The sequence below is a fragment of the Triturus cristatus genome, chromosome 1_1, assembly GCF_964204655.1.
Source record: "Triturus cristatus chromosome 1_1, aTriCri1.1, whole genome shotgun sequence".
Taxonomy (NCBI): domain Eukaryota; kingdom Metazoa; phylum Chordata; class Amphibia; order Caudata; family Salamandridae; genus Triturus; species Triturus cristatus.
In genome coordinates, this window is record NC_140579.1 from 949,920,818 (window position 1) to 950,064,996 (window position 144,179).

Consider the following 144,179-nt stretch of genomic DNA (forward strand, 5'->3'; position numbering starts at 1 on the left):
TCCTGGCTCTGATAATCTGCTGTTTGAGTGCCACATTTCTTTCACAACTAACTAATTTTAAAGGTGAGTTTAGAGTTTGAGAGGGGATGTATATGGTAAATTAAGAAATGAATAATAGAAAAGCAATTCTTTTTGTTGAAGTTGTGTTTATTATTTTCTGTTTTGGGAGAAATTTAAATGTGAGGAACATGTAAAATAATATGGACTATGTTTTCACGATAAATTAAGGTGTACTGGAAAAAAAAAGAATAGTTTAAGGGTTTGAGGTTGGACTCAGTAATGCAAATACATTCAGCATCACTAAGGCTGGTTGCCCTTGCTGGAATGTAGGCAGCCACCCAGGTTACACATGGTGGTGGTCTGAAAAAGCAGTTTGGACATGTGCATTTAAGAAAATCAAAAAAGTGGTTTCATAATGTGTCAGTCTGTAAAAGTGATTTTCACTTGCCAAAAAAAAAGAGCAGTAAGTGTGCTTTCAAATTGGCAAAGAAATTTCGTTTTGTGACTAATATGAAAACATGACTCTGTGTGGAAATAGTAATTACAGGCAGAGATTTATTGCGTATTACTCTGGTGATTTCACAGTTGCATTAGAAGGAAAGGGGGAGCCTTTTTTTGGTGCAGAAGCTTACGGTACGCGTACTAAAAAAATAATATAAAAAAAAAAAGTACTGCAAATAAATTTTACATGTTTATTTTAAAAAATATATTAAAAAAAAACATATTAAAGAATTTTAAAAATGTAACCATAGTCTTTATAAAAGGTAAGAAAATTAAAATAAAAATATGTTAAAAAAAATAGAAGAAAAAAAAAACAATTAGCATTTAAAAAACCTTGCAAATTCACTGAAAAAACCATGGGTTTCACACACGTTATAGTTAGGACTTAGCATTTAAAAAACCTTAGAAATTCAGTGAAAAAACCATAGGTTTCACACACGTTATAGTTAGGAATTAGCATTTAAAAAACCTTAGAAATTCAGTGAAAAAAACCATAGGTTTCACACATGTTATAGTTAGCTGGACATTTTACTCGTAAAAAACCATTGAAATTGCCCCGTTATAGTTAGTTCAGCTAACTATAACTCGCGCGCCCGCAATGCACTGCTGATGACGTCACATATTACATCACTCATGACATGGTCAGTGACATCACTCATGACATCACTGATGACATCTCAAATGACATCACTGATGACATCATCCAGTGAATGTGTGTTTTTCTGAAAATTAAATATGTTTTATATATGTATATCTCAAGGTCGATGAAAGAATAAATGGGTATATTACTGTAAATGGATGATTTCTTATTGAAAAATTGATTGTGTAACTGACTGATTAAGTGTATCATAGTGAATACATGGCTTAGTGAGTAATGTTTAAATATATAAATATCTGTATCAGTCTCTCACTTTGTGTATAAGTGGCTGCATGGGTTGGTGAGTATCTACATGGGTGTCTATATAGGATATTAGTTGTTTTTTTGAGTATCAGTCTGATACCATGCTCACCTCATCAATAATGAGAACTTGCATCTTCTTCAATACTCTTGAAACTTCCAAGGATGCTTCTCCAGTTAGCTTGTTGAATTGTATTTTGTTCTCATGCTCCACTGGTAACATTAGCAAACGATGTAAAGTGATTCCTTTTATGTTATATGCTGCTAACCCAGTTGGAGCAGTAACCACACAAGACAAAGTAGAATCCGTTTTTTGCTTTAGGTAGCTTCTGATGACTTTTATTAGGAAACTTTTTCCAGTTCCAGCTTGTCCGCTTACATACATCCTGATTGGAGGAAATGATGTGCATGAGCACTCTTTTTTTTCATGTAGAAATCCGTGATCAATTTTGTTTTTGATCTCTTCATAAATTTGTTGCTGCTCTTGATTCAGTTGTCTTTCCAAATTTTCTAAGTCTATAAATTCTTCTTGAGCTTGATTCATAGCCGTTTCCACTTCATTCATGGCTATTGATGCATCATTTTCAACGATTGGTTGTCCTAGGGGATCTTGACTGAGTGTTCCTGAACTTTGGCTGTCCTGAGAACTATCTCTAGCTATTTCTGCTGCAATTGTAGTTTCCTGTTCTATTTCTTCATTTAACATTTGCAGATAAGTTGAGAATGTACTGCATTGTATGCTGTCTTTGCAAGCATTAAAAGAATCTTCATAGCTTTGAAATTCTCCCAGTAGTTCATCCTCTGTACGCCATGGTTTAAACAACTGTAAAAGAGCCAAGTAGTAAAATTCCTTCTTGTCAGTAGTGTCACAACTCAGCTTCCGGTGATTTATCAAACTTCCTTTTGTTTGCTTCACCAAACATCCTTCTTCACCAACGACTTTATATTTTCCATTGTTGATGTCTTCTGCAGCTTTCCGTGAATAAATGTAGTTCTGCAACACTTCATAGAGACACATGTTCTCCAGATGATGACTTCTCTTGGGATAATAAGTGTCCAACATGTTTGATTTCAAAATATCTGTACTTTCTGGGTCATTCTCGGCCAAATATTCAATTTCTCCTACAGATTTCAGTACCCGATTTCTCATTGCTGCAAGGCCTAAACTTGCCCAAATTATTCTTCTTGACTTCGAGTAGAGACTTGCAGAAGATAACCTATCTGAACATTCGTAGGATCCAATTTCTCGATGCGATAACATCTTCAAACTGAAACTGTACAGCTTCTTACTGACAGTCTTCTCGTGAGAAATCTCTTCCCACATTTCCTTCAATTCTGTTTTTTCTGATTTCGTAATGTAAGACGTTACATATCGAGCAACAGCAATGGAATTGTCAGCAACATACTGTATATCCATGTTAGCGTTCCACATGGATAAAATGACTGGGTTGTAGTCATTTATATTTTTTGATTCTTCTTTTCTTTTAAGGTTGTAGGTATTCTTAGGTGATTTTCTTGTGATAGTATGTCTCACAGCTGACATAAAACTGTTTACTCTTCCATTTGAAAGAACAGGTCTAGGAAATCCAAATCGACATTTAGTGTAGTATTTTTCTTTGCTCTTGTATTTCCGTCGACAGTATTTTCCACACCGATGACTTTGGAAACGTAAAACTTGCTCCTTTAACTTGTTCTCTTCTGTGCTTTTTGGTATAGCACATGTTGCATATTCTTCAATGTAAGATAACACTGCTTCATCAGTATCTGTTCCAAACTTTGGGGCATCCTTGATCCACAACAGCATATGAATATGAGGAGCACCTCTTGCCTGGTACTCTTTTCTCCAAAAGAAATCCACTACTTCTCCAAGAGGTGGATTTTTTTTATTGCAGATGAAGGACATCATAGCCTCAAATCTATGATTGAAATATCTGCAAACATTAACCGGATCCAATGAGCACAGTTCTCCTGCTGTCTTGTATTCGATGTTTTTAATGTTTGAATTGGCCTCTCGTAGAAAATCCAGTAAATCATCCCAAGCGTACTCGGCACAGCTTAGGGTAAGGAACCATGTTGGTGTTCCTAAATTCCGTAACATGCATTTTAGTTCACCATGGCGTCGGTACCAATATTCATTTGTCCCACGCTGACAAGCCATCAGATTGATCAGTTGTGTTTCCAAATGATCATCTCGGTGCTGCACTTTCTCCATAAAATCCTTAGCAGACACATTTTGTAAATGTACTCCACTTTTTAAAATGTGATTTTCTGCATAAGACAGTGCAGACAAGTCGCTTTCAAATAAAAGATGGAACAAATAAGGAATACTTTGTCGAAATCTGGGATCTTCAGCATATAGTCTTGTAGTCCGATACTCAGAAGCTGGAATCTGTTCTGGACGTTCATCGTATCGTCCTCCTTTTCCTTTAGGAAACAGCTGGGGAAAACATCGAGCTTCCAAGCTCTCCTCCCATACACTCACGGGAGTTCCTTTTGCTTTCTTCATCTGAAAGAGATCAATATTGTCTCCCATAACTTCTTTTGAATGAAGAGGATGTATGCTAAAATGTTCATAAATTTCTTCTTCCTTTGACTTGTCCACTTTTTCAATTTGTCCAGTTGGTGTTTCTGTGTCTTCTTGTAAATCTTCTTCTTCTTCTTCTTCTATATAAATTGATTCATACCATTTGTTATTTTTTTTCAAATACAAATTTGCTCTTTGTACTTTCCGCACATCTACCAGCTCCTGCCAAATCTTCTTATTCTTTGTAGGTACACCATTAACCAGAATAACTAATGGTTCAGTTTCCAAAGTATCCGCATCAATAGTTTCCATATTTTTTTTCAAATCCAAGGGCAAATACACCACTCTACCTTTTAAACCTCTCAGTAAATCTGAAGGAGGTAATTTACCAGTTTTGGGCTCCATACGTACTATGGTCTGGAACGGATGAACACATTGAATGAGTATAGACTCATATGTATTTAATTCAGAAAGTTCAGCAGGAATAGCATCCAATTCTAAATTATTATGTACAGCTCTGGTCGGCATTCTATTTTCCTCTAACTTGTTGTAACAGTATTTACAAATACGCTGATCTTCACCCAATTCAAAACAATTTTCTAGAAATATATATGTGGCAAAATCCTTCCACTTATAATTATCTTCATTTTCACTCTTTCTGTAGAGATCAACATTCCTAGTTTGTTTTCTATAATGAGTTCTGCGGCAACAAATACAAGTAAAATTTGGTCTTTCATTAGAGACTATTGCAAATTTTGTTATGTGATCATTAAATGTGTTACTTACAGAGGGTTCTACATTCTCTTCCACTTCTTCCTCATTTACTGTGTCCTTCTCTGCACTGTTTTGTTCAGGACCAAAGTAACAAAACTGAATTTCATCAACAACCTTCTCTACATCTGATACCGTTCCTCGGAACAGAGCCCTATTCAATTCATTTAACTTTATTGCTGGACTTTTGGCAAAATACAACCGTCTCACAAACTTTCTCATTTCAGTATGATGAACAGCCAGCATCCTAAAATGATGGAAAACACTATTGCACACTTTTCTAGATAGACAAGCCAGAGAATGACCCTGCAAACCAGTATTCTCTCTCACTCTGCATGGATCCAGACTTTGAAGCACCTTAATCTTCTGTTTTATACTTTTTTTACTATATTCTCTTAGAAACTCTCGAAATTTGTCAATAGATTCCTGACGCACAGTGCAAATACTACTACAATTCCAAGTGTACACTGGGGCTTTAGGACGTCTCCCCATTGCCTCATCTGCCATCACTTGTACCTCATCTCTTGGAACCATTATCTCCTTCTCCATTATGCAACCATTTTTTACTTCGTATGAACGACCTCTGGTGTCAACTGCATGCAGCAAACTATTACTTTGAAAATAGCTCTCTTCATTAAAAAAAGGTTCACTACTTGAACTATGCATCCACTTTCCTAAAAACACTTTACAAAAGTTTGTTCTGTTCACTACTCTTTTCCTTTTGCTATGTGATTTCAGTACATTAACCATTTTGTCTAATGTACGCATCCTATTCAAAATTAATATGAATAGTTTCCTTTTTAATTCTAATGCCTTTGCTGCAATGGCTTCAATTTCTTTTTTTCTCTTATAAAACTTTGTCTTTTTCTTATATTTCTTCACATCCTTTATCAAATTGGACATAACTCTTCTCTGAAACATTTTTCTATGTATCTCTTTAAACGCTGTTTTTCTGTTTAAGTTTAACTTTTTAGTTGCAGAAGGTATATTTGCATTAACTAAATTCTCAATTTTTTCTTGTCCTTTTTGTTTGAAATCATTCTTTCCTGTACAGACATTTTGTACATTTTTCCTTTTTTTGAATATATTCCTTAGAAAATCTTTTTTTTGCTTACCAGAAGATTTTTTCTTCCTCCCAACATCAGCATCTTCTACTAACTTTGATCCTCTAGTTGTCTTCAAATATAGTTTTTTTTTTAGCGTTTTTTGAACTCTGGATTTTGTAGGCATCTTAAATTTTGTTCACTGCTCTTCAGCAATACCTGAAAAAAACTAAAAAAAAAAATCCTTTATTTTATTTAAATATATTACTACATTTCTTTTCACAATAGTCACAAAACGAAATTTCTTTGCCAATTTGAATGCACACTTACTGCTCTTTTTTTTGGGCAAGTGAAAATCACTTTTACAAACTGACACATTATGAAACCACTTTTCAGATTTTTTAAAAAGCCCATGTCCAGACTGCTACACTCCAGCAAGGGCAACCAGCCTTAGTGATGCTGAATGTATTTGCATTACAGACTGAAACCTGAAAACCCCACTCGCTTGTAAATACTGTGCATGATTATACATGGCAAGCAGATGGGTGTGTGCTAAGAGTCTGCTTCTTCCCCCAAAAAATCGCTCCCCCTTTTTCCTACTAATGCAACTGTGAAATCACCAGAAAAAAACGCAATAAATCTCTGCCTATAATTCCTCTTTGCACACAGAGTCATGTTTTCACATTAGTCCCAAAACAAAATTTCTTTGCCAATTTGAAAGCACACTTACTGCTCTTTTTTTTTTGGCAAGTGAAAATCACTTTTACAGACTGACACATTATTAAACCACTTTTTTGATTTTCTTAAATGCACATGTCCAAACTTCTTTTTCAGACCACCACCATGTGTAACCTGGGTGCCTGCCTACACTCCAGCAAGGGCAACCAGCCTTAGTGATGCTGAATGTATTTCCATTACAGACTGAAACCTGAAAACCCCACTCGCTTGTAAATACTGTGCATGATTATACATGGCAAGCAGATGGGTGTGTGCTAAGAGTCTGCTTCTTCCCCCAAAAAATCGCTCCCCCTTTTTCCTACTAATGCAACTGTGAAATCACCAGAAAAAAACGCAATAAATCTCTGCCTATAATTCCTCTTTGCACACAGAGTCATGTTTTCACATTAGTCCCAAAACGAAATTTCTTTGCCAATTTGAAAGCACACTTACTGCTCTTTTTTTTTGGGCAAGTGAAAATCACTTTTACAAACTGACACATTATTAAACCACTTTTTTGATTTTCTTAAATGCACATGTCCAAACTTCTTTTTCAGACCACCACCATGTGTAACCTGGGTGCCTGCCTACACTCCAGCAAGGGCAACCAGCCTTAGTGATGCTGAATGTATTTGCATTACAGACTGAAACCTGAAAACCCCACTCGCTTGTAAATACTGTGCATGATTATACATGGCAAGCAGATGGGTGTGTGCTAAGAGTCTGCTTCTTCCCCCAAAAAATCGCTCCCCCTTTCCATCTAATGCAACTGTGAAATCACCAGAAAAAAACGCAATAAATCTCTGCCTATAATTCCTCTTTGCACACAGAGTCATGTTTTCACATTAGTCCTAAAACGAAATTTCTTTGCCAATTTGAAAGCACACTTACTGCTCTTTTTTTTTTGGCAAGTGAAAATCACTTTTACAGACTGACACATTATAAAACCACTTTTTTGATTTTCTTAAATGCACATGTCCAAACTTCTTTTTCAGACCACCACCATGTGTAACCTGGGTGCCTGCCTACACTCCAGCAAGGGCAACCAGCCTTAGTGATGCTGAATGTATTTGCATTACAGACTGAAACCTGAAAACCCCACTCGCTTGTAAATACTGTGCATGATTATACATGGCAAGCAGATGGGTGTGTGCTAAGAGTCTGCTTCTTCCCCCAAAAAATCGCTCCCCCTTTCCATCTAATGCAACTGTGAAATCACCAGAAAAAAACGCAATAAATCTCTGCCTATAATTCCTCTTTGCACACAGAGTCATGTTTTCACATTAGTCCCAAAACGAAATTTCTTTGCCAATTTGAAAGCACACTTACTGCTCTTTTTTTTTTGGCAAGTGAAAATCACTTTTACAGACTGACACATTATTAAACCACTTTTTTGATTTTCTTAAATGCACATTGTAGGAGAGTAGGGTCTGCTATCCTATGGTCACCCCAAATTTTTGCTTTTTGCTTCACTGGCTTTTGACATATTGAGGCTGTGGGCCTGCCAATCAGACCCCCAGCCTGCTGTTCTCTCTACTAAATTAAAACTATGCACCCTAGGTGCATAACCAATTGGAAGTGGATCACCCTGTCAGCCCCTGTACCAGTGTACACTAGGTACCCAGGGCATTGGTGTACCCAAGGCCTGCCAGGGGCTGCAGCATGTATTATGCCACCCCAGGCTTGGCCTAACAATCTGACACAACTGGCTGATCACTCAGCTGGGGTAAGTTGGTGTAATCACCTCTTACTTAGGTGTAGTATACCTATACCTAACCTTAAATGGGACACCTGGTAACCTATAAGTCACTCCTATGGCAGGCCTTAACAATCCTGAAGGCAGAGTGCTTGGTTCCATGTGAGATGGTGCTCTGGCATGAGCTGAGCCTGTCTGCAGTGGTCGGAACAACTTCCTTCTACTGTTTCCAGATATCGTCATACCATATACTCTTAAGTGCATTATGAACCTCGCGGTTAAATGCTATCTTTGGTTTGGCTTTATCAAAACATGTCGAGTAAGGTGTCATACGAATTGGAATACTAACCCCTCGCCAATTCTGGCGACGGGGTTAGCATTCCACCCTTCTAGAGGGACACGACATGTACAGTACCTGAAACCCGGGTAAAATCAGACATAGCCTCAGCTCCACAAAATGGATGCTGCCACCACAGACACAAGTCTGCCCTCCTGCTGCTGGGAGTCCTTCCAGCTTGGGAGGTGTGGACAAAGGGTTTCCTGCCAGGGGAGGTGCATGCACCACCCCAGACAGGATTTTGTGTATTGGTCAGGTAGGGCTTGAAAGAAACCAGACATGCCTGTGGCTCACAAGGAGCCTCGGTGCATATGCCAGTTCAAACCGGTCCTGGGGCACACCAGTCCCGGGCCTGGGGCGAGCTGGACAAAGGATTGGGGGTGTAACCACCCCCCTTCCTGGTCCCACCCATAGGGAGGGACCTAGCAGGTAGTCCGGCCCCTAGAATCCGAATAAAGGTAGGAGCTGTGTCCTAAGACTTCAGACATCCTGGAATCAACTTGAAACTAAGAAGAAGACGGGAACTTCGACATTCTGCTGCACAGAAGACTGAAGAAAATCTCCCCTGTGGTCAGGGAGTGACCACCTTGCTAACGCAAGCACCATCCAGCGAATCACCGTCTGCTTTGCCGCCGCCTCCCGCCGGAGCCCGAGCCCAGAGACTGACAAGACCTGGACCTCCAGACCTCTCACCGCCCGATCCACAGTCCCTGCAAAGAGGAGACCCGTGGAGGCACCGAGACACGTGGAGCCAGCCATCTTGAAACGACTACGACAAGCTGACCAGTGCAACAACCGAGGCTCCCTCCAAGTTGTGCTTTGGGTCCTGAGAAGCCCAACCCTCGAGCAGCATCTGCACCAAAGGTGAGCCCTCCAGCATCTCCACGATCTGCGTGGGGCCCTTCTGCATTTTGCCACTCGACGCGCCTAACCGGTTGCTGGCCCGCTGGCTAGTGGCCATCTTGGCGACGAAATCTACGACAAACACCGCTGGTCTGGTTGCTCCAGACTGGCCCTTGCTCCCCTCCAAAGGAGCAATCCCTCTGACCTTGCTGGTCAGAACCAACAGCTGATTTCTGAATCCTCCTACAATTGCTTTTGCCAAGGCTTGTTTGCTTCGATCAAGTCGCCGACACCGCCGACAGCGAGAGCCTGCGTGGGACAGCTCGTGAGCCGACTCCTGGACGTCGTCGACCTTCAGGGACCACGTGGCTGCAGAGTCAAGCTACACCTCATCACCTGTTTGCACCCGACATCGCCTGGTACCCACCTGGTGCCACGCTGGTCACTGGCTAGTGACTGTGAACACTGTCCCCTCTGCTTACAGGTCTTCAACATCTCCGATCCACTCTTGGATCCACTGCATCTCTTCCCGACCGACCGCCTGCAGCATCTTTGTCCCAGGCTCAACGGAACAGATAGAAGAAACCCGACGCACTTTGAGGCCTATGCACCCGCTTCCTGTGGGTGAGGTAAAGCTGGTACTCCGGTGCCCATGTGTAGTAATACATCTCTAGTGCCTGTGTTCCAAATCTTAAGTTCCTAGGTCATCCGGAAGATTCCTTTTGCAGTAACTTTGTACTTTTTACGCACCCATTGAAACCTATGGGAGCCCGCGTGTGACTATTTGCTCTGCACACGCCACCCGTGGACCTCCGGGTCACTAACTGACGTTAGCTCCTTGTAGGCCCAGCGATTCTAGAGGCCCTAGGCCTTTTCCCTTTTCTGTTCGTGGTACTTATACCACTATTTTAGTATATGGTTTGAGTGGCCACCAGGGCCTATCCATATAAAGTGCAACTTCTGTGTATTCTACTGTAATCTTGTTTGACGATTTGTGCTCCTGTGCTCATAAAGAGACTAGGGGTTACTTTGAGAAATAAATACATATATATTTGGAATATATATCTGTGTGGTGTCCTTTCATTGGTATAAAAGGGGGTTGCATTTGGTAAAACAGCTGGCTTAACACGCATCACGAGTTTAGCCTCAAAGACTGCTTAGCCTACGCTACCACTAGGGCAGCTAGTCCAAAAAGGTTGACTTACAACCACACCATAAGGGTTGCTTGGCATGGTACAAGGTGGTCACTAGAACTAGTGAACAGCATATACCAGGCCAACTTCTCACATTGGTGGCAGCGGTGGGATTTGAGCTTGCTGTGTTTTACCATTGTAATCTCTTGGTTACCAATTGAAAGATCACATAGGTACCTGTAGGTACATATAAAACAAGATTAGATATACTTAAGTTCTACTGAACTTAGTTGTTGTAGAGCAAAGGGAGTAGCACACCCTGACTACAACTACTAGATAGGTTTAGTAGGTAAACCCAAGTGTAGGTAGATTGCAACACATCCACCCACACTTAAGAGCAATGGCCGGGGCAGAGGGGTCCACTGTACCCATCTCTGTTGAGAGTGACCCCCAGAGGGCACCATCCAGCTTTGCTACCCTTAATCAGAATGAGCTCAGGCATTTGGCAACTCTTAGAGGCCTTAAACAGCCCAAGAACCCAAACTCTGCTGAGCTCAGAGAGCTCTTACAGAATGATGAGAATCAGAGAGCACTCAAGAAAGCTTCCCAGTTAGCCCCCTTAGGGACAGGAACAGGAGGCCCCCCTTCTAAAGATGCCACTGAAGTACCCCTTCCCAATAGTCACCCCTTAGATGGGATGCCTACCACAGAGGATGAGAGTGAAAAGGATACTGACAGTAGTGAGGATGAAGGGAGAACTAGCCCAGTGCCAAGTATTATACTTGGCCCAGCTAAACCAAGGCTATTGGGGACTGACAGTGGGTTCAACCCACTGGATCTCCCCAGTGGACTTAACACAGGGCTTGGAAGGCAAAGGAATCGCTCAGGTGACTCCAATGCTTCCCATGGCTCTAGAGGCTCTCAAGGTCACTCCAGGAGAAGGATGACCACCCCTCAGAGGAGGGAACATGAGGCCAAGATGCAAGAGGCTCAGCTGAGGATCAGGAAGCAGGAGCTAGAAGTAGCCCTGATGGAAGAGAAACTTAGCAAGGCTAGACAGCATAAAGAGAGTGGGTCTATACCCACTGGTGGCAGCATTGTCCCTAAGGACAAAGATAGGGTCTTTGACAATAGGAACCTGTCTAAGGTTGTGCCCCCCTACAAAAGTGGGGATGACATCCACAAATGGATAACTGCTCTTGAGAGAGCCTGCAAAGTACAGCAGGTTCCTGAAGACCAGTGGGCAGCAATCCTCTGGCTCTCCTTTGAAGGAAGAGGCAGAGACAGACTCCTCACTGTTAGAGAAGAGGATGTCAGAAACTACAGAGTCCTGAAGAGTGTTCTAGTTGATGGGTTAGGCTTAACCACTGAGCAGTACAGGTTGATGTTCAGAGACACCCAAAAGACACAGACTCAGGACTGGTCTGAATACATTGAATGTGCCACTAAGGCTTTGGAGGGTTGGTTGCTGGGAAGTAAGGTATCTGATTTTACAGGATTGTATAATTTGATGATGAGAGAACAGATTTTAAATAACTGTCAAAACCAGCAACTGCATCAACACTTGGTTGACTCTGATCTGACCTCTCCCCAAGAATTGGGAAAGAAGGCAGACAAATGGGTCAGAACCAGGGTTAAGCAAAAGAACCAGAACCAGGGCCAAGGGGGTGATCAGAAGAAAACAGACCAAAAGGGTGGAGATCAGAAACCTAAAGACCAGAAGTCTTCAACAGGGCCCCAAACTACTACTAAGGAGGGTGGGTCCCAACAGTCCAAAAAGAAGAAAGAAGGTCAGAAGAAACCCTGGTGCAATCATTGTAAAAATACAACTCACTGGACTAGTGATTGCAAAAAGGGTGGAGCCCCCAACACTGTTGCCCCTAAGGCACCTGCTCCCAGTACTACTGTTAGCAGTGTTGGTCCCCAGACAAAGGGTGTAGTGGGAATCACTATGGGAACTGAAGGAGATTCTGACTTAGACAGAACCCTTACACAGGCAGTCTTGATCTGTGATGGGGACATTGATTTGTCCCTGACTGTGAGCCCCAGTAACCTGGGCAAGTACAGACAGACTCCTTTAATTAATGACAAAGTGGCTCAAGCCTACAGGGACACATGTGCCAGTGTCACTATGGTGACACCAGGCTTTGTGGATCCTGGACAGTACATACCAGGTGAGAACTACCTGGTGACCAATGCCAGCAATGCCACTACTTCACATAGTGTGGCAGTTGTTAACTTCTCATGGGGAGGGGTAACTGGCCTCAAAAGGGTTGTGGTTAGTGCAGACCTCCCAGTAGAATGTTTGTTGGGCAATGACCTAGAGAGTTCTCTATGGTCAGAAGTGGAGTACAGGACTCATGCAGAGATGTTAGGTATATCATCACATGTCCTTGCTGTGACCAGGTCACAGGCCAAAAAGTGCCTCACTGAACCACAGGTCTTGGATCCTGGAACAATGGACCAAGCACCTACCAAGAAGAAGAACAGGAGGGTCAAGGCTGTGCCTTCCCCCCTGCCTCAGAGTGATGATCAGCCTTCCCAGGAAGCTGATCTAGAGGACCCTGAAGGAACTGTCCCTGAAGAGCTTGAACCTGATCAGGTTGAGTTTCTGGGGACAGGGGGACCTTCAAGGGCTGACTTGAGGCAGGCTCAGTTATCCTGTCCCTCTCTTGAACCCCTCAGACAGCTGGCTGCTGCTGAGGCTGCTGGGAATGCTCAAGGTACCCATAAAGTGTATTGGGATGAAGGGCTCCTTTATTCAGAGGCTAGAGACCCCAAGCCTGGTGCAACCAGGAGGTTGGTCATACCTCTGCAATTTAGGGGCTTCCTTCTTACCTTGGCCCATGACATTCCTTTAGCAGGACACTTAGGCCAGAACAAGACTTGGGACAGGCTTGTCCCTCACTTTCACTGGCCTCATATGAATGAAGATACAAAGGAGTTTTGTCGCTCCTGTGTTACCTGCCAAGCCAGTGGCAAATCAGGTGGCACAACAAAGGCCCCCCTGATACCACTACCTGTGGTGGGGGTTCCCTTTGAAAGAGTGGGAATAGACATAGTGGGTCCCATGGATCCTCCCACTGCATCTGGGCACAGATTTATACTGGTGGTAGTGGATCATGCCACCAGGTATCCAGAGGCAATTCCCCTTAGGACCACTACAGCTCCTGTTGTGGCCAGGGCCCTGCTGGGAGTATTCTCCAGAGTGGGGTTTCCTAAGGAGGTAGTATCTGACAGAGGTACCAACTTTATGTCAGGATACTTGACAGCTATGTGGAAGGAATGTGGTGTCAACTACAAGTTCACCACCCCTTATCACCCACAATGCAATGGGCTTGTTGAGAGATTCAACAAGACCCTAAAGGGTATGATCAAAGGATTACCTGAAAAGCTCAGGCGAAGATGGGATATCCTTCTACCCTGCCTTCTGTTTGCTTACAGAGAGGTCCCACAAAAAGGAGTTGGCTACAGCCCCTTTGAATTGTTGTTTGGGCACCCTGTGAGAGGCCCACTGTGTTTGGTGAAGGAAGGATGGGAGTTACCTCTCAAAAAGCCTAAGCTAGACATAGTGGACTATGTACTTGGTCTCCGCTCCAGGATGGCTGAGTATATGGAGAAGGCATCTAAAAACCTTGAGGCAAGCCAGGCCTTACAGAAAGCTTGGCATGACCAAAAGGCTGTCTTGGTTGAGTATCAGCCAGGACAGAAGGTATGGGTGTTGGAGCCAGTGGCCCCAGCAGCACTCCAAGACAAATGGTCTGGACCCCATACAATCCTGGAAAAGAAGGGAGAGGTCACCTACTTGGTCGACCTAGGAACTCCCAGGAGTCCCCACAGGGTACTCCATGTTAACAGGCTTAAAGCATATGTTGACAGGGCAGACATGGGCTTGCTCATGGCTACAGATGAGGGACAGGAGGAAGAGAGTGACCCTCTCCCAGACCTGTTGTCTCAGAACCCTGAAGATGGCTCAGTTGAAGGAGTGACCCTTGGAGGCAACCTCACTGCCCATCAGCAGACTGAATGTAGACAGGTTCTACAATCATTTTCACATATGTTTTCCTTGATACCTAGTCAAACTGACTGGTGTACCCATGTTGTGGACACTGGTGACAGTCTGCCTGTAAAGAACAAACTTTACAGACAACCTGACCACGTCAGGGACTGTATAAAGGCTGAGGTACATAAAATGCTGGAATTAGGTGTCATTGAACCCTCAGAGAGCCCCTGGGCTAGCCCAGTGGTTCTGGTCCCCAAACCTCACACCAAAGATGGCAAGAGAGAGATGAGGTTCTGTGTGGACTACAGAGGACTCAATGCTGTCACCAGGACAGATGCACACCCTATTCCAAGGGCAGATGAGCTCATAGACAAACTAGCTTCTGCAAAGTTTTTGAGCACATTTGACTTGACAGCTGGCTATTGGCAAATCAGGTTAGCTGAGGAGTCTAAGGCCAAAACAGCATTCTCAACCCCAGGTGGGCATTATCAGTTTGTGGTGATGCCCTTTGGTCTGAAGAATGCACCTGCCACCTTCCAAAGGCTGGTGAACCAAGTCCTTACTGGGTTGGATGACTTTTGCGCAGCATATCTTGATGACATTGCTGTCTTTAGTTCCACCTGGGAGGATCACCTGATCCACCTGAAGAAGGCTCTTGAGGCTCTGCAAAGGGCAGGCCTCACTATCAAGGCTACTAAGTGCCAGATAGGGCAGAGTAAGGTTGTGTATTTGGGCCACCTTGTAGGTGGGGGCCAAGTTCAACCACTGGAGAGTAAGATACAGTCCATCAAGGATTGGTCCCCTCCAACCACCCAGACTCAAGTTCGAGCTTTCTTGGGCTTGACTGGGTATTACAGGAAGTTTGTTAAGAACTATGGATCCATTGTGACTCCTCTTAATGATCTGACATCCAAGAAGATGCCCAAAAAGGTTCAGTGGACAGTAAGCTGTCAAAAGGCATTTGATGACCTGAAGGAGGCCATGTGCTCTGCACCTATCCTGAAAAGTCCTGACTACTCCAAAGAGTTTATTGTCCAAACAGATGCTTCTGAGTTGGGTGTGGGAGCTGTGCTGTCACAACTTAATGTAGATGGTCAAGACCAACCCATTGCTTTTATTAGCAGAAGGTTGACCCCCAGAGAGAAGAATTGGTCAGCTATTGAGAGGGAGGCCTTTGCTGTGGTGTGGGCCCTGAAGAAGCTGAGGCCATACTTGTTTGGCACTCACTTCAAGATTCAGACCGACCATACGCCCCTCTTGTGGCTAAATCAGATGAAGGGTGAAAACCCCAAACTGCTTAGGTGGTCCATTTCCCTACAGGGGATGGACTTTACAGTGGAGCACCGGCCAGGTACTGACCATGGGAATGCAGATGGTCTCTCCAGGTACTTCCACTTAGGACATGAAGACGAGACTGGTCAAGGCTAGTTTAATGTCCCAGCGTTTGGGGGGGGGTTGTGTAGGAGAGTAGGGTCTGCTATCCTATGGTCACCCCAAATTTTTGCTTTTTGCTTCACTGGCTTTTGACATATTGAGGCTGTGGGCCTGCCAATCAGACCCCCAGCCTGCTGTTCTCTCTACTAAATTAAAACTATGCACCCTAGGTGCATAACCAATTGGAAGTGGATCACCCTGTCAGCCCCTGTACCAGTGTACACTAGGTACCCAGGGCATTGGTGTACCCAAGGCCTGCCAGGGGCTGCAGCATGTATTATGCCACCCCAGGCTTGGCCTAACAATCTGACACAACTGGCTGATCACTCAGCTGGGGTAAGTTGGTGTAATCACCTCTTACTTAGGTGTAGTATACCTATACCTAACCTTAAATGGGACACCTGGTAACCTATAAGTCACTCCTATGGCAGGCCTTAACAATCCTGAAGGCAGAGTGCTTGGTTCCATGTGAGATGGTGCTCTGGCATGAGCTGAGCCTGTCTGCAGTGGTCGGAACAACTTCCTTCTACTGTTTCCAGATATCGTCATACCATATACTCTTAAGTGCATTATGAACCTCGCGGTTAAATGCTATCTTTGGTTTGGCTTTATCAAAACATGTCGAGTAAGGTGTCATACGAATTGGAATACTAACCCCTCGCCAATTCTGGCGACGGGGTTAGCATTCCACCCTTCTAGAGGGACACGACATGTACAGTACCTGAAACCCGGGTAAAATCAGACATAGCCTCAGCTCCACAAAATGGATGCTGCCACCACAGACACAAGTCTGCCCTCCTGCTGCTGGGAGTCCTTCCAGCTTGGGAGGTGTGGACAAAGGGTTTCCTGCCAGGGGAGGTGCATGCACCACCCCAGACAGGATTTTGTGTATTGGTCAGGTAGGGCTTGAAAGAAACCAGACATGCCTGTGGCTCACAAGGAGCCTCGGTGCATATGCCAGTTCAAACCGGTCCTGGGGCACACCAGTCCCGGGCCTGGGGCGAGCTGGACAAAGGATTGGGGGTGTAACCACCCCCCTTCCTGGTCCCACCCATAGGGAGGGACCTAGCAGGTAGTCCGGCCCCTAGAATCCGAATAAAGGTAGGAGCTGTGTCCTAAGACTTCAGACATCCTGGAATCAACTTGAAACTAAGAAGAAGACGGGAACTTCGACATTCTGCTGCACAGAAGACTGAAGAAAATCTCCCCTGTGGTCAGGGAGTGACCACCTTGCTAACGCAAGCACCATCCAGCGAATCACCGTCTGCTTTGCCGCCGCCTCCCGCCGGAGCCCGAGCCCAGAGACTGACAAGACCTGGACCTCCAGACCTCTCACCGCCCGATCCACAGTCCCTGCAAAGAGGAGACCCGTGGAGGCACCGAGACACGTGGAGCCAGCCATCTTGAAACGACTACGACAAGCTGACCAGTGCAACAACCGAGGCTCCCTCCAAGTTGTGCTTTGGGTCCTGAGAAGCCCAACCCTCGAGCAGCATCTGCACCAAAGGTGAGCCCTCCAGCATCTCCACGATCTGCGTGGGGCCCTTCTGCATTTTGCCACTCGACGCGCCTAACCGGTTGCTGGCCCGCTGGCTAGTGGCCATCTTGGCGACGAAATCTACGACAAACACCGCTGGTCTGGTTGCTCCAGACTGGCCCTTGCTCCCCTCCAAAGGAGCAATCCCTCTGACCTTGCTGGTCAGAACCAACAGCTGATTTCTGAATCCTCCTACAATTGCTTTTGCCAAGGCTTGTTTGCTTCGATCAAGTCGCCGACACCGCCGACAGCGAGAGCCTGCGTGGGACAGCTCGTGAGCCGACTCCTGGACGTCGTCGACCTTCAGGGACCACGTGGCTGCAGAGTCAAGCTACACCTCATCACCTGTTTGCACCCGACATCGCCTGGTACCCACCTGGTGCCACGCTGGTCACTGGCTAGTGACTGTGAACACTGTCCCCTCTGCTTACAGGTCTTCAACATCTCCGATCCACTCTTGGATCCACTGCATCTCTTCCCGACCGACCGCCTGCAGCATCTTTGTCCCAGGCTCAACGGAACAGATAGAAGAAACCCGACGCACTTTGAGGCCTATGCACCCGCTTCCTGTGGGTGAGGTAAAGCTGGTACTCCGGTGCCCATGTGTAGTAATACATCTCTAGTGCCTGTGTTCCAAATCTTAAGTTCCTAGGTCATCCGGAAGATTCCTTTTGCAGTAACTTTGTACTTTTTACGCACCCATTGAAACCTATGGGAGCCCGCGTGTGACTATTTGCTCTGCACACGCCACCCGTGGACCTCCGGGTCACTAACTGACGTTAGCTCCTTGTAGGCCCAGCGATTCTAGAGGCCCTAGGCCTTTTCCCTTTTCTGTTCGTGGTACTTATACCACTATTTTAGTATATGGTTTGAGTGGCCACCAGGGCCTATCCATATAAAGTGCAACTTCTGTGTATTCTACTGTAATCTTGTTTGACGATTTGTGCTCCTGTGCTCATAAAGAGACTAGGGGTTACTTTGAGAAATAAATACATATATATTTGGAATATATATCTGTGTGGTGTCCTTTCATTGGTATAAAAGGGGGTTGCATTTGGTAAAACAGCTGGCTTAACACGCATCACGAGTTTAGCCTCAAAGACTGCTTAGCCTACGCTACCACTAGGGCAGCTAGTCCAAAAAGGTTGACTTACAACCACACCATAAGGGTTGCTTGGCATGGTACAAGGTGGTCACTAGAACTAGTGAACAGCATATACCAGGCCAACTTCTCACACACATGTCCAAACTTCTTTTTCAGACCACCACCATGTGTAACCTGGGTGCCTGCCTACACTCCAGCAAGGGCAACCAGCCTTAGTGATGCTGAATGTATTTCCATTACAGACTGAAACCTGAAAACCCCACTCGCTTGTAAATACTGTGCATGATTATACATGGCAAGCAGATGGGTGTGTGCTAAGAGTCTGCTTCTTCCCCCAAAAAATCGCTCCCCCTTTTTCCTACTAATGCAACTGTGAAATCACCAGAAAAAAACGCAATAAATCTCTGCCTATAATTCCTCTTTGCACACAGAGTCATGTTTTCACATTAGTCCCAAAACGAAATTTCTTTGCCAATTTGAAAGCACACTTACTGCTCTTTTTTTTTGGGCAAGTGAAAATCACTTTTACAAACTGACACATTATTAAACCACTTTTTTGATTTTCTTAAATGCACATGTCCAAACTTCTTTTTCAGACCACCACCATGTGTAACCTGGGTGCCTGCCTACACTCCAGCAAGGGCAACCAGCCTTAGTGATGCTGAATGTATTTGCATTACAGACTGAAACCTGAAAACCCCACTCGCTTGTAAATACTGTGCATGATTATACATGGCAAGCAGATGGGTGTGTGCTAAGAGTCTGCTTCTTCCCCCAAAAAATCGCTCCCCCTTTCCATCTAATGCAACTGTGAAATCACCAGAAAAAAACGCAATAAATCTCTGCCTATAATTCCTCTTTGCACACAGAGTCATGTTTTCACATTAGTCCTAAAACGAAATTTCTTTGCCAATTTGAAAGCACACTTACTGCTCTTTTTTTTTTGGCAAGTGAAAATCACTTTTACAGACTGACACATTATAAAACCACTTTTTTGATTTTCTTAAATGCACATGTCCAAACTGCTTTTTCAGACCACCACCATGTGTAACCTGGGTGGCTGCCTACACTCCAGCAAGGGCAACCAGCCTTAGTGATGCTGAATGTATTTCCATTACAGACTGAAACCTGAAAACCCCACTCGCTTGTAAATACTGTGCATGATTATACATGGCAAGCAGATGGGTGTGTGCTAAGAGTCTGCTTCTTCCCCCAAAAAATCGCTCCCCCTTTTTCCTACTAATGCAACTGTGAAATCACCAGAAAAAAACGCAATAAATCTCTGCCTATAATTCCTCTTTGCACACAGAGTCATGTTTTCACATTAGTCCCAAAACGAAATTTCTTTGCCAATTTCAAAGCACACTTACTGCTCTTTTTTTTTTGGCAAGTGAAAATCACTTTTACAGACTGACACATTATTAAACCACTTTTTTGATTTTCTTAAATGCACATGTCCAAACTTCTTTTTCAGACCACCACCATGTGTAACCTGGGTGCCTGCCTACACTCCAGCAAGGGCAACCAGCCTTAGTGATGCTGAATGTATTTGCATTACAGACTGAAACCTGAAAACCCCACTCGCTTGTAAATACTGTGCATGATTATACATGGCAAGCAGATGGGTGTGTGCTAAGAGTCTGCTTCTTCCCCCAAAAAATCGCTCCCCCTTTTTCCTACTAATGCAACTGTGAAATCACCAGAAAAAAACGCAATAAATCTCTGCCTATAATTCCTCTTTGCACACAGAGTCATGTTTTCACATTAGTCCCAAAACGAAATTTCTTTGCCAATTTGAAAGCACACTTACTGCTCTTTTTTTTTTGGCAAGTGAAAATCACTTTTACAGACTGACACATTATGAAACCACTTTTTTGATTTTCTTAAATGCACATGTCCAAACTGCTTTTTCAGACCACCACCATGTGTAGCCTGGGTGGCTGCCTACATTCCAGCAAGGGCAACCAGCCTTAGTGATGCTGAATGTATTTGCATTACTGAGTCCAACCTCAAACCCTTAAACTATTCTTTTTTTTTCCAGTACACCTTAATTTATCGTGAAAACATAGTCCATATTATTTTACATGTTCCTCACATTTAAATTTCTCCCAAAACAGAAAATGATAAACGCAACTTCAACAAAAAGAATTTCCATTTCTATTATTCATTTCTTAATTTACCATATACATCTCCTCTCAAACTCTAACCTCACCTTTAAAATTAGTTAGTTGTGAAAGAAATGTGGCACTCAAACAGCAGATTATCAGAGCCAGGATCTCTGTTCTGTTCACCTCTCTCCTCTCAGCAGAACCAGATAATGGCAAACTTTCCCTCTATTTTTCCACACATATACATGTAAGTTTCAAATCTCAGTGCTTCCCCCTTTTTTTCAAATGTAATCACACATTTCTATTGGTTGAAAACCAACCCTTTTCCAAAAGTACCCTGCCCCCAACTTGACTTCTGCCTAGTACCCTTCCCCCAACTTGACTTCTGCCTGCTACCATAGCAACAGCTCATGGAACACTGCTGTGTGGAGTTAGGTCAGAAGTTCGCCACACAATGTTTCAATTCCACAGAGCAAGAGTGCTTGACTTTTCAAACCTAACAGCAAATCCATAGTACTGTTCTTTGGTTACACATTTTTTTGTACCAATACAAAACATGCTTCTATTAATTTACACATACAGCCTAGTTTTTATTCTAGAATGGTATGAAACAGCCAATCAGTTCTTTTTGTTTTGAAAAAAATATGTATGCCTCCATTTCCAAACTGTCTTTCTTTTCATATTGCCATTCTACTGAAAGACACCTCCTGAGTGCATCCAGTTCTCCTTTGAAGATGTTCACAGTGTGGATTGTAGGGCACAGCTATGTCTTCTGGAGTGAAAAGTATGCAGAGAAAACAGATATGGTGAGAGACCTTGCTTTGCCAAATGTAGACATTAAATGGATTGGTCAGAGAGGGTTAAAGTGGCACCAATTGATGCCATTGGTGAAATCCTTCATGCAAATCCAACACCCTGACCTCATAATAGTGCACTGTGGTGGCAATGACCTAGGCACTTTGACTGGGGTAGGTCTGGAAATGCTTATGAAGGACACCTTTACACAACTGTTTTCACTTTTCCCTAAAACTGCCTTTGTGTTTTCCAACATATGCCAAAGGCAAAAATGGAACTGGTCCAATCATTTCTGTCCGCAGATTGACAAAGCAAGAAAGCACGTCAACAAATCTGTTTCTGCTTTCCTCCGTGACTATGGTATGGGTGCCATTTACCACAACAACTTGCGTTATGACATGCAAGACATTTATAGAGGAGATGGTGTGCACTTCAATGATGAAGGGAACAGAGTCTTCCTTTTGAACCTTAGACTCTGCATCGGTACTTACTTGTAGGTACCACTAAAAAAATGACTTCATAAACACAACAGCTCTTTTTAGAGCTCCCTAATATCTAAACTCTTAATTCTGCATTTCATTTTTTTATTTTTATTTTTTTTTACCGTACGCTTACCGTACGCGTACCCCGTGATTTTTTTAAAAATCAATAAATGTTTTTTTTGTACTTTTCTGTCCTTCTTTGAACCCCTTACAAATGTTAGGGGGTCTGTAACTCTTCTCATTGCCCCCTTTTCTTGTTTTCACTCTTTTTTTTCAGAGTGAAATACACAAAATGGCGGCCGCCGCTTCCTGGTTTCGGCCGATTCGAATGTTTACTAAGATCTAAGGGCCAATCAGAATCTCGCTCGCGCACGCCATTTTTCTTCCGTACGCTTACCGTAAGCTCACCGTACGCGTACCCCGTGATTTTTTTAAAAAACAATAAATGTTTTTTTTGTACTTTACAGTCCTTCTTTGACCCCCTCACAAATGTAAGGGGGTCTGTAACTCTCCTCTTTGCCCCCTTTTCTTGTTTTCACTCTTTTTTTCAGAGTGAAATACACAAAATGGCGGCCGCCGCTTCCTGGTTTCGGCCGATTCGAATGTTTACTAAGATCTAAGAGCCAATCAGAATCGCGCTCGCGCACGCCACCGTACGCGTACGGTAAGCGTACGGTAAGCGTACCGTAAGCGGGCTCAGATATATATATTGATTTAAAGGCTATTTTCTCAGAATCTACTGAACAGATTTACACCAAACCTACAAAAGGCACTTCCTTGACCTAGGGACTACCTCTCTGCCAAATTTCGAGTAATTCTGTTCAGCCGTTCGGGCTGTAGCTCGTTCTAAAGGTCCTATGGAAAAATGCATGGGAAAAACGCGTTTTGGGACCCCCCTTTTATCTCAGCCCCCGCTTGACGGATCCCCCCGAGACTTTCAGGGTAGGAGCGGAGCGTAGCGCCCCACCTATTTTGAGAAATTCGCGAGGATTCGTCGACCGGCGCCAAAGTTATTCAAAATAGAATGTTGCGGATTTCCTATGGAAAAGGGGTCCTAACTATAACTACCTACTGGCGACCGCCAGTAGGTAATATTATGACTGTATATATTGCTATATTATTTACCGTGGGCCTCCCAGTCCGATGACGGGGAATATTCAAGCATGTGAATCTATGAAAGACACCAATACTGGAGAACCACCTGTTTACAGGTAAGTAACAATTGTTCATCTGGAGGCCGTAACATGAACCACAGAAGCCATCTGGTGTCGAGGCACAAACCACAATAGAGGCATTCTATATGCATGTACCTAGAGACACATCATCCATATGGACTACATCAAATGCACTATTATGAAGATAACACTTGACACTTCCTCTCAATGCCATGCAAAATTTGGCCAGCAAGATCTCCCAATCTGTTTGGCTGGGTGTAAGCAGTCCAATGCTGCCTCCGTTACTCGGTCATCTTCAGTAGCTGTGAATTCTTCCCAGAAGGGTTCCCGATATGAATTACCTTGATTTGACTACACACAAACACACTGATTAGTGCCAGGATGCTCTTGTTTGAGTGATCGTGCAAGATATATATATATTCATTAGCACTTTGGGGAAGATGTGCATATGCCATAGGAAAGAAATGTGTTGCATAATACGTGCCATGCAGGAGATATCAGCAAGCAAATTACCAATCAGTTTTAAGGCTTACCGCAAGGTACCGAGTAATCTCAAGTTGATAATGGAAAATGCCAACAAATCAATAATAAAAGTCAACTTCAATGTAACACATTTTATTTGCAGGAATTTTCAAACTGCTACTCAGGAAATATTCCTTGAAGAGGTCACATAAGGGGCTAGTACCAAAGGCAGCCTGGGGCGAGCAGGGGGAGGGGGTCTGAACCATAAAACAGAGAGACACTGAACATGCTCAACAGGCCCAATCCTTCAAAATGAGAAGGCTTTAGGCAATTTGCTTAGTTCCAAAGGATATTGACATATCCTCGAATATGGTTGCTCAGAAAAACACTCACACCTGTCTCCCTTCACAACAGAGCCACAGCCAACAAGCAGAAGTACAATTACAATACAATCATACAGAGTTTAGAATTAAGCTACAGGAGACAGCTTAGTTTCTTTCAACAGGAGCCAAGGTATCTATAAACTGAGAACTGGAGTGTAAAGGTACACAAAACTGCATTGGATGTCTGTTAACTAGCCACATCTGCCTTGAAAATATTCTCTGGGTAATCACCGAGGTAGCCTAATTTATTGTTGCTAATCGCAATAAAGGTCGGTCTGTTGGGACCATTTTTACCTTATTACTAGTGTGCATGTCTGGGGCTTCTTATAAGCATTGGAATTGTCCAGGTCAGTGAAAGCCACACGCCCGATTCATAAATAACAAATTGGTATTTATCTGCCTATAGTAGAAAGTATGTGCTGAATAGTGTATAGTATATTCCAGCATAAAAATACAGTCCTCCTGCATGATTTTCTGTGTTTTCTCAAAATATAGCTGTAGGATGAGATGGCAGGATTTCTTTTTATTTCATCCCACTATCATTAACACAGTGATTGCGGTTTGCAGCGTATCAGTTAACTGGAGGCCCTCTGCCAGTCTTTCCAACTGATGCATTGATATTCCTGCTCTCCTTGCTAGGAGGGCCGCTCTCTGCATAAATACTCCTCTACGAGCTATGTGAACTATCATCAAAACTAGACAAATGTACCTCTTTACAGACGCACTGTGGGAAAGCCTTGAAATTCTGCTCCACGCTAATTGTTTGTCATAGGTTTGAGTGTCTTCAGTAGATATTAGAACACAGAGGTTTTAAATTATCTATTTATAATTTTCTGTCATAATTGTCCTTTTCCACATTTTAATACTATGACCTGAGGCAGCCCCATTGATTACTGAAAGATAGGATGGCGTTACATCTGATGTGATTTCCAGGCTAGGTTTCTAAATGAGCCTAATCAATGGGATACATCAGGAAATATTCAGGGCATCATTCTGTTGATGACCTTCTACCCAAACCTATTCTAAATCGTGCTGTTCCAAACCCATGACAGAACCAGTTGCAAATCCTGGAAGGAAACTAGTGTCCAGCTCCTGTATGTTGTCTTTCTCTTAATACATATAGGCTCAGAGGTCTTCCCATTTGGTTACCACAAAAGTCACGTTTTTCTATGGTTCTGCATACCAGTCTGATCTTGCGTTTATCTCTCCATAGCCTAGGCAACACTGAGGTATATTCTAAGCTGGCATACATCTACTACTCCACCTTCCTTACCTGAGCTTTGCACAGATGAAACGTGTTTCCATAGCTTGTGCTTTTCAGTGCAGAAGTTGGTCATGTCATTTATAAGGTGGAATTCCCCCAGGTGCTTCTAGATCAAGAATCCTTTCAGGTCTACTCTCTTTTCAGTGTCGAACTTTGATCCAGGTAGTTTGTTCATTTCCAGACATACATTTGTCCTTGAACTGCAACTTTGTTTGAGCAAGATGCTTCTTAAGCAGTGGAGTTGATGCAGATTGTTTAGGTGTGATCCTGGGAATAGGGGGTGGTATCGGTGGTGCATGGTTTTGTGGGAGTGCTTGAGAAATATACTGTAGGTGATAGGACAGTCCATTCCTCTTCGTCCAAATCAATTTTTCAACACCGTTCCATAGCTATTCCTTGTCAGTTTCTGAGCCCTTATGATACTCTTTCATGAACGACTTCTGCAGTGACTCCGAGGCCTTTGTACAATAATAACCCTAGCACCTGCTCCTACGGTGCCAAATTGTTGTTCTGCACCATATTTCTTTAGACGCTTAACACATTGATTTGTCTTCCATTTCAGACCCTATATCTAGATAAAGGACGTTAGTGCAGCAATCTGGGGAAAAAATGTAAACATTGCATTGCCCATATCATCCCCACACGAGTTATTCTTACGCAACCAGTCTACTTGATGTTGGGAGGGGGAGGGGGGGGGGGGAGGGAGGAGACAGCGCCAAAAGCCCTCTGCCAATCCATCGCAGTCCATGTATGTTGCACTGCAACTGGTTACATGCAGTTTTTCGTACTTTGGTGCAGAATGTTTTCTTCAAGTTTGCAGATTTTGGCTTGAGTGCTAGGAAACAGATCCAACCAGGGCGGTATAAAAAAAAAGTTTATTTTTTATGTGGTCTGTGTCCATGTGCATAGTGCTTTTCAAGTGACTTGATCACAACATTCTATACATTCCTGAAACACTTCAAAGAAAAACAAGTTCAAATATTCAAAACTTAAGACTAGATGCCAAGAGTGCAGAACATGTGGTCTAAAAGTACATGGCAAGTTGTCTGTTGTGAGAAAAGAAAATGTAGTTACTTACCAGTAGGAGTAGTTTTGCACCTTGAAGAATTTTCTAGATTCACATGCTGTGCATTATTTGCCATCTAGTAGTTGGGTCTGAAAAGGTTTTTTTTTTTTGGGGTGGGCATTGTCAACCATCATTCGGTGATAAGTTCATCCCTTGTTTGATGTCAGACTGCGCCCCAGGAGTTCCTGTGCATGGTTACCATCTTCAGATTCTTTTTTTTCCTCTTTTCCGTTTTTCTTTCTTCATAAGGTATTGTTCTTCCTACTTGTTTGCTTATCTCCTACTTCTGTGGAGGTGGGTGAGTCGCATGTGAATCCAGAACATTCATCAGGCTGCAAAACTACTTATACTGGTACATAACCATTTCATTTTGCAGCATGATTCCTTTTCTGGATTCACATGCTATGCATTAGATTATGTAGTCGCATCCAGTTTCTTGGGTAGGTTGGACTGAAGTGTGGGTGTGTTGGGAAAAAGGTGTTGTAGTACTTTCTATTCCACCTGTGCTTCACATTTAGATGTCCAGGCAGTAGAATTTTGTGAGGGTGTGTGGAGATGACCAAGTTGCTGCCATGCAGATTTCGTCAATGGGTAGGTTTGCAAGGAACCCTTTTTCTTGGTTGGGGGAGCACGGGTAATGGCTTTCTCACTCTGTGGCACGCTTGTATAGTCTCTACTATATCCATCGTGAGATTTTTCCTTAGGTCACTGGTGACCCCTTCTTAGTTCTGGCAAAAGAGGCAAATAATTGGTTCCCTTACGAAAACCCTGTTTCCTCTAGGCAGTACATAAGTGCCTTCTGCAGGCCCAGTGTGTGAAGGGCTTTCTCTGCTTGTCTCTTTGGTTCTAGGAAGAAAGCACCTAGTTGTATGATCTGGTTGATGAGGGATTAAGATACCACCTTTGGTGGTAACTGTGGGTTCGTTCAGAGGACTACTTGGTCCTTGTGGATTTGCAGGTATGGTTCATATCTTGTCAGTGCTTGTAGCTCGCTGGCCCTGCGTAGGGACGTTTTCGCTATTATGAAGGTGGTCTTTAGGGTTAGAGACTTTAAATGAGTCCTGTGCATGGTCTCAAATGCTCCATCATCAATTGTGTTGGTACCATGTTTAGGTTCCACTTTGGAGATGGTACTGCACTCGGTAGCACTACCTTTTTTTACCCTTCCAGGAATCTTTTAATCACTGGAAATTTAGAGACTGCTCTTTGTGGTACCTCTGGTATAAGCTATTATTCGGGGTAAGTGAACATTTAGCAATGCATAGGTCAGGCCGTTATCGAACAGGTATGTGAGGTATGTCAGTACAGTTTCCTGTTCTGTCCTCGTTTGCATCCTCTTTTTGTCTGTGCACTAGTGGTTGTACCGGTTTCATTTCTCTCTCTAGAATTTTCTTGTGCTGGGTTTTCTAGCCCACCCTAAGGATTTCCATTGTCCCCAGGGATAGTTTAGGTATATAGGAGCCATGCTGAGAGTGGCTAGTTCCGGGTGGTACTTTCTTCCATTTTGCATGGTTAGCGGATTTTGTTCCTCCTTGACTGGGATCATTTGCCTTCTGGCATCTACATTAGGTCTGAGTAATAGGCCTGTCTGGCCTATTGGGAAAAGCAATGTCCCTGGAGTTCTGGCTTTGATTAGGGGAATCAGCGGAAAGACTTATTCAAATTTTCCTGACCAGTTTAACGACAGGACATTCCCATTGGATTGGTGGTGTGGAAACCTGGAGGCAAAGTCTTGGAATTTCAAATTTTGCAAAGAGGTCTATGCTTGGTGTGCCCCAAATTTGGAAGACGTTGCCCAGCACCTCTTACTACATCTCCCATTCATGGGAGGTGCTGTCTTTTTTTTTTCTTTTTAGTCCTCATTTATCCAAATTTAGCTTTATATTCAAAGATAAAGTGCATGATCCAAGACCGTTAGGCAGGTGTTTTTTGCTGTCCCCGGTCACTCCGCAGGGGAGAGAGAGAGAGGATGAGGTTAATCTCCGAGTCAGCAAATTAGCCATTTGGTTTAGGAGTGTCACTAAATCTTGAGTTTTTCTTGACAGAGGCGATTTTCTCAGCAGCAGTGTCCCGGTCGTTAAAACAACCTCCTTAGCTTCTTGATAATCATTGGACCGTAAAATCAAAAGCTGAAAACAGAATATAAACATAGTGATGAGGGAAATCCCTTCAGCCCTAAGACCCCAAACAAAAAAAAGGGGGAAAAGAAAAATTATAATAAAGAAGAGAACCCCATGTGTACTTTGTGTTTACTGATGTGTATTTGAAATGAAATTCTCAGCCCAGTTATCCCAGATTTCCCAATACTTTGTTTTCTAAACCGGTTTGCCTGGGCGATCCAGCAGGGATACCCTTTTAATGGAATAGATCCATTCCTCCTCCGTAGGAGCACAGGGAAGGATCCATTTAATACATATTTGCCTCCACCCAAGCAGAACCAGTGTGACAAAGAGGGCTTTGTTATTTTTTGTTAAAATTCGATTAACGGAATTCTCTGGTATCACCCCAAAGACTATAAAGGTTATAGTTAGCTCTATCAACTGACCCATGATATCTAATATGGTCTTACCCACTTTCTGCCAGAAAACTTGTTGTGAAGGGCACCTCCAAAACATGTGAACCTCGTTGGCGCTGTCTTCTCCACATTATGGACATTTCTTAATCACACTACTTCCCGTTTTGGATATTTTCTGTGGTATCCAGCATGCTTTATGTACTGTAAAGAGATGATTCTTTTTTTAAAGGTGCAGACTTCACACGTGACCATAAAAGAGACAGATACTTGCTCTCATTTTTCGAGGGTCTACATCTGGCAAGTCTCTATTCCAAATCTCTGTGAAAGCAGCACTCGTAACTTCTCCACTTTGGATAAAAAGCCAATACCACTCTGCAACTTTTTTCCGCTTTGTATGGAGTGAACAGAAATTTGACACCACATCCGTCTCCCCTTCTAGCTCTTTTCCTAAAGATTTCACCCAACTTGACAGTTGTAAATATTTAAATTTCGAGACCGAATGATCGCATATCGTAGAGAAATGATCCCATGAGATTAGTTCAGAGTCCACAATCAGTTGCCCCCATGTACATATACCACATGCTCGAAGTGGGATAGCAAGGGCATCTTCCAAGCAAGCCGGGGTACCAGGGGAGTCCCAGATAGGTGCCGCATCACTATAATATGGGATATTTAAAAGTCTTCTCATCAGAAGAACCCAAAGCTTAATTGCTGCCCTCAAAATCTTCAGTCTCACCTTCTTGAAGAATCTCGGGTGGCCAAACTTTAGAAGGAAAAATCCTGCCTGATGAGCAAAGCTAATCGTAAAAGCATTGAAAAGTGAAGAAAACATAGAGCTTTCCATCAATAGTTGTCGAAAGTTCTTTAAATGAAAGGCACAATAATACAGATATAAATCTGGGGTGGCAATACCTCGATGAGCTTTCTTCCTTCTGAATTTCTTTAGCGATATTCTTGGGCTTTTATTTCCCCAAATGAAACTAGAAATGGCCCCCTGCACTTTCTTAAACCATATCTTCGGTAATTCTAACGGGATTGTATTAATCAAAAAAGTAAATTTGGGGGCGAATCGTCATTTTTAATAGATTGGATTTACCCAGGAAGGAGAGTGGAAGGGCGCCCCCATGATTGCAACTGTGATTTTACCGTCTTTGTAACTTTATCGAAGTTAACCTGAGCTATTTTATCAATGTTGTGAACTATTTGGACACCTAAATATCCAATTTCCTTTTTTGTAAGGTCGCTCTTAAATTGAGTATTCCATTGCATCAGCTCTGTTTTTTGTTGGTTGATCAAATAACCGGACAACTTCCCGAAACTCTCCAGCTGTTCCCATATTTCTGGCAGCGCTTGCTCTAAATTTCCTGTTAATATCATAAGGTTGTCAGCATATAGCCAGATTTTCTTTTCCCATCCATTGCACCTAAAGGGAATGATATTCCTGCTGGCTCCAAGTTTGCATGCAAGCGGTTCAATGTAATTATTAAAAAGAAGGGGTGAAAAGGGGACAGCCCTGTCTAGTGCCCAGGGAGGTGCGGTCTTGCCTCTCTCAGTCTGTCAGACAATGTCCGTCTGTCGCTGTGTTTTGCTTCTCCGGTAGGTGGATTCTTTGTAGCATGTTTTCCCTTCGGTTCGCCCCTATCCATATCTCTTGTGCCAGTTTGGACGGAGGGCATAACTTTGTTCCCCCTTGTTTTTTGGGGGTAGAACATAGTCATCGTGTTGCCCGTTTGGATCAGGACAGTCTGTCCTATTATATCCACCTGGAATATTTTAAAGGCAAGAAAAACTGTCTTCATCTCTAGATAGTTTATGTGTTTAACAGAATCCGTGTGGTGCAACAGTCCTCTGACCTTCAGGTTGCCTGTGTGTGCTCCCCAACCCTAGTGGGTGTGGGGTGTTATGGTCACCATGAGGGCTGGCGTTTTAAAGGGACTTCCTATGTTCACATTTGCTGTGGTCCACCATTGTATTTTCTTTTGTACCTTTGCTGTGACAACCACTAGATCCTCCCAGCGGCTTGTGACCATCCGTTGCAGATCTTTCATTTGGTATGAGTGGAATGCAAGATGCAATCATGTCCATCAACTTTATCACAGTCCTCACTGTCAGAGACCAACCCATCTGGCAAGGGAGAGTTTGCTCTACAGTCGCCTCTGCTCTCTTATAGATTGGGTATGCCTGTACTGTTCTTGAATTTATGATTGCTACCTGCGCCTGCTGTGGGGAAGACTTTTGTGGTTTATTGTGAACCCGAGTTGTTGCGGTGTTGCCATTACTGACTGCAGGTCCTTGTGGCATTTTTGCTTGGAATGTGCTTTTACCAACCAATCATCTAGGTATGGGTTATCATGAACGCCTTGCCTTAGGTGTGCTGCTACTGCCGCATTAGACTCCATGAAAACCCTTGGTACATATAGGAGAGTAGGCTCTGCACTTATGTTGCCCCCACATTTTTTCTGATGTATACACTGGTTTCTGGCTATAGTCTGGCTGAGTCCCTGCTAATCAGGGCCCCAGTCTCTGTTCTGTCTAAACGACTTGGTGTGCATATTAGATGCACTAGTGATTGGATACTGTGGTACCTTATGAGCCCCTAGTATATGGTACCTTAGGTACCTAGGGAATAGGCACTTCACAGGCCTACCAGGGGCTGCAGCATGTATTATGCCACCCCTGGGAAGCAGACTCAATCTGACACCACAGGCCTGCTACTGCAGCCTGTGTGAGGTAGTGTTAGCACTCCTCACAGAGATATAGGTTTCTATGTCTCACCCTACACACACATATAAACATATCAGCCACCCCTATGGCAGGCCCTATCAATCCTGAGGGCAGGGTGCTTGGTTTACAATGTGAGGGGGTGCCTCTGCCTGAGCAGGGCCCCTCTGCAGCCACCAGAGTCTATTCTCTATGGCTGTTTGTGGATGCGGTTATACCATATACTCTTAAGTGCATTAAAATGCTAACTTTGGAATGATTGCATCAAAACATGTCGTGTTAGGTGTCAAACAACTTGGAATCATACCCCCACATCAGTCCATGATGTGGGAGCATGATCCCACCCTTCTAGAGGGGACAACATGTAAAACGATAGAAATCCTATAGAGCCCTGGCATCACAAAATGGATGCCACCAGCACAGACACTGGGCTGCCCTCCTGCTGCTGACAAAATCGCAGTGGAGGAAGCCCAACAAAAAGCATCCTGTCACAGGGAGGTGTCACCACCGTCCAGACAGGATTTAGTGTATTGGGGCTGGGTGTGTGCACCCCTAGAGTGTTTTGAAGTCCTGCACTGGGGAAGCAGTAGGCTCCTCTGTGCATATGCCAGCTCAAACCGGTTCAGGGTCTACCTGCCCCTGCTCTGGCGTGAAACTGGACAAAGGGAAGTGGGTGTAACCACTCCCTCCCCTGACCCTCCTAGAGGAGTGGTCATAGAGCTAGTCCCTCCCCTATCTTCACTATAAGATAGCAAACTTTGCCATTGCAAAACAGATAACCCTGGACGATGCTCTACAAAGAAGGATCCTGGCCCTTCGATGTTCCACTACCTTTGGAAGACAGAAGAATCTCCCTTGGAGTCAAGGAGTGACTCCCCTGCTTGGCAGGCACCAAAAACCTTAATCAATGGTTGCAAACTTGCCCGCTCCCGCCGGAGTACGAAGTCCCTGATGCCCCGGAAGTAGATTTCCTGACTTCTCAACGGCCATTGTGAGTCCCCAGCAAAGCTGTGGCGAGTGGACCCCACGAGTGACGAGGAACAGCAATACCCGGGGACCGTGCACTATTGTCAAGTGCAAACCCTTCACGACGTCCTGCGGACTTGTGCATTGAACTATTTGTGGCCCAAGCCTCCAGCAGGTTTTGCAGCGAAAATCAGAGGCCTACCCCGTCTCGAGTGACCGTGGGCTCCTGTGAAGCATTTCCTGAAGAGGCATCTTTGCGATCACTTGCCCGTTGGCTAGTGGGTCCCCCAAAGACTTTCCTATCAACTCAAAGGGCTCCCCTGGTTGCTCAAGGCCTGCCCTCACTTACCCTTGCTGGGTGAGTCCCTCAGTTCTTGCTGGTCTGCACCATCAACTTTCTTCAGTCTACACGAGACTTGCAGTTGCCAAGGTTTGTTGGCTCCAATCCGGTTGCCGATACCGCCATCAGCCACAGACGTCGTGGGACACTCCGAATCCAGCTGCTGGTCATCGTCGAACTCGCCTGGACCTCGTGAGCGAAGAGTCAAAACACCATCGACGACCTGAAATCACCTGACTTCCGTGGTCAGCCATCTTCCTGGCCACCGGTCACTGGCAAGTGACTTTGAACACTTTCCCTTCAATTTTCAGGTCGCCTCCATCTTGAATCCACCTTTGGATTCCACCGGACACTTCTTCAGTCGACGCAAGCAGCAAGTCTTCTTTGGTCTCCATAGAAAACAGCGACACGACCTGACACCAAAAGACACCTATGCACCCGGCTTCCCTGGGTGAGATAACTCGTGCACTCTGGTGCCCTAGTGTGTGTTGGCCCTCGAAGTACTTACCTTGTAAGTGGCTTGCTTGTAGACGTCCTCGAAGTACCCTAGAACTTTAAAAATCCAACCACGACTTACACCATTGTAATCAATAGGGAACCCGCGGCTGTGTTCACACACTGCACGCGTCTCCCGTGGGCCTGTTACTTACCTGCTAACACTGCAGTAGTGAAGCCCCAGCGATTCCCCAGGCCCTAGACCTTGTCATTTTGCAAGTTGACAATCATATACCATTTTTTTAGTATATGGTCTGGTACGCCCCTAGGGCTCCAGCCATATTTGTGCTTAATTTGTTGTGAAACGTTGACATTTGAATGTGTATCTGGCTTCTAATCTCAAAGAGATTAGTAGAGTGTGTCTAGTAATAAATACATATATATTTGATATATATACCTGTGTGGTGTCCTTTCATTTGGTAATTCAAGAGATTATAAGGTAAAACAGGCTGCTTTACATTCCTCTGAGACTTAACCTGAAGGCTGCTCTCCACAGCTACCACTAGGATAGCTTTCTTTAAAAGGTTGTCTTAAACCTATCTACCATAAGAGTCGAATTGGACTGGTGCAAGGTGGCCACTATAACTAGTGACCAGAATATGCCAGGCCAACTGCTCACTGTTCTGATTTCATGCCATACTGAACTGGTAGTGTACTCTGTCCATAACAAATTTGGGTAACTTCTTTTGTCTTTGGTTCATAGGTATATGTAGGTAGGCATCCTTTAGATCTAAAGTGCCCTTATACTCACCTTTTCTTAGGAGTGGTATTACTTTTTGCAGTGTTGTCATGTCATCTTGAAGTGCTGAGTTCGTATGAACAAGTTTAGAAATCTGAGGTCTAGTTTTGGAGCAAAAAGTAGGGTGAGTACATGCCACTGCCAGCCTCGTTTGGAGGGGAACCCTTTATATGACTTTTTTGGAATAGCTCTTCAATGACTTCTTGCATGTTGTGTGAGTTTCTGGTCTCTGAAGTTCCTGATGTTGTGGCATTGGCTTGGTGAGTTCTAGTCAGGATCCATGTTTGATTGTGTTTAGCATTCAGTTGTCTAAAGTAACTGTCCTCCACTCCTCGAGGACCACCCCCCATTCTACCCACCACAGCTGTACTTTAGTGAGGCTGGGTGCCAAACGTGTCACTGGCTTGTTGATCTTCCCCCTCTGGGAGGTTAGCCTCTTTCTCTTGGCCTTCCTCAAAAGGGCTGGCTTGCCAAGTGTTGCCTTGCTGATGTAGCATTTGCTGTGTTTGGTGAGTGAGGCTTTGGGGCTGTTGCTGCCTGGTTGTGGTTGCTGTTCTGACTGTAGGACTTCTGTTTGTGGCTCCTCCTCTCCCAAAGGATCCTTTGAACTTGAGCCCCCATGGCCTTTGCAGTCTCAATGTTCTTTTTTCAAATCTACCAACTGTTCGATAGGGCGTCGCCTATGAAGGACATGTTGATAATAGAGGCTTTTACCTCTGTTTTGAAGCCTGAAGCCCTGAGCAAGGCGGGTATCTCGAGTTGTGCCAGTGCACATCTGGCTGTGCCTGTTGCATTCAGAGAGAATTTAAGGCAGGTGTTGATATTGTTGCCCTCATGGATCTGAGGCTTGGCCCTCTTGCAGTACTCCTTCAAAAGATGTTGCATTAGCCCCTCTATCTCCTTCCATTTCTGATGGCCAAAGCCGTTAAGCGCGTCAGGAGTTAGCTAATCTTTACTATGTGGCGCTTCCTTCTCCATCTTCCTCCCTACCAGATCAAGTCTCTGGCTCATATTCTTTGGTAGTGGCCCCATCGATGGCATTGTTTCTTTTCCTTGCGTTGGAGACAATAATTGACTACGCAGGGACATTGCCTTTATGTTTTTGATTGTGGGTGGAAGGTTTGACTTTCTTTTCCACTCATGAGGTTATAGCTCTGGCTGGGGCCGGTTTGCAGAAGGTCTCCTTCCCATGGTTAAGAATGCTAGGGGGAGCATAGTTGGTAACGGTTGGCTTTTTGTGAGCATGCGTCCTCCTTTTCCTCCTCCAGCTACACTTCCATAGGTGTCTGCAGCCCTTTTGATGAGGCTTTTGTACAGGGACAAGTCATAAGGAGGTAAAGGCCTAACTGTATATACCACTTTCTCGGGGGACTCCGTGTCGAGGTTCTGCCATGTACCTTTGAACTGGCTGTGTTCCTTGAAAACTGCAGCCTCTTGGTTACAGAGTATGTAGAACTCTTCTTGTTTGGCTCTAGGGTTGTCAGGCGTCCATGCCCGACTGTTCAGTCTTCGACCCCTCTGTGTTCTGAAGTTTTAGTCGGGGTACAAAACTCTCTCAAGGAGGAGTTGTGCTCCTCCTTCCTTTTCAGTAGGGTCGCCAGTTTGGCCTTGAGCTTAGTTTCTTCCACTTTACCTCGAGATCTCTCTGTAGGGCGCCAATCGTGGGCGGTGTTTCTTTTCAGCATCTAGGGCTCTCCTGGCCTCAAACATTTACCCTTGTCCCTCACGAGCACCTGTTTCCGTCGACGACTTGCCCCCATCGCTGTCCTTTGATTGGGACCAGTGAGGCTCTCTCGTCTTGTGCTGGCCATCAGGTGTTTCAACGCCTAGGCTGCCTGAGTCTTTGATGTCCGACTCCTGTTCTCATGCTGGTTTACCCTCCTCTATGCTATCCTCTGTCACTTGATGAACCGGGATCTCTCAGGGATTTCTGTATTTTATGAGTGCTAGCCATGGCACGGTGTTCAGCCTCATACATTAAGTGTTTTCAGTACAAACACGATGCAGGCCTCGCAGTCTTCGCAGACCTCCAATAGTGGAAAAAAGAATCTGAAGATGTCAAACAGGCACAGGAACTTCCTGAGTGTCATCTGATGTCACACAAGGGATGGACTTACCCCCAAATACTATTGAAGTCGACAACGAGACACAAAAAAAAAAAAAAAAAAGAAGAAAAAAAAAAACTCGTTTGCGGACTCAACCACTAGATGGCGGAATAATGTATAGCATGCGTATCCAGAAAAGGATTCATATTGCAAAAAGATCTATTATTTAAAAAGTGTGCTAGCGTCCTGCAACTCTGCAGGACTATTAATTGTTTAGGACTTTCAATAAAGATGCTATTATGGAAATCCATAATTCCTGGGTCTCCAACATATTTTGCTTTGCATGCCTACTAGCAGGATTAAGGAACCAAGCATGCACTTTACACTATAGATACACAAAAATGCAGTGCCTTTAAAGTTCAACATGAAAATGTACTAAGAAAAGTACAAGTTACTTACCTTCGGTAACGATGTATCTGGGAGAGACGATTCTAGTCGCAGATTCCTACACGTAGAATTATCCCCAGGCGTGAGACTGGACCTGGAAAACTCTTGCCCAGCATCTCTGCGCACCGGGGGGCGGTACCTCACGACTGTGAGAAGTTGGCCTGATGTATGATGTCACTAGTTCTAGTGTACACCTTATATCAGTCCAAACAACCCTTATGGTGATTGGTTGTAAAGTCAACCTTATAGACCAGCTATCCTAGTGGTAGCATGGACAAGAGCAGTCTTAGGCTAAACTCTGAATTGCATGTGAAGCCAGCTGTGATACCATATATAATCCCTTGAATACCAAAGGAAAGGACACCACAACAGATATATATATAAAATAAAGTGTATTTATTCTAGTCAAACCCTCAGCACTCTTTATGAGATTAGAGGTAAGTACAACACAGTCTTATTTAAGCATACATTAAGTCACACAGGTAAGTAATACAGTTAGGCCCTAGGGGCCACGCAAACCATATACTAAAGAAGTGGTATAAGGACCACTGTCACGGAAATAGGATAGGCCTAGGCCTAGGGAATCGCTGGGGCTACACTACACTAGCAACAGTTAGGAAGTGGGAGGCCCACGGGATTCAGGTGCAGAGTGGAAACACTCACGCGTAATGCATACAAGTCGATAGAATTACTAGCAGTTAGAAATTAACAGTTTAAGGACACTTCTGAAGCAGCTAGAGAGTCGAGACTCGGAAACTAGACCCTAGGATAGTCACTACCCTTGTGAGCACCGAAGTACCCAAGTTACCTAGCCCACGGCTGCGGGTGCATAGGTGTGAACTTGCATCGGGTTTCGTCGTGGACTTCTATGGATGCCTGAAGGAAAGTTGCTGACAGGCAGTCAGTGAAGAGTGTCCGGTGGATCCCAAGGCTGGGATCAAGAAGAGAGGATACCTGCAAGCAGAAGGGACAGAGTCAAGGTCACTAGCCAGTGACCACGTGGAACCAGGAAGGAACCAGGTGATGTCGTGAAGATTGCAGGTGAAAGGTGAAGCTTGTCGCTGCAGCCACGGGTACCAGGAGGCGTCGAGGACGACCAGGACCAGGAGGCGAGCTGTCCCACGAAGGCTCTTGCTGTCGGCAGCATCGAAGTCGAACTAGGACTCACCAAGCCTTGGCAAGCGGAACCCACGAAGAACGGAGGACTTGCTTCTGGTGCAGACCAGGAAGGTCTGGGGTGCTTCTCTTTTGCAAAGAAGCGGGAGCCAGTCTGGAGGAGCCAAACCAGCAGTGAAGATTTCAAGGTGTGTCGTCACAAAGGCCGCTAGCCAACGGGCAAGCAACCGGACAGACGCGGCAAGCAGGGAAATGCAGAAGGGCCCCACGCAGGACTCGTGGAGTGTGGGGGGCTGATCTTCGGTGCAGATGGTGCTTGGGGTTGGGGCTTCTCAATCCCCGGTGCACAACTTCGAGGGTGCCTCAGAAGCTGCGCTGGAAGATACTCGCCACTTTTCCCAGGTAGCCGGTCCCACGTCTCTCGTCGCCTCCACGGATCTCAGCTCGGCTGTGGATGTGGATCAGGGTAGGAGAAGTCTGGAAGTCCAGGCTCTGGTTGGGCTCTGCAGTCGGTCCCTCGTAGAACTTCAGCAAAGCAAAGGGTAGTCTCTTGATGGTGCCTGTTTGCACAGGGTAGCCACTCCTTGGCCGCAAGGGAGATTCTTCAGTCTTCTTCTTTCGTCGAATGTCGAAGGTCCAGAGTTTCTGTTCAAGTTGCAGGTTCAGGATAATCTAATCTCCTGGGGCCCAGCTACCACTCTTATACTAATCTGGGGGGCTGGGTTACCTGCTAGGTCACGCCTTATGGGTGGGACCTGGGAGGGGGGTGGTTATACCCCCTTCCCTTTGTCCAGTTTCGCGCCAGGACTGGGGCTGGTGTGCCCCAGCACCGGTTTGAACTGGACTATGCATGGGACACCTTGTGTGCCCCAGGCATGTCTCATTCCTTTCAGCCCTCCCTGCCCCAATACACTAAAGTCTGTCTGGGGAGGTGCTAGCACCTCCCCAAGCAGGAAACCTATTGTCCAAGCCTCCCTTGCCGGGATCACTCCCAGCAGCAGGAGGTCAGACTTGTGTCTGTGGCAGCAGCATCCATTTTGTGATGCTGAGGCTTTGGTTAGAGTTAAACAGCAAAGTAGGATTTTAACATGTCTCTCCCTCTAGAAGGGGGGAATAATATCCTCATCACCAGAAATGGTATGGGGGTATTATTCCAAAGTGTTAGACACCTTACACAACATGTTTTGATAAAGCCAAACCATAGTTACCATAACTTTTTAAGATTATAAGGCACTTTAAGAGTATATGGTAGGCTATATCATAGAACAGCTATAAGGACATGGTTCCGAAATCTGCAGACAGCCTTAGCTCATGCTAGAGCACCATCTCACATGTTACCAAGCACTCTGCCTCCAGGATTGTTAAGGCCTGCCATAGGAGTGGCTGATAGGTACACATGTGTCTATTTTAAGGGTAGATATAGGTATACTATATCTAAGCAAGGGGTGATTACACGACCTTGCACCAGCTGAGTGATCAGCCAGTTGTGTCTGATTGGAAGGCCAGATCAGGGGTGGCATAATACATGCTGCAGCCCCTGGGAGGCCTAGGTTACACCTATGCCCTGGGTACCTAGGGTACACTGTACAGGGTCCAATGAGGTGATCCTTACCAATTGGGAATATACCTAGGGTACATGGAGTCCATTTTAAAGAGAGAGCAGACAGCCTGAGACCCTGAATGGCAGGATCTCAGGCCAACTAAGTCGAAAAACCAGCTAGACACTAGGCAAAAAGTTGGGGGTAACCATAGTCAGATATCCACCTTCCTACAACGACTCTGACCCAATGTCCTCCGCGGGCGTGACATCAGCGAGGTCACATAAGCCCCACCCCGGTGCGCTGACGTCAGTTTGCTTCGGAGAACTTTTCCGCGCCACAACGCGGAGCCATCACAACAAAACTGAGAACATGGGAACAGTGTGCGAAAAAAACAGAGAAACAAGAAGAGAGAGACAAAAGGTGAGGAACAGCACCCAGTGGCACCCAGGCGCCAGGAGGCTACAACAAGAAAGCCAAAGCAGGGCAAGAGCAGAGCACCTCTGAGGAACAACTGTGCAAGCCAAGGTGAGAGCACCAGGCAGTACCAAAGTATCAGAAGGCCACAGCAGCAAAGCCACAGCAGGGAAGGCATAAAGCACCACCCCGTGGAACTACCACACAAGCCAAGGTGATAGCCAGTCTGAAGGCACAAGCATTGGAAGCGCCATAAGAGAAAAAGAGAGACTGCAACTACAGACCACACACCAAATGGCCACAAGTCCAGAACAGAGGAGCAACAGTCATCCATCCCCAGACTACACAGTCAAGGAGGGCCATAGCCCCTGAAAGGAGCAGGGGGCCAAGGACAGGCCAATGAACCCCCAACGTAGCAGACCGCAAGGGGATCTGAACTAACAACAAAGGGAAACAAGCCTTTGCAATGCAATAGGTCTCGCATTATTAAAGTCTGAGCTATTGGCATTGCTAAATAATGCAACACCAATAGCTCAAACTTTAATAATGCGAGACCTATTGCATTGCAAATGCTTGTTTCCCTTGTTACTCTATCTTTTCTCATTACCTTCCTTATCTCGTAAATTAACCCCCTCTTCTTTCAATGATCGTGCACGTCTTTACCCTAGCGCGTTCAGTCTACGACCAGTCTACATTCCTCTACTCTCATCCCATTATCTTGCGCTTCTTCCTCACCACTTTCCTTCAACCTCTTTGTGAGAAGTTGGCCTGATGTATGATGTCACTAGTTCTAGTGTACACCTTATATCAGTCCAAATACCCTTATGGTGATTGGTTGTAAAGTCAACCTTATAGACCAGCTATCCTAGTGGTAGCATGGACAAGAGCAGTCTTAGGCTAAACTCTGAATGGCATGTGAAGCCAGCTATGATACCATATATAATCCCTTGAATACCAAATGAAAGGACACCACAACAGATATATATATAAAATAAAGTGTATTTATTCTAGTCAAACCCTCAGCACTCTTTATGAGATTAGAGGTAAGTACAACACAGTCTTATTTAAGCATACATTAAGTCACACAGGTAAGTAATACAGTTAGGCCCTAGGGGCCACGCAAACCATATACTAAGTAAGTGGTATAAGAACCACTGTCACGGAAATAGAATAGGCCTAGGCCTAGGGAATCGCTGGGGCTACACTACACTAGCGTTAGTTAGGAAGTGGGAGGCCCACGGGATTCGTGTGCAGAGTGGAAACACTCACGCGTAATGCGTAAAAGTCAATAGCAATAGTACAGTTTAGAAAACGGTAGATTTAGGACACTTCCGGAGTAGCTAGGAAGTTGAGACTTGAAAACTAGACACTAGGATAGTCACTATCCTGATAAGCACCGGAGTACCCAAGTTACCTAGCCCACAGGCTGCGGGTGCATAGGGGTGAAGATGCGTCGTTTTCGTCGTCGACTCCTATGGATGCCTGAAGAAAGATGCTGACAGGCAGTCAGTGAAGAGTGTCCGGTGGATCCCAAGGCTGGGATCAAGAAGAGAAGAAACCTGCAAGCAAAAGGGACAGAGTCAAGGTCACTAGCCAGTGACCACGTGGAACCAGGAAGGAACCAGGCGATGTCGTGAAGATTGCAGGTGAAGGTGAAGCTTGTCGCTGCAGCCAGGAGGACCAGGAAGCGTCGAGGACGACCAGGACCAGGAGGCGAGCTGTCCCACGAAGGCTCTTGCTGTCGGCGGCGTCGAAGTTGGACTAGGACTCACCAAGCCTTGGCAAGCGGAACCCACGAAGAACAAAGGACTTGCCTCTGGTGCAGACCAGGAAGGTCTGGGGTGCTTCTTCTTTGCAGAGAAGCGGGAGCCAGTCTGGACGAGCCAAACCAGCGCAGAAGATTTCAGGGTGCGTCGTCACAAAGGCCACTAGCCAGCGGGCAAGCAACCGGACAGACGCGGCAAGCAGGAAAATGCTGAAGGGCCCCACGCAGGACTCGTGGAGTGTGGGGGGCTGATCTTCGGTGCAGATGGTGCTTGGGGTTGGGGCTTCTCAATCGCCGGTGCACAACTTCGAGGGTACCTCAGAAGCTGCGCTTTAAGTTACTAGCCACTTTTTCCAGGTAGCCGGTCCCACGTCGCTCGTCGCCTCCCCGGATCTCAGCTCTGCTGTAGATGTGGATCAGGGTCGGAGAAGTCTGGAAGTCAAGGCTCTGGTCAGGCTCTGCAGTCGGTTCCTCGTAGAACGTGGGCAAAGCAAAGGGTAGTCTCTTGATGGTGCCTGTTTGCACAGGGTAGCCACTCCTTGGCTACAAGGGAGATTCTTCAGTCTTCTTCTTTCGTCGAATGTCGAAGGTCCAGAGTTTCTGTTCAGTTTTGCAGGTTCAGGATAATCTAAAGTCTTGAGGCCCAACTCCCACTCTTATACTAATCTGGGGGGCTGGGATACCTGCTAGGTCACGCCTTATGGTTGGGACCTGGGAGGGGGTGGTTACACCCACTTCCCTTTGTCCAGTTTCGCGCCAGAGCTGGGGCTGGAGTGCCCCAGCGCCGGTTTGAACTGGACTATGCAAGGAACACCTTGTGTGCCCCAGGCATGTCTCATTCCTTTCAGCCCACCCTGCCCCAATACACTAAAGGCTGTCTGGGGAGGTGCTAGCACCTCCCCAAGCAGGAAACCTATTGTCCAGGCCTCCCTGGCTGGGATCACTCCCAGCTGCAGGAGGTCAGACTTGTGTCGTGGTAGCAGCATCCATTTTGTGATGCTGAGGCTTTGGTCAGAGGCTAACAGTTGAAGTATGATTTTAACATGTCTTTCCCTCTAGAAGGGGGGAATAATATTCTCATGTCCAGAAATGGCATGGGGGTATTATTCCACAGTGTTAGACACCTTACACGACATGTTTCGATAAAGCCAAACCATAGTTACCATAACCGTCTAAGATTATAAGGCACTTTAAGAGTATATGGTAGGCTATATCATAGAACAGCTATAAGGAAGGACAAGGTTCCGAAAGCTGCAGACAGGCTCAGCTCATGCTAGAGCACCATCTCACATGTTACCAAGCACTCTGCCTCCAGGATTGTCAAGGCCTGCCATAGGAGTGACTGATAGGTACACATGTGTCTATATATAAGTTAGGTATAGGAATACTACACCTAAGCAAGGGGTGATTACTCGACCTTGCCCCAGCTGAGTGATCAACCAGTTGTGTCTGATTGGAAGGCCAGACCAGGGGTGGCATAATACATGCTGCAGCCCCTGGGAGGCCTAGGGTACACCTATGCCCTGGGTACCTAGGGTACACTGTACAGGGTCCAATAAGGTGATCCTTACCAATTGGTTATGTACCTAGGGTACATGGAGTCCATTTTAAAGAGAGAGCAGACAGCCTGAGACCCTGAATGGCAGGATCTCAGGCCAACTAAGTCGAAAAACCAGCTAGACACTAGGCAAAAAGTTGGGGGTAACCATAGTCAGATATCCACCTTCCTACACAACCCCCCCCCCCCCCAAACGAAAGGAGATAAGGCTGGCCTTGACAAGGTAAGCCTCTATTGCCTAAGTGGCCATATAAGGAAGAACCAGCACTGGCATGGTTACCCCCTGTCTCATGGTCCACTAAGCAATCCCTCATCCTAAAGGTATCATAGGGTCTCCACCATAGGGAATCTCTACCTTGGGTGTGTCTTTGCAAAGTAAAAGGCTGGTGTTGAGATGGAGTACTGAAGTGAGGGTCCTCAAAGTGAGGCCTCAGCTTCCTCCAATCATCCTCCACCATGGATGCCTTTCTTTCTTTCACTGAGTTGCACTGTGCTCTCAGGGTCAGCCTCTGGCTACCTAAAGCTGGAGGCTGGGTCCCTTTTGTGGGCTTACTGGAGGGACAGGTCAGGTTTGGGGCCCTAAGGTCCCAGGTTTGCCTGTGCCCAACTGAATCCCTCTGGGGGAGGTCCCTAACTACCTGTAAAGGGGGTCCCTCAGGAATGTTTTTACCCATCACCTGGCTAGGGCTACTAGCCAGGCAATCCTCATTCTTTTGATTGGGGGGTTCTTGTGGACAGGGGCCCTCTTGAAGTCCACTGGCCTCCCTGACCTCTGCAGCCCTGGGCTGACTGAGGCAGGGTAGAGAGAGGCAGGCTACCTGCACCAGACTGGGTCCCACCTTGGAAGGGGCCACTGACATCAGAGGCTCTGCCAGGCCAGGCCTGGCTACCTCTGGGGCAGTTCCTTCACAAGGGGTGAGGTCAGATCCCTGAGGAGGCTGACCTTTTCCTAATGTCTGGGGAGAGGGAGACTTTTCTTCCTCCCCACTACTCTCTGTTTGTGTGGAGTGATCCATAGTTTCAGGCTTCACTACACCTATGTCAGTCTGAGTATGGGCTGAGACCATTACAGCCTTGCCAACCTTTTCAGGGAGGCACTCAGTTTGGGTTTGAGCTGTGACTGTCACAGCTCTGCCAGTCTCTACAGGGAAGTCTGTCTTTGCCTGGGCTGTGGCTACCACTGCCCTTCCAACCTTTTCAGGGAGGAAATCTACTTGGACAGGGGTTGTGACTGGCACAACCCCACCACCCTTTTGTGAAAGGCCTACCATTTTAGAATGGGTGTCTTGTTCAACTCCAGCCCAAGCTGAGAGTTCTAAGTCATTCCCCAGTAAGCAGTCCACAGGCAAGATTGGAGACACTGCCACCCTTTTAGGGCCAGTGACACCTCCCCAGCTGAGACATACCTCTGCCATGGGATGACTGTTCTGTTTGCCATCAATGTTAGTTACCTGGTATGAGAAACCAGGCAAAAGCTGCTCAGAGGGAACTAGCCTATGGGCCACCATAGTGATGCTAGCTCCAGTGTCTCTGTAGGCCTCAGCTTTTCTACCATTGATGTAGGGTTCCTGTCTGTACCTACCCAAAGTGTTGGGACAAGCAGTGAAGTTGGCAAACCCCATGCCACCATCACAGACAAGAGTAGCTGCTGTAGGGGAATTGGCTAAGCCAGAGTCCCCCTGTGTTCCCCAAGAAAACCCAACCAAATTTTTGGGGGCACTCCCACCACCTGGGGGATTACTGCTGACAGTAATAGGTGGTGTGACAGGAGTAGTTGGAGGAACAGTTTTGTTTTTAGCCTGTGGGCAACTGCTGTCAGTTTTCCAATGCCCAGGAGTTTTACACACATGGCAGTAAGGCTTTTTAACTGTGGTAGAGGAGGGAGCTTGGGACCCACCACCCTGTATGGAGTTTTGGGGCCCTGAGGAAGATTTCTCTTTTGTTTTATCCCCACCCTTCTCTTGAGGCTTGGTGGTATCTTTCTTTTGGTCACCACCCTGATTTTTAGGCCTAATCCTGGTCCTGACCCATTTATCTGCCCTCTTTCCCAATTCTTGGGGAGAGGTCAAATCTGAGTCTACCAGGTGTTGATGGAGAAGCTGGTTCTGACAATTACTAAGGATCTGCTCCCTCATAATCAAGTTGTACAATCCTGTATAGTCCTGCACCTTGCTGCCATTTAACCAACCTTCCAAAGCCTTAGTGGCACAATCCACAAAATCAGACCAGTCCTGTGTCTGTGTCTTCTGGGTGTCTCTGAACAACAACCTATATTGCTCAGTGGTTAAGCCAAACCCATCTATCAGAGCACTCTTCAGGACTTTGTAATTGTTTGCATCCTCATCACTGACTGTGAGGAGCTTGTCTCTACCTTTGTCAGAAAAGCAGAGCCACAAGATAGCTGCCCACCGACTCTGGGGAACCTGCTGTACTTTGCAGGCCCTCTCCAAAGCAGTCATCCACTTGTGGATGTCATCCCCATTCTGATATGGGGGGACTATCTTGCTTAGGTTTCTATGGTCATAAGACCTATCCCTATCTCTAGGAATGTTGCTGCCACCAGTGGGTTCTAACCCACTTAACTTTTGTTCTCTAGCCAGAGCAAGCTTCTCTTTGGCAAGGGCAAGTTCTTCCCTCTGAATCCTCAGATTAGCTTCCCTCATTCTGGCTTCATGCTCCTTTCTCTCATGGGAAGTCATTCCCCTGTGAGAGGAAGCATTAGAGATGTTAGAGACATGGGAGTGGATGGATTCCCTTGAAGGGGATCTGTCCCTCCTGCTTCTCTGTGTAAGCCTACTTGGGGGTCTGTAAGGGGGGACCCCATGCAAACTCCCATGTAAGCTTAAGTTAGCCTGGCTAAGTCTTCCTACTTGGCCCTGGCTGTCTACCTCTTCATCTGAAGTCTCCTCTGACTCCTCTGTGGTGGGTAGACCCTCCTCTGTACCTAGGGTACCTGCCTGAGATGCCCTAATAATGTCATACTCCTCTAGGAGTTGTCTTAACTGAAGGAGGGTAGGGTTTGCACCCTGTTTTATTCCTCTGGAGGTACACAAGTGTCTCATCTCCTGGAATGTTAAGGTATCATATCTAGAGGGGGTCTTTTGCAGACCTGATCCTCCTGAGGGAGCATCTACTTGATCTCCTCTCAGAGAAATGATCTAGTGAGGGTGTGGTGTGTGCACCTACCTACACTAGTTGTATCTACTAAACCTCTCTAGTAGTTGTAGTCAGGGTGTGTTACTCCCTTCAACCTACAACTACAAAGTCCAGTAGGACTTAAGTATTATAATCTATGTTATATGTACCTAGACAATATCTGTGTGATCTTTCAATTTAGTATCTCAAGATTACAATGGTATTACAACAGCAAGCTCAGATCCCAACCGCTGCTCACCAATGTGAGAAGTTGGCCTGATGTATGATGTCACTAGTTCTAGTGTACACCTTATATCAGTCCAAATACCCTTATGGTGATTGGTTGTAAAGTCAACCTTATAGACCAGCTATCCTAGTGGTAGCATGGACAAGAGCAGTCTTAGGCTAAACTCTGAATGGCATGTGAAGCCAGCTGTGATACCATATATAATCCCTTGAATACCAAATGAAAGGACACCACAACAGATATATATATAAAATAAAGTGTATTTATTCTAGTCAAACCCTCAGCACTCTTTATGAGATTAGAGGTAAGTACAACACAGTCTTATTTAAGCATACATTAATTCACACAGGTAAGTAATACAGTTAGGCCCTAGGGGCCACGCAAACCATATACTAAGTAAGTGGTATAAGAACCACTGTCACGGAAATAGAATAGGCCTAGGCCTAGGGAATCGCTGGGGCTACACTACACTAGCGTTAGTTAGGAAGTGGGAGGCCCACGGGATTCGTGTGCAGAGTGGAAACACTCACGCGTAATGCGTAAAAGTCAATAGCAATAGTACAGTTTAGAAAACGGTAGATTTAGGACACTTCCGGAGTAGCTAGGAAGTTGAGACTTGAAAACTAGACACTAGGATAGTCACTATCCTGATGAGCACCGGAGTACCCAAGTTACCTAGCCCACAGGCTGCGGGTGCATAGGGGTGCAGATGCGTCGTTTTCGTCGTCGACTCCTATGGATGCCTGAAGAAAGATGCTGACAGGCAGTCAGTGAAGAGTGTCCGGTGGATCCCAAGGCTGGGATCAAGAAGAGAAGAAACCTGCAAGCAGAAGGGACAGAGTCAAGGTCACTAGCCAGTGACCACGTGGAACCAGGAAGGAACCAGGCGATGTCGTGAAGATTGCAGGTGAAGGTGAAGCTTGTCGCTGCAGCCAGGAGGACCAGGAAGCGTCGAGGACGACCAGGACCAGGAGGCAAGCTGTCCCACGAAGGCTCTTGCTGTCGGCGGCGTCGAAGTTGGACTAGGACTCACCAAGCCTTGGCAAGCGGAACCCACGAAGAACGAAGGACTTGCTTCTGGTGCAGACCAGGAAGGTCTGGGGTGCTTCTTCTTTGCAGAGAAGTGGGAGCCAGTCTGGAGGAGCCAAACCAGCGCAGAAGATTTCAGGGTGCGTCGTCACAAAGGCCACTAGCCAGCGGGCAAGCAACCGGACAGACGCGGCAAGCAGGAAAATGCTGAAGGGCCCCACGCAGGACTCGTGGAGTGTGGGGGGCTGATCTTCGGTGCAGATGGTGCTTGGGGTTGGGGCTTCTCAATCCCCGGTGCACAACTTCGAGGGTACCTCAGAAGCTGCGCTTTAAGTTACTAGCCACTTTTTCCAGGTAGCCGGTCCCACGTCGCTCGTCGCCTCCCCGGATCTCAGCTCTGCTGTAGATGTGGATCAGGGTCGGAGAAGTCTGGAAGTCAAGGCTCTGGTCAGGCTCTGCAGTCGGTTCCTCGTAGAACGTGGGCAAAGCAAAGGGTAGTCTCTTGATGGTGCCTGTTTGCACAGGGTAGCCACTCCTTGGCTACAAGGGAGATTCTTCAGTCTTCTTCTTTCCTCGAATGTCGAAGGTCCAGAGTTTCTGTTCAGTTTTGCAGGTTCAGGATAATCTAAAGTCTTGAGGCCCAACTCCCACTCTTATACTAATCTGGGGGGCTGGGATACCTGCTAGGTCACGCCTTATGGGTGGGACCTGGGAGGGGGTGGTTACACCAACTTCCCTTTGTCCAGTTTCGCGCCAGAGCTGGGGCTGGAGTGCCCCAGCGCCGGTTTGAACTGGACTATGCAAGGAACACCTTGTGTGCCCCAGGCATGTCTCATTCCTTTCAGCCCACCCTGCCCCAATACACTAAAGGCTGTCTGGGGAGGTGCTAGCACCTCCCCAAGCAGGAAACCTATTGTCCAGGCCTCCCTGGCTGGGATCACTCCCAGCTGCAGGAGGTCAGACTTGTGTCGTGGCAGCAGCATACATTTTGTGATGCTGAGGCTTTGGTCAGAGGCTAACAGTTGAAGTATGATTTTAACATGTCTTTCCCTCTAGAAGGGGGGAATAATATTCTCATGTCCAGAAATGGCATGGGGGTATTATTCCACAGTGTTAGACACCTTACACGACATGTTTCGATAAAGCCAAACCATAGTTACCATAACCGTCTAAGATTATAAGGCACTTTAAGAGTATATGGTAGGCTATATCATAGAACAGCTATAAGGACAAGGTTCCGAAAGCTGCAGACAGGCTCAGCTCATGCTAGAGCACCATCTCACATGTTACCAAGCACTCTGCCTCCAGGATTGTCAAGGCCTGCCATAGGAGTGACTGATAGGTACACATGTGTCTATATGTAAGTTAGGTATAGGAATACTACACCTAAGCAAGGGGTGATTACACGACCTTGCCCCATCTGAGTGATCAACCAGTTGTGTCTGATTGGAAGGCCAGACCAGGGGTGGCATAATACATGCTGCAGCCCCTGGGAGGCCTAGGGTACACCTATGCCCTGGGTACCTAGGGTACACTGTACAGGGTCCAATAAGGTGATCCTTACCAATTGGTTATGTACCTAGGGTACATGGAGTCCATTTTAAAGAGAGAGCAGACAGCCTGAGACCCTGAATGGCAGGATCTCAGGCCAACTAAGTCGAAAAACCAGCTAGACACTAGGCAAAAAGTTGGGGGTAACCATAGTCAGATATCCACCTTCCTACACTCTTCCCATCAATCTGTTGGTTTCCTCCATCCACCAGCACCCCACACAATGTTATCACTCATCTTCCAACCCATATTGCTTCTCCCAATTTCCCCTATTACTGCTTCTTTACCCCCCTCGTCTTCCTTCTACCATGATGCCAGACATTTGCACATAGCAATTTTACCACACTCATCCGCCTGTTTCAACACTCAGTTCCCTTCTCAACATTGCTATTCCCGTGCACCCACGCTGTTACTTGTGTGTGAATGCAGCTCAAGGGGGGAAGTTAAATAATTCTGCACCCATACACAACATAAACCACCTTGTGAGCACGCTTACATATATCCCTGATGTCCCACGCCCAAAACATAGACTGTGTCCCTTCGACACTCCCCCTTCTAGGAACACAACTGGTTTCCTCCCAGCAGCCCCCCCCGCGAATGGACACTGTCAGATTTGTACACTCACCATAAACATCCCCACCACCTTCCGCCAAAACTCACCTCACACCACTAGGGCCTCGTTGGGTCCTACCGTGTGGCAATTTACCATCTCCTCTAACGGGGCTCTGGGCAAAGCCCTGAAACGGAGACTGCGGATCGGTCTGTTGAAAGGGTAGGATTGAGGAGAAGGGGCTTGTATCTATTTCGAAACAAATGGTACTAATATAAAGATCTCTGTCCAGCGACACGAGACGTATGAGATGTAGACTGGCGAGCTAGGGTGGACACTCCGTGTAACGGGTCCGGGGTGGGGCTGCAGCCTTTTCCACAACAAGCTTCCCGAGATGCGGCTCAGAGTATGGCTGCCGGAAGCGCGCGGCTCGTAGTCACAGAGGCACGCGCTCGACTGGGTTGATCTGCTCGCGCCGATTAGCCAGACAACTGCTGTCAGGGGTAGTGTGCAGATGCGGTTTGTGCATAGGCGGGGTCAGCGACTATGTCAGAGTCAGGGCGCATGTCTATTGGCTGTTGCCGTGTGTCCCGGTGCATCCCCGGCCCCTCAGGCCATTCAAGACATTACCTTCAACTAATGGAGCTCGAGAGCGTGCGTAGAGAGGGGATGGAACTTCAGGTCACGCTCAGGGGCGGCAGATAGTAAATACCTCACAGCAAACAGAGTTTTCATTTACGATGCAATTATGGTACAATACAACGAAATTCAAATATGACGCAATATGATGATGCCGATTATAAACAAGTCGTTACTTTAGGAAAGCAGGTACACAATGTATTTTTTCACGCAAGTGAAGTTGAAGCTTTATTGAACAAGCGCTCGCCAGGACGTATTTGCTTGGCTTTTTCTGCCGCCCCACTTGGACGGCCTCGCCGGCTAAAAGGTTTCTTGTCTTTATGGGGCCCTGTGTTTGACCCCATAAAGATAAGAAACCTTTTGCGACTAACGCAAAGCAGGCGAGGCCGTACAAATGGGACGGCCGAAAAAGCCGAGCAAATACGTCACAAGGAGCTCTTTTCCAATGGCTGGCCACTGTTTAGCATAAACGGTGACGCAAGCCAATGGAAAAGAGGGGCGGGGCTTAATGCCCTTTACTAAAAAATCCCCATTTCATTAAATCTCGCCAGCGAGACTGCACATGCGCGCAGCCTACGCCAGGCGAGACCTAAAAAGAGCAAAAGCAGGCCCCTACACTGGAGAGAAACCAGCTGGAGGGAGCCTGACGGAAGGAAAATGAAAAGGACCCCCAGAGAGGACAAGCCGCCCAGAGGGAGGCGAGCGCAGAAAACCAAGCTGAAGGTCCTCGCAGAACGGGGACGAAGGGCGGGGCGTGAAGGAATCTGCAGCTAGAATAGTCTCTACCAGATACATCGTTACAGAAGGGAAGTAACTTGTACATCTGATAGAGACTACTAGCCGCAGATTCCTTAACGTAGAATAGATACCCTAGCCATACCCAGAAGGGAGGAGGGGCTGCGAGAGAGCCTCCCCACCAGGAGAGACCCAGGGCCCCAGAAGGGGACATGTCACAAGGATAAGAAGGAAAAGGCCAGGAGATCCTAAGCCCAACCAAGGGAAATCGCCCAACACCCCGCATGGGCAGACAGCGCCGCAAAAGCCTCAAGGAGCACAAGGGCCACCTCGAACCCCAGAGATAGAAAAGAGCTGAATACACCTTGGCCACAAGCTGCGGGCATGGCCGGAACGGCTCCACCGCCAACAGCACAGGTGGAAGAAAAGCACCGTTGCGCAAAGCCCCAGCGGAACCAGAGGCAGGGATGCAAGGGAACACATCAAAGAGCACAGCGGTGAAATCGAACAAGCAAGTCTGCCGGGCAAGCGCCGCCAGCAGCAGCACCACCACGGAACAGCGCACGCAGAACAAGGCAGACGGCAGCTGAAAGCAGAGGCCAGGAAGGGCCAGGCCACACCCCAGGGAAGGGCCTGGTCCAGAAACCCACTGACCCGCGAAGAACGGGAGAAGACCGGCAGAAAAGAAAGAAAGAGAGAGAAAGAGGACGGGCCCAAGCTGGCCACCAGAACACAGAAGCCAAGGTAATCCAAAACCTCTGGGGCAGCAGACAGAAGAGCAAGCCAAAACACATGACAAAAACGCAGAACCACCATAACACGATCCCGCAGATCGCAGGCCAGACCGGCCGAGCGACGCTGTGACAAGGAGAAGGACGGACCCAGCGCAAGCTGCACCAAGACAAGTGGCAAGAAGATCGCACCTACGACATAGCGTGACACCACGGAGAGCAAGGAGCCCGAAAAAGGGACCACACCTCCCCAGCACAGGACTGAGCTATATAATAGCTACCAGTACCCCACATAGGGTAAGTTACGTCCCAAGAACTATGGGAACTCCTCTTAGGAATCATAGACCACAGCAGAGGACAAAACAGAAAGACCTGCAGAAAAAACCCGCAGACAGCTTATACCTAGCAGCCAATAAAGAAGACGCCAAAGGCCTAATCTCAGAGCCTACCGGGTTACCGACAGCCAAAACAAGTCAAAAAAGGGCCAGACCAGCAGCCAACAGCACCAAGGGCCCAACAAAAGGACCCCAAAGGCACATCAACCACATAGAACACACGACCTGGGCTACCCGTTACAAGGCCAAAGGAAAACAACGGAAGAACACCTCCCAAAACACAGACAGTCAGGTCACTGAGGGGGAAGAGGAGGAGCAGGGCGAAGCCCCGCAAGAAACCTCTGAATGGCAGAATCCACAGGGGCGTGAAACAGAGCGCCATCAAAGGGAAGGTCAAGCAGCCGTTCTCTAACTTTCTCAGGGAAAACACTATCCCGTAGCCAGGCATGGCGACGAAGGGCCACCGAAGTAGCCATGGTACGACCAAGCACCTCCGAAACGTCCAGAGCCTAGCTGAGAATAAACGCCACCAGCTCCCGGCCTTCAAACACATGGTGCCGCAGATCAAGGCAGGCACCCTCCTGAGAAGCGGAAGACATAAGGGACTCCGCCGAATCCCATAAGCAAGAAATGGCTCTGGCTAACACACAAAGAGTGTTAAGGGCCCGCAAAGCAGCACTGGAGGAGGCAAAGATGTTGCGCCCCCAGGAATCTAACCAGCGGGCCTCCCGTGATGGGGGAGACAACACCGAGGTAGAGGAGGGAAAGGCAGTCTGTAAAAGTGGGCCCCTGGTAGAAGAGTGGCAAAAAAGACCGACAGGATCATGCGGAGCAGTACGATGGCGGTGCAGAAGAGGCTGGGGCACCGGGTCCCCCGTGGCAGGAAGCCCCCAGGCCCCCAAAAGAGAATTGTGGAGCGCAGCCTCGAAGGGAAGAAGCAGCTCCCGTCCACCAGAGCCCTGATGGAGAACCTCCAGCAGATGATCCATGGCGAAATGGGCAGCTGGATCGCCCATGCGCAAGATTCCCGCAGCCGTGGAAACAGCCCGAGTGAAGGCAGCACTCGCCTCCGTAAGGCCCAGCGGCGGGGAAAGCAGTTCCTCTGTGGGCAACGGCTGCAAGCTAAGGCGGCCGTCCCCCAGCCCAACCGGAGGAAGGAAAGGACAAGCTCAAAAAGGGGGAGGGTGGACCGATGAATGGGGAACCTGAGGCGCATCTGGCGAAGACTGCAGGCGCGGGGATGGCGAAGAGCCGACCTTAGAGGAAGCCGGGGAAAAAGCCATGGCGCGGCGACCCGTCTCCGGAGAAAATGAAACAGCTGCCGATTCTCCGGAAAAGAGAGGGCGTCCGAAGACGAATCAACGACCCAACGTCAGAACGACCTCTGCCACAACGCGCGGCGTGGGGGGTTGGGTCAGAGTCGGGGCAGCTAAGGAACGGCGCCGAAAAGCCGCCTGTGTGGAGGGACGAGGGGGGCCCGGGGACATGCCCGACCCCTAGCCTGCCCCTGCGGCGCTGCCAGGGCCAGCAGCTGCCGGCGCCTGAGCGGCGTCACCTCGGCCTCAGACAAGGCCGCCGCCTGCCCAGAGGACCGAGGGGGAATCGAGGACACGCCCCGAGCCCCGGCAACCTCCCACGACACCACAGGGACCTCCACAGGGGTTTGCGGTGAGGCAGAGGCGCCGTGGTCCGAAGGAGGGAACCCCGGAGGGCCGCACCCAGACGGCACCACATCCTCCGAACCTGGATCCGAACCTGTCGGCGCCGGAGCCACCGCAGGAGTCCCCGCACGCGACAAGGGATCCACAGACATCCCAGGAAGAGAAGAGCCAAAGAGGCCTGCAAGGCTGCCGCATAAGCCTCCATCTGGGCTCTGGTCACCCCCGCGCCGCGGAATGGCTGATAGGGTGGCGATGCGCTGGGCCGCAACAACCGTGGAGAACCCATGCCCCCAACAGGCCGGGGACCGGGCCTCGGGGACAAACTGCGACACCAACAGGTGAGCGACGCCCTTGCGGCCTGGGAGAAGGACTATGTCAGAGATGGAAGCGGCGGTTCTTGACGCCATCCGCGGGGGACGGACACGGCAACACCGCCGACCTGGACATGCGTGCCGAAAGGAGTTTTATCTGGCGCTCCCGCCGGGACTTCGGCTTTATTTGCTGACACGCCTCGCAGTCCGTTGAGTCGTGGGGCTCCCCCAAACACCACATACAGATGGGGTGAGGGTCCGTCGCCGACATCTGGCGTGCGCAAGACTAGCACGTCTTGAAGCCCGAAGGAATTCGCACACTGTTCCCAAGAAAACGCTAAGCGTAAAAAGAAGGCCTGAAACAGGCCAGGAACACGATCCGGGTCTGCGTTGCACGCGGAAAAGAAGAAAACTGACGTCAGCGCACCGGGGTGGGGCTTATGTGACCTCGTTGACATCACGCCCGCGGAGGACGTCGGGGCGGAGTCGCGAGGTACCGCCCCCCGGCGCACAGATATGCTGGGCAAGAGTTTTCCGGGTCCAGTCTCACGCCTGGGGATAATTCTACGTTAAGGAATCTGCGGCTGGTTGTCTCTATCAGATTCTATTTTTACTTTATCGGAATGCCTGCTCTATTGTATGAAATCAGAATTCAATGCTCTAAAGGAGACAGGTCAATAAAACAAGTAAAGTGATTTTCAGACTTGTATCACCTAGGATGTACCATATGTCCTGCCCAATACAACATTTGACAAAAGACTATTAATGTTTTATTGTTCAAACAACCAAAATGTGTAAAATTTGATTTTGAAACAGGTACAGTGTGCAAAATATTTCCCTTAAAACTTTTATTATAACTTATTTACCAAAGTACTTTGCGTCATTTTAAAATATTACATGGATGACTTTATAAAAAAATGAAAACCAGCACAACATTAATTTCGGTCATATTTGAATAGTGTTACAGTCTCTATTAATTGTATTATCAGTTCAGAATAAAAGATGTCTCTTTTTGCACTTACTAAAACACATTTTGCCAACACAATGTGCTCAATTAAATCAAATGACCTTTTAAACAAAGTTTATTTTTAACACGTTCCCAACATTAAAGAAACGGAAGTATGGAATGTAAGCTGACGCCATGCTACAAATAGGCATCATCTTCAAAATTAATAGCAATGGCATCTATCAATACTTGACAATGGTTTACTAGTTGAATAAGCACTATGGTAAAACACATACATGAACCAGCTAATGAGTTTCAAGTTGTCATTTCAAAGTAATAATTTTAAACACTGTTTTTATAACAAAAGTGTAATACATTTGCACAATGCCAATTACATTATTCAACTACAGTTGGATTGACGTCCCTGGCTTGTTTAGACAGTAACATGAGGTATATCATAGTAAATCTGTACATACATTATTTGAACAAGTGTGCTACTAACATGTCAATATGCAGTATTAAGGCTATTTTTCTATCGCTGGATGCAGGATCCAATAGAATATAGCCTTTACTTATGGACACTGGTGGTGCTTGGAAGAAAATTAATCAAGAGCCTTTGAATTTGTTAGGGTCTCAAGAGTACTTTAGCAATCCAGTGACTCTTAGCTCTTATAAATGTTTACTTAAATAAGTATTCCATTCACCTAAACATTTGTAAATCTATTAACCCCTTCGCCGCGGCGGGAATTCCGCCGCAGCGCTGGGGGGGTTTGGGGGCAGCGCGGTGGCACTGTGCTCATGACGGAGCCACTCCGTCATAAGCCACGGTTGAGCTGTGCTCATGACGGAGTGGTTCCGTCATGACTCCGCCCACTGCGCTAATCGCCCGCACAGGCGGGGAATCAGCGCAGCGTGGGAGGAGCGGCGGCCAACGGCCGCAGCATGACGGAACCACTCCGTCATGAGCACACGGCACCCGTGGCTCATGACGGAGGGGCTCCGTCATGAGCGCTGAAGGGGTTAAAGTGAAGATATTTAAGAAAATATCTTATTTTAATATGCATTCCTGAGAGTAAACAAATTGTGGTAAACCTTAATCCAAGGAACAAAGGGGAGCGAGCAGTACTTTTATTTTAGTTGATGGGCTATTCCCTGGCAATCTACATGCACACCGTAGACTGCTTCACATTTATCAATAAAATGAAAAATGTCAGCCTTTTTATTAACCACTATCTTGATTAAAATTCATAATACAAATTGACCTAACATCCCACTAATATATTAACCTAACTAAATACAAAAATTGCATTGAAAGGGCATCAGTTACATTAATCTTAACACGATTGTGAAGAAATGTTCTAATTGCAGTGTCCTCAAATTAAAATAAACAATTATATTAAAAGACATTCAGCTCCAAGGGATTTTACCTGTAACTTTGGCTGGTTGATGTCTTTACTCTTGAATTACCTGACTCGCTTACATCACACAAGATGTGTGTGTACCCTGAGAATTCAGCTATTGAAGTTCGTATTCGATGGTCTATCTCTGAGTTAGAGTTAGTGTTAAAGGCCAGTGGTACTCTATTGCCCAATTTAAACTGAGAACCAAATGCTTGTGCAAAGTTTTCAATCTGAAAAGTTTCTCTAGATCCAATGTTTTTTCTGATGATCAATCTGGTTGTCCAACTCTGAGGAATTAAGATGAAAATTTTAAGATGATTTTAGATGTTTTTGTGGTTCCTTCTGATTGTTTAATTCCTGAGATGAGATTGGGTAGCCTGGAGAGGTCTCCACGTTTTTCTGTGGGTCTATCTGATCTGCAAGCTCTTGTGAAGGGGTCAACTGTTGATGTGTGGACTCCAAAGTTGATAAAGAAAAACTAGGCTGTGCACCTACCAGCATTCCAAAATGAGACTTTGGCAAAGTCGAAGGTAGTACAGAAGCAATGGATGGGGTGAAACCACACTCTAGAGGAGATGTAGTGTATATCTGCTTGTCTGAAAACAAAGAATGATTAGACAAAGTTGAAGAGAGACTAACTAATTGTAAACCGTGTCCTAAAGGAAAACTAGTGCTATGGCTCGTTCATTCTAAAGCTTGTTGGAGGTATTTGGAGTACTCATATAACATGGTTGCTTTATCATTTTGATTTGACTGAGAGTCTGAGCAAACATTTTTTCTTGAAACAAATGTAAATGTTGTCCTAATGGTGTTAAATGCACATGTTCACTTATAGTAAATGGAACTTCATTGTGGCTTTCTGATTTGTGAGTGTAGTGGTCCAACAAAGACTGCAGCACTTCATCTGGTATTCCTGATTTGTCCTGGCAGTCCTTTATTTCAGTACTCAGAGCAGAAGAATCTATCAGCGCCAATGGGGTTTCACTGTCCATAACACCTGAAACTTCAGACTGAATGACCGACTGTTGGAAAACCATGTGTCCTACATTTACAGAATAGGCACTATTACAATTTGCAGCTTGTAAATATCTTCTTTTCTTCAAAAACTGCATGGCATCATCATAGTTGCTACTATTTTGGCCTTGTTTAGTATTTGCATTCTGAATAAGACTGATGCTTTCTTCTCCCGAACTCGTTGTCAGCTCAAGAGTACTACTAGGTTTTGTAGAATGTTTTTGTCTAACCATGTCTGGCATGGCAGACATCAAATTAAGTTCACTTTTTTCAGCATTTTGTCGATTTACTTTTTTGAAAACCAACTTTGGCACTCTTGCGTGTGTTTCTTCTACACTCATTTCAACCAAGTCACTACTGGAAGACACTACAGGAATCTCAACTGCATAATTTTGCAAGCTTGAATTAATTGGAAATTGTTGTTCATTCATTTTGATGCCAGATTTGTGTTCTTTGTTTTCAGTAGATTGACTTTTACATTTACTTTTTCTCCTTCCAGAAGAATTAGCATTTCCCCGAGATAACTCAAAGTTACCGGATAAATGGTCTAAACTTTTCGATGATCCAGGTTCTATGTCTGCAACGGCTCCTCCTTTACATACAGTTTCACCACAAGTTCGCTTGTGCTTCAGCAATCTATCTGTTCTTGAAAATACTGATGACATAAACAGAACAGTTAAGTGTTTATATTGTATCATTGGATTCACTTTACAAATGCATATAATAAAGTTTTCTAAAACACTGACATTCGGATTACAAAAAACAAGCATTTGAAGGGTTACTATGTCTGTGCCTTTCAAAGGTATTTTTCCATGAATTGTGCTTGTAGTGCTTGTAATAACACATTCTCATGCCAGCTTCTTGTTTTAATTGACTGATCAAGTCAACTGTTGTATAACAATAGAAAAAAAGATACGATGCAAAGTCCTGTCATTATACCAGTGATCAAGGCCTACAACTGAAAACTTTCAGTATTTCAAACTTGTGTGTATGATTGAGAGTGTGTTTGTAAAAGTGCAAGAAATTAGCTTGAAGTAAAAGATAACTGGTGCAGAAATAAAATTGATGAACACATTTTTGGTATCTTTTGTGCACTAGCCGAAGTTTAGAATTCCAAACCCTGGACATTTTTTTTACATTAGAATAAACAAATTCATTGTTTTTGCGCATAAATATACGTATACAAATACAAACTTGCATAACACACCGCTAAGGCAGCATATGTCAAGAGGATACTCGATATGCTATACACAATCTATCATCACCCTTTTAAGTTTAAATTTTACTTAAGTGAGACCTTGAAAGTACAGTCATCAAGGAACACATGGTATGCAGCAAAAGTAGTTAAGAATGTAATCAGATGCATGAAAGTTGAGCTAAAGTATTCTTCAATCGTTAGGCTTTTCGAGTCATGCTATCAGTCAAGTGGCGGCCTGAACAAGGTTTACGGAAGTAGGGATGGATAACTTCTGTTCTCAGCCTAGGTATCAGACATCTAATGAAGCACGGCGGACTCAAAGTGCTCTAGCTGAGAGTCAATTTGATGGTACTAGAACTTTCAACCATCAAGTTTGGTATACAGTGGAAAGAATCTTGAACATAATCTATGAGTTCACTGGGATTTAATAGGAGGATTTAACCTTTAACAATAAATTGATTTTTGGAGTAAAGGCAAGTTCTGCATCAAAAAAATAACACCCCAATTTTCTTTTTAAATTTCAGGAGTGTGGTTGGAAGTGAACTCAAACTTAATACTCACCTACTCAATCATGGAGGAATTTGGAGCCATCTCACCCAATACTAAAATATCAGTTTTGGCATTATGTATGTAGAGGATGCTGCCAGACTATCTGCAGACATTGGCTCTTTTATGAACTATTGCTCTAAACTATGAAAGGAACCTAGGATTCTATGTCAGGACCGGAGGCGAGGATTATGCCATTCTTTCTTCACATTTATTGAATAGCAGCCATTTGTAGTCAACCAAAACAAACTATTCCCATGAACCATAGGGAATAACAAAGAAACCATAGAGTCCTAGTCTAGAGTGTCCATGTTCTGCACCAATCACAGGCTCCCAATGTGTAGGTAGTCCCCGTCTCTGCCCATTCTTCCTCTTTCTTCGCTGCTTGCAGCCAAGATAAGTCCAAAATTTTTTCTCATTCTGTTATGTAATATTGACCTGTATTTCTGTGGTTTAATCTATTGCAGCGCATTGTGCTTTGCCTGCCGCGCTGTTTTATTGCTTTGCTCATTGTGTTTGTTTATTAAGGCGCGTAGCGCCGTACCGTTTTATAGCCGTTTACCTCACGGCGGTGTACGGGCGGCGCGCAAGTCAGGAATCGCGCGCTCGCCGTGTGTTTCCGATTTTGTTCTTCAGTTAGACTTGGTTTTCTGTTTCATTGCTTTGCTGCGAGTCCGGCGCTACTCGGCGGCTCGCGTTCGGCCGTGGGAGCGGCTGAGGCAGGCTGTTGTCAGCATTCTTGCTGTTTGCTTGGGGGTCCGTATTGTTTAGGCCAAAAACGCTCCTCTTTGGGGAGTCAGTACTGCAGAGTCTGCTGGGGACCCGTTTTTGCTGCAGGCTGCCCTTTTAATTAATTGACACCAGGGCTGTTGGGGTCCAGGGCTTAGCCCTTGTAATTGTGTGCATTGCCCGCATTTATTAGGCTGTCACCCAGCCCCCCTTATTTGTTGAGGTATACTCCCTCACCCGATTCCTGTTCAGCGTCCCCTGGTGGTTAGAGGATACCATGGCGGAATTCCAATATGATGTTTATGAGGATGACCAATGGGAGCAAGACCCCCTGGCAGCCCTTCCATAGTCCTTAATAGAATTGAAACTTTCCGTTACGATAGCTAGGAAATTTTTCATTATTGTGCTCTACGATTTCTGTGTGGCCTTTTAGAAGGTCTGGGGGCTTTAACTATCTTTGTAGAATCAACAACACAAACTCCTTGATCAATGGAATACAATCTTAGGCTGGCATTAACTCTTCTCCCTCATGAATGAACTTAGTCTCTTCTATTTATTTTGCAGTGACATTAAGGCTGATTTTGCACAACTGAGTGCATGAATTGTTGCTCGTCTTCTTTTATAAAGATGACATCTGTTTGTGTGGCTTTGCCGTTGGATAGTACCTTTGAAGTGCATACTAAATCTAACTAGCAGAATATTTCATTGAAACTATAGCAATCTTGGGGCCTAGATTACAGAGAAAGGCCACTGGGTTATGGTTCCTTTCTTATGGTAACATGCTTGATTTTGTTCCTCTGTGCTTCAGGACCAGAGTTGGAAGACAGCTTTGTATAGCCATAGCCCTGTCGGTCTGTCCTTTCAGCAGCTGTCCTGTCTATTTATTTCTCACTTCTAGTTAGCTTGTGGATCTCCTTCCGATTGCTTCTTGGATTATTTATAGAAATATAATAATACTATTTGAAAAAGTGATTTAGTGAAATGAGTTTGTGTTGAGTGGCACCTATCGTTTAGGCTCTGGAACAATCAGGCTCAGATTCCAGACAGTACTGATTGAGATAGCCTTCATGCCCTGACACCCCAAACAAAAGGTTCTTCACCAAGTCAAACCCACTGAACCACGTGAGAAATTGATCGCTGCGATTGAGGAATTTGGTGCTATTTTTAAAAGTTTGACTCAAGGATGAGAAACTGAAAAGAAAAAAAAAAGTCATGCGTATTTAAAGTGCAACACAAAGTTATTTTTGTAAAAGTCTTATCTCATTGAGAGGGCAAAAACGATTCACATTTTAAAACCACTGCCTGGAAAGACCCTCTTAACGTGAGAATGACAGCAGAGGCATCAATTCAACTTTTTTTTTTTTGTTTTTAAACAGATGCTAAAATGTTTAAATCCCCTCACTTCCAATGCTAGCTGTGAAGAGTGAGCTGCAGAACCCCGAGGAAGACGACGAGATCTTAATAGTAGAAGAACAACTAATGGGCATAGAGAGCTCGGTGGAGAAGAAACCGAAGTGCGACATGTGCATAAGGAGGAAGGTATGGGAAGAAGACTTCGCCACGCGAACAAAGTATCGCCTGACACCGACGGACATTCATCCGGTGACGTTCACCGGGGAGCCCATACCCATGGTAGGGTATTGCCCTCTCACTTTTGAATTCAAGGGCAGAACATGCGAGGGAAAACTATACGTGGCGGAGAAAGGACCGTCAGTACTGGGCTGGAAGGACCAAGGGGAGTTGGGAATAAAACTGAACCCAGGTGGGCGCACGCAAGTGCTCATGACCGACGACAGTCCGGACCAGGAGGCACAGCGGTGGAAGGAAGAATTCCCGGAAGTCTTCAAGGACTCCATCGGTCGCCTAGCGAAGTTCACACACAAGATACACCTGAAAGAGGGGGCCCGTCCAGTGTCCCACAAAGCACGCAACATCCCATTTCGGACCAGGGCAGCGGTACAGGAAGAGCTGCAGAGACTGGAGGACAACGGGGTGATAGAGGCGATTGACAACGCGGAGTGGCTGGCACCCCTGGTGGTGGCGCAGAAGCCCAACGGGAAGGTGAGGCTGTGTGTGGATCTAAGGGAGCTTAATAAAAACATAGTGGTGGACAAATTCCCGCTCCCTAGGATCAACGAGATGTTGGCCAAGACCCAAGGAGCTAAATGGTTCTCCACCGTAGACTTGACGTCGGCCTACCACCAGATTGCCCTGCACCCGTCATGTAACCACTTGACGTCCTTTATCACACCCTTCGGATGCTACAAGTTTTTACGGATGCCATTTGGACTCGCCTCAGCGGCAGCTGTTTTCCAAAAGCTCATGTACCGACTATTCCATAAGAAAGCAGGCATCCAATATTTCCAAGACGACATCTTGGTCATGGGAACGTCACTAGCGGATCACAACAGAAAGCTAGAAGAAGTGCTCACTGTGCTAAAGCAGAATGGACTCACGGCCCAATGGGACAAGTGCAAGTTTGGCATGAACAAGGTTACGTACTTAGGGCACGAGATTAGCCAGGAAGGCATCCAACCCAAAGCGTCCAACGTGGCAGCTATCAAAGACGCACCCATGCCCTCGAACAAGGAAGACATCCGAACGTTCTTGGGCATGGCGGAATTTTACAGCAAGTTTGTACCGCACTTTGCCTCCAAGACCCACCACATGAGGACACTGCTCAAGGACAAAATCACGTTCCGATGGACGGAGGAACAACAGCAGGAGTTCGAGGAAGTGAAGAGACACATCAGCGAGGCGGTGCCCATTCAAGGTTTCGACCCAACGGCGCTCACGGTGCTGACTACGGATGCCAGCGACCGGGGCTTAGGAGCGGTACTCGCACAAAGAACCACTGAGGGAGCAACCAACATGATCAGCTTTGCATCCCGAACATTGGCTCCCAACGAGAGTAAGTTCAGCGTCATTGAGAAGGAAATGCTCGCAGTGGTGTGGGCGATGGAGAGGTTCCGGCAATTCCTGTGGGGAGGAAGGTTCGTACTGCGCACGGACCACAAACCGCTGGTGAAGGTCCTCACCTCCAGCAGGCATGAACATGCCACTCCTAGAATCGCCAAGATGACGCTGAGGCTCCTAGACTATGTATACGACGTGGAGTACCTGCCAGGGCACAAGAACAAGGTGGCCGACTTTCTGAGCAGAGCAGTGTCCAAGGAAGTTACGGAGGCCCAGGACGAAGGTGGATGGGAGGAGTATGCCGTGGCGGTCACCGGAGATCACGAGAGGGCCATAAGCGGACAAGAATGGGAGACAGAATATGGAAGGGACGAGAAAACGAGAGCGGTCAAAGCATACGTAACCAAGGGATGGCCGGACAAGAGGCTACTGGAGGAAGAATTGAAGCAATACTGGGAGGTCCGGGAAGAACTGTCCATAGGGGATCAACCCTGGTTCTTGTTGCGAGGAAGAAAAGTAGTTCCCCCCCACACGCTGAGGCCATGCATTGTCGCCATCGCACATGAAGGCCACTTGGGGATAGTGAAGACTAAGGGGAGAACGAAAGAAGACTACTGGTGGCCAGGAATAGATATCGCGGTGGAACGACACGTGAGGGCGTGCGAGCAGTGTAGCAACGTGGATAAGACCCAAAGAGTATTACATCCGCCCCTAGGTAGTTTTGATTGCCCCGAGAACCCATGGGAAGAGATCTCAATTGACGTACTGGGCCCCATACAAGACTCTAATGGAGGTCAGAAGTACCTCACGGTGGTCATTGACCGGTACTCCAAATGGCCGGAAGTCCATGTGAATGACAATGCAGAGACAGAAACAATATTGGAATTCCTCACGGACATGTTCATCAGGGAAGGAATCCCCAAAGCGATCCTAAGCGACAACGGACCGCAATTCACATCAGCCAAGTGGGAGGCATTCATGGACAGGAACGGCATCGCCATCAGGCACACGCCGATTTATCACCCTGCGGGAAACGGAGCGGTGGAAAGATTTAACAGAGTAATAATGGGGTCGGTGCAGGCTGCGATCAGCCAAGGAGTCAACTGGTAGAAGGAGTTGAAGCGGTTGATGAGGGCCTACCGAATAACACCCACCTCCACGGGTTACAGCCCCTTCCGTGTACTCAGAGGGAGAGAACCCTTCACGAAGGACAACGTGTCGTTGAAACGACTGACAGTACAAAGCCATTGGTCCCCAGCAGTCGTACGCAGGAATCTGGAGAGAGCGCAGGCAGTGTACACTGAATACTATGACAAAAAACACAACACTAAGGACGTCGCACTCGAGAAGGGTGAGTGGGTGAGAGTCAAATTGCCCACGCAAGGGAAGAAAGGAGACAGCAAGTTCACGTCCCCGTTCCAAATGGTAGAGCCCTACTCCAGGTCAGCCCTGCTCAGCGACGGGAAGATATGGTCCCAAGACCGAATGGGGAGATGCACTCACGCCAATGAGAAGGAACCCGGAGACGAGTCCGGTGACAAAGAGGCGGCTAGTGCCATGAAGGACTCGGGCGCAGCAAGGAGGAGATCCAGCGAGGGGGACGGCAGTCCCTGGTTGGGAACAGGGCGACAAAGAAGAGAGGATAGCACAGGACCTGGAACAGACACCCCGGAGGAGCAGGAAGCGACAGAAGGGAGTGGTGCAGGACTCAGAGGTGAAACATCCTGCCTGGACGGGGTCGAGACCACCCCGACCCCAGGTGGGCGCAGTGCGAGGACACGATGTGGGAGAAGAGTAATGTTGCCCAGGAGGTTCGAGGAGTTCAGTATGGACAACAAGTAAGACTGTTCCAGCTGGGATTGGTTTTTGTTGTTGTTGTTGAAAGGGTTGCAGTAGCTTTAGTGTTTATGAAGGGGGAGATGTGGTGTAGCGGTCTAGTCTGCGACGCACACTGCGTGTGACGTCAGCGGACATCCCGTAGCGGCCATGTTCTTTGTATCGGCATTAGCGTGCCAAATTCAATCCAGTACGGAGCTCCGCTCCGGCGCTCCCGATAACTTTATGCAAATAAACGGAGTTACAGCCCACCTGCCTGAGTGTCCTTTATGTATTACCCAGTGAGGACCAACGATCTTACAATTTGTTTCTAGCACTCAAAAAACATGGGAGAGTAACGCAAATATCAAACTACTTAAATGTTCGGCAGAAAATGTCCCTGAAAAGCATAATTTTGCAGACCATGAACTGAATTCAATGTCAGGAACGGAGGCGAGGATCATGCATTCTTTCTTCGCTTTACTTTTTTTTACAATAGACACTTTAAAACATCACAATAAACTACCTTTCCCATCAAAGCTATGGAAAGGAGAATAAGTCAACAACCAATAGGAATACAGGCAGTACAATAACAGTCCTTTCTTTGCCATTGTGCCCTTCTTTCTTTGCAGCTCTGCACCCATGAGGTAAGTTCCTCTTTTTCTCCTGAGGGTTTGAGGTTTCCAGGCGATTTCATGGGTTTAATCAAATGTATCATCTCCCCGGTGATGACAGGGGTGCCGCTGGTACGCATTTCAGTGCTTATCACGCGTCGCCTTTTCTACATTCCTTGCTGTATTTTGGTGCGTTACATCTGCCCACCAGAGGGCGCCCTCACTGCACCCAAAGGGGCGCACCTAAGGCTTCTTTGACAACATGCGGCTCCATCTGAATCGAAGCTTCATGCCGCCTAGAGAGCCTTAACCAGTGGCACTCGGCACCCCAGCGGGGTCTGGATTGGCTGTGTTAGCTCAGCCTCTGAAGTGTGGATGCCCTTGTGGGTCAGTATTGCCGAATTGGGTACTCAAACCCATTGATTTTCTCATAAGCCACGGATGGGGTCTGTACTTTGGCAGCACAGTACTTACAATACCTGCTCACGCACCGCGGGAACAGCCCATGTGCATAGCCTAGAGCAGAGTTCTTCAATCTGTGGGGCGCGCCCCCCCCAGGGGGGCGCAACACCATCTCAGGGGGGGCACGAACTCCACTGCAAGATCTAACCTTTCACTGTTTCCAAATCGATGGGGCACAACCATACTTTTGCAATTTCGAAAGAAAGCCAATTCCAAGAGCTGAAATGCTTCAGCTGCAGTGGTAGGCAGAGTGTCTCCTGTGCTGTGAAACCGAAAGCGAAACATTTCAGCTCTGGGAATTAACTGTGCCGGGATGGTCAGCTTTTCACAGAAAGGAAGCACAAAGTTTATCTTTAAATTAGGTAAGTATGGGCATGCCATACACTCACGGTTTTCTTTCAAAAGTGCACATTTATTGTAGCCATTTTCATGCTTGTTTAATACATTGCGTTCAAAGAGCACACTTTTAAAACAGATCTTTCTTTATATTAGGCTGAAAACAAATGGCTTAGGGGACAAATGAAGCGCAGTTGGCTCATGCTACTGTGGGGTTTGGCAGCTGATGTTCCCTCACATGAGAGAGTATAATCAATTAAGCAACTACCATTTTATTTGGACTAAGCAAATGGAATTCAAGTGGAAATTATGCCGGGAGCCTCAGAAAGGCAACTAAAAAAAAGTGAGAACTATGAAGAACGCCGTTCTTGTCAGTGACAAGGTTGACATCCTTTGAGCATGCGGCCCTGAACCTAAATATTCAATATCTTTTTACATGTACTGATTGTGCAATGTTCATTTTGTGCCAGTAGCAAATGGGTAGCTATGTAAATTGCAAGCGTGGCTAGTTCGCACAATTTGCAGCTGTCGCATTTTGCTCACAAAGAAATGCTTCGTCGTGATCTCGCAACAACGTGCCTGAAAAGTAGGGTTTCTCCACTCTTGCGGAAAGGCAGAAGAGAGCGTTCGATGATGGGAAATTTCAGCTGCTTTTCCATGCCTGTGTCAAACGGAAGGATTTCTGGCAATGTACGCAGTTCACTCCCTATATTTATTTCTTACATTAGCACCTCTGTGAAGTGCCACTTGTTGCCTGACTGAATATCTGCACTTTATGAGACATACAATTATATAGTAATGCAATCAGAAGCATAAAGGCAATGAACACAAATGACATGATTAACGTTGCAGCACATAGGCGGCTGAGGCGAATGGACCAAGGATGGTTCTGGGGCAAAGAGCGATCTTACGAACTGTGCTTCCAACAAGTCCATACCTGACCTGACTCCACATGTGGGCAGCGCTTCCTTTATATCGGAGCTGGCAGGTGGTGGCCCCGTACTCATTTTTTTCATCATCCAACTTTGACCAAGAGCAAGAGAGAGCAAAGCAGAATAGGGGGAAAGAAAAAGGACATGAAAGCTGTGAAAACAGAGGCCAAGGGATAAGGCAGGGATGAAAACAACCTGCAAGAATGAGACAGAGGCAGAAATAAGAGGGTGGAGGAAGAAGGAGGCGTGTGCTTGTTCGTTCAAGACTCAGCAGTTCCGGTATATACAGCCGCCCTGGCAAGAGCCAGTGCTGGCAGAAGTGACATAATAAAAGCTTTGGCACCTTTACTTTTTAAAAATTATTATTAATTAAGCACTGCCTTTGGGCATCTCCCATAAACCCTTTCAGCCTCTAACAGTCTTTTCTACTCTCTGCCTAGACCCCACTCCATGGAGGGGCACACATCAGTCGTGGCTGGTGCAGGCAAGCGCAGTGGGGCAGTAGAGTGGGGCGGGGGGGACTGAGTAGGATTTAAATATTTATTTAATTTGACCGCATAGGTTTTATTTTTGACCTATTCCATCATCTGTCCACTTCCCCGCTGCCGCCTCACCGCTCTTACCTGCGCCGGTCGCCGCTGTATTACATGCATTGCAATGCTGCCAGTTCACTGTGCAGCTGGACCAAGATCCATTTGATCACCACAAAGTCTGTCAGACAACATTGCTCTGAAGTAAAATAGGCAACATCATTCACTTTTTATTAGTTCTATTTTTTTAAACATAAGCCTGACGTGTCCTAAACCCCCACTCAGGGCACAAGTCCAAAAAAAACAAGTGGGGGGACTAATTAGCATAAGCAATGCGCATTGGTGTCACAGGACATCACAGGAAGGGATGTCAGCACCCAGTGAGATCATTCTTTTTAAAATAAATGTGCTAGGCTTTCTTCACTTGCTTGCTATGGAAGGAAAGGTATTTACCTGACCTGAGGGTAATTACTTCGGAGGTGAATGGGTTGCTCCAGATAGCACTGTCCCACTATGACTCAACCTCATAAGTAAAACCCTAGTAAAAACAATTTGTGCACATTTTATCTTGGAAAGTTTTTATTTGAACTGGTTAATAAGCCTCTGTCATTTAACCACACCCACTCACAAACCTGCAGTTTACTAAACATTATTTGCCGGATATGGCCTGGGATATGCGGATGGCAGTCATTGATGTAGTGTACCAGATTCCAGAAATATCTGTCAGTTGGTGGGGGGGGCCCGTCATCTAAAATAATTCAGCTGGGGGGGTTCATCCTAAAAAAGTTTGAAGACCTCTGGCCTAGAGAAATAAGAGGGTGCAGTGGTCCGCGGGCACAGACCAGAGCAAAAAGCTTTGTACCTGCTGTACCCCAACACCATACTGCAGCCTCCAGCTGGCAACTTAATCACATTTGAGCCTTCGAAGGCCAAAAGTGCAACAGGCAGAGGAAGATTATAGGGAGGAGGAGTTCTGCGACGCAGTGGATGAGTCAATATGTAAGCGGTCAACTTGGCCATCGTTCCTCTAGAACGTAAACTTCTTCAACTAGACTATTGTAATCCGGAACCGCTTATCTTGATAAATCCTCCAACTCCTCACAATCCCTCGCAGCAGGTGGGAGTCCCTGAAAAAAAACCTCGGAAGGTTGGGGCCAAACGTGAACACGTCCAGGGCATGGAAACGGACACTTTCAACCACCTCAAGCAGACGTGTCTGTTTCAGTCTCTGGCTTCCAAGAACCCAGAGTTCCAATGCCCCCTTCCATTGGGTCAAACATCAGAAGTTGCAACCCAGCCGACCTCTGCATAATTCCTCCCAGGAGGCTGATGATTCCCATGCGGATGATTCTCACAGGGATTCAGATGGAGACCTGTGCCCTTCGAGGCCGTGGCATCAGTCTCTGGATGTTGGGGCTAATCCCACCACCTCCTCCCCTTTCAAATCTCATCACTCAGATACCTTTGGTATGCTGGACCCGGATAACCTAATGCATCCCAGCTCTTCGAAATGGTCTCTAGCGGACGAGGTAGCAAGGCAAGTTGCTGGCAAGTTGAGGAAACCCCTTGAAAAGTAAACTCTAGCTCGTGACAGGGCGGAATGTCCTCATCCCTTGCTCGAGGGCAAGGTGGCCTTAACCCCCAGAAATAGCTGCCAGGACTGCTACATTCCTAGGGAAATATACACGAGATGCCGAAACTAAGGCATAGCTCGCTCATTGTGGTCCTGCTAAGATTAACTGCTAGACATTACAGGGCGCCCCACAAAAATCCTTGCTATGGCTGAGGAAGCTTAACAATCTGGTTCCCTCATTACTCCAGACAATCCATCTGGTTGGGGACAACTAGCACTTATCTTTTTAGGGAAAACTAGCTGTGTCCTGTACACTGAGCCCAGGAGATCTCTTCTGATCAAAGTGGATACCCAGTTGGGAGGCCTGACATTTTTGGAATCGGGTCCTGTTGCTCAGGGTGGTTTTACCCCCAAGAATTTCCCAGAGCTGGTCATGCCAGAGGGCGCTCGGCAGGCCACAAACTTGCAACATCTTGCTCAGCCAGCCACAAACTTGCAACATTCCCCTCCAGGGGCCAAGTCTCTAGACGCGGTCTGTGGCAAGACCAGACCATGTTCAGAGTTCTACCCTTCCAGAGGACCATGCAACCGAGGAGGCAGAGGAGGATCGTGAGGAAATTCCCAAGGAGATGGCTCCAGTAAGTGTTCTCCATTCTTCCAAACTAAAAGAGGAATGGCGCTTGGCTCATTTTTCAGACAACATCTCACGGAATCCACATCTCCTATCAGGACAACTGTCTCTAATCGCATGGAGGATCACAGGGAAATTTGTCACAGTCCTTTTGCAAGAAGCTCAATGCCTCTTATCAAAGACATGGGCAGAGGGCACAACGAAAAGATACCGTTCTGCCTGAAGAGGCTGGGCTGGTGGCTCCAGAGAGACCTGTGTCCCTTAGGGTCAGATGTACTAATCTTGAATTGGTTTTGATCCTTGGTGTCCAAGGGCTCGGCTTAAAGATCAGTGAAGACCTTTTGCTTAACTATTTCAGCAGGGCATCCTTGGATCAAAGGGCCTCTCATAGAGAAGCATCCTTTAATATGGTAATTGATTAACGACAAACCTTTCCTTCCCCTCGGAACCAAAGGATTCAGTGCTCTGGAATGTAAACGACGTTCTTAAAACTCTCCTGTCATGGAAAAGCAGCAAATCACTCTCAGAAAGAGCTTTACAGTAAGTTAGCCATGTTGTTGTTCCTGAACTTATGCAGAAGGGTGTCTGTTGGCAGGCACTAGATACTACAGATAAAGTATTTCCCCAGATGGGGTTACTTTTTACGTGTTTAGCTGTACAAAGTGTAATTCACAGTTGATTTTTTTATCCAGCGTTTGATGATCATCCCAAATTGTGTGGTGAGGTCCATTAACCCGTTGACCGCGGTGTAAAATCTGCCGCAGTGCGGGTGATTGATTGCGCAGGCGGGGCCGCGTCGGCCAACGGACGTGCGCAGCACTAGGGAGGTAGTGCTCGCGACGGCCGTTGGCCGATGTGCGCATGGAAAGGGTTCAAGCATATGAAGCTATGACTAATCAGTTCAGACCCACAGGGGAACGCCAACTCCTCAGTGCATTGCGAGAAACATTTCACGCAGTCTCATCCCTGACCATTGCAAGCTAGGTTACACAGGAGACCGGCATCAACACTTCCAAGTTTGGTGCACATTCTGCTAGAGGTGCAATGGTGTTGAAAGCTTTTGCTGTGGGGGCTCGTCTGAAGGACATTCTGAATGGGGCAGACTGGTCCTCAGACTCTACCGTGAAGCATTTCTACTTCAAACCAGTAGCATCTTTAGGGGTCAACAAGCTATGACCAAGCATAACCCTCCTCTGGTACTGACATATAATAAAAAATGTCCTAGCTTCTGTAACAAAGTTTCACTTCTATTAAGGAAAATGAGGCAAGGATTATCCTACCCACGCTTAGAACAGTTTCCACCCAAATTAGAGGGACAGAAGTACCTCTTCATGCAATATTGGAAGAGTAAGTAAGACTTTACATTTCTTGCATTCCTCTGGATAATACACTTGTTACCTAATATTGTTAAAGTTTCAAGGTATGTCAGGGTCACGAATCGTTCACCATTATATGGCTTAATGCATCTTTTGAGAACTCTGTTTCATGTAGAATGTTATCTGTTCTCGTTAGGAAATGAACTGACCAAACAGGAATACCACGCAAGCAAAAATGGATTTCGGCCATGCAAAGAAAGAGGGGGCATGATGACTAATATCGGACTATTATTGGACTACCAGTATTCCTATTGGTTTTCGGTTTAATTAACATTTCCTAAAGTTTGATGGGAAAGGTAGTTTATTGCGATATTTTAAAGTGGCTGCAGTAAAAAAACAAAGCGCAGAAAGAAAGCATAATCCTAACCTCAGTGTCCTTAATAGAATTGAAACTTTGTTACGAAGCCCCCAAATTATTTATTGCTTATTTTGAGGAGAATATGAGGTTCCAGAGTTTATATTTAGCTCTTTGTAACTATCAATCTTAATTGCTTGTCTTTATGCATGCAAAATGTACCTTAAACATTAAGCTATAACTGGAGGGGCGTGGCCTGATGTGGAGGAAAATGGCCTCCAGAGGCGGAGCTCAATCCTGTTGTTGCTGCATTCTCTCTCTAGAAGGAGTTGATCACCACATTGGACTGCCTAAGCACCGGGGAAGGGCAGTAGAATCTGAAGGGGCTGAGGCTCGGGCCCCAAAATACACCTTGCCAATACACCGGAATACCGACCCCTGCACGATCCCCCTGGCGCCCGCAACATGGGCGCTCTCATTCCCTGCAATACACAGTGGCCTATAATCAGTGGTCGAAGTGGGCGGGAACGGCAGGGCATGGCGTGCCCCTACTTCTTTAATTCTGTAGATTCCGTTCCCCTACTTTTTATTTTGAACGTGCGTCCCGGGACGCAAGAAATATCCAAGGCCTGCAGAGAAGGCTGGCATTAGTGGCTGTTCGGGGACGGGCGGGGAGCAGAGAAGGAAAAGGTCTCCGTCTCTTGCTTCCTGCCCAGACAAGACAAAGAAGGTGTCCGCTTCTGCTCTGCCGCTGGCAGCTGCCCCGCCCCCCCCCCCCCTTTCTTACTCTTATTCCCTCTCTGTCTAACTCCTCCTCACTTACCGAAAACCGTGACTCAAGAAATGGTTCTCACCCTCTCTTTCTTCCTGTCGTTCATTTGTTCCCCTGTGAAACGGATGCAAAAAAGAAAAACACTTTTGCTGGAAATGCCGTTTTGAAATTTTTCTATTCCAAAGTGCAGCCACGGAAATAAAAGGTTCAAAATATGAAAAATCAATAACTAAATAAAGCAAGACGGAGTGTTCTTAAAGTGGCCAGATCGGTTTTATTCAAACCCCAAAAACATTAGCATCACTTTACTGAGTTTGCCAGTGAAGCGCTGTTTTCCCCCCGGTGGGGAAGTGCGCCAAACCTGGAGGTACTGCGATACCTGATTGATGGGTGGATTGGAAAACAAAATGTGTACGGCGGCTTTGTGTTCACGAATGTGGTCTTTTTAAACCATACTGCTTATGTTTTGTAAGCATATAAGCAGTGGACATTGAAATGGGTCATTTCTGGGCCCTGTAGTTTTCAGGCAGAAGCACTCCCTGATTTCTGAATAGTGAGTGTAAAAGCGTTAAGTTAACCATGTTGTTTCTGCTTACATTTCATATGCTTTATTTAATTTTTCATTTCCTATAAGTGTTTGCTTTTTCCAGGATGTTGTTACTTTTCCTCTAGGCAGCATATTGCTCTTGCTGAGTGCGTAATTTGAATTGAGTCGCATCCAGTTGTTTATAGCAGGTCAAATTGGATTGTAGTTGAAGGCAGTGTGAATTTCTCTCAGTTGGGCAGTATGGTGTTCAGTGAGGGAGCGGATGTAGCACTGGGGGCAGAGAAGCCGAATTTAGAACTGGGGAACCAGGTTCAGCCTTAATGAGCAGTCCCCCAGACCACTCTCCTGAGGGAGCACATTCCCACGCTAGACTTTAGAAGACCCTGCAAATCCGGAAAAGCCCCGGTGTCTTAATACCAGCAGGTGGACCCTAGCAGTGCCAAGTGAAGGTTCACCTTGAAGGCTTGTCCACCACAATCCAAACTGAAGTTCACCACCAGTCTTGCTGCCAGGCCTACGAAGTAGCAGACCCTAGAGCAACAGTGAGGTCACAGGACCCCTGAGAAGAGCTGGCACTAGGGTGGTGCGACCGGTGTGACCGCAACGGGTGCTGACTTGGGGGCGTTGTATATTATGGTTTTAAAAGCAATTGCTGCCTCCTTCCTGGCCTACAGCAATTTTCAGCAATAATAAAAATGTCATGATAACTCCGGTGAGTAAACATCTTACTAGAGCGAGATCAGAGTTTTGTCTGGTGGAAGTTTTGACTCATGGAAAGATAGTGCAGAGGGTTAATGTGCCTGCTGCTAAGAACATGTACCATGCCCATCACAAAGTGCACATATTGTAAATAGGTCAGTGGGTTACTGCTTTTGTCAGTAAGATCCTTTTGCTACTTGCAGTTTATAAGTTAAAATCCTATCAAAGAACAGTGAGCTATTAACTTTCATCTAAGAGCTGCATACAAACTGCAAGGTATAAACTAGAGCTTTATGGTTTTTATCCCTAAGCCTTTGATTATCCTAATGTTGCAAAAAGCGTTAATTGGATAGAAATCAATAATGATTATTAAAGTGAACCCCCAATCATGGTATTAAGTTTTAAATTCTGAGTTTGTGTTTCTCCAGATCAATCATTATTAAACTATACTGCCTACTAATATGGTTGTCATGTGACTCCTACACCTTGTAGTCCTTTGTCTTATGTAACATTTCCTATACAGTGATTTACACACGTAAAATTGATTGTCTCTGGTTATATTGCTGACAACAGAAAATCCATGGCTCAGAAACAAATGACTTGTGCTTCCACTTTTAAGCATATTTGGGACATTCTGTGATAAGAAACATATCCCACTTTGAGAATTTATTTTAATGTCAATAACTCATATTAATCGTTAAATAATCATGTGTATCCATTGGTTGAATTACATAACATAATAAGCTGTAACTGGTCAGTGAAATGCTAAAGATTGGGATGTTTTGCCGATCCTGGCCACACCTCTAACTCCGCCCACTGATCCAATCCTCAGGTTATTCCTGCCCTCTGATTCTCCGCCCACAGTTCCCCTACTTTTTTTCCCCCACTTCGACCACTGCCTATAATTAAGAATCCAGTGTGATAGCCGTAACCCAGCATACCAGGGCCCATCCTGCACCATCTACCAGCTCTGATCTGCACGAAATGAGAGGGTTTTGTCTGTGGATATTACGTTTAACGCCGGCAAGCGGGCACTGTGTGTGACTGAGCCATAGCTACAAGGAATTCCGCCAAACGTGAGCCACCATTACCACTGCTACAATCACCATCCTGCCCTGACTGTGCATACCAACAGGGGATTAGGGTTTCAAGATGTCTGAGTCTGGTACGTGGCTGTAGTGAAGTAATAATGATTGTAGGACATCAAGTAGAATTACTTCAAGTAGTGTATTTATTAGCCACAGCTGCTGCAGACCAGACCAACAGTCACCTCTGGAACCTCTGAGCTACAAGCTCACACAGGACGTTCCACATTCCACAGACATGTCATCTTAGTGGAATGAATGCAAGATCACAACACTATCTCTCTTGTTTACAAAGAATAAAACAAATAAACAACAATAAAATAACACAGCATCAATGCAACAAATCATAAACTTACAGTAGACACATTAATAATCATGCAAATGAAACATCATGGCATTAATGCACCAAATCATGAACATACAATAAATGACCTAATGATAATACATATCAATTACGATATCTTAGAGGTTTGGCAATATTTCGTCTATCACTCCTACGTACAGGATCAGGATGAACAGAACCCCTTGATTCTGACACATCAATATCAGAATGAGAAGATGGAGGAGAAACACAGGAGTGCAAGATCAGTTTGGATGGAAGAGAAGAATCATTGGGAACAGCAACCTAATTGTGCACTTTCACCACTCTTCCCTTATTCCACCATTCATTCTTGCTAGTCCTCACTGCATTCCTAGACACAACCTCAATCCTGACAGGAGGCCTGAATTTTGACAATCCTTTTGGAACGTGACTGGGATCCTTGATACGAATCCAGTCTCCAACCTGCAATTTGTCTTCCACAGATTTGACACTGTGCGTAAGGTCATAATGTCCTTTCATTTTACTCTGAGAATTTTCCACCCTTGGCCTCACGACCTGGTCCATTTTTTGCATATGATCATTCTTATGTTGACACTCTCTCAACCATGAAGGACACAGTCTAGAAGCAGGTGGTCGTCCTCTTAACATTTCAAATGGTGTAAAGCCTGAAACTGCATTTGGACAACATCTATGTGACCACAGCATTTCTTCAACAGATTTACAGATATCAAACTTATTCTGTATAGCCCATTGAATACACTCAACTAATGTTCGATTCATTTTTTCCACAAGCCCATTTGCCTGTGGATGGTATAGCGTAACACACTTGTGTTTGATAGCATTGCAAGCAAGAAAACACTCCATTTCTTTTGACACAAATTGGACACCATTGTCCGAAACAATTTCTTTGGGGAACCCTTCTCTTAAAAACAGATTTTTCCAAAATTTGATTACACTAACAGTATTTGGCACTTCTACAAACTCCACCTCCCACCACTTGCTGTAGTAATCTACAACCACAATAGTTAACAAGTTCCCCCTTCGAGTATCTGTTGATGTGCATCGACAGTGATCGTTGTGTGGGAAAGGCTGTGAGACACGCTGTTGAGTAAAATAACAGTTTTGCCAAGATCGTTTACTTGGAAATTGACCTAATCTACAGAGCATGTGGAAACATTTATCAAATAAAGACATCGGCATTTGTGAAGCGAAGCGCGAGGCAGCTTAGCATAATTTAAAAGCTAACAGGGCGCGCATGCGCAAAAGTCAAGCAGGAAGATTTCTTCGGTACAAATAAATCAAGCTGTCGTTTTATGACTTTTCAAGCGTGAAGGAAAATCTTTGTTCAGTTTCACCTAATGCGCGTTAAGCCAAGCGTGAAGATAATTGCCTGTGAAAGCTTTATGCTGTGCTGAAAGCTTTTAGACTGCCTTGCCGCGTGAAGTTTAACGCGAGTTACTATTGTTGATTTGAGTGTTCCAGCACTGTGGCCACGAGTACAACGCGAGTTAGATTGGAATTGAAAGTAAAGGAAAAAAATAGAACTGTTTCTTACTGAAGTGACAGCCAGCCAGCACCATGTCGTTTTCTTCAAAATAACACCTCTATGTTCTTTCAAAGGGAAGCATAGGAAATCGAGGAAGGACTAGTTTTGCCATCAACTACTAGAATGCTAACTGATTCTCCTTTGCTGACTAATAGGAAGTCCATATATATATACACAGTATTTAAAAAAAAGAAAGAAGAGAAACAATTCAATTTAAAAAGTATTGTTAATTTATAAAAACAAATCCCATCCTCGTCGCCAAATTGTAGTGAAGTAATAATGATTGTAGGACATCAAGTAGGATTACTTCAAGTAGTGTATTTATTAGCCACAGCTGCTGCAGACCAGACCAACAGTCACCTCTGGAACCTCTGAGCTACAAGCTCACACAGGACGTTCCACATTCCACAGACATGTCATATTAGTGGAATGAATGCAAGATCACAACAGTGGCCTTTCCAACATAACTGTGGCATGTGATTAATTTCAACCCTCCCACTCTCCCTGAAAAGCAGTATGCTCAATGATAAGTACATCGCACACTCACCAGGCAACCAGACGTTGCCATCGCTGCAAGCGTAGGCCAAACAATCACTCCGCTGCAAGTACCGTGGTGGCAGTAGAGCGTCGTTACTTTACCCACGGTGCAGGGACTTCGTGTGAGCATCTTCGCTGATACATACATGTGAGCCAGCTAATCGCGGCTCATGCTGACATGTATGCATCTCACTCAGGTCCCACCTTGCTTCCTGGGACCTACACCTCCAGTAAGGGCCTCTCCCACGTGTTTTCAGGATTACAGATAGTGCGTGCCTGTCTGCCCCTTCGCAACAGAGCTTTCAAAAGGATTGCACAGCGTATCACATGGGGTTGATCCCCACTTCCTAACAGCCCTTAGCCTGCACCACTGGGGAGTTGCTGCTCTGTGTTCAGTTTCTGGAAAGGTCACCCGGCTCTGTCTAGCAAACTAAGTGACTCCAAGTGTAGCTCTAGTACTGAACAAGAGAGCAGATACTCGTTCAGGAGCAGAAGAATCCCTGCTCCCCACCCGCCAGCGCTCCAGTCATAGCCACCAGATAAAATCAATAGGTGAAACCACCTGATGAAACCACCTTCAAGCACTGGGTCTTCAATTAATTCATTCGGACAACTAGGCACTTTGACCTATATGTGCCTAAGTAATCACCAGCAAGTAGCCAGCAAGCATACTGAATACCAGAAAGTAAAACAGTTAAGACGAGCAGCCAACCTGGTAAGCTAAAAACTTGTCAATTGTGACAAATCTGTCCATCCCACTGCTTGAACTATATGTGCCTAAGCCGTAATCGCTGCCATATCCCTTTACAACAAACCGAGAACACAAATCCTCGGGATGGGTGAAAAAGACTCCAAATCGGCAACGAACAGAACAAAATCAAAACCAGATTCACCCATCAAAAGCAAAACTAAACTTAAGGACATGATGGACTTCATCCTCAGAAAACTCTGATGTCTTTAAGCTTGCACAAACCACAAAGCTTAGCGTGGACATAATACAACAAGATGTTACAGGCATGAGTTCCAACAGTAAGCAGTCACTGAGAAACTGTCGGCAGCTGAACGCCGCATTAGTGATCTGGAAGATAAAACATTCACCGTGGAAAAAAGACCTCAATTATCTTCACAAAACGTCACTCCTGATGTAATGTTCCATTTAGAATTGGAAGACTCTTCGTCTTCCCAGAAAACTGCGATAGACAACATGGTTCCTACACCACCTTTCTAGAAGACTGGATCCCACGCATTACCCACCTCTTTAAACAATCTGAAGGCACATCGCATTCCAACATGACAACACAACCATGCTGCTCCATCTGGTCCACCAAGACCAATAATTTGAAAACCTCTCAGATACCAAAACATGGAAATAATTTTAGAATTCATACGTAAACACAAATATCTCGCCTGGGAGGGCCACCGGATCACCATCTCACAAGATTACTCCAAACCCAATATTCAAATGAGGAAAGGCTTTCTCTCCTTCAGGCCATAGCTACGAAGCATGAACATTCCTTTTTTATTTGCATGTCTTGCCAGATTTGCAGAGATCTTGGAAACTTTGGTATTCCTGAGTTTCCACAACAGGAGACCAGCTCTTCTCAGGCCCTTGGAGATTTCCTTTCAAGCAGGGGTTGTTGGGAGCTGGAAGATCGACGCAACGAGGAAGAAGCGTGTAGCATCCGCACAGAGTCCCGACGCACCACCGAGTCACGGAAAAGACGCGTGCCGCATCTGCACCTGGTTCCGACGCATTGCCGAGCCGCGGAGAAGAAGCACGCTGCATCCACACCGAGTCCCGACACATCGCCAAGAAGATTGTCGCAGCACCTGCCCTGCGGCTGCAAACGTTAACGCATAGTTCGGATCGTCGCATTGCATCAAGTCGCCATTTTATCACATCGCACCGGATCGTCGCCACGCATTGAGGCGCCATCTTGTCGCATCGTAACCAGAAGTCAGTAAGAAACAGACGCATCCTCTCCTCTCCGGTAAGGAACAGACGCATCACCTCCCCTGCGCTGCAGTAAGGAACAGGTGTCTCGCCTCCCCCGAAGCAAGGAACGGACGCATCGCCTTCCCTGCGACCCTTTTGATTGTTTTGCATGACGCATCTATGGTACTTTGTTGGAAAAGTGTTGCATTTACAACTTGCTTGAACTGAACTATTTTTACCATTTAAAAACCTTATTTTTAATACTGGATTGTGAATTTTTTTGTTTGGTCTTGTTTAGATAACGATTACTTATTTTTCTAAACTGGTGTGGTGTCCATTTGTAGTGTTTTCGCTGTTACTGATGTGTTCACAAAAGCTTTACACACTGCCTCCGAGATAAGCCGGTCTGCTCATGCCAAGTTACCAAGGGGGTGAGCAGGGGTTATTTTTAGAAGTGTATCCCCTTATCCTGACTAGAAGCAAGGGTCCCTATTTGGACAAAGGTGCAGACCATTGCCAACTAGAGACTCCCATTTCTAACACTTCTCAATTAAATCTGCCTCACTCCCATCCTTTTTAAAACAAGCTTCGAAGAGGTGGCCATGTAGCTTCTAAGATTGAAACCAAACTCAATCCCTCATCCACCTCTCTGCAAATCTCTACAACAGAAATGGCAGAAGGAATGGTCTCAGGACAGCCTACGTAACCAGTCATATTGTTTGGCCAAAACTTTGGTCCTCTCCTTTTTCCCCCAAAATAACTCCTAACCTTGCCCAGACCAAACTTCTTACTCTCCATTGGACATACTATACACCTCACCGACCCACCACTCTAGGCCTTTTGGAGAAAGGCAACTGCTGGTCTTGCAACTCCCCCATGCTGACCTGATACACATGCTATATGAATGCCCACTATTACTGACTTATCGGACTCAAGTCCACAACACAGTTGACAATATTCTTCAGATTAAATTCCCCAGGAACGTTTCATTCTCCGTCTGCAGTGTATTTCACCCCTCATATGCTATAACCCTGACAAAGGAAGAAGTTGTGCACTGGCAGAGTGCACTCAGAACTGGTTTGGACTGGGTTCAGGACCCCTTACACATAGAGAACAAAGACATTTGGGGTATAAATATTAGAGCTGAAACCCCTGACTTTTAGATCATCCTGGAATCAAGAGGAACCTTTGCTGAGGAGAAGAGTGGAAGAAACTGAGAAGTACTGTCCTTGCTGTGTGTTCTGGGATAACCTGCAGTTGCTATTCTGCCAAGGGGAGGAAATGACTTTGCTGTGTGCTGTGTCCCCTGCTTGAAAGGAAATCTCCAAGGGCCTGAGAAGAGCTGGCCTCCTGTTGTGGAAACTCAGGAACACCAAAGTTTCCAAGATCTCTGCAACCGCTGTGTGCGTGTGTCTGGGCACAACGTGCAACATCCGTGTAACCTGCAGTGAGATCCAGGGGTATTGATTATCCCAAGTACGGTGTATTCGATACCATCACCGACCAGAGTAGCAGCGCCGCTGTGTGCCAGCGCGCAGCCCTGCCTGCATGGAGCCCCTCGCAAAGCCTGCCATGGCTGTTTGATTAACTAAGTGCCTGACACCAAGTTTGCTGACGCCAGACAGAAAGCCGCGCTGGGACCCACACTACTGCGAGGCGTTGCATAGCAACCAGGACTCTCCTGCACTGTTCCACTTCGGCCAGCGGAACCACCCAGCAGGACGTCAGCAGCAAGGACGAGAGAGAGCAACCCCCCAGGTAATGTTCAGATTGAACTCTGAACTGCTGCGAGTGGCGCTGGGTTGTGGGTATGCGGGGAGCTGTTCCTGCTAGCGAAGATTCCTCTCCTGGTGGCGTCAATGACCCGAAGGGATCGGCGGTACCAGTGGTCCCGTCTCCGTCGCTGTTTCTTGTTGAGAGAGCATCGGGGGCTATATGTTCCTAGCGGTTGCCCCCAGAGTCAGCCCGGTTGTTGGTAAAGTGGATTTTGAGAGCAGGAGGGGCAATACACACCGGGACCAAGTGAAGTGTGCTTGTAAACAAAACTTTTAAGGGCATCAACACAGTCGCTGCAAGTGAACTATCGTAAATCTGTGAATGTTTGACCCCTCCGACATTTGCCAAAAGGAATACAGAATCTACGAGTTTGTTTTTAATAATAACCTTCCAAAGAACATTCCAAGATCATTTCAAAGAATAGCTTTAATTGTGTATGCTGGATTTTTGTCATTTTGGTCTTGTTACATTTAGATAAAGATACTTTATTTTTCTAAACTGGTGTGGTGTCCCTTTGTGGTGTTTTCACTGTGTTACCGTGAGTGTTGGTACAAATACTTTGCACATTGCCTTTGGGATAAGCCTGTCTGCTTGTGCCAAGCTACCAAGGGGGAGAGCAGGGGTTATCTAGAGTGTGTTTCCCCCTTACCCGGACTAAAAGCAATGGTCCCTATTTGGTCAAAGGTACCTACCTCTGCCAACTAGAGACCCCTATTTCTAACAAAAAGCATTTGCCAAAGCTAGAGCTTTTGGTGTTGAAAATGACAATGTTTTTACTTTTGTATGCCGTGGAGTGATGATATTTGCATAGCGCTATTGCAATTCATATGACCTTGCGATGCAGGAGAACATCAAAATAGGAAATAGGTTATGAGGGAGGGGAGACAAGAGTAACATGCTGGCTGGGAAAAAAATGAACATCCTGGAAATAGCAAACACTCATAGGAAATAGAGGATTAGGTAAAGCAGGTTTCACTGAATAGGACTACAGGGCTGGAAGGGACTTGTTTCAATGTCCATTGCTTGTATCCTTTAAAAAGAGCACATCCCTGAACGGAAAGCTGTGGTACATATTTTATAAAGTTAAATAAGGAAAACCGCTATCTTTTGCTTACTTCCATAAAGAGCAGAAAGCCTAACAAACGAAATATCACCAATGCACTCTACGTTGACAGCAGTGCCTTTACAATGGGCACAGTAAAATATTCACTGTACATTCCAGAGCGCAGTGCTTATATACAGGCACACCAAAATTCTCCACTATGCTCACATAGACGAGGCAAAAAAGCAAACCTGTTCAAACACCAAAATGTCTGCTTGTACGTTTGTTGCATCCTTGTGAGAAGTTGGCCTGGCATATGCTGTCTCCTAGTTATAGGGACACCTTGCACCAGTCCAATTCGACTCTTATTGATGATAGGTTTAAGGCAACCTTTAAAGAAAGCTATCCTAGTGGTAGCTGTGGAGAGCAGCCTTCAGGCTAAGTCTTGAAGGAGTGTTAAGCTTATTGTTTTACCATAATAACCTCTTGAATAACCAAATGAAAGAGTAGCCCACACAGGTCTATATATAAAATATATGTATTTATTCTAGACAGAATCCCACAGTCTCTTTATGAAGCTGTGTCAAAGTTACAATTTCAAACAAGCATTGACAGATACAATAAATAGTACTATTAACATTGGGCCCCAGGGGGGGACAAAACCATATACTAAAAAAGTGGTATAAGAACCACAACAATTCTACAGACAATGCCTAGGGCATTTAGGATCGCCGGCCCCTTAAGAATCCACCCCAGGTTATGAGGAAGGGGACCCACGGGAGTCGCGTGCAGTGGAAGTAGCTGCTATCGGGATCTCTATTACAGCCTATGGAGAATGTCGCGGTTGGAAATAAACAGTTTAAAAATACTTCTAGCAGGAGTACAAAGTTAAAACTTCAGACTTAAGCTTTTGAGGAGCCCACTACCACGAGAGTACCAAGGTACCACTGTTACCTGCCCCAGGGAAGCCGGGTGCATAGGTCGTTTCTGCTGTCGGATAGCGGGCTGATTTTCAATGGGAAAATAGTCAAAAGTTCTGCTAGCCAAAAGCGTCGATGATTCCGTGAAGATCAAAGATGTGAAGATTGTAGAGAAGAACCTGAAAGCAGAGGGGACAGAGTCTGGGTCACGGCAAAGTGACCAGGAGGCTCAAAGCAAAGAGCCCTTCGATGTCGGGTGCTTCAGGTGGAAAGTGGTGTAACTTGGATCTGCAGCAACGGGCTCCTGGAGGCTTCAAGGAAGGCCAGCTTCTGGAGAGTGACTGTCTCTTGTTGGATGAGGGTTGCTGCGGTGTTAGTGTCCGGATTGGATCCACTAAGCCTTGGCAACCGCAACCCACAAAAGATTAACAAATCTGCTACAGTGCAGACCCACGAGGTCTGGGAGAGGTCTCCTTCAAGGAGACTGTAGAGCAGGCCTGGAGCAAACAGGGGAACTCTTGATTGTAGAAATAGACCTCTGCTAGGGCCCACAAGTCGAGAGACAAGGGACCGCGGGAGGCGGCAATTTGGAGTGCGTAAAAGGGCACCCACGGGCCACCGGAGGGGGCTAGGGTGCTGGTCTTTGGCACAATTGCTGTAGAGTGGTTGGCTCGAAAACGGGCCAAAGCACAACTTCCCCACTGGTCAGGGTTGTGTGCTACGCAAGAGGTGGCTGGTGTCCTGGGGTATTGGGGATCTCGGCACCCACGCGGTCCACGGTGCCCAAACTCGTTGAGCACACTCACTGGCCTCTGGGATGCGCTGAAAACTCACCTCAAGGGTGCTGGAAGTCGTCGAAGTCCGTAGGAGCAGCGAGGTTCCAACTGGGTCACTTGCAGTGTTTTAGGTGCCTGCCAAGCAGGGGGATAACTCCTTTATCCCAAGGGAGATTTCTTCCGTCAGCTGGGCAGCAGCAAGTCGAAGGTCAAGACTGTAAAGTTCAAGATTAATCTGAGGCCCTGGGGCCACGTTATTCACCTTTATCCCCAAGATTAGGGGAGTGTCCAGAGTAGTGTCCACCAATGAGAGGTGAGGTGGGAAAGGGTGGCTACACCCTCTCCCCTTTGTGTGTTTCCCGCCTGGGTGAGGGGTAGGATGCCCCTGAACCGGTTCCAAGCGGTGTATGCAGAATGAGGTCTCTGCAGCTGCCTACGTGCAACTCTGAAAGGACATTTGGTGCACCCACCCTGTTCCAATCCACATTATCCTGTCTGGGGAGATGCTAGCACCTCCCTGCCACAGGAGCCCTATTGTCCAGCTGGCAAGGCTGGGGTTTTCCCCAGCAACAGCCAGCCAGGGTCGTGTAGGTGGCGGGCAGTAGCCATTTTGTGTTACTTGTGCACTTTTAAATTGGTGTCCAAATTCTACCGCTTTTCCCATATCGCCCTTCTAGCAGGGGGGAATCGTACCCTCATGCCCATGGCTGGACTGGGGGTATGATTCCTACATGTTTGACACCAAACACGATATGATTCTGTGTAGCCATTCTCAAGTTGTGGCGTTATCGCGATAGACTTATAATGCGGTTAAGAGTATATGGTATGGCTACACTACAAACAACCCAGCAATGATTTTACGAAGGTTGCAGAGAGGCCCTACTCACGTAGGGGTCCCCCCTCACACATACCTCAGCAACCTGCCTTGTAGGATTACCAAGGCCTGCTATAGGGGTGACCTATGAGAGTATATGTGTTGTAATGGGGTGGGATATAGGGTACCTATATCCCTGTAAGGGGTGCTAGCACCACCTTACCCAGACTACAGTAGTGGTCTGGTGGTGTCAGTTTGTATGGCTGTCCCAGGGTGGCACAATAAGTGCTGCAGCCCTGGTAGGCCTCTGAGGGACCCATGCCCTGGGTACCTAGGGTACCATCTACAAGGGCTGACAGGGTATCCTCAGTATCCAATTGGGTTGTACCTAGGGTACTCACATCAGTTTAGAGAAGAAGCAGATAGGCTGGGGTCCTGGATAGCAGGGCCACAGCATGGCTAGAGTCATAAAACAGTCAAAACATCAGCAAAAAGTTGGGGGCAACTATGCAGTTGATGCCACTCTCCTACATAACCCCCCCCCCAAACACAGGAACATTAAACTAACCTTGACCAGTTGAGTCTTCATGTTCTAAGTGGAAATATCTAGAGAGGCCATCTGCATTGGCATGGTTGCTGGTTGCTCCCAGGTCTATGGTCCAATGTATAGTCTATCCCCTGTAGGGAGATGGACCACCTGAGTAGTTTGGGGTTTTCACCCTTTATCTGTTTTAGCCATAGGAGGGGCTTATGGTCTGTTTGAACAAGGAAGTGAGTGCCAAACAAGTATGGCCTCAGCTTCTTCAAGGCCCAGACCACAGCAAAGGCCTCCCTCTCTATAGCTGACCAACGTTTCTCTCTGGGGGTCAACCTTCTGCTAATAAAAGCTACTGGTTGATCCTGGCCCTCCTCATGCAGTTGTGATAACACAGCACCTACCCCCACCTCTGAAGCATCAGTTTGAACTATGAATTCTTTGGAGTAGTTGGGGTTTTGGAGCACTGGAGCAGAGCACATTGCCTGTTTTAGGTCATCAAAAGCTTTCTGACAGCTGACAGTCCACTGAACCTTTTTGGGCATCCTCTTAGAGGTGAGGTCATTCAAGGGGGTCACAATGGATCCATATCCCTTTACAAACCTCCTATAATAACCAGTCAGGCCCAAGAAAGCTCGAACCTGAGTCTGGGTGGTTGGAGCAACCCAGTCCATTATGGTCTGGATTTTGCTCTGAAGTGGTTGAACCTGGCCTCCACCTACAAGGTGACCCAGGTACACAACCTGACTATGCCCTATCTGGCACTTAGTAGCCTTGATAGTGAGCCCAGCCTTTTGCAGGGCTTCCAAAACTTTCCTCAGGTGGATCAGGTGATCTTCCCAGGTGGAGCTAAAGACAGCAATATCATCTAGATATGCTGCACTAAAGTCTTCCAGGCCTGAGAGGACTTGGTTCACCAACCTTTAAAAAGTGGCAGGTGCATTTTTCAAACCAAAGGGCATCACAATACATGGATAATGCCCTCTATGGGTAGAAAATGCAGTTTTGGCTTTTGCAGACTCAGCTAACCTTATCTGCCAGTAGCCAGCTGTCAGATCAAATGTGCTCAGATATTTGGCTGATGCCAATCTATCCATGAGCTCATCTGCTCTGGGAATTGGGTGAGCATCAGTCTTAGTGACTGCATTGAGTCCCCTGTAGTCGACACAGAACCTCATCTCTCTCTTACCATCCTGGGTGTGAGGTTTTGGTACTAGGACTACTGGGCTAACCCAAGGGCTATCTGAGGGCTCAATCACTCCCAACTCCAACATCTTTTGGACTTCTGTCCTTATGCAGTCCCTGACATGGTCAGGTTGCCTGTAGATTTTATTCTTGACAGGCAGACTGTCCCCAGTGTCTACTTCATGAGTGCACCAGGGGGTCTGACTTGGAGTCAGAGAAAACATATGTCTATAAGACTGAAGAACTTGTCTACAGTCAGCTTGCTGCTGGTCAGTGAGGCTGCCTGCCAAGGCTACTCCATCAACTGACCCATCGTCAGGGTTCTGAGAGAGCAGGTCTGGGAGAGGGTCACTCTCTTCCTCCTGTCCCTCATCTGTTGCCATGAGCAAGCCCATGTCAGCCCTGTCCACATATGCTTTCAACCTATTGACATGAAGTACCCTGTGGGGACTTCTGGGAGTGCCAAGGTCTACCAAGTAGGTAACCTCTCCCTTTTTCTCCAAAATGGTATGGGGTCCACTCCACTTATCTTGGAGAGCTGCTGGGGCCACTGGCTCCAACACCCATACCTTCTGTCCTGGCTAGTACACCACCAGGACAGCCTTTTGGTCATGCCAGGCATTCTGTAATTCCTGACTTGCCTCCAGGTTTTTAGTTGCCTTCTTCATGTACTCAGCCATCCTGGAGCGGAGACCAAGTACATAGTCCACAATATCCTGTTTAGGGGGTTTGAGAGGTTGCTCCCATCCCTCCTTCACTAGACAAAGTGGCCCTCTAACAGGATGGCCAAACAAAAGTTCAAAAGGGCTATAACCAACCCCCTTTTGTGGCACCTCTCTGTATGCAAAGAGAAGGCAGGGCAGAAGAACATCCCATTTTCGCCTAAGCTTTTCTGGGAGCCCTTTGATCATACCCTTTAAGGTCTTGTTGAACCTCTCAACAAGACCATTGCATTGTGGGTGGTAAGGGGTGGTGAACTTATAGTTAACCCCACAATCCTTCCACATTGCCTTCAGGTAACTACTCATAAAGTTTGTACCTCTGTCAGACAATACCTCCTTAGGAAACCCCACCCTGGAAAATACTCCCAGGAGGGCCCTTGCCACCACAGGTGCTGTGATGGTCCTAAGGGGAATAGCTTCTGGGTATCTCGTGGCATGATCCACTACCACTAGAATGAACCTGTGCCCAGATGCTGTTGGTGGGTCCAGGAGACCAACTATGTCAATCGCCACCCGCTCAAAGGGCACCCCGACCACAGGCAATGGTATCAGGGGGGCCTTTGTGGATTTACCTGCCTTGCTACTTGCCTGGCAGGTAATGCAAGAGCTGCAAAAGCTCTTACAGTCTTCACTCATCTGGGGCCAATGAAAGTGAGGGACAATTCTGTCCCAAGTCTTGTTTTGGCCCAGGTGTCCTGCTAAGGGAATATCATGGGCCAGTGTGAGCAGGAACCCCTAAACTTTTGAGGTATGACCAACCTCCTGGCTGCACCAGGCTTGGGGTCTCGACCCTCAGAGTAAAGGAGCCCTTCATCCCAATAAATCTTATGGGTCCCACTGGCATTCCCTGCAGCCTCAGCAGCAGCTTGCTGTCTGAGGGGTTCAAGAGTAGGGCAGCTCTGCTGCTCCAGGCTCAAGTCTGCCCTAGAAGGTCCCCCTGCCCCCAAGAACTCAACCTGAGCAGGTTCCAGTTCCTCTGGGGCAGTTCCTTCTTCAGGAGATAGATCCTCTTCTGCTAAAAGAGTCTCTACAGACTGTTCCTGGGGGGGAGGCTCTGCCTTACCCCTGCTACTCCTCCTCTTGGAAGGTCCTTGGTCCATTTTTCCAGGATCCAAGGCCTGTTCAGTTCCTGTCAGCTTTGCTTTTGACCTTGTCAGGGCAAACACTTCTGCTGGTATACTCAACATTGCTGCATGGGTACTTAGCTCCACCTCAGCCCATGCTGAGGTCTCCAAATCATTCCCTAGTAAACATTCAACAGGTAGGTCTGCGCTCACCACAACTTTCTTGAGGCCAGTTACCCCTCCCCAGGAGAAGTTCACAACTGCTAGAGCATGGTCAGTACTAACGTTGCTTGCATTGGTCACTTGGTAAATTTCCCCAAGTATGATCTGGTTAGGGTCTACAAGGTCCTTAGTCACCATGGTGACACTGGCCCCTGTATCCCTGTAAGCTAGTGACTCCCTTTCATTTATTTTTGGCTGTTGTCTGTATTTGCCCAGACCACTGGGGCTCACAAACAGGGACAGGTCCCCATCACAAACTAGAACAGCCTGAGTAGGAGTTCTGACTAGGCCAGAGTCCTCTCCAGATCCCAGGGTCAACCCTACTATGCCCTTGTTCTGTGTACCCCCACCTATGGTTGCACTAGGGGGAGCAGCTGCCTTAGGGGCAGGTGGAGTGGTACTTGTGGAGTCTTTGGCCTTATTACAATCTGAAGTCCAATGGGTCTTCTGCTTACAGAACTTACACCATGGCTTCCTTGGTTGTTTAGCTTTATTAGCTTGGGTATTGTCAGATGCAGATTTTTGGGGGCCTGTTGAAGACTGCTGGTCTTTTCCCTTTCCCCCACTCTTCTCAGAGCTTTTGGCATCTTCCTTTTTAGTTGCACCCCCCAAGGGCTGGACCTTCTGCTTAATCCTGGTTCTGACGCATTTGTCTGCCTTCTTTCCCAATTCTTGGGGAGAGGTCAGATCAGAGTCTACCAGGTGCTGATGTAAAAGCTGGTTCTGACAATTATTAAGAATCTGCTCCCTCATTATGAGATTATACAATCCTTGGTAATCATTCACCTTACTGCCAGTTAACCAACCTTCCAGTGCCTTGGTATCACAATCAACAAAATCTACCCAATCTTGATTCTGTGCTTTTTGGGTATCTCTGAACTTAAGTCTGTATTGATCAGTGGTTAAGCCAAACCCATCTATTAAAGCATCTCTCAAGATGTAATACTCATCAGTATCCTCTTCTCTTACAGAGAGGAGCTTGTCTCTACCTTTGTCTCCAAAGGAGAGCCACAGGATTGCTGCCCACTGCTCTACTGGGACCCTTTGTACTTTACAGGCCCTCTCAAGAGCAGATATCCATTTGTGGATGTCATCCCCTGTATTATAGGGGGGCACAATCTTGTGGAGGTTCCTATTGTCAGGGACTTTCTCTCTAACTCTAGGCGGTTCATTACTGCTACCAGGGGTCTCTAGACCCCACTTTCTCGAAGCTTTCTGAAGCTCCAGGGACTCCCTGTCCAATGCTAACTGTTCTCTCCTGAGCTGTAGTTTTGCGTGCTCAAACTGGATCAGTCTGCATTTCCTCTCTTGGGAGGATTCTCTCCTCTGAGGAGAGGCAGAGGTCCTTTTGCATCTCCTAGAATGGTTGGACCCCACTGAGGGGGTTCTGTTCCTTCTTGCATCCACCACTCTCCCTTTAGGGATGGAGAGAGTGCCTTTTGGGCCATCACCTCCATGTTGTGAGTGGTCTGGTTCTTCCAGGTCAGGATCTTCATCCTCTTCCTGGTCCTCATCAGAGTCCTCTCTGGGAGGGTCCTCTTCTGATGGATGCCCACTCAACCTGTCTACCCCATCAGACCCTAAAGTCTGCTTAAAGTCTGCTATGAGCAGGATTTCCCTGAGACGTTGGGTATTGGCACCTTTGTTTGTCTTAAGTTTCCTAAAGGTGCACATCTCCCTAAGATCAGCAAAGGAGAGATGCTCATATTTGTCGACTGGGACCCTTTGGGGTCCTTCCAGAGCCTTATGGGCACCTGAACTTAAAGACATTTCTAGTGTAGTGATAGTGGTGTATCTACCTACACTAAGTGTGGCCTACTGAACCCTTTCTTGAGTTGTAGTCAAGGAGTGCTAAACCCTCTACACACAACTCCTAAGTTCAGTAGAACTTATCGTATTCTAAGCTTGAATTTATATGTACCTTTGGTACCAAGTGGCTTTCACTTTAGAAATTCAATTTGTTATCTGGTAAAACAATGGCAAGCTTGAATCCCACCGCTGCCACCAATGTGAGAAGTTGGCCTGGCATATGCTGTCTCTTAGTTATAGGGACACCTTGCACCAGTCCAATTCGACTCTTATTGATGATAGGTTTAAGACAACCTTTAAAGATAGCTATCCTAGTGGTAGCTGTGGAGAGCAGCCTTCAGGCTAAGTCTTGAAGGAGTGTTAAGCTTATTGTTTTACCATAATAACCTCTTGAATAACCAAATGAAAGAGTAGCCCACACAGGTATATATATAAAATATATGTATTTATTCTAGACAGAATCCCACAGTCTCTTTATGAAGCTGTGGCAAAGTTACAATTTCAAACAAGCATTGATAGATACAATAAATAGCACTATTAACATTGGGCCCCAGGGGGGGACCAAACCATATACTAAAAAAGTGGTATAAGAACCACGACAATTCTACAGACAATGCCTAGGGCATTTAGGATCGCTGGCCCCTTAAGAATCCACCCCAGGTTATGAGGAAGGGGACCCACGGGAGTCGCGTGCAGTGGAAGTAGCTGCTATCGGGATCTCTATTACAGCCTAGGGAGAATGTCGCGGTTGGAAATAAACAGTTTAAAAATACTTCTAGCAGGAGTACAAAGTTAAAACTTCAGACTTAAGCTTTTGAGGAGCCCACTACCACAAGAGTACTGAGGTACCACTGTTACCTGCCCCAGGGAAGCCGGGTGCATAGGTCGTTTCTGCTGTCGGGTCGCGGGCTGATTTTCAATGGGAAAAAAGTCAAAAGTTCTGCTAGCCAAAAGCGTTGATGATTCCGTGAAGATCAAAGATGTGAAGATTGTAGAGAAGAACCTGAAAGCAGAGGGGACAGAGTCTGGGTCACGGCAAAGTGACCAGGAGGCTCAAAGCAAAGAGCCCTTCGATGTCGGGTGCTTCAGGTGGAAAGTGGTGTAACTTGGATCTGCAGCCACGGGCTCCGGGAGGCTTCAAGGAAGGCCAGCTTCTGGAGGGCAAGTGTCCCATGTTGGATGATGGTCGCTGCGGTGTTAGTGTCCGGATTAGATCCACTAAGCCTTGGCAACCGCAACCCACGAAAGATTAACAAATCTGCTACAGTGCAGACCCACGAGGTCTGGGAGAGGTCTCCTTCAAGGAGACTGTAGAGCAGGCCTGGAGCAACCAGGAGAACTCTTGATTGTAGAAATAGACCTCTGCTAGGGCCCACAAGTCGAGAGACAAGGGACCGCAGGAGGCGGCAATTTGGAGTGCGTAAAAGGGCACCCACGGGCCACCGGAGGGGGCTAGGGTGCTGGTCTTTGACACAATTGCTGTAGAGTGGTTGGCTCAAAAACGGGCCAAAGCACAATTTCCCCACTGGTCAGGGTCGTGTGCTACGCAAGAGGTGGCTGGTGTCCTGCGGTATTGGGGATCTCGGCACCCACGCGGTCCACGGTGCCCAAACTTGTTGAGCACACTCACTGGCCTCTGGGATGTGCTGGAAACTCACCTCAAGGGTGCTGGAAGTCGTCGAAGTCCATAGGAGCAGCGAGGTTCCAACCGGGTCACTTGCAGTGTTTCAGGTGCCTGCCAAGCAGGGGGATAACTCCTTTATCCCAAGGGAGATTTCTTCCGTCAGTTGGGCAGCAGCAAGTCGAAGGTCAAGACTGTAAAGTTCAAGATTAATCTGAGGCTCTGGGGCCACGTTATTCACCTTTATCCCCAAGATTAGGGGTGTGTCCAGAGTAGTGTCCACCAATGAGAGGTGAGGCGGGAAAGGGTGGCTACACCCTCTCCCCTTTGTGTGTTTCCCGCCTGGGCGAGGGGCAGGATGCCCCTGAACCGGTTCCAAGCGGTGTATGCAGAATGAGGTCTCTGCAGCTGCCTACGTGCAACTCTGAAAGGACATTTGGTGCACCCACCCTGTTCCAATCCACATTATCCTGTCTGGGGAGATGCTAGCACCTCTCTGCCACAGGAGCCCTATTGTCCAGCTGGCGAGGCTGGGATTTTCCCCAGCAACAGCCAGCCAGGGACGTGTAGGTGGCGGGCAGTAGCCATTTTGTGTTACTTGTGCACTGTTAAATTGGTGTCCAAATTCTACTGCTTTTCCCATATCGCCCCTCTAGCAGGGGGGAATCGTACCCTCATGCCCATGGCTGGACTGGGGGTATGATTCCTACATGTTTGACAACAAACACAATATTTTTCTGTGTAGCCATTCTTAAGTTATCGCGTTATCGCAATAGACTTATAATGCGGTTAAGAGTATATGGTATGGCTACACTACAAACAACCCAGCAATGATTTTACGAAGGTTGCAGAGAGGCCCTACTCATGTAGGGGTCCCCCCTCACACATACCTCAGCACCCTGCCTTGTAGGATAACCAAGGCCTGCTATAGGGGTGACCTATGAGAGTATATGTGTTGTAATGGGGTGGGATATAGGGTACCTATATCCCTGTAAGGGGTGCTAGCACCACCTTACCCAGACTACAGTAGTGGTCTGGTGGTGTCAGTTTGTATGGCTGTCCCAGGGTGGCACAATAAGTGCTGCAGCCCTGGTAGGCCTACTGAGGGACCCATGCCCTGGGTACCTAGGGAACCATCTACAAGGGACTGTCAGGGCATCCTCAGCATCCAATTGGGTTGTACCTAGGGTACGCACATCGTTTAACAGAGGAAGCAGATAGGCTGGGGTCCTGGATAGCAGGGCCACAGCCTGGCTAGAGTCATAAAACAGCAAAAACATCAGCAAAAAGTTGGGGGCAACTATGCAGTCGATGCCACTCTCCTACAATCCTCAATTCAGTACATTAAAAACAACAAGCACTTTGCAGGATTGAAGATATCGTATAGTTTCTTACCGGTTGGTGTAGTTTTGCAGCTTGAAGACTTTCTGGATTCACTATGCTGTGCATTATTCCGCCATCTAGTGGTTGGGTCCGGAATTGTAGTATTTTTTCTCTTTTTTTTTTTTTTCGTGGCCCAGGTGGGCGTCGACATACCACCATTTGGTGTCCTTCGTGACGTCGACGCGCTTCTCCGAAAGCTCCCACCTTTGGTCGCCATCTTCGGATTCTTTTTTCTCCCTTTGATTTCTCATTTGATCCTTGTAAAGTCTTTTCACCTTCTACCTTCCTTTTATCCTCCTGTCTCATCTTTCTGGCGGAGGAGGGTGGGTTCGCTAGTGAATCCAGAAACATTTCAAGCTGCAAACCGACAGGTAAGAAACTATACGTTTTGCAGCGTGAATCTTTCTGGATTCACTATGCTGTGCATCGACTTTGTAGCGGTTTCTCCTCAGAGTGGAGGTTGGGTGGAAGATGAGCACTGGTTACTGAAAATGTGTTGTAAGACCTTCTGTTCCACTTGCGCTTCTTTGTTCATTTGGATATCCACACTGTAGTGCTTAGTGAACGTATGCACTGAAGTCCATGTTGCTGCTTGGCAAATGTCTTGGATAGGTGTGTTTGCTAGAAATGCAATTGTTGCTCCTTTCTTCCTTGTTGAGTGAGCATGAACTGCTCCTTGCAATGGCTGAGCTGCCCGCTTATGGCAGAGCAGAATGGTTTGCGCAATCCATCGTGCAATGATATTTTTGGTAACCGGTCGTCCCCAAAAACTGCTGGCGAAGGATACAAAAAATTGCTTTGTTTTTCTGCATTCTTTTGTCCTTTCCATATAGTGCATCACTGCGCTCCTGGCGTCCAGTGTGTGTTAGACTCTTTCTGTGCTCGTGGACGGTTTTTGGAAAAAACTTGGCATTTGAACTGTCTGGTTGATGTGGAACTTAGACACCACCTTTGGCATGAAATGCGGGTCCGTTCTCATGACAATCCTATCACTGTGTATTTGCAGGTAGGGTTCTTGGAGCGTTAACGCTTGCAATTCACTCACTCTTCGTAGTGATGTGATAGCCACTAGGAAGGCTGTCTTTAGTGTGAGCATATGCAGTGTAGCTTTGTGAATAGGATCAATTGGTGCTTTCATTAACTGTGTGAGCACTATATTGAGGTTCCATGCTGGTGCTGGCATTCTGCCTGGAGGAGCGATCCTTTTTGCACCCTCTAGGAATCTTTTTACCACCTGTGATATGAAGAAACTTCTTACTGTTTCTCCTCTTGTGTAAGCCACAATTGCCGCTAAGTGGACCCTTAGGGACGTGTAGCCTAGCTTGTTTTGCAGTAGATGTGTTAAGTATCTTAGTACTGTTGATTCCTTAGTAATCTTTGTTTGCAGATTTTCCCTAATGCACCATTCGGTGAATCTTTTCCACTTTGCTACGTAGCACTTCCTTGTGGTCGGTCTTCTTGCCTCTCTGAGTACCGCCATCGTACTTGCCGGTAATTTGAGGTGTGCGAACTCTAGGTCCTCAGGAGCCATGCAGCTAGGCGGAGGTTTTCTGGTTCTGGGTGTAGTACTCTTCCGTTTTGCATTGTTAGCAGGTCCTTCCTGGCGGGGAACCTGTGTGCGTGCGTTTGTGACATCTGCATGATGTGTGAGCACCATGTTTGCCTGGCCCATTGGGGTGCTATAAGGAAGAGCGTCATGCTGCTGATCCTGCACTTGTTCAGCACTCTGTGTAGTAGTGGTATTGGTGGAAAAGCGTATGCACATGCCCCTGACCAGCTTATGCATAGCGCATTCCCCAGGGAATGTTTGGACGGTACTCTGGATGCGAAGTTTTGACATTTTGGTGTGTTGCAAAGAGGTCTATTTTTCGAGTCCCCCATTTGTGGAATACCTTCTGGATTTCCTGTTGGTTGATCTCCCATTCGTGGGATGCTGATGTCTGTCTGCTGAGCCAGTCTGCCTCTACATTGTCCTTCCCTGGTAGATGTATTGCTAATAGGTCTATCTTTCTGGGGATTGCCCATCTCCATATTTCCTGAGCTAGCCGTGAGAGTGTCACTGAATGTGTCCCTCCTTGCTTGTTGATGTAGAACATGGTAGTTGTATTGTCTGTTTGTATCAGTACTCTGTTCCCGTACAGCAGTTTCTGAAAGGCCTTTAAGGCTAGGAACACTGCCTTGAGTTCTAGGTAGTTGATGTGCTTTATTGCATCCTTATGTCCCCACAATCCCCTTACTTTGAGGTTGTTTGTGTGCGCTCCCCACCTTTTCTGGGAGGCGTCTGTTGTAATGGTTACAGTTGGAGTTGGTTGTGTAAATGTTCTCCCCTGTGCTAAGTTCTTCTGGTTCCACTACGCTATTTCTTGCTGTACTGTTTGTGTGACAACCACTAGATCCTCCCAACTCCCTGTCGCTTGTGACCATTGCTGCTGGATCCATTCTTGGAATGGCCTCATGTGTAGATGAATATTTGGTACCAAATGTATGCATGATGCCATCATCCCCATCAGTTTGCTCACAGTCCTCACTGTCAGAACTTGCCCCTTGCGGCAAAGACGCGTCTTCTTGCATATAGCCAGAGTCGTCTTTGCACGTGGAATCACCGTGCATTGTATGGTGTTGATTTCTGCCCCATAGAACCTCTGGAGTTGTTCTGGTTCTATTGAAGTCTTCTTCCAATGGATTGAAAACCCCAGTTGTGGTAGCGTCTGTATCACTCTATGTGCTTCCTGCACCTGTGGTATGAGCTTGCTTTTACCAGCCAGTCATCGAGGTATGGGTATACATGTATCCCCTTCCTCCTTAAGTGTGCTGCTACTGCTGCCAGACATTTTGTGAAGACTCTCAGTGCTGATTTCAGACCGAAAGCTAGCACTGTGAACTGGTAGTGATTTGTGCCTATTGCAAACCTGAGGAGGTGTTTGTGTTTGCTGTTGATGGGGATGTGCAAGTAGGCGTCCTTTAAGTTTATAGTCGCCATGTAGTCTCCTCTTTGTAGTTGTGGTATGACCTCTTGGAGGGAGGTCATCTTGAACTTTTGAGTTTTTATGAACCTGTTTAGGAATCTGAGGTCTACAATTGGACGTAATGTTCCGTCTACTTTGGTATGAGGAAGTAGGTTGAGTATACCCCTTTGTTCCTTTATTTTTGTGGCACAATTTCTATGGCTCCTTTCTTTAGCAATTCTCTTGCTTCCTCCCTCAAGTGTGTCAGCTCTTTTATTGTGCGCACTTGGACATTTGGCCTTCTGTTTTGTGGTGGCCTTTCCAGGTCTATACAGTACCCATATTGTATGAGTTTTAATATCCATTTGTCTGATGTTATTTTCCTCCATTCGTGGAGGAAGTGTCTTAATCTGCCTCCTACCGGTGATGTGTGTTGGAGGAGTCTTTGAATTTTTTTATTTTTTTGCTGGTTTTTGTCCTGTCTCTTTTTGCACTTCCTGAGGTCTCATCCAGGAGTATGTTGTTTCTGCTGGTGAGTCACTTTCCTGTGGGAGGCTGACTTCCCCTCTGGCCGTTACCCCTTCCTCGGCCGCACCCTCGAAAGGATTGTCCACGGGGCTGGTACTGCCAGCTTTGCTGCTGCTGTCCTTGGTTACCTCCTTGATAACTTTGCTGGGTGGTTTGGTGTGTTGCCCCAGGCTGATGATTTCCTCTGCCTGTCAGTCTCCTGGAAGGTGTTCCTCTTCTCATACCTCGGAACTGCAGCGCCCCCATAGATCTCGCTGTTTCGTTATCTTTCTTCAGCTGGTTCAGCTTTTCATCAACTGGCGCTCCAAACAGTTGTTCCCCATTGAAGGGTGTGTTGAGGATGTTGTTTTGGACCTCATTCTTGAATCCCAAAATTCGGAACCAGGCATGTCTCCTTTCTGTGACCCCCAGCATCATCTGCCTGCTCGATGTCTCTGCTGCGTCCAGGGCTGACTTTAAACATGTATTAACCATGTTCTTCCCCTCTTCTACCAGGTGGCTTGCTCTTCTCTGGTATTGTTCTGGTACATGCTTGAGCAGTTCTCCCACTTCTTCCCAGTGCTGGTATGCGTGTCTGTTAATGAGCGCATTGGAGTTGGCGATGCGCCATTGTATGGCTGCACTCCTTTCCATCTTCCTACCTATCATGTCCATCCTCTTGCTCTCTTTGTCTGGTGGAGGGCCAGAGTTTGTGGGTATATTTGCTCTTTTCCGAGCTGTGGATGTAATGATGGAGTCGGCTGGTACTGACCCTCTGATGTACTTGGAGTATTTCGAAGAATGTTTATATTTCTTCTCTGCTCGTGGAGTCACAGCTCTACACATGGCAGGCTCTTTGAATGTCTCCTTTCCCTGGTACAGCACACTTGGGAGCATGGGCAGGAACTGGCTTCTAGTTTGTGAAGGCAGCAAGGTCTCCAAGAGGAAGCAAGACTGGGGTTTCTCTTCCTCTAACTGCACCCCATACATCTCAGCCGCTCTTTTGATGACTTGATTGTAGATCCCTATGTCGTCCGGCGGCGAAGGCCTTGACGGATATGAGTCTACGCCCTCTTCCGGTGATTCGGTGTCGAGATCTTCCCACGACAAGTCTTGAGCCTCCGGAGCAGTCGACTCTTGGTAAATCTCATCTTCTTCCCCTTCGCCTGTCCCGTAGTACAGGTCCTCTTCCTGTTCCTCTCCAGGTTCAGGTGTGTTCGGCGCTTCGAATTCCTCGAAGCCCTTTCCTGTTTCGGGTGTAGTCTTCGACGGTATGCTGTAGGATTTTAGCTTTTCGTCGAAGTCTTTCTTGCATTGCAAGATGTTAGCCATTTCAGCCTTGAGCCTCTGTCTTTTCTTCTCCATCTCTGCCGAGTGATCGGCTTCGAAGGCCTCGACGTTCCTCTTCGCGGTTGTCAACGTCGAAGTCGAAACCTGTCTCGGGCCTTCGCCTTTCGACGTCGAGGCCTCTTTTTCATGGCTGCTCTTCGGTGCCTTTCCCTTGTCTTGGGATTTCGCCGTCTGGTGGTCCTTCTCAGAGGATCCGATGGACTGTTTGTCCCTGGATGCAGTAGTCGACGTAGAGTGCTTCAACGGCCCTGCTCCTTTCGAGGACTTTTGCTCGCCTTTGTGAGTATCAGTGAAGGGTTTAGTGTTCGATGACTTACCTCCTTCGATGTTTTCTTTTCGACCTCGACTTCTTCTGGTCCTTCTGCTACGTTGTCTTCCTCTCTGCTGGAGAGTACCAAGTCTCGTAGCGATGGGGGCGTCCCCTGCCCCTGCATGTTGTAGTTTGCTCTTCTCTGTCTATCCCTTACTCTGAGAGTCTTCGGGGTGAACGCTGCACAGGGGTTACAGTCCTCGCTTCGAGCGGCAGGCAGAGATTGCAAACCGGATGTTGGTCCTTCTGCGCGTACTAGTGGTGGCAGTTTGCGCAGAATTTGAACGGAGTCTTGTCCATCACCGCGCCCAGGGAGCCCCCCTGTACGCCCATTCTCCTTCGAAAAACGTCAAATTCTTCGAAGTTCTCTGAACTCTAGTCGAGTTTCTTCTTACTTGGTCTCCGGTGTCTTCTCCGGTGATCTATTCCGATCTTTTGTCGATTCTTCTCTCCAAAGTTCTTGGAGCTCCTTCCTGTTGTTCCAGACCCAACGGCGGAAAAAAGAATCTGAAGATGGCGACCAAAGGTGGGAGCTTCCGGAGGAAGCACGTCGACGTCACGAAGGACACCAAATGGTGGTATGTCGACGCCCACCTGGGCCACGAAAAAAAAAAAAAAGAGAAGAAATACTACAATTCCAGACCCAACCACTAGATGGCGGAATAATGCACAGCATAGTGAATCCAGAAAGATTCACGCTGCAAACCTTCAAAGATATCTATTGTACCCAGTGTTTCGTGGCCGGCTGTATCTAAACTCATAAGGCTTAGGCAATGTTGGTAAGAATAAATGTGGCCTAATGATATTGGTTATTTGGGACATGTGTACACATGCTGTGGTACAGGGTGGACCCTGGTTTTATGCCTACTACCCTTTTAAAAACCGGTGGCTGCAAAATATAAGCGTCCCACATACACCTGAGCAGGTGACGTGTGTCTGAGGGGGCAAATAGATGCCACTTAATGGAATAAACAGAAAACAGCAGTCACCAGAGTGTTGACAAACCACGGACCCTGTCGCCTTTTAGGCCTGTGTATTCACTGAAGCACTGTTGTGCACTCGGTCAGCATAGTGGGAACAAATATTAATTTACCAGGCCCACTATTTGTTTATTAAGCAAGGCTCCTCTGTGTTGCACAGATTACATTCACAATAATTTGACTTACAAGGGATTTGCACCTGAGGCTACCTAACCATGCTGAATATGTATATAAATACCTATAGGAGAGCGCTGAAAGCCCCCTTCCGCCCCGGCGTCTTCAAATGCGTCTGCCCGACACATGGAGCAGCAGGTGAGGCAAAAGTGTGTTTTTTGGATCCATTCACAGGGGAACAAATCAAGTAAAGGAAAGAGGGGGTAAGAGCAGTTGGTTGAAGTAATGTTTTTCAGAAAGTGAGGAGGAGCGAGAGCAAGAAAGAGGTAATAAGAAAGGGGGGGAGGGAGGGGCAGCAGCAGTGCGGGAGAATCGAACTCTGTTTAACGAAAAGTGATCAAATAAAAGTAGCGCTTTACTGCAGCCAAAGTGTTTTTCTTATTTGGATCCATATTACCGCAAATCAAATTGAGGAAAAAAAGAGGGTAAGAGCCGATTGTTGAAGACATGGCTTTTAGCAAGTAAGCCGAGAAGCAGACCTAATCCTGTCTGATGTCCTCACTAGAAAATGTTATCAGGGCGAGCTGCTACTTTGGAACTGGAGGTAATGTAAAGCGATCCAATACTTCCGGTCGGTTTCACGTTACAACTGTAAAACAAGCAGTTGCAGGAGAGCGTGTCCTGCCCGCAACAGCAGGTAGGAGAAAGTCTTTAGAAAACAGTCTTTACAGACTGTAATTTAAACATACTGAGTAGCAAAACATGTAACAGGGGCAGTCCTCATGGGAGATTACGACAGGAGAAATTAGGGTACTAAGAAGGGATTACTAAACCTATCCATGAATCAAAAGCCACTGTGAGAAGTTGGCCTGGCATATGCTGGTCACTAGTTATAGTGGCCACCTTGCACCAGTCCAATTCGACTCTTATGGTAGATAGGTTTAAGACAACCTTTTAAAGAAAGCTATCCTAGTGGGAGCTGTGGAGAGCAGCCTTAAGGCTAAGTCTCAGAGGAATGTAAAGCAGCTTGTTTTACTTTATAATCTCTTGAATTACCAAATGAAAGGACACCACACAGGTATATATATCAAATATATATGTATTTATTACTAGACACACTCTACTGATCTCTTTATGAGATTAGAAGCCAGGAACAATATCAACGTTTCACAATAAGTTAAGCACAAATATGGCTGGGGCCCTAGGGGCGTACCAGACCATATACTAAAAAAGAGGTTTAGGAAAGTCGACTTGCAGAATGACAAGGCCTAGCGCCTGTAGAATCGCTTGGGCTTCACAACTGCAGTGATAGCAGGTAAGTAACAGACCCACGGGAGACGCGTGCAGTGTGAGAACACAGACGCGGGTTCCCTATTGATTACAATGGAGCAAGTCGCGGTTTCACTTTTAAAGCTTTAGGGTACTTCGAGGAAGTCTACAAGCAAGCCACTTACAAGGTAAGTAATTCGAGGGCCAACACACACTAGGGCACCGGAGTTAACGAGTTACCTCACCCAGGGAAGCCGGGTGCATAGGTGTCTTTTGGTGTCGGGTCGCGTCGCTGTTTTCTATGGAGACCAAAGAAGACTTGCTTCTTGTGGCGACTGAAGAAGTGTCCGGTGGAATCCAAGGCTGGATTCAAGATGTAGAAGACCTGAAAATTGAAGGGACAGTGTTCACAGTCACTTGCCAGTGACCCGGGGCCAGGAAGATGGATGCCCACGGATGTCAGGTGATTTCAGGTCGTTGATGGTGTTTTGACTCTTCGCTCACAAGGTCCAGGAGAGATCGACGATGACCAGCAGCTGGATTCGGAGTGTCCCACGACGTCTGCAGCTGATGGCGGTGTCGGCAACCGGATTGGAGCCAACAAGCCTTGGCAAAAGCAAGTCTCGTGTAGAGTGAAGAAAGTCGATGGTGCAGACCAGCAAGGTCTGCGGGACTCACCCAGCGAGGGTGAGTGAGGGCAGGTCTGGCGCAACCAGGGGAGCCCTTTGAGTCGATAAAGTCTTCGGGGGACCCACTAGCCAACAGGCAAGGGATCGCGAAGACGCCTCTTGAGGAAATGCTTCACAGGGGCCCACGGTCACTCGGGACGTGGTAGGCCTCTGATTTTTGCTGCAAAACCTGCTGGAGGCTTGGGCCACAAATGGTCCAAAGCACAAGTTCGTTGAACATCGTGAAGGGGTTGCACTCGACAATAGTGCACGGTTCCCAGGTATTGCAGTTCCTCGTCACTCGTGGGGTCCAGACGCCACAGCTTCACTGGGGACTCAAAATTGCCGACGAGAGGTCAGGAAATCCGCTTCTGGGGTTACAGGGACTTTGGACTCCGGCGGGAGTGGGAAAGTTTGCGCCCGTTGTTTCAAGTTTTGGTGCCTGCCAAGCAGGGGAGTCACTCCTTGACTCCAAGGGAGATTCTCCTGTCTTCCAAAGGTAGTGGAACGTCGAAAGGCCAGGATTCTTCTTGTAAAGCGTCGTCCAGGGGTTGTCTAATTTGCAATGGCAAGGTGTACCTATCTATAATGAAAGAAAGGGAGGGACTAGCTCTATGATCACTCCTCTAGGAGGGTCAGGGGGGTGGATGGTTACACCCACTCCCCTTTGTCCAGTTTTGCGCAGGGGCTGGTAGCCCCTGAACCGGTTTGAGCTGGCATATGCACAGAGGAGCCCACTGCTCCCCCAGTGCAGGACTTCAAAGCACTCTAAGAGTGCACCCACCCAGCTCCAATACACTAAATCCTGTCTGGAAGGTGGTGACACCTCCCTGTGACAAGATGCCTATTGTTGGGCTTCCTCCACTGTGAGTTTCGGTCAGCAGCAGGAGGGCAGCCCAGTGTCTGATGGTGGCATCCATTTTGTGATGCCAGGGCTCTTTCAGATTTCTACCGTGTTACCACAGTAGGTACATGTCATCCCCTCTAGAAGGGTGGGATCATACTCCCACCCCAGTTACTGGTGTGGGGTATGATTCCAAGATGTTTGACACCAAACACGACATGTTTTGATGCAGTCATTCCAAAGTTAGCATTAACCGGGAGGTTATAATGCACTTAAGAGTATATGGTTTAACCGCATCCACAGACAGCCACAGGGAATAGACCCTGCCAGCTTCAGAGGGGCCCTGCTCAGGCAGAGGCACCCCCTCACATTGTAAACCAAGCACCCTGCCCTCAGGATTGATAGGGCCTGCCTTAGGGGTGGCTGATAGGTTTATATGTGTGTGTATGGTGAGATATAGGAACCTATACCTCTGTGAGGAGTGCTAACACTACCTCACCCAGGCTGCAGTAGCAGGCCTGAGGTGTCAGATTTCGTCTGCTTCCCAGGGGTGGTATAATACATGCTTCAGCCCGTGGTAGGCCTGTAAAGTACCTATGCCCTTGGTACCATATACTAGGGGCTCATAAGGCACCACAGTAACCAATCACTAGTGCATCTAATATGCACTCCAAGTCGTTTAGAGAGAACAGAGAGACTGGGGCCCTGATTAGCAGGGACCCAGCCTGACTATAGCCAGAAACCAGTGTATACATCAGAAAAAAAGTGGGGGCAACATAAGTGCAGATCCTACTCTCCTACAGCCATCATTTACTAGGAAAAGTAACAGGAGTCAATTGAACAGATGGGCGGAAAAAGGGTGGAGTTTAAAGTTCATACCTGAATACAGCATGTCTCAACTTAAGGCAGCAAACTCGGCAAAAATATATGCATGCCTAGTTTTGTTTTCTGCACTTGAGGCATCTGAAAATCCAGCAACCAATGGCAGCTGACACGTGTAAAATCATCTATAACAGTGTGAGAGTTTCCTAAAGGTGTGGCGATTATACATTTTCTATGAGATAGTGTTGGAACGGTGTTTATTAACCTTTTGACTTATGTGGACCCAGTACACATGAGGCATTACTGGAAAGCGGGACCTAAACATTTATTTGAACCACAAAACAATAGACAAAAAATAAAGAAATAAGCATCAAAAACAGAAATTATGAAATATTACATCTAATTCGCAAATATAATTACACATTTTAATGAGAATGTTGGAGCATTTCTAAATTCAACTGATGCCACTCATCATCTATACTACGTTTGATGCATTAGCACTGCTCCCATACATAAATCAGAGGATAGTAACTTAATTTTTTGCTTCCAATTTCAAATACCTTCAACTTAATAGAACGTTTTAAAATGTTTAATTTTACATCTTCATCTTTGTTTATATGAACTTTATCAATCTTAGTATTTCATTTTCTAGGCAGCTGTGGAGCTTCTGAGAAGGTTTGGCCGACTCCAGGTTAAGAACAACTGCCCTAGAATACAAACTGTAAACATTTCGCTTCTTAAGTTTAGAGTTCACACAATCCAGCAAACTCCGTTGCGGGTCTCCCCATTTCACCTTTAGAAGGCGGTCAGCCCTTTGCATGCACGCAAGACAAGAGATTAGGACTACTTTTGCACTAGAATCAATTACAAGGAAGTCTGTAATATACGTTTTGGTTCCAACTTACAGGAGTTTATTTCACATTTATAATAAAAAGCAGAAAACTTGTCACCATTAGGGTTCAACAGCATAGTAATATAGTTATTTTCTTAGCCACACAGTAAGTTCCTTTCAGTTCAATAACATGGCTGCAGATCTTCAGGAGAATATGACCATGTGGTTTTGAAGTCAACATCATATTTTGTGGAAGCCGGCATGCATTATGTCATGATATACAACAGCATGTTTATCTCAAGAAGAGAAAGAACAAACCCGAGACAAGTGTTGCAGCTATCTCACATTGCCTTAGGGTGCCTTGAAATTCTACCATCACACTACTATTTTACATTGATTAGAATCTGCTCTCAACTTGTGTAGGAAGTCATCCATCTTCCCGTTCCTAGTTTAATTTTTCAATGGCTTGGAATAGCGCTTTCACTGAAGGTTAAGGTGACCACATTTTCTGGCTCACAGCACAAAATTATAGAGTCACAAATGGGGGAGCAAACCAGACACACTGTGAGGCCACCACACTTTTGGGGTAATCCAATGAGATTCAAGTGCAACATACTCATATTTGAGTTTGGTCTCTCAGAAACAAACATTCCATAATGTTCTAAAAGTTCTGGTCTTACGATAAAGACAGATATCCAATTTCAATGCCATGGTTAGTAGAATCTAATTATAAAGGCATCCATCTAATCAGGAAATTGATGCTAGGCTTCAGTCTGGTTCTTTAAGAACTAACCAGATGGGTATTCAGCTCGTCTTTGATTGTTGATGCTTGCTTGTGACAATACTTCCTTTGAGGCTACCTAAACTGGTCTAAACCAATCGACCAGATGCACACCAGCTTTGCCACAATAGTGTGGACCATGGCTATCCACCTTAGGGGTGAGGGATGTAAAGAGGGGAAATGGAGGTGTATATACACACACACTGGAACTCCCATCCTGGGATTCGCCCTAAAGCCCTCATGTACACCTTACTCGCTCTGCACATAGCACTATTTATGGAAAGAGAGGTTCCAGTCAAAGTAGACTGCATGAAATTACCAGACAGAGCAAGTAGTTGGAGGGCAACAAAAAACGTTCTGTACATCACAACTTCATCAACCGTTTAGCCATGCCATTGCCTGGGTATGCGGACAGTAGTCACAGCAGACATCGGTGTTACGACGAGTACCCCATTGGCCTGGATAACTACTTCTCACATCATGGCAGCCATCTTGAAAGTATAAAACTATTTTTCTATGCTTTCAAGGTGGTCACCATATTGTGGCAAGCAGTTATGTTGAAAGTGTAAGCAATACTCTTTCAAGCGGTCCGCTTCCAATGTCTGCACTAATATAAACACATAGGCAAACCCAACAGTGGACATCACTTTGTGAGCAAATGAAAGCTGTAAAACTAACATGTTACCATGACAATACAGTAATACAAACATGAATGGTGATTAGAGAAAAGCCTTTCTAAATAATAAATAGGATGCGCAACCTGAACAAAAAAACAAAAAAAAATGCCTGTAATTGTCATGCCAGTAAATGCATCAACGGACATACACAGATTCTGAATTGCAAACTACACACCATGTTGCTTCTGCAATCTAGCAAACGGACCACTTGAGCCCATCACCAAAAACCCAATGTGAACTTCATAAAACAATATGACCATATATAAAACACCATGGCATTGATGAACAGCCCAATGAAAAACAAAGGAAAACCTCATGAATGTCAAAGGCTGAATGAAGTGTGCGAGCCGAAACTCACACACACTATAATACTCATTAAAATACTTTTCAAAAAGTATGGATAATGTGTGGTCGTCCAAAAAGCTAAAGCTGTTTGTAGGTCCTTAGCTTACTATTTGGCACAGACTAGATAATGCAAAACAGTGTGGGGGTTTCTTAGAAAGTAATTTGAAGCTGTCTATTTTTTCCTCACCTGTTGACAAGTATCACATTTATATGCCTTTTCTCCACTGTGTGTCCTCTTATGCCTCTCCATGTGATACTTCTGGATAAATTTCATATCACATTGATCGCAACAAAAAGGCTTTTCACCTTGAAAAGATAAGCATAATTGACTACTCATAAAACACTAGACAATAGAATAAGGTCATTAATTACTATAAATGTTAGTTACAATTAATTAATATCACAATCCTGCACAGAACCATGTGGATATTGGGTGTGGCCCACAGATATTACTGTGAGTGCGGGACATGGTAATAATGACTTCAGCCATCCAAAAAGGTGAACTAAACTGTGAGCATTTCTTTTAGACATTGTGTGTGCAACTAAATTTACAAGAATAATGCATAATGGTGCGCAAGTAAATTCCTCATCAATACACATTAATTTAAGGTACTAAGCACCATGCACTTTTAGGGTTATTTGATTAGCGTAAACATTACAGTAACTATAAGACTAAGTAGAGCACAAGGCGTAAAGACTGTACATGAAGAATTACTTACGAAAATAAATAGAAGACACTCTTGAAATCAAGTTATAAACAGATTGATCACTAGTAAACAGTGAAATTCACGAGGCAAATATAAAATCAACTTTATTGTGTGACACACCACTAATTGGCCATAGATAACAAGTTAAGTTACATCAACACCATCAAGGTGGATAAAGAGAATCTGACTAAGTGGATAGGACTGACAATAAAATGGGTATGCATATTTTTTTTTCTCTAAGATCTAAGGACTAAAACAAGTACAAATAAAACAAGGTATGGTCAAAGCACAAATACCCAATACATCTGAAACTCTGGAGTGAACTAAATAGGAAACCCAAGAAACTATAAAGCTGTATGTTTGACTACTTTAAGAGGAGAAATAAGGAAATCTACAAAGCTAGTTGGAAGCTTTCATGGTTTTCAAATATAATTATTGGTACTCACGACTATGTATTTTTTCATGTCGCTGAAGTAAATACTTCTGAATAAAACTCATGTTACATTGGCTGCACTGAAAAGGCCTTTCACCTAAAAAGAAGGTAGTAAGGAATAAACTTCAGGAACAAATGGCACTGTAATCCATACACCCTCCCAGTAAGAGCTCCGTTTATTATTCCATGAGGGAACAGGGCAAATCCCTAGCAATGACTCAGTAAAACTGCCACTCAATATTAGGAATCATCACGGTGCTACACAGACAAATCAAATATGTTAACTATAAGATATCCAATGAACCAACCTATGCTACTAAAGGAATGTGGACCAATCTAAGAAAATTGTTCTTTACCCACAACAGGTATTCTTGCCACCGATCAGAACGCATTTCTTTTCCATTCTAGGACAGAACCCTTCCCACCTTCCTACAGCAGAAGTGACCTACTTTAACAAAAGTACAAACGAACCTCTTAACCACACTCTTCCTAACCACATAGCAAGAGCCATAAGTTTTTCGGGCAGTAATGGTGATCAGTGAGCAGATCTAGTGTGGACATTTTCTACCATCCCTTAGTGATCACTAGGCAATGCCTTTTTCCATAGTTTGTTCTGGGTTAAGCACTGAAAAGCCAAACTGCAACATCAATAGTCCACTAGAACAGAGCAGACATTACCGAAAACACTTAATTCTGTGAAACTTAGTTATTTCTAGGCCTTTACCTTTATGGGATTGCCAAGTTATTGGGTGGATCAATAAAGGAGCAGAGAAGAGGAAACTGCTAACCTCTATTTGCGGAAATTAGAATAGAATGGAAGTTTAGTAATCCACAATTCAACCCTCTTAATGTTATAAAGGGTGAAGAAATTTCACTCATGACATTTAAACTAGCTCACATATATTAAAGACCAGTCTAACTAAACACAATTACAATTTCTGTTGTGATTTAAGTCTGGATGCTTTCACATTTAAAAGTAATTCCACCATATTACCAAAACTGGATAACAGACTGCAGACGTCCACCCAAACATTTATTCAGAGCAATTCTGAACAATTTTCAATGAAACATAATGGAAGGCAAGTCATTTCCCTTTGATATATAAGACTACAAAATCCAGTAGGCAATGATGGCAGGTGTTGGGAAAAGGACGTTACTTTTTTGTAAACCTAGTTGTTCACCATTAGTATTGTTCCTGGGTTCATAAAATGGTTTAATCTCTCTACGTAGGTGGAGATCCTGGAACATTTAAAAAAAAAAATTGTTATTTTTTCCAATCAAACTAAAAAACAAAACAAGTTAAACACGCAATAGTCCCCCTATTTTTTTTTTATATTTAATCAAAAAGCCAAAACACAAGCAAAGCACTGACAATGCCAATACATCTTGGTTTAATTTGCTTGCGCAGACACCAACCACAGCCCATTGGAGTGAGACAAAGTTGTAAACTGCAGGAGTATGCTGAGAGGCCTATGGCTGTAAAGTCCAATGCAAGGATTTGAGCGGAGGCGAAGAGATACATCCATACACCCAACTATGTTAGGCGAGATAATAACAGCCCATCGGGCTTAGCCAAAACATGATAAACAAGGGGGAGTTAATTGACAGCTGCACTGTCAAAACTCATACCTAAAAACAGTACAATTGACTTAAAACAATAAATACACATGCAAAAAAAATTAAACCGGAAAGGGTGCACACATGATGCAAAACATATACATAATGTACTAAACACTGCTCTATTAAGAATCTTGGACGTCTGTCTGCTTGAGTCCATTGTACTCTGCATGGAGACGGCCAGATCCTGAACCAATCCTGCTTTATTCTAAGCCACAAGTAACACCAAATTGTTTTCAAAAGGTTTCTCAGCAACACATTCTCCTGGTTTGCCATCGCTCTATGGCAAGAACAGTAATTTACAGCTGATATTAGAATTCGGAGATGCAGGTGGATTCTAGCATATTGACCTTTCTATTGCCCTAGGGTGGGCACGAGGGCCTGGAGCACTGTGCAAGAACTATATTTACAAACTGATTAGTTATCCAGCCATCTGCACATTGATATAGACCTTCTAAAATAGAACATGTGTATTCTGCTTATAAATCATATATCTCAAAAATTAACGTCATCTAGGCATATATTCGATGTAGCAGGAGGTAATTCTACATTTTTATTTATTTATTTTTATTTAGTTTTAGAGTTTTCTATAGCGCGGACCAGACCCAGGGTAGGGTATCGGAGCTCTTTACAATGAGTGCACAGAACAAATAAAACAAGTAGCAAAATAAAGCAATACATAAAATCAACATGTTTTGACAAATATCGGAGGGGCATTGGCATTAAAGTTGTTCTGAGCAACAGGTAATAGGGGCGAGGGAGTCCTTAGTGGGCGAGAAGAGGCGAGTTTAAGGGTGTAGAACTGGAATGGATCGTGTGAGAGTTTATGGGAGGAATTTGCAAATCAGGAATGATTTTGCTTCTCTTTTGAACAGAGGAGTAGAGGAGATTTTTCTGATGTAAGGAGGGAGTGTGTTCCATATTCTTGGTGCTGCACCGGAGAATGCTCGGTCAGAAGTTATCGACGCTCCTAGAAAGGTAAGTTTTTGGGCTAGGTACTGGGTCGTATTGTGGTGAAGCGCTTTGTAGCCAGTTGAGTGCTTTCAGGTGAGGTGAAATGTGGTCAAAATTCCTAGATCCAGTTAGGAGTCTTGCTGCGGCGTTGAAACAGGCTTTTAGAGGGGCGGTTGAGATTTTGGGAAGCCCCGCGAGGATGGTGCATCTGTACTCCAGCCTTGAGATGACTAAGGACTGGACTGCAGTTTTGAGGTCCGGGTTTTCGATGAACGGTTTCATTTTTCTAAGATAACTGAGGTGAAAGCGTGCATTTTTAGCTAACAGGTTGATGTGTGTTTGCATGTTAAGGTTCTTATCTAGTGCAATTCCAAGTTATTTGGTTGAGTCCACCAAAGTTGGCGTGCAGTTCAGAGTAGTGATCAGCTTGGTCCATTCCTTTGTCTCCAGGGAGTTATTGGGGGGGAGGAGGAGGGGAAATGAGAAGAAATTCTGTTTTTTGCGAGTTTAGCTTGAGGAAGTTGGTCGTTAGCCAGTGGACTGTTTTTTCGAGTGCCAGGTTCATGGTCTTTATGTCTTCAATGGAGGAGATCTTGATGTAAAGTTGAGTGTCATCCGCATACATGTGGTAGGCAATGTTCGCTTGCTGTAGTAGATCAGTTAGTGGTTCAACATATAGATAGGGTGGAGCCTTGTGGTACTCCTAGAAGGTTCGGTGAGGAGGTAGTAAGATTTTTGTTCACCATGAACGATTACATTCTGTTTTCTAGAAAGGATTTGAACCATTGAAGGACTGTGCCAGATAAACCCATCCTGTTTTCTAGTCTTCTTAGAATTTTGTTGTGATTGACCGTGTAGAAGGCTGAGGAGAGGTCAAGCAAGACTAGTAGACAGGTTTTGTTGCGGTCAAAAGCTAGGAGGGCATCGTCAACTATGTGCAGGATGGCTGTTTCTGTGCTGTGGCCGGATCTGAAACCAGATTGGTGAATGTTCAGAAGGTTGAAGTTCATGATGTGTTGGTTCAGTTGTTGCTAAATACATTTTTCCAGGACCATGGCTAGCATGGGAATGTTGGTTACGGGTCGTAAATTATTGGGGTCGGCGCAGTTTGCTGTCGGTTTCTTTAATATAGGGATGACTTGTCCCGTTTTTAGTCAGTCCAGTATGTGCCCTTGAGCTAGCGAGGCATTTATTTTGGTCCAGAGAGGGGAGGTGACTTGGTAGATGTGGGGAAGGCAATTTGATGGGACTGGGTCGTTGAAGTGGTTGTTGAGTTTAGTAGTTGCTAAAGTTTTGGTGATGTCATTAAGATCGTAAAGTTTGAAAGTGGACCAGTGAGAGTTATTTTTTGGCAAAGGTAGCTAGAGTTGTTCCGCTTTTTCGGCTGGAATGTTTTTTGGGGTGGCTGAGTTAGTTGCTGCAGTGTTAAGCTTGAGTTTGAGGGTGTTCATTTTTGCTGTGAAGAAAGAAGAGAATTCTTCACTGCTAAGCTGTGATTTCGAAGTCACGAGTGAGGATTTAGCCAATTTGTCAGATTGATTAAGAATTTCAAAAATTTTCTTTGGTCTATTTTTGGCATTGTCTAGTCCTGATCTAATGAAGTCTTTTTTAGATTCTAGAATACGTTTGTTATGGGAGTTTCTAGCTTTCCGAAGTAGTTTAAGATGGAAGGGGGAGGGATGTGGTCTCCATTTCCGTTCTGATGATCTAAGTTTACGTTTTTCTTCATTCAGGGCTCCGTTGAACCATGGGTTTTTATCTTTGTCTGGAATTCGGTGAGGACATGGTCGTCTGACATGTTGGTGGGGGGATGAGAACTTTCTCACAGTGTGAGGCTAGGTTGTTCCAATCAAGGTTTTTCGTGTTTCTTATCCATTGTTTAGGCTTGTTTTGATGCGGGAACGTTTTCTTGGTAGCGGAGGAAATTTGGAAGGGATGATGAAATGGTCTGACCAGTCACAAGGGGTGATTAGGATAGATTCAAACGTATTCTGTTTAGAGATGAGCCAGTCAAGAGTAGCACCCTTAGAGTGAGTGGGCTTTGGAATAAATTGGATCAGGGAATGGTCTGCTAGGAAGGTTTTTTAGGGCGTTGACCTGCTTGTCTAGGGGGTTTTCCCAATGGAGGTTAAAGTCGCAGAGGAATATGTCATTGGAATGAGGGGTGGAGCTTGTAGTAATGAGATCCAAAAGTTGGTCTGTAAATCCTGCGTTCTTGCCTGGGGGATGGTAGAGGAGATGAAGTTTGTGGAAGTGGTTATCTGAGGATTTGACAGAGATCCCAAGGTATTCACAGGAGTCCATGGGTTCAGAGTGAAGCTTTGAGATGGTAATGTAGGATCGATGTGTGCAGGCTAATCCTCCACCCTTTTTTAAGAGGTCTGTCTAGTCTAATGATGTTGTAGTCTGGGGAAAATAGAAGGTCAAGACATGGCGAGGACGATTCATTGAGCCAAGTTTCCGTGAGGATGGTTATGTCTGTTTTCATGTTCAGTGTGAGGTGGGCGATGTCCGAGGCGTTTTTTAAGGTGGAGCGGCAGTTTAGGAAAAGCAGGAGATCGGTTTTGAGGAACTCTTTACGGTCAGATTTTGTAATGCAGGGTTGTGGGTTATGGATTGGAGGTTGTTCAGGTTAATTCCTCTGTGTTTTGGATGGGATGTTCTGTTTGGGTTGGTAGGGACTGGGAGAATATAGAATTCTTCTTCAGTATTTGCGATGTAGCAAGCAGGGGATCCATATGACAGTGGAAGGGTTTGGATTTCCAGGTCCGTTGGGTAGTTCAGATCTTCTTCAATTGGGATGGGGCTTGTAGGAGTTTCGTAAAGTAGTACAAGGGTATGGATTTCTAGGTCCGTTAGGCAGTTGGGGGGTTTGCGGGTGCCTAAGTGTCGATTGGTCAGAGGGATACTTTTTATCACGTTGTTGACTTCGGCTTGAGAGTGTTGAAGATGTGTAAGTTTGGAAAGAGATTTTTCAGAAAGTAGTAGGATGCTTTTGATTTCTAATATGACATTTTGTAGTTTCCTAGATGTGAGGTAGGACTGGGTTAAGAGTGAATCTTGTTCAGAAGGGTGATAGGGAGGAGACAAGATCGGCGAGCAGGAAGGGCTGGGAGTAGTATTGCTGAGGGGTCTTATGTCTGTGGGGGCAGTGTGGTGGGTATGTGTGGTTGGGAGCGGGGTGGTAGATAATGAGGGGTATGTTCTGACTGGGGGCTATAATCTGACTTGATAGAGTGGCCGTGTTGGGTGTCATCCGCGGTCGGTATAGGGATATGGAAGAAGGTGGGGATAGGGGAGGTAGCAGAGTGTGGGGATGAGGAGGGTCAGAGATTGGAGATAAAGGGAGGGGCGATGTTGGAGCTGATGATGTTACCATTTGAGGGTGTAAGTGGAAATAGTTCGGGTTAAGAAGCCGCTTAGGTTCTCTGTAGTTCAAGACTTGGTCAGCCACAAGGCACAAAGAAGCCATCTAATTTTCATAAAGTTTGTTTGCAACATCTACAACTTTCTTGTGCAAAAAAGAAAGGTCACAGAATATAATCATGATTTAGGTGCATCTCTGTGAAAATTACCAAATAGTTTAAAAAGACCTGAGGAAAGATGCAGGGCCTTGGGAAGAATATATTAAAAAATATCTGAGCCCCCAAAATAACCCTTTGGTTCTCGCACAAGGTTCTTCAACAATGACAATAACAAAACAAGAATTCATACCAGTACGAATCAGCACATGTCTACGCAGATGATAGGAACTTCGAAAAGCAGCGTTACAATGTTCACAGATATGAGGCTTCTGACTTGGGGATAAACTGCCACTTTCCACTTCTCCCAGTAAGGAAAGCTAAGAAAAAAAATGATTAAAGTAAGCTAGAGATACAGCAAATATGGTCATTTTCTCCTCAGATCATGAATAAGTCACCTATGAAAACAAGTTATTTACTTACCTGTAACCGTAGATCTTGATCAGGAGTATCTTCAGTAAATCATCATCAAAAATCCTTATTCGATTCACACAATCATCAAAGCAGAATTAAAATGCTATATAACATTGCTAAACGCAGATACAGTACATTACCCTCTTATTTACAGTCAGCACCGACAACATTTTGTAACGGTCCACTATATTTACACAATTCAGATCTTCAGTTAATAATGTCACAAAGACTTGGTTCCCTATGTACAAACATTTTTTTGTGATATATTCCATAAAGTGCGAAGTGCAAATTCATCGGGGCTTCTTTAACGATACACGATTAAAAAAATACTGAAAATGCTTCAATAATATCGAAGAGTACGTTCTAACAGCGAAGAAATTTATATCCAAGAGTACACTTTTTAAACATCTTAATACTTAGTCACTAAAATTAAGGGTCAACCCCAGTAAAAATGGTATATTAAAATGTAAGCTCTTTTTTTCCTTCTCATAAAATTAATAGCCAGCAAAAATCTGACACCAAACACAATGCGCCTGGAGCGATCAGTTTTTAATATACGCAACATATCAATGTATTTTTTAACATTCAGACTCCTGCCCAAGGATTTAATCCATTTTCTTCTGGCATTTACGTATGCAGGGCAGAAGAATAAGACATGTGCGATATCCTCCTTGGTTCCTAAATGGCATAAGGTACACTTGCAACATTTTTCCCCATCCTGTGGCGTTCCCCATTTGGATGTAAAAACCTTTATCTGAAGAAAGCTGTATCTGAATTTCAGATATCTTTGCCAGTCTTAAGTAACTCTATAAACACTGGATATACCCACCATTGTGCAAGATGCCGGAAATAATTAGTTAAAAAAATATCCTCCAAAACAAGAATTTTACATTTGTTTCAATTAATTATTAATTTACCAAGCATCCAACATTGGCACGGTATAAACTTTAAAGGAGGGCCCATCTGGGCACTTTATACTGCTACTGAACAATCTGATCACAGTACATCAAAGGCACTCTTGTGTTATATACAATTGCAGCTTTTTCCATTGTGCTTTACGTGCAAACAGGAAAAGAACTATAAGCAGCCCCCATACGCATTAGGCAGCATCTGCTTTTTAGATCTCACCTGAGCGCGCGCCTGCACGGTTGGATGCAAGACATTTTGTTCACTTATGAGAGGCTTAAAGCCCACCTATTGATTACCACTTGCATGGCTTCATAATCACCGTTTTATTTTTGCTCAGCGCATTCCAGCATCACTTTGTCTTTTAGTGTTTGTCCCTCCCCTGGAGCATAGCCCAATACTGCTTCCTTGTGGCGCCCAGTGTCCCTCCACTGCTTACACATCTGTCTTGGTCTGTGCGGTCACTTGCACCCCCTCCACCGCCTGTCCCTCTTCATGTTGTATGAAAAGGATTGTGAGGATAAAGTTATGAGTTGACAATGCCAAGGCTAATTCTATTTTACATAAAACAATCACATCATGTGATGTTTGTGGTAACCAAGCTTGTCCATAATGTTACTTTGTTTTAGTCAGGGTCAGGCAGAGGAGGAACATTTTCAGTGACTATGTGACCCCCAAGGAACCAGTGACAAACCCAACGCAGCTTACTGGCTCACCCTCTACTAACCCACAGGTACGATTTCACAACCCAAGAACTTTTTGTGCCCCAGCCAAGTGAAGGCATAACAGGTGTGTACCCTTGCGACAGATTTGCCTTTTATAACTTCCCAAATGTGAAGGTGGACATTGAAAAGGTACAACAAGCCGCACAGTGCAAAGTGCTGCTGATGCATGCTGCAAGCAGGCAATGCTGAGGATGGGAAGGCAAATATAATATGCAATAAATACTCCGTGGCATCAATGAGGTGGCTAAAGAGCAGTATCCTGTTTCTGGTGGCATAATGTGTTTAGGAGAAGTCACATACACATCTATTTAAATATAACTAGTTTGTATATTATTTAAGGAGGGTGGTTGTTGCCAGCTCCTCCGGAAACTCTCTATCCAGACTTGGGGAAAACTTTACATCAATGGCACGTTTTGTACCAGCGAGGAAATCTTTGGCGACGTTCAGCCCACCCCTTTGGAACGAGTCCTTAATGTCCGACTGCGTTCTTCCCTCCGTATATTTCTCCATTGTAGGAGAGTAGGATCTGCACTTATGTTGCCCCCACTTTTTTCCTGATGTATACACTGGTTTCTGGCTATAGTCAGGCTGGGTCCCTGCTAATCAGGGCCCCAGTCTCTCTGTTCTCTCTAAACGACTTGGAGTGCATATTAGATGTACTAGTGATTGGTTACTGTGGTGCCTTATGAGCTCCTAGTATATGGTACCAAGGGCATAGGTACTTTACAGGCCTACCAGGGGCTGAAGCATGTATTATGCCACCCCTGGGAAGCAGACGAAATCTGACACCTCAGGCCTGCTACTGCAGCCTGGGTGAGGTAGTTTTAGCACTCCTCACAGAGGTATAGGTTCCTATATCTCACCATACACACACACATAAACCTATCAGCCACCCCTAAGGCAGGCCCTATCAATCCTGAGGGCAGGGTGCTTGGTTTACAATGTGAGTGGGTGCCTCTGCCTGAGCAGGGCCCCTCTGCAGCTGGCAGGGTCTATTCCCTGTGGCTGTTGTGGATGCGGTTAAACCATATACTCTTAAGTGCATTATAACCTCCCGGTTAATGCTAACTTTGGAATGACTGCATCAAAACATGTCGTGTTTGGTGTCAAACATCATGGAATCATACCCCCACACCAGTAACTGGTGTGGAAGTATGATCCCACCCTTCTAGAGGGGATGACATGTACCCACTGTGGAAACACGGTAGAAATCTGAAAGAGCCCTGGCATCACAAAATGGATTCCAAAAGGGTGGAGGAATCAAGAGCTTTTTAATGAGGTCCTGTACAGCGCTCCAAAGTACATACACAAAACCAGGAGTACAGTTCCTCTGGGAAGGGAAAAGGAAGGGGAGGGGAGAGAAATGTATCTCTATATAATGCCCTCACACACCTAGCAAGGTGTCATGCTTCATCATAGGGCTATGCTCCTCGTCGGGCCGGCGCTGCAATGCCCGACGGGCTCCCGCGAAGGGGCTCTTTATCGGAGTTCTTTTTAGAGATAGCCGTATGGGTGCGTGGGGGTAAGTGCAACAAATGTAGTGAGTGTGAGTGAAGTGAGTATAAAATAGGTCTGGTATTGCCAGGTAGAGAACAATTTTATTCTAGTGGTATACCAGCCTAGTTAAAAAGGTAGGCTCCCGTAGGGATTATGATGCTCCCCCGGGAAGTAAGAGGGTCGACATGTGTCTTGCCGTGTGCCCAGAACGGGTCGGTGGCAATTCTTCAGGACCAGTGGCAGGCAGTGCTCAAGTGAGTGAATATATAGTTTCTACAACATGTTAGGTGAAAGTAAATTTATACTTCACCATGTGTGTCCATAAGATCCCACAAGGGGGAGTCAGGGAATGGACCCACTGTTGTCACACCTAAATAAGGGAAGAAAAACAAAACAACACAACAACCAGGAACAAAACGGACAACTTCAGTAAGGACATAGTAATAATGAGTAAACAATTGGTAGTAATGTGCGATGCTAGGATGGCGGTGTACATCGAAGGCATGCTGAAACACCATACTAGGTGGTACCCAATACAGAAATTCTAAAGTGCAGCTAAAGGCCAAAGGGGTGGACTGACGTGCCGGGGTGCCACGGTGTGTGGAAACCGGACGGAGTATCGGTGATTTTATGTCTTTCCAAGTCGAACTGAAGGATACAGACCCCAAGTGCCGGAGTGCCACAAGGTGTGGAAAACGGACGGAATTTCAGTGCCGAGTAGGGCTCAGGATAACATACCACGGACCTGGTGCTAGGGTGAACTGAAATTGGCTGTGTACTCAAAATATTTCAGGGGGCCTGGAAATTGTCATAGCGGTGGACACTGGAAAGTATTGATGTGAACTACCTATGACCAGAACTCACCCCCAAGGTACAGCAACTTGCTGTACGGGTTAGCATCAAGACCGGGAGAAACGGGGCTCGCCCTGAGGAAAAATGCAATTTAGAATCGGGATTAAGAACTTAGAATCACGACGTGCATAATTACAGATTAGGGTGAGCTTACTGCCGTTGGAATCGAGATAAAGAAATCAGAATCTCGACGGGCGTTTTAGTAATACTTACAAATTAGGGCGCGCTCACTGCCGTTCACCTATTGTGGCTTGTGCTTCCGTGAATGAAACGTGGAAGACGAAATCTAAATAACGGAAGTCGTCGCTAGTGGCTAGACCCGCAGCTAGACCGTAATGTAGTGGGGCCATCTTGGTAGTATGGTTGAAACTTTATTAGTAATGAAAGTGACAAAAGACGCTGGTGGGGCGTCTTGGTTAAACATGAGGGCATACAAAGGGTGGTATGCCGAAAAACTCTTTTACACAAATTGGGGGGAGTTGATGAACAAGGATGGGTTAATTTTAAACGAGAGAGAGGAAAGTATTGGAAACGTCACCTTAATAATAAGTGTGGGTTAAACCCAGGGTAGAGGCACAAGTGTATATTAACTTTTCTTATGGTTTGAGGTCTAGGCACTTATTGTATTTTTAATCTGCACACGACTGGAGGAAACAGGTCTTGGTTAAAGAACACGGACCTGAAGGGAAGTTATAAATTAGAAGATTCAGTTCATAGACGTAGCGTGAGTTATGAGTTGTTGAGAGTTGCCCATGGTATATCATCGTTCAGGCCACGTGTGTGACTGGAAATTCTGAAAATCCACTGTTGTTCCTTGCGGAACAAGGCCTCCTTGTTAATTGCAGGGAAGGCTTGCAAGATTGTCCATGTAAGGTCATTCACAGTATGGTTGTTTTCCAGAAAGTGGGAGCACATTTTGGTGTTAGCCTTTCTACACCTGATGTTGCTTCGATGTTCGGAAATTCTTAACTTGACTGGTCGTGTCGTCATCCCTATATACTTCAATTCGCATGGGCATTGGATCAAATATATGCAGTTGCGCGTGTTGCAGTTAGTGTGTGTTTTTTGTTGCCAAATTAGGGATTCTGAAAGTTTGATATTTCTACTTGTTGTTGTCAGCGAACATGCCGTGCATTGTCCACATGGATGATGACCCGTTACCGGTGGTAGGTCCCACAGCCGTTGGCTAGAAGGCGGAAGTGGTCTGGGTCTGGTTCTGATAAGTAGGTTATTTATGTTATCAGTCCTTTTGAACGCAAATCTGGGTTTGGGGATTTGCCAATCTCCAACCAACAGTAGATTCCAATGTTTTTTGATGATCTTTTTGATGGAGTTAGATTTCGGTGTGACGGCCTGAACCAATCCTGCTTTATTCTAAGCCACAAGTAACACCAAATTGTTTTCAAAAGGTTTCTCAGCAACACATTCTCCTGGTTTGCCATCGCTCTATGGCAAGAACAGTAATTTACAGCTGATATTAGAATTCGGAGATGCAGGTGGATTCTAGCATATTGACCTTTCTATTGCCCTAGGGTGGGCACGAGGGCCTGGAGCACTGTGCAAGAACTATATTTACAAACTGATTAGTTATCCAGCCATCTGCACATTGATATAGACCTTCTAAAATAGAACATGTGTATTCTGCTTATAAATCATATATCTCAAAAATTAACGTCATCTAGGCATATATTCGATGTAGCAGGAGGTAATTCTACATTTTTATTTATTTATTTTTATTTAGTTTTAGAGTTTTCTATAGCGCGGACCAGACCCAGGGTAGGGTATCGGAGCTCTTTACAATGAGTGCACAGAACAAATAAAACAAGTAGCAAAATAAAGCAATACATAAAATCAACATGTTTTGACAAATATCGGAGGGGCACTGGCATTAAAGTTGTTCTGAGCAACAGGTAATAGGGGCGAGGGAGTCCTTAGTGGGCGAGAAGAGGCGATTTTAAGGGTGTAGAACTGGAATGGATCGTGTGAGAGTTTATGGGAGGAATTTGCAAATCAGGAATGATTTTGCTTCTCTTTTGAACAGAGGAGTAGAGGAGATTTTTCTGATGTAAGGAGGGAGTGAGTTCCATATTCTTGGTGCTGCTCCGGAGAATGCTCGGTCAGAAGTTATCGACGCTCCTAGAAAGGTAAGTTTTTGGGCTAGGTACTGGGTCGTATTGTGGTGAAGCGCTTTGTAGCCAGTTGAGTGCTTTCAGGTGAGGTGAAATGTGGTCAAAATTCCTAGATCCAGTTAGGAGTCTTGCTGCGGCGTTGAAACAGGCTTTTAGAGGGGCGGTTGAGATTTTGGGAAGCCCCGCGAGGATGGTGCATCTGTACTCCAGCCTTGAGATGACTAAGGACTGGACTGCAGTTTTGAGGTCCGGGTTTTCGATGAACGGTTTCATTTTTCTAAGATAACTGAGGTGAAAGCGTGCATTTTTAGCTAACAGGTTGATGTGTGTTTGCATGTTAAGGTTCTTATCTAGTGCAATTCCAAGTTATTTGGTTGAGTCCACCAAAGTTGGCGTGCAGTTCAGAGTAGTGATCAGCTTGGTCCATTCCTTTGTCTCCAGGGAGTTATTGGGGGGGAGGAGGAGGGGAAATTAGAAGAAATTCTGTTTTTTGCGAGTTTAGCTTGAGGAAGTTGGTCGTTAGCCAGTGGACTGTTTTTTCGAGTGCCAGGTTCATGGTCTTTATGTCTTCAATGGAGGAGATCTTGATGTAAAGTTGAGTGTCATCCGCATACATGTGGTAGGCAATGTTCGCTTGCTGTAGTAGATCAGTTAGTGGTTCAACATATAGATAGGGTGGAGCCTTGTGGTACTCCTAGAAGGTTCGGTGAGGAGGTAGTAAGATTTTTGTTCACCATGAACGATTACATTCTGTTTTCTAGAAAGGATTTGAACCATTGAAGGACTGTGCCAGATAAACCCATCCTGTTTTCTAGTCTTCTTAGAATTTTGTTGTGATTGACCGTGTAGAAGGCTGAGGAGAGGTCAAGCAAGACTAGTAGACAGGTTTTGTTGCGGTCAAAAGCTAGGAGGGCATCGTCAACTATGTGCAGGATGGCTGTTTCTGTGCTGTGGCCGGATCTGAAACCAGATTGGTGAATGTTCAGAAGGTTGAAGTTCATGATGTGTTGGTTCAGTTGTTGCTAAATACATTTTTCCAGGACCATGGCTAGCATGGGAATGTTGGTTACGGGTCGTAAATTATTGGGGTCGGCGGAGTTTGCTGTCGGTTTCTTTAATATAGGGATGACTTGTCCCGTTTTTAGTCAGTCCAGTATGTGCCCTTGAGCTAGCGAGGCATTTATTTTGGTCCAGAGAGGGGAGGTGACTTGGTAGATGTGGGGAAGGCAATTTGATGGGACTGGGTCGTTGAAGTGGTTGTTGAGTTTAGTAGTTGCTAAAGTTTTGGTGATGTCATTAAGATCGTAAAGTTTGAAAGTGGACCAGTGAGAGTTATTTTTTGGCAAAGGTAGCTAGAGTTGTTCCGCTTTTTCGGCTGGAATGTTTTTTGGGGTGGCTGAGTTAGTTGCTGCAGTGTTAAGCTTGAGTTTGAGGGTGTTCATTTTTGCTGTGAAGAAAGAAGAGAATTCTTCACTGCTAAGCTGTGATTTCGAAGTCACGAGTGAGGATTTAGCCAATTTGTCAGATTGATTAAGAATTTCAAAAATTTTCTTTGGTCTATTTTTGGCATTGTCTAGTCCTGATCTAATGAAGTCTTTTTTAGATTCTAGAATACGTTTGTTATGGGAGTTTCTAGCTTTCCGAAGTAGTTTAAGATGGAAGGGGGAGGGATGTGGTCTCCATTTCCGTTCTGATGATCTAAGTTTACGTTTTTCTTCATTCAGGGCTCCGTTGAACCATGGGTTTTTATCTTTGTCTGGAATTCGGTGAGGACATGGTCGTCTGACATGTTGGTGGGGGGATGAGAACTTTCTCACAGTGTGAGGCTAGGTTGTTCCAATCAAGGTTTTTCGTGTTTCTTATCCATTGTTTAGGCTTGTTTTGATGCGGGAACGTTTTCTTGGTAGCGGAGGAAATTTGGAAGGGATGATGAAATGGTCTGACCAGTCACAAGGGGTGATTAGGATAGATTCAAACGTATTCTGTTTAGAGATGAGCCAGTCAAGAGTAGCACCCTTAGAGTGAGTGGGCTTTGGAATAAATTGGATCAGGGAATGGTCTGCTAGGAAGGTTTTTTAGGGCGTTGACCTGCTTGTCTAGGGGGTTTTCCCAATGGAGGTTAAAGTCGCAGAGGAATATGTCATTGGAATGAGGGGTGGAGCTTGTAGTAATGAGATCCAAAAGTTGGTCTGTAAATCCTGCGTTCTTGCCTGGGGGATGGTAGAGGAGATGAAGTTTGTGGAAGTGGTTATCTGAGGATTTGACAGAGATCCCAAGGTATTCACAGGAGTCCATGGGTTCAGAGTGAAGCTTTGAGATGGTAATGTAGGATCGATGTGTGCAGGCTAATCCTCCACCCTTTTTTAAGAGGTCTGTCTAGTCTAATGATGTTGTAGTCTGGGGAAAATAGAAGGTCAAGACATGGCGAGGACGATTCATTGAGCCAAGTTTCCGTGAGGATGGTTATGTCTGTTTTCATGTTCAGTGTGAGGTGGGCGATGTCCGAGGCGTTTTTTAAGGTGGAGCGGCAGTTTAGGAAAAGCAGGAGATCGGTTTTGAGGAACTCTTTACGGTCAGATTTTGTAATGCAGGGTTGTGGGTTATGGATTGGAGGTTGTTCAGGTTAATTCCTCTGTGTTTTGGATGGGATGTTCTGTTTGGGTTGGTAGGGACTGGGAGAATATAGAATTCTTCTTCAGTATTTGCGATGTAGCAAGCAGGGGATCCATATGACAGTGGAAGGGTTTGGATTTCCAGGTCCGTTGGGTAGTTCAGATCTTCTTCAATTGGGATGGGGCTTGTAGGAGTTTCGTAAAGTAGTACAAGGGTATGGATTTCTAGGTCCGTTAGGCAGTTGGGGGGTTTGCGGGTGCCTAAGTGTCGATTGGTCAGAGGGATACTTTTTATCACGTTGTTGACTTCGGCTTGAGAGTGTTGAAGATGTGTAAGTTTGGAAAGAGATTTTTCAGAAAGTAGTAGGATGCTTTTGATTTCTAATATGACATTTTGTAGTTTCCTAGATGTGAGGTAGGACTGGGTTAAGAGTGAATCTTGTTCAGAAGGGTGATAGGGAGGAGACAAGATCGGCGAGCAGGAAGGGCTGGGAGTAGTATTGCTGAGGGGTCTTATGTCTGTGGGGGCAGTGTGGTGGGTATGTGTGGTTGGGAGCGGGGTGGTAGATAATGAGGGGTATGTTCTGACTGGGGGCTATAATCTGACTTGATAGAGTGGCCGTGTTGGGTGTCATCCGCGGTCGGTATAGGGATATGGAAGAAGGTGGGGATAGGGGAGGTAGCAGAGTGTGGGGATGAGGAGGGTCAGAGATTGGAGATAAAGGGAGGGGCGATGTTGGAGCTGATGATGTTACCATTTGAGGGTGTAAGTGGAAATAGTTCGGGTTAAGAAGCCGCTTAGGTTCTCTGTAGTTCAAGACTTGGTCAGCCACAAGGCACAAAGAAGCCATCTAATTTTCATAAAGTTTGTTTGCAACATCTACAACTTTCTTGTGCAAAAAAGAAAGGTCACAGAATATAATCATGATTTAGGTGCATCTCTGTGAAAATTACCAAATAGTTTAAAAAGACCTGAGGAAAGATGCAGGGCCTTGGGAAGAATATATTAAAAAATATCTGAGCCCCCAAAATAACCCTTTGGTTCTCGCACAAGGTTCTTCAACAATGACAATAACAAAACAAGAATTCATACCAGTACGAATCAGCACATGTCTACGCAGATGATAGGAACTTCGAAAAGCAGCGTTACAATTTTCACAGATATGAGGCTTCTGACTTGGGGATAAACTGCCACTTTCCACTTCTCCCAGTAAGGAAAGCTAAGAAAAAAAATGATTAAAGTAAGCTAGAGATACAGCAAATATGGTCATTTTCTCCTCAGATCATGAATAAGTCACCTATGAAAACAAGTTATTTACTTACCTGTAACCTTAGATCTTGATCAGGAGTATCTTCAGTAAATCATCATCAAAAATCCTTATTCGATTCACACAATCATCAAAGCAGAATTAAAATGCTATATAACATTGCTAAACGCAGATACAGTACATTACCCTCTTATTTACAGTCAGCACCGACAACATTTTGTAACGGTCCACTATATTTACACAATTCAGATCTTCAGTTAATAATGTCACAAAGACTTGGTTCCCTATGTACAAACATTTTTTTGTGATATATTCCATAAAGTGCGAAGTGCAAATTCATCGGGGCTTCTTTAACGATACACGATTAAAAAAATACTGAAAATGCTTCAATAATATCGAAGAGTACGTTCTAACAGCGAAGAAATTTATATCCAAGAGTACACTTTTTAAACATCTTAATACTTAGTCACTAAAATTAAGGGTCAACCCCAGTAAAAATGGTATATTAAAATGTAAGCTCTTTTTTTCCTTCTCATAAAATTAATAGCCAGCAAAAATCTGACACCAAACACAATGAGCCTGGAGCGATCAGTTTTTAATATACGCAACATATCAATGTATTTTTTAACATTCAGACTCCTGCCCAAGGATTTAATCCATTTTCTTCTGGCATTTACGTATGCAGGGCAGAAGAATAAGACATGTGCGATATCCTCCTTGGTTCCTAAATGGCATAAGGTACACTTGCAACATTTTTCCCCATCCTGTGGCGTTCCCCATTTGGATGTAAAAACCTTTATCTGAAGAAAGCTGTATCTGAATTTCAGATATCTTTGCCAGTCTTAAGTAACTCTATAAACACTGGATATACCCACCATTGTGCAAGATGCCGGAAATAATTAGTTAAAAAAATATCCTCCAAAACAAGAATTTTACATTTGTTTCAATTAATTATTAATTTACCAAGCATCCAACATTGGCACGGTATAAACTTTAAAGGAGGGCCCATCTGGGCACTTTATACTGCTACTGAACAATCTGATCACAGTACATCAAAGGCACTCTTGTGTTATATACAATTGCAGCTTTTTCCATTGTGCTTTACGTGCAAACAGGAAAAGAACTATAAGCAGCCCCCATACGCATTAGGCAGCATCTGCTTTTTAGATCTCACCTGAGCGCGCGCCTGCACGGTTGGATGCAAGACATTTTGTTCACTTATGAGAGGCTTAAAGCCCACCTATTGATTACCACTTGCATGGCTTCATAATCACCGTTTTATTTTTGCTCAGCGCATTCCAGCATCACTTTGTCTTTTAGTGTTTGTCCCTCCCCTGGAGCATAGCCCAATACTGCTTCCTTGTGGCGCCCAGTGTCCCTCCACTGCTTACACATCTGTCTTGGTCTGTGCGGTCACTTGCACCCCCTCCCCCGCCTGTCCCTCTTCATGTTGTATGAAAAGGATTGTGAGGATAAAGTTATGAGTTGACAATGCCAAGGCTAATTCTATTTTACATAAAACAATCACATCATGTGATGTTTGTGGTAACCAAGCTTGTCCATAATGTCACTTTGTTTTAGTCAGGGTCAGGCAGAGGAGGAACATTTTCAGTGACTATGTGACCCCCAAGGAACCAGTGACAAACCCAACGCAGCTTACTGGCTCACCCTCTACTAACCCACAGGTACGATTTCACAACCCAAGAACTTTTTGTGCCCCAGCCAAGTGAAGGCATAACAGGTGTGTACCCTTGCGACAGATTTGCCTTTTATAACTTCCCAAATGTGAAGGTGGACATTGAAAAGGTACAACAAGCCGCACAGTGCAAAGTGCTGCTGATGCATGCTGCAAGCAGGCAATGCTGAGGATGGGAAGGCAAATATAATATGCAATAAATACTCCGTGGCGTCAATGAGGTGGCTAAAGAGCAGTATCCTGTTTCTGGTGGCATAATGTGTTTAGGAGAAGTCACATACACATCTATTTAAATATAACTAGTTTGTATATTATTTAAGGAGGGTGGTTGTTGCCAGCTCCTCCGGAAACTCTCTATCCAGACTTGGGGAAAACTTTACATCAATGGCACGTTTTGTACCAGCGAGGAAATCTTTGGCGACGTTCAGCCCACCCCTTTGGAACGAGTCCTTAATGTCCGACTGCGTTCTTCCCTCCGTATATTTCTCCATTGTAGGAGAGTAGGATCTGCACTTATGTTGCCCCCACTTTTTTCCTGATGTATACACTGGTTTCTGGCTATAGTCAGGCTGGGTCCCTGCTAATCAGGGCCCCAGTCTCTCTGTTCTCTCTAAACGACTTGGAGTGCATATTAGATGTACTAGTGATTGGTTACTGTGGTGCCTTATGAGCTCCTAGTATATGGTACCAAGGGCATAGGTACTTTACAGGCCTACCAGGGGCTGAAGCATGTATTATGCCACCCCTGGGAAGCAGACGAAATCTGACACCTCAGGCCTGCTACTGCAGCCTGGGTGAGGTAGTGTTAGCACTCCTCACAGAGGTATAGGTTCCTATATCTCACCATACACACACACATAAACCTATCAGCCACCCCTAAGGCAGGCCCTATCAATCCTGAGGGCAGGGTGCTTGGTTTACAATGTGAGTGGGTGCCTCTGCCTGAGCAGGGCCCCTCTGCAGCTGGCAGGGTCTATTCCCTGTGGCTGTTGTGGATGCGGTTAAACCATATACTCTTAAGTGCATTATAACCTCCCGGTTAATGCTAACTTTGGAATGACTGCATCAAAACATGTCGTGTTTGGTGTCAAACATCATGGAATCATACCCCCACACCAGTAACTGGTGTGGAAGTATGATCCCACCCTTCTAGAGGGGATGACATGTACCCACTGTGGAAACACGGTAGAAATCTGAAAGAGCCCTGGCATCACAAAATGGATTCCAAAAGGGTGGAGGAACCAAGAGCTTTTTAATGAGGTCCTGTACAGCGCTCCAAAGTACATACACAAAACCAGGAGTACAGTTCCTCTGGGAAGGGAAAAGGAAGGGGAGGGGAGAGAAATGTATCTCTATATAATGCCCTCACACACCTAGCAAGGTGTCATGCTTCATCATAGGGCTATGCTCCTCGTCGGGCCGGCGCTGCAATGCCCGACGGGCTCCCGCGAAGGGGCTCTTTATCGGAGTTCTTTTTAGAGATAGCCGTATGGGTGCGTGGGGGTAAGTGCAACAAATGTAGTGAGTGTGAGTGAAGTGAGTATAAAATAGGTCTGGTATTGCCAGGTAGAGAACAATTTTATTCTAGTGGTATACCAGCCTAGTTAAAAAGGTAGGCTCCCGTAGGGATTATGATGCTCCCCCGGGAAGTAAGAGGGTCGACATGTTTCTTGCCGTGTGCCCAGAACGGGTCGGTGGCAATTCTTCAGGACCAGTGGCAGGCAGTGCTCAAGTGAGTGAATATATAGTTTCTACAACATGTTAGGTGAAAGTAAATTTATACTTCACCATGTGTGTCCATAAGATCCCACAAGGGGGAGTCAGGGAATGGACCCACTGTTGTCACACCTAAATAAGGGAAGAAAAACAAAACAACACAACAACCAGGAACAAAACGGACAACATTCAGTAAGGACATAGTAATAATGAGTAAACAATTGGTAGTAATGTGCGATGCTAGGATGGCGGTGTACATCGAAGGCATGCTGAAACACCATACTAGGTGGTACCCAATACAGAAATTCTAAAGTGCAGCTAAAGGCCAAAGGGGTGGACTGACGTGCCGGGGTGCCATGGTGTGTGGAAACCGGACGGAGTATCGGTGATTTTATGTCTTTCCAAGTCGAACTGAAGGATACAGACCCCAAGTGCCGGAGTGCCACAAGGTGTGGAAAACGGACGGAATTTCAGTGCCGAGTAGGGCTCAGGATAACATACCACGGACCTGGTGCTAGGGTGAACTGAAATTGGCTGTGTACTCAAAATATTTCAGGGGGCCTGGAAATTGTCATAGCGGTGGACACTGGAAAGTATTGATGTGAACTACCTATGACCAGAACTCACCCCCAAGGTACAGCAACTTGCTGTACGGGTTAGCATCAAGACCGGGAGAAACGGGGCTCGCCCTGAGGAAAAATGCAATTTAGAATCGGGATTAAGAACTTAGAATCACGACGTGCATAATTACAGATTAGGGTGAGCTTACTGCCGTTGGAATCGAGATAAAGAAATCAGAATCTCGACGGGCGTTTTAGTAATACTTACAAATTAGGGCGCGCTCACTGCCGTTCACCTATTGTGGCTTGTGCTTCCGTGAATGAAACGTGGAAGACGAAATCTAAATAACGGAAGTCGTCGCTAGTGGCTAGACCCGCAGCTAGACCGTAATGTAGTGGGGCCATCTTGGTAGTATGGTTGAAACTTTATTAGTAATGAAAGTGACAAAAGACGCTGGTGGGGCGTCTTGGTTAAACATGAGGGCATACAAAGGGTGGTATGCCGAAAAACTCTTTTACACAAATTGGGGGGAGTTGATGAACAAGGATGGGTTAATTTTAAACGAGAGAGAGGAAAGTATTGGAAACGTCACCTTAATAATAAGTGTGGGTTAAACCCAGGGTAGAGGCACAAGTGTATATTAACTTTTCTTATGGTTTGAGGTCTAGGCACTTATTGTATTTTTAATCTGCACACGACTGGAGGAAACAGGTCTTGGTTAAAGAACACGGACCTGAAGGGAAGTTATAAATTAGAAGATTCAGTTCATAGACGTAGCGTGAGTTATGAGTTGTTGAGAGTTGCCCATGGTATATCATCGTTCAGGCCACGTGTGTGACTGGAAATTCTGAAAATCCACTGTTGTTCCTTGCGGAACAAGGCCTCCTTGTTAATTGCAGGGAAGGCTTGCAAGATTGTCCATGTAAGGTCATTCACAGTATGGTTGTTTTCCAGAAAGTGGGAGCACATTTTGGTGTTAGCCTTTCTACACCTGATGTTGCTTCTATGTTCGGAAATTCTTAACTTGACTGGTCGTGTCGTCATCCCTATATACTTCAATTCGCATGGGCATTGGATCAAATATATGCAGTTGCGCGTGTTGCAGTTAGTGTGTGTTTTTTGTTGCCAAATTAGGGATTCTGAAAGTTTGTTGTTGTCAGCGAACATGCCGTGCATTGTCCACATGGATGATGACCCGTTACCGGTGGTAGGTCCCACAGCCGTTGGCTAGAAGGCGGAAGTGGTCTGGGTCTGGTTCTGATAAGTAGGTTTTTTATGTTATCAGTCCTTTTGAACGCAAATCTGGGTTTGGGGATTTGCCAATCTCCAACCAACAGTAGATTCCAATGTTTTTTGATGATCTTTTTGATGGAGTTAGATTTCGGTGTGACGGCCTGAACCAATCCTGCTTTATTCTAAGCCACAAGTAACACCAAATTGTTTTCAAAAGGTTTCTCAGCAACACATTCTCCTGGTTTGCCATCGCTCTATGGCAAGAACAGTAATTTACAGCTGATATTAGAATTCGGAGATGCAGGTGGATTCTAGCATATTGACCTTTCTATTGCCCTAGGGTGGGCACGAGGGCCTGGAGCACTGTGCAAGAACTATATTTACAAACTGATTAGTTATCCAGCCATCTGCACATTGATATAGACCTTCTAAAATAGAACATGTGTATTCTGCTTATAAATCATATATCTCAAAAATTAACGTCATCTAGGCATATATTCGATGTAGCAGGAGGTAATTCTACATTTTTATTTATTTATTTTTATTTAGTTTTAGAGTTTTCTATAGCGCGGACCAGACCCAGGGTAGGGTATCGGAGCTCTTTACAATGAGTGCACAGAACAAATAAAACAAGTAGCAAAATAAAGCAATACATAAAATCAACATGTTTTGACAAATATCGGAGGGGCACTGGCATTAAAGTTGTTCTGAGCAACAGGTAATAGGGGCGAGGGAGTCCTTAGTGGGCGAGAAGAGGCGATTTTAAGGGTGTAGAACTGGAATGGATCGTGTGAGAGTTTATGGGAGGAATTTGCAAATCAGGAATGATTTTGCTTCTCTTTTGAACAGAGGAGTAGAGGAGATTTTTCTGATGTAAGGAGGGAGTGAGTTCCATATTCTTGGTGCTGCTCCGGAGAATGCTCGGTCAGAAGTTATCGACGCTCCTAGAAAGGTAAGTTTTTGGGCTAGGTACTGGGTCGTATTGTGGTGAAGCGCTTTGTAGCCAGTTGAGTGCTTTCAGGTGAGGTGAAATGTGGTCAAAATTCCTAGATCCAGTTAGGAGTCTTGCTGCGGCGTTGAAACAGGCTTTTAGAGGGGCGGTTGAGATTTTGGGAAGCCCCGCGAGGATGGTGCATCTGTACTCCAGCCTTGAGATGACTAAGGACTGGACTGCAGTTTTGAGGTCCGGGTTTTCGATGAACGGTTTCATTTTTCTAAGATAACTGAGGTGAAAGCGTGCATTTTTAGCTAACAGGTTGATGTGTGTTTGCATGTTAAGGTTCTTATCTAGTGCAATTCCAAGTTATTTGGTTGAGTCCACCAAAGTTGGCGTGCAGTTCAGAGTAGTGATCAGCTTGGTCCATTCCTTTGTCTCCAGGGAGTTATTGGGGGGGAGGAGGAGGGGAAATTAGAAGAAATTCTGTTTTTTGCGAGTTTAGCTTGAGGAAGTTGGTCGTTAGCCAGTGGACTGTTTTTTCGAGTGCCAGGTTCATGGTCTTTATGTCTTCAATGGAGGAGATCTTGATGTAAAGTTGAGTGTCATCCGCATACATGTGGTAGGCAATGTTCGCTTGCTGTAGTAGATCAGTTAGTGGTTCAACATATAGATAGGGTGGAGCCTTGTGGTACTCCTAGAAGGTTCGGTGAGGAGGTAGTAAGATTTTTGTTCACCATGAACGATTACATTCTGTTTTCTAGAAAGGATTTGAACCATTGAAGGACTGTGCCAGATAAACCCATCCTGTTTTCTAGTCTTCTTAGAATTTTGTTGTGATTGACTGTGTAGAAGGCTGAGGAGAGGTCAAGCAAGCCTAGTAGACAGGTTTTGTTGCGGTCAAAAGCTAGGAGGGCATAGTCAACTATGTGCAGGATGGCTGTTTCTGTGCTGTGGCCGGGTCAGAAACCAGATTGGTGAATGTTCAGAAGGTTGAAGTTCATGATGTGTTGGTTCAGTTGTTGCTAAATACATTTTTCCAGGACCTTGGCTAGCATGGGAATGTTGGTTACGGGTCGTAAATTATTGGGGTCGGCGGAGTTTGCTGTCGGTTTCTTTAATATAGGGATGACTTGTCCCGTTTTTAGTCAGTCCAGTATGTGCCCTTGAGCTAGCGAGGCATTTATTTTGGTCCAGAGAGGGGAGGTGACTTGGTAGATGTGGGGAAGGCAATTTGATGGGTCTGGGTCGTTGAAGTGGTTGTTGAGTTTAGTAGTTGCTAAAGTTTTGGTGATGTCATTAAGATCGTAAAGTTTGAAAGTGGACCAGTGAGAGTTATTTTTTGGCAAAGGTAGCTAGAGTTGTTCCGCTTTTTCGGCTGGAATGTTTTTTGGGGTGGCTGAGTTAGTTGCTGCAGTGTTAAGCTTGAGTTTGAGGGTGTTCATTTTTGCTGTGAAGAAAGAAGAGAATTCTTCACTGCTAAGCTGTGATTTCGAAGTCACGAGTGAGGATTTAGCCAATTTGTCAGATTGATTAAGAATTTCAAAAATTTTCTTTGGTCTATTTTTGGCATTGTCTAGTCCTGATCTAATGAAGTCTTTTTTAGATTCTAGAATACGTTTGTTATGGGAGTTTCTAGCTTTCCGAAGTAGTTTAAGATGGAAGGGGGAGGGATGTGGTCTCCATTTCCGTTCTGATGATCTAAGTTTACATTTTTCTTTATTCAGGGCTCCGTTGAACCATGGGTTTTTATCTTTGTCTGGAATTCGGTGAGGACATGGTCGTCTGACATGTTGGTGGGGGGATGAGAACTTTCTCACAGTGTGAGGCTAGGTTGTTCCAATCAAGGTTTTTCGTGTTTCTTATCCATTGTTTAGGCTTGTTTTGATGCGGGAACGTTTTCTTGGTAGCGGAGGAAATTTGGAAGGGATGATGAAATGGTCTGACCAGTCACAAGGGGTGATTAGGATAGATTCAAACGTATTCTGTTTAGAGATGAGCCAGTCAAGAGTAGCACCCTTAGAGTGAGTGGGCTTTGGAATAAATTGGATCAGGGAAGGGTCTGCTAGGAAGGTTTTTTAGGGTGTTGACCTGCTTGTCTAGGGGGTTTTCCCAATGGAGGTTAAAGTCGCAGAGGAATATGTCATTGGAATGAGGGGTGGAGCTTGTAGTAATGAGATCCAAAAGTTGGTCTGTAAATCCTGCGTTCTTGCCTGGGGGATGGTAGAGGAGATGAAGTTTGTGGAAGTGGTTATCTGAGGATTTGACACAGATCCCAAGGTATTCACAGTAGTCCATGGGTTCAGAGTGAAGCTTTGAGATGGTAATGTAGGATCGATGTGTGCAGGCTAATCCTCCACCCTTTTTTAAGAGGTCTGTCTAGTCTAATGATGTTGTAGTCTGGGGAAAATAGAAGGTCAAGACATGGCGAGGACGATTCATTGAGCCAAGTTTCCGTGAGGATGGTTATGTCTGTTTTCATGTTCAGTGTGAGGTGGGCGATGTCCGAGGCGTTTTTTAAGGTGGAGCGGCAGTTTAGGAAAAGCAGGAGATCGGTTTTGAGGAACTCTTTACGGTCAGCTTTTGTATGCAGGGTTGTGGGTTATGGATTGGAGGTTGTTCAGGTTAATTCCTCTGTGTTTTGGATGGGATGTTCTGTTTGGGTTGGTAGGGACTGGGAGAATATAGAATTCTTCTTCAGTATTTGCGATGTAGCAAGCAGGGGATCCATATGACAGTGGAAGGGTTTGGATTTCCAGGTCCGTTGGGTAGTTCAGATCTTCTTCAATTGGGATGGGGCTTGTAGGAGTTTCGTAAAGTAGTACAAGGGTATGGATTTCTAGGTCCGTTAGGCAGTTGGGGGGTTTGCGGGTGCCTAAGTGTCGATTGGTCAGAGGGATACTTTTTATCACGTTGTTGACTTCGGCTTGAGAGTGTTGAAGATGTGTAAGTTTGGAAAGAGATTTTTCAGAAAGTAGTAGGATGCTTTTGATTTCTAATATGACATTTTGTAGTTTCCTAGATGTGAGGTAGGACTGGGTTAAGAGTGAATCTTGTTCAGAAGGGTGATAGGGAGGAGACAAGATCGGCGAGCAGGAAGGGCTGGGAGTAGTATTGCTGAGGGGTCTTATGTCTGTGGGGGCAGTGTGGTGGGTATGTGTGGTTGGGAGCGGGGTGGTAGATAATGAGGGGTATGTTCTGACTGGGGGCTATAATCTGACTTGATAGAGTGGCCGTGTCGTGTTGGGTGTCATCCGCGGTCGGTATAGGGATATGGAAGAAGGTGGGGATAGGGGAGGTAGCAGAGTGTGGGGATGAGGAGGGTCAGAGATTGGAGATAAAGGGAGGGGCGATGTTGGAGCTGATGATGTTACCATTTGAGGGTGTAAGTGGAAATAGTTCGGGTTAAGAAGCCGCTTAGGTTCTCTGTAGTTCAAGACTTGGTCAGCCACAAGGCACAAAGAAGCCATCTAATTTTCATAAAGTTTGTTTGCAACATCTACAACTTTCTTGTGCAAAAAAGAAAGGTCACAGAATATAATCATGATTTAGGTGCATCTCTGTGAAAATTACCAAATAGTTTAAAAAGACCTGAGGAAAGATGCAGGGCCTTGGGAAGAATATATTAAAAAATATCTGAGCCCCCAAAATAACCCTTTGGTTCTCGCACAAGGTTCTTCAACAATGACAATAACAAAACAAGAATTCATACCAGTACGAATCAGCACATGTCTACGCAGATGATAGGAACTTCGAAAAGCAGCGTTACAATGTTCACAGATATGAGGCTTCTGACTTGGGGATAAACTGCCACTTTCCACTTCTCCCAGTAAGGAAAGCTAAGAAAAAAAATGATTAAAGTAAGCTAGAGATACAGCAAATATGGTCATTTTCTCGTCAGATCATGAATAAGTCACCTATGAAAACAAGTTATTTACTTACCTGTAACCTTAGATCTTGATCAGGAGTATCTTCAGTAAATCATCATCAAAAATCCTTATTCGATTCACACAATCATCAAAGCAGAATTAAAATGCTATATAACATTGCTAAACGCAGATACAGTACATTACCCTCTTATTTACAGTCAGCACCGACAACATTTTGTAACGGTCCACTATATTTACACAATTCAGATCTTCAGTTAATAATGTCACAAAGACTTGGTTCCCTATGTACAAACATTTTTTTGTGATATATTCCATAAAGTGCGAAGTGCAAATTCATCGGGGCTTCTTTAACGATACACGATTAAAAAAATACTGAAAATGCTTCAATAATATCGAAGAGTACATTCTAACAGCGAAGAAATTTATATCCAAGAGTACACTTTTTAAACATCTTAATACTTAGTCACTAAAATTAAGGGTCAACCCCAGTAAAAATGGTATATTAAAATGTAAGCTCTTTTTTTCCTTCTCATAAAATTAATAGCCAGCAAAAATCTGACACCAAACACAATGAGCCTGGAGCGATCAGTTTTTAATATACGCAACATATCAATGTATTTTTTAACATTCAGAATCCTGCCCAAGGATTTAATCCATTTTCTTCTGGCATTTACGTATGCAGGGCAGAAGAATAAGACATGTGCGATATCCTCCTTGGTTCCTAAATGGCATAAGGTACACTTGCAACATTTTTCCCCATCCTGTGGCGTTCCCCATTTGGATGTAAAAACCTTTATCTGAAGAAAGCTGTATCTGAATTTCAGATATCTTTGCCAGTCTTAAGTAACTCTATAAACACTGGATATACCCACCATTGTGCAAGATGCCGGAAATAATTAGTTAAAAAAATATCCTCCAAAACAAGAATTTTACATTTGTTTCAATTAATTATTAATTTACCAAGCATCCAACATTGGCACGGTATAAACTTTAAAGGAGGGCCCATCTGGGCACTTTATACTGCTACTGAACAATCTGATCACAGTACATCAAAGGCACTCTTGTGTTATATACAATTGCAGCTTTTTCCATTGTGCTTTACGTGCAAACAGGAAAAGAACTATAAGCAGCCCCCATACGCATTAGGCAGCATCTGCTTTTTAGATCTCACCTGAGCGCGCGCCTGCACGGTTGGATGCAAGACATTTTGTTCACTTATGAGAGGCTTAAAGCCCACCTATTGATTACCACTTGCATGGCTTCATAATCACCGTTTTATTTTTGCTCAGCGCATTCCAGCATCACTTTGTCTTTTAGTGTTTGTCCCTCCCCTGGAGCATAGCCCAATACTGCTTCCTTGTGGCGCCCAGTGTCCCTCCACTGCTTACACATCTGTCTTGGTCTGTGCGGTCACTTGCACCCCCTCCCCCGCCTGTCCCTCTTCATGTTGTATGAAAAGGATTGTGAGGATAAAGTTATGAGTTGACAATGCCAAGGCTAATTCTATTTTACATAAAACAATCACATCATGTGATGTTTGTGGTAACCAAGCTTGTCCATAATGTTACTTTGTTTTAGTCAGGGTCAGGCAGAGGAGGAACATTTTCAGTGACTATGTGACCCCCAAGGAACCAGTGACAAACCCAACGCAGCTTACTGGCTCACCCTCTACTAACCCACAGGTACGATTTCACAACCCAAGAACTTTTTGTGCCCCAGCCAAGTGAAGGCATAACAGGTGTGTACCCTTGCGACAGATTTGCCTTTTATAACTTCCCAAATGTGAAGGTGGACATTGAAAAGGTACAACAAGCCGCACAGTGCAAAGTGCTGCTGATGCATGCTGCAAGCAGGCAATGCTGAGGATGGGAAGGCAAATATAATATGCAATAAATACTCCGTGGCGTCAATGAGGTGGCTAAAGAGCAGTATCCTGTTTCTGGTGGCATAATGTGTTTAGGAGAAGTCACATACACATCTATTTAAATATAACTAGTTTGTATATTATTTAAGGAGGGTGGTTGTTGCCAGCTCCTCCGGAAACTCTCTATCCAGACTTGGGGAAAACTTTACATCAATGGCACGTTTTGTACCAGCGAGGAAATCTTTGGCGACGTTCAGCCCACCCCTTTGGAACGAGTCCTTAATGTCCGACTGCGTTCTTCCCTCCGTATATTTCTCCATTGTAGGAGAGTAGGATCTGCACTTATGTTGCCCCCACTTTTTTCCTGATGTATACACTGGTTTCTGGCTATAGTCAGGCTGGGTCCCTGCTAATCAGGTCCCCAGTCTCTCTGTTCTCTCTAAACGACTTGGAGTGCATATTAGATGTACTAGTGATTGGTTACTGTGGTGCCTTATGAGCTCCTAGTATATGGTACCAAGGGCATAGGTACTTTACAGGCCTACCAGGGGCTGAAGCATGTATTATGCCACCCCTGGGAAGCAGACGAAATCTGACACCTCAGGCCTGCTACTGCAGCCTGGGTGAGGTAGTGTTAGCACTCCTCACAGAGGTATAGGTTCCTATATCTCACCATACACACACACATAAACCTATCAGCCACCCCTAAGGCAGGCCCTATCAATCCTGAGGGCAGGGTGCTTGGTTTACAATGTGAGTGGGTGCCTCTGCCTGAGCAGGGCCCCTCTGCAGCTGGCAGGGTCTATTCCCTGTGGCTGTTGTGGATGCGGTTAAACCATATACTCTTAAGTGCATTATAACCTCCCGGTTAATGCTAACTTTGGAATGACTGCATCAAAACATGTCGTGTTTGGTGTCAAACATCATGGAATCATACCCCCACACCAGTAACTGGTGTGGAAGTATGATCCCACCCTTCTAGAGGGGATGACATGTACCCACTGTGGAAACACGGTAGAAATCTGAAAGAGCCCTGGCATCACAAAATGGATTCCAAAAGGGTGGAGGAACCAAGAGCTTTTTAATGAGGTCCTGTACAGCGCTCCAAAGTACATACACAAAACCAGGAGTACAGTTCCTCTGGGAAGGGAAAAGGAAGGGGAGGGGAGAGAAATGTATCTCTATATAATGCCCTCACACACCTAGCAAGGTGTCATGCTTCATCATAGGGCTATGCTCCTCGTCGGGCCGGCGCTGCAATGCCCGACGGGCTCCCGCGAAGGGGCTCTTTATCGGAGTTCTTTTTAGAGATAGCCGTATGGGTGCGTGGGGGTAAGTGCAACAAATGTAGTGAGTGTGAGTGAAGTGAGTATAAAATAGGTCTGGTATTGCCAGGTAGAGAACAATTTTATTCTAGTGGTATACCAGCCTAGTTAAAAAGGTAGGCTCCCGTAGGGATTATGATGCTCCCCCGGGAAGTAAGAGGGTCGACATGTTTCTTGCCGTGTGCCCAGAACGGGTCGGTGGCAATTCTTCAGGACCAGTGGCAGGCAGTGCTCAAGTGAGTGAATATATAGTTTCTACAACATGTTAGGTGAAAATAAATTTATACTTCACCATGTGTGTCCATAAGATCCCACAAGGGGGAGTCAGGGAATGGACCCACTGTTGTCACACCTAAATAAGGGAAGAAAAACAAAACAACACAACAACCAGGAACAAAACGGACAACATTCAGTAAGGACATAGTAATAATGAGTAAACAATTGGTAGTAATGTGCGATGCTAGGATGGCGGTGTACATCGAAGGCATACTGAAACACCATACTAGGTGGTACCCAATACAGAAATTCTAAAGTGCAGCTAAAGGCCAAAGGGGTGGACTGACGTGCCGGGGTGCCACGGTGTGTGGAAACCGGACGGAGTATCGGTGATTTTATGTCTTTCCAAGTCGAACTGAAGGATACAGACCCCAAGTGCCGGAGTGCCACAAGGTGTGGAAAACGGACGGAATTTCAGTGCCGAGTAGGGCTCAGGATAACATACCACGGACCTGGTGCTAGGGTGAACTGAAATTGGCTGTGTACTCAAAATATTTCAGGGGGCCTGGAAATTGTCATAGCGGTGGACACTGGAAAGTATTGATGTGAACTACCTATGACCAGAACTCACCCCTAAGGTACAGCAACTTGCTGTACGGGTTAGCATCAAGACCGGGAGAAACGGGGCTCGCCCTGAGGAAAAATGCAATTTAGAATCGGGATTAAGAACTTAGAATCACGACGTGCATAATTACAGATTAGGGTGAGCTTACTGCCGTTGGAATCGAGATAAAGAAATCAGAATCTCGACGGGCGCTTTAGTAATACTTACAAATTAGGGCGCGCTCACTGCCGTTCACCTATTGTGGCTTGTGCTTCCGTGAATGAAACGTGGAAGACGAAATCTAAATAACGGAAGTCGTCGCTAGTGGCTAGACCCGCAGCTAGACCGTAATGTAGTGGGGCCATCTTGGTAGTATGGTTGAAACTTTATTAGTAATGAAAGTGACAAAAGACGCTGGTGGGGCGTCTTGGTTAAACATGAGGGCATTCAAAGGGTGGTATGCCGAAAAACTCTTTTACACAAATTGGGGGGAGTTGATGAACAAGGATGGGTTAATTTTAAACGAGAGAGAGGAAAGTATTGGAAACGTCACCTTAATAATAAGTGTGGGTTAAACCCAGGGTAGAGGCACAAGTGTATATTAACTTTTCTTATGGTTTGAGGTCTAGGCACTTATTGTATTTTTAATCTGCACACGACTGGAGGAAACAGGTCTTGGTTAAAGAACACGGACCTGAAGGGAAGTTATAAATTAGAAGATTCAGTTCATAGACGTAGCGTGAGTTATGAGTTGTTGAGAGTTGCCCATGGTATATCCTCGTTCAGGCCATGTGTGTGACTGGGAATTCTGAAAATCCACTGTTGTTCCTTGCGGAACAAGGCCTCCTTGTTAATTGCAGGGAAGGCTTGCAAGATTGTCCATGTAAGGTCATTCACAGTATGGTTGTTTTCCAGAAAGTGGGAGCACATTTTGGTGTTAGCCTTTCTACACCTGATGTTGCTTCGATGTTCGGAAATTCTTAACTTGACTGGTCGTGTCGTCATCCCTATATACTTCAATTCGCATGGGCATTGGATCAAATATATGCGGTTGCGCGTGTTGCAGTTAGTGTGTGTTTTTTGTTGCCAAATTAGGGATTCTGAAAGTTTGATATTTCTACTTGTTGTTGTCAGCGAACATGCCGTGCATTGTCCACATGGATGATGACCCGTTACCGGTGGTAGGTCCCACAGCCGTTGGCTAGAAGGCGGAAGTGGTCTGGGTCTGGTTCTGATAAGTAGGTTATTTATGTTATCAGTCCTTTTGAACGCAAATCTGGGTTTGGGGATTTGCCAATCTCCAACCAACAGTAGATTCCAATGTTTTTTGATGATCTTTTTGATGGAGTTAGATTTCGGTGTGAAGGTGGTAACACATGTAATTTGTTCAGAATGGTTTTTTACTGTGGGGGTCAGCAGAACTTCTCTGTTCGTGTTGCGTGCTCTTTTATAAGCATTTTGTGTGATGGCCATTGGATACTCTCTTCTCGTTAGGTGGCCCGTTAGGTCGTGTGCCTGTATTCTGAAATCCTCCAATGTGCTGCCATTGCGCCGGAAACCATTACAAAAATGGGGTAACCCAAAAAGTCAAGGACCTGGGTGCAATGTAGTACAAAAAACAATGGTCCTAGACCTAAATTCAGAGATAGGCTATAAGTCCTTACTTAGTATTATCATTCAAATATTCTGGGCTATAAAGCATCAATTTGGGTAGCCCTCAATACTCAATATAACATTTGACATAAAAACAAGACATGCAACCAAACAGCATCAAAAATTCCTATAGCATTTATTATTTTTATAATTTTCTTTTGACAAATCTTTAATCAAGGTTGCTCCAAGGGGAACGTGCAAAAAGTAAAGCGTTTGAATATGAAGAAGTGAAAGGAAAGAGAAAGTATTCAAGAGATTGTGACATAAAATACTTAAAAGAGTTGAACACTGGACCGGTTGTCAATCACCGTCCAAATGAAAAAACCCGGTCACGTTAATCAATTTGTACAACAGATTAATTAAACAATTACAAAGTGAATTGGAAACTAATTCCAATAAGGCACGTGAATAAATGAACGTATCCCAGGCTTTATGATATAGGGCATCGACGTTTCGATCCGTCTTAGTGGCCTAAAGAGGAAAGTTGGACCTTGGCCGTGCGGATCTTCATCAGGACTGAAGGGCAACGTAGATAGGTATTGGGCCTTGTCGAGTGCCCGCTAATCCTTGTAATTAAGGTATAACGGTGGACATCGTGTGGCTGGACTCCATTTGTGAGACGCCACTAGGTAGAGTTTATTTCAAAGCTTAATGCGTGGTGTCACTCCACTAGAGATTCTCGATATATGTAAACACAAGTTGCTTGAACACGAGCGCCTCGCGGTACGGACGATCGCCGGAAAATAGCGGCACCAGTTTGGCCTTCAATCCGGCTATGTTTACATAAATCGAGAATCTCTAGTGGAGTGACACCACGCATTAAGCTTTGAAATAAACTCTACCTAGTGGCGTCTCACAAATGGAGTCCAGCCACACGATGTCCACCATTATACCTTAATTACAAGGATTAGCGGGCACTCGACAAGGCCCAGTACCTATCTAGGTTGCCCTTCAGTCCTGATGAAGATCCGCACGGCCAAGGTCCAACTTTCCTCTTTAGGCCACTAAGACGGATCGAAACATCGACGCCCTATATCATAAAGCCTGGGATACGTTAATTTATTCACGTGCCTTATTGGAATTAGTTTCCAATTCACTTTGTAATTGTTTAATTCATCTGTTGTACAAATTGATTAACGTGACTGGGTTTTTTCATTTGGACGGTGATTGACAACCGGTCCAGTGTTCAACTCTTTTAAGTATTTTATGTCACAATCTCTTGAATACTTTCTCTTTCCTTTCACTTCTTCATATTCAAACGCTTTACTTTTTGCACGTTCCCCTTGGAGCAACCTTGATTAAAGATTTGTCAAAAGAAAATTATAAAAATAATAAATGCTATAGGAATTTTTTATGCTGTTTGGTTGCATGTCTTGTTTTTATGTCAAATGTTATATTGAGTATTGAGGGCTACCCAAATTGACGCATTATAGCCCAGAATATTTGAATGATAATACTAAGTAAGGACTTATAGCCTATCTCTGAATTTAGGTCTAGGACCATTGTTTTTTGTACTGCAATTGCGCCGGAGTCTGAGGTATTGTCCATATGGCAAGTTGTTACGTAAGGCCTTGGGATGGAAACTGCTGAAAAGCAGTGGGCTGTGACTGTCAGTGGGCTTTTTATAGGTTTTTGTATTGAGCCCTGTTGCGGTTTTAAAAATGAGAAGATCAAGAAAAGGGAGTTCATGGACTGATGAATTGACCGTGAAACGTAAGTAAGGGTTCAGACTGTTCACCCATGTGACGAACAAGGGGATGGAGTTCAAATCACCCTTCCAGAAGATGAGAATATCATCAATGTACCGTCGCCACAGGGTGATGTTTTCCTTGTAGATGTTGGTCTCGGTCAAGATATAATTGGCTTCGAAATGTGCCATATAGAGGCATGCCAGGCTGGGAGCGAAGGTGCTTCCCATTGATGTACCTTGGACTTGGTGGTACATGAGGTCTTCGAATTGGAAGTAATTCCTAGTAATTACTTCCATTTCGAAGACCTCATGTACCACCAAGTCCAAGGTACATCAATACAATACCTCAGACTCCGGCGCAATTGCAGCACATTGGAGGATTTCAGAATGCAGGCAGTAAAAAACCATTCTGAACAAATTACATGTGTTACCACCTTCACACCGGAATCTAACTCCATCAAAAAGATCATCAAAAAACATTGGAATCTACTGTTGGTTGGAGATTGGCAAATCCCCAAACCCAGATTTGCGTTCAAAAGGACTGATAACATAAAAAACCTACTTATCAGAACCAGACCCAGACCACTTCCGGCTTCTAACCAACGGCTGTGGGACCTACCACCGGTAACGGGTCATCATCCATGTGGACAATGCACGGCATGTTCGCTGACAACAACAAGTAGAAATATCAAACTTTCAGAATCCCTAATTTGGCAACAAAAAACACACACTAACTGCAACACGCGCAACTGCATATATTTGATCCAATGCCCATGCGAATTGAAGTATATAGGGATGACGACACGACCAGTCAAGTTAAGAATTTCCGAACATCGAAGCAACATCAGGTGTAGAAAGGCTAACACCAAAATGTGCTCCCACTTTCTGGAAAACAACCATACTGTGAATGACCTTACATGTACAATCTTGCAAGCCTTCCCTGCAATTAACAAGGAGGCCTTGTTCCGCAAGGAACAACAGTGGATTTTCAGAATTTCCAGTCACACATGTGGCCTGAACGATGATATACCATGGGCAACTCTCAACAACTCATAACTCACGCTACGTCTATGAACTGAATCTTCTAATTTATAACTCCCCTTCAGGTCCGTGTTCTTTAACCAAGACCTGTTTCCTCCAGTCGTGTGAAGATTAAAAATACAATAAGTGCCTAGACCTCAAACCATAAGAAAAGTTAATATACACTTGTGCCTCTACCCTGGGTTTAACCCACACTTATTATTAAGGTGACGTTTCCAATACTTTCCTCTCTCTCGTTTAAAATGAACCCATCCTTGTTCATCAACTCCCCCCAATTTGTGTAAAAGAGTTTTTCGGCATACCACCCTTTGTATGCCCTCATGTTTAACCATGACGCCCCACCAGCGTCTTTTGTCACTTTCATTACTAATAAAGTTTCAACCATACTACCAAGATGGCCGCACTACATTACGGTCTAGCTGTGGGTCTAGCCACTAGCGACGACTTCCGTTATTTAGATTTCGTCTTCCGCGTTTCATTCACGGAAGCACAAGCCACAATAGGTGAATGGCAGTGAGCGCGCCCTAATTTGTAAGTATTATTAAAACGCCCGTCGAGATTCTGATTTCTTTATCTCGATTCCAACGGCAGTAAGCTCACCCTAATCTGTAATTATGCACGTCGTGTTTCTAAGTTCTTAATCCCGATTCTAAATTGCATTTTTCCTCAGGGCGAGCCCCGTTTCTCCCGGTCTTGATGCTAACCCGTACAGCAAGTTGCTGTACCTTAGGGGTGAGTTCTGGTCATAGGTAGTTCACATCAATACTTTCCAGTGTCCACCGCTATGACAATTTCCAGGCCCCCTGAAATATTTTGAGTACACAGCCAATTTCAGTTCACCCTAGCACCAGGTCCGTGGTATGTTATCCTGAGCCCTACTCGGCACTGAAATTCCGTCCGTTTTCCACACCTTGTGGCACTCCGGCACTTGGGGTCTGTATCCTTCAGTTCGACTTGGAAAGACATAAAATCACCGATACTCCGTCCGGTTTCCACACACCGTGGCACCCCGGCACGTCAGTCCACCCCTTTGGCCTTTAGCTGCACTTTAGAATTTCTGTATTGGGCACCACCTAGTATGGTGTTTCAGCATGCCTTCGATGTACACCGCCATCCTAGCATCGCACATTACTACCAATTGTTTACTCATTATTACTATGTCCTTACTGAATGTTGTCCGTTTTGTTCCTGGTTGTTGTGTTGTTTTGTTTTTCTTCCCTTATTTAGGTGTGACAACAGTGGGTCCATTCCCTGACTCCCCCTTGTGGGATCTTATGGACACACATGGTGAAGTATAAATTTACTTTCACCTAACATGTAGTAGAAACTATATATTCACTCACTTGAGCACTGCCTGCCACTGGTCCTGAAGAATTGCCACCGACCCTTTCTGGGCACACGGCAAGAAACATGTCGACCCTCTTACTTCCCGGGGGAGCATCATAATCCCTACGGGAGCCTACCTTTTTAACTAGGCTGGTATACCACCAGAATAAAATTTTTCTCTACCTGGCAATACCAGACCTATTTTATACTCACTTCACTCACACTCACTACATTTGTTGCACTTACCCCCACGCACCCATACGGCTATCTCTAAAAAGAACTCCGATAAAGAGCCCCTTCGCGGGAGCCCGTCGGGCATTGCAGCGCCGGCCCGACGAGGAGCATAGCCCTATGATGAAGCATGACACCTTGCTAGGTGTGTGAGGGCATTATATAGAGATACATTTCTCTCCCCTCCCCTTCCTTTTCCCTTCCCAGAGGAACTGTACTCCTGGTTTTGTGTATCACAAAATGGATGCCACCAGCACAGACACTGTGCTGCCCTCCTGCTGCTGACAAACTCACAGTGGAGGAGGCCCAACAATGGGCATCCTGTCACAGGGAGGTGTCACCACCTTCCAGACTGGATTTAGTGTATTCGAGCTGGGTGGGTGCACTCTTAGAGTGCTTTGAAGTCCTGCACTGGGGGAGCAGTAGGCTCCTCTGTGCATATGCCAGCTCAAACCGGTTCAGGGGCTACCAGCCCCTGCTCTGGCGTGAAACTGGACAAAGGGAAGTGGGTGTAACCACCCACCTCCTGACCCTCCTAGAGGAGTGGTCATAGAGCTAGTCCCTCCCTTTCTTTTACTATAAGATAGGAACACCTTGCCATTGCAAGTTAGATAACCCTGGACGACGCTTTACAAGAAGAATCCTGGCCCTACCTTTGGAAGACGGAAGAATCTCCCTTGGAGTCGAGGAGTGACTCCCCTGCTTGGCAGGCACCTGAAACTAATCAACGGTCGCAAACTTTCCCGCTCCCGCCGGAGTCCGAAGTCCCTGCAGCCCCGGAAGTGGATTTCCTGACTTATTGACGGCCATTGTGAGTCCCCAGCAGAGCTGAGGCGAGTGGACCCCACGAGTGACGAGGAACTGCAATACCTGGGAACCGTGCACTATTGTCAAGTGCAACCCCTTCACGACATTCTACGAACTTGTGCTTTAGACCATTTGTGGCCCAAGCCTCCAGCAGGTTTTGCAGCAAAAATCAGCAGCCTACCCCGTCCCGTGTGACCGTGGGCTCCTGTGAAGCATTTCCTCAAGAGGCGTCTTTGCGATCCTTTGCCCGTTGGCTTGTGGGTCCCTCAAAGACTTTCTTATTGGGGTGTGGGTGTGGTTGAGGGTGTGGTTTTGGTGTGCAGTTGTGGTTCTGTCTTTGTGGATGTGTGTGTGTGTGTGGATGTGTGTGGATGTGTGTGTGGATATGTGTGTGGAGTGTGTGTGGATGTGTGTGTGCGTGTGGAGTGTGTGTGGAGTGTGTGTGGATGTGGAGTGTGTGGATGTGGAGTGTGTGGTTGTGGGTACAGTTGTGTGGGTGCAGGTGTGTGGTTGTGTGTGTGTGGTTGTGTGTGCGGGGCTGCGTGTGCGGGGCTGCGTGTGCGGGGCTGCATGGTTGGGTGTGTGGCTGTGGTTGGGTGTGTGGTTGGGTGTGTGGTTGGGGGTGTGGCTGTGGTTGGGTGTGTGGCTGTGGTTGGGTGTGTGGCTGTGGTTGGGTGTGTGGCTGTGGTTGGGTGTGTGGATGTGGTTGTGTGGTTGTGTGGTTGTGGTTGTGTGGGTGGTTGGGTGGGTGGTTGTGTGGGTGGTTGTGCGTGGTTGTGTGGGTGGATGTGTGCGTGTGTGTGGTTGTGTGTGGCTGTGTGTGG

General features: G+C 45.6%; 1 pseudogene; it reads right to left on the minus strand.

Moving 5' to 3' along the window:
• Positions 1-56,232: 56,232 nt before the first annotated feature.
• Positions 56,233-114,720, minus strand: LOC146871352 (uncharacterized; annotated as a pseudogene).
• Between the last annotated feature and the right edge of the window lie 29,459 nt (positions 114,721-144,179).